Source organism: Capra hircus, chromosome 8 (genome assembly GCF_001704415.2).
Source record: "Capra hircus breed San Clemente chromosome 8, ASM170441v1, whole genome shotgun sequence".
Classification (NCBI taxonomy): domain Eukaryota; kingdom Metazoa; phylum Chordata; class Mammalia; order Artiodactyla; family Bovidae; genus Capra; species Capra hircus.
In genome coordinates, this window is record NC_030815.1 from 10963499 (window position 1) to 11107677 (window position 144179).

Here is a 144179-nt window from a genome sequence, read left to right on the forward strand (position 1 = left end):
CACCACCTGAGGGCTGGACAAACCAACTAAGCCATCCTCTGGCCTGACCCCTGGACACATCTCTATCCTTGCTCCATATGAGGAACCAGCTCACCCTCCTCCTTGGGGAGTGAGCAAAGGAAACTGTTGTTTGTTCTTTCTCCCTGCTGTTGCAGCAGGGGCCATAATAAACTCTTGCCTGAATTCTTGTCTGGCCTCTTGTCTATTTCTATTGCTTGGGGAAAGCCAAGAACCTTGGTTGATATCAGCTCAGCATAGCTGGCTTCCATTAATCCTGGGTTAGGATTCAAATTACATCTCTGTGGCATTGAGCAACTTACTTTTTTGAGGCTGGTTTTCTGACCTATTAAATGTAAATACATTTAGTTCCTGAGGATTAAATGAGGTACTGTAGTCAACTCATTGGAAAAGACCCTGATGCTGGGAAAAATTGGGGGCAGGAGAAGGGAGTGACAGAGGATGAGATGGTTGGAGAGCATCGCCGACTCGATGGACATAAGTTTGAAAAAATTCTGGGAGATGGTAGAAAAAGAAGCAACTGTCAGGTTATATATCTGTATACAGTTATCATGTGCAGATTCTTTCTTCCTTTCGTTTAAGGGAGCTCTGCCTTGTTGCAAGGAACAACTTCAGAGACAATAGAGTTGACCTAGGGCAAAGGACAGGGAAGCCTGGCATGCTGCAGTCCATGGGGTTGCAAAGAGTCGGACACGACTTGCCGGCTGAACAGCAAGTGCATAAATAAAAGTATTTTTTCCCTTTCTTTATTTCTTACATTCCTGGTTCTCAAATTTTATACGGGGGCATCGGAATGCCCTAGAGACTTCTCCCCCTCATTCCTCCTATCCCACCCCATCTCTGTGGTCTTGAAGCAATGGGTTTGGGGTGCAGACCTGCAGTCTGCATTTTCACTGGCTCCCAGGTGGTTGAGCCCACTGAGCGCCCTGCACCAGCCTTCGTGTCCCTCCCATGCCGTCAGACACAGAGCCTTGCCCTTTGAAGTGTTCAAGAGAAAATAAAAGGACTGAACAGGTACAGGCAAGGAAAATAGATGCCCAGGGAGTCTGCTCAGTGCACCGCCCACCTATGTGTCCAGGCAGCTCCTTGCCAGCTGGGCCCACCCTGCTGGAAAGCACGGTATGGTGAGAGCGTGTTTGTCAGCTCTCCACTCTCTGGTCTCCTCTCCTGTGGCTCGGTTTTGACAGGTGTGTCCAGCACTGGCATGGGAGATGTTGCCAGCTCAGCCCTGGCCGGGGAGAAAGAGCAGGAGGAAGGCCCCAAGGTTCTGCCCAGACCCCTGTGCTGCCTCAGCTGGAGGGGCACCTGCCAGGGAGAAAGGTGGGCCAGTCTGGGGTTTTTAGAGGTGCTCAAGGATGTGTCCCAGGCCTGTGGCCTCCAGGAAGGCTCTTGTTCTGCTTAGAAAAAGGCCCAGAGCTCCTCAAGGTTTCGTACATCTGGTGGTGATGAACACAACTCAATGGTGAAAGCCATGATTCTAGCCCACTGACTGCACCCCACTGCCGCCACCTCCAAGTCTGGATTCAGATTTTCCTGCCTTGGCCTTGGCCTTGGCTCATCCCAGGAGAAAAACCATGCAGGGCAGGAGGAAGAGCCCTTGGTCAGAGTTGTAGGACAGGAATCGGGCCACATCTGGTGACTCCCAGATGGAGTCGAGGACGCCCTCTTTGTTTCTGGATCAAGAAACTGGAGGTCAGAGAGGGCAGTGCTGGGCTGACAGTCCCCTGACACACAGAGGACCCAGCAGAGAACAAACACAACCCACTCCCATTCCATGTTCACTGAGGGACTCTATCATGAAGCACCACCCCCTCATCACCCCGCTGGGCGCGGGTAGATCCGTTTCCCAAAGTTTACACACAGAACAACGTATTGATTCACAGTGGTTGTAGCAAACCTTTATGATTCCGGCTGCCGGCCCCCCCAGCCCCTGTGGTCAGCTCTTAGGACTTTCTAGCAATATTTACAATGGTCCAGAGGCCCTGAGGAGAGTGAAAAAGTTGGCTTAAAATTCAGCATTCAGAAAACTAAGATCATGGCATCTGGTCTAATCACTTCATGGCAAATAGATGGGGAACCAATGGAAACAGTGACAGACTTTATTTTGGGGGGCTCCAAAATCACTGCAGATGGTGACTGCAGCCATGATATTAAAAGACACTTGCTCCTTGAAAGAAAAGCTATGATCAACCTAGACAGCATATTAAAAAGCAGAGATATTTCTTTACCAACAAAGGTCCATCTAATCAAAGCTATGGTTTTTCCAGTAGTCATGTATGGATGTGAGATTTGTACTATAAAGAAAGCTGAGCACTGAAGAATTGATGCTTTTGAACTGTGTTGTTGGAGAAGACCCTTGAGAGTCTCTTGGACTGGAAGGAGATCCAACCAGTCCATCCTAAAGGAAATCAGCCCTGAATATTCATTGGAAGGACTGATGTTGAAGCTTAAACTCCACTACTTTGGCCACCTGATGTGAAGAACTGACTCATCGGAAAAGACCCTGATGCTGGGAAAGATTGAAGGTAGAAGGGATGAGATGGTTGGATGGCATCACCAACTCGATGGACATGAGTCTAAGCAAGCTCCAGGAGTTGGTGATGGACAGGGAAGCCTGGTGTGCTGTAGTCCATGGGGTCCAAAGAGTCGGGCATGACTGAGTGACTGAACTGAACTGAAGGGAACTGAAATGGGATGCCGTGAAGGGCCGTGTCAGTGGGGCGGCGGGGAGGGGGAGGCTGTTTGATGAAATGAGACAGAGAGAGGGATTGTGTGTGTGTGTATATACGTGTAGGGGGGCCACTTTCTGGGTAATGTACATCATTTGCTGCCTGATGGATCTAACCAACAGCCAAGTTGCTGAAAAACCCGAGACATGAGAAATTGCATTGCCCAGGAACCCAGACGCTGGAGTTCTGATCCCTGTTGGGCAGCAAGCCCCTCAGGCCCTTCTCAGCCTTTGGTTTCTCACTTGAATAGCAAGGCGTTTGAGCCAAGTGAGTCACCAGCTCCTTCCTGGCTCTAATCATGCAGGGAAGGTGGGTGGGTGTATGCGGGAGCTCATGTTCTGGCTGCTCATCTGCAGAGGGAAGTGGTGAGTAATGCTGTCCTTCAGAAAGCCTGGGTCTGTAGGATAAACACCAGCATGAGTTTGCCTGATGTTTATGGGATGGTAACCGTCGCTGGGGTTCTGGCACTGACTTGTGTCCCTGCAAAATCCATATATTGAGACCCTGACCCTCAGTGTGACTGTACCTAGGGCGAGGGTCTTAGGATGTAATGAAGGTTAGCACGTGCGCATGTGTGCCCAGTCATGTCCGACTCCTTGCGACCCCATGGACTGCAGCCCTCCAGGCTCCTCTGTCCATGGGATTCTCCAGGCAAGAATACTCGAGTGGGTTGCCATTTCCTTGTTCAGGACATTTTCCTGACCCAGGGATTGATCCGGGGTCTCCTGCACTGCAGCAGACTCTTTACCGTCTGAGCCACCAGGGAAGCCCCCTGGGAAGCCCAGTGAAGGTTAAATGAGGTCATAAGAGTGAGGCCCTAATCCGATAGGACTGCAGCCTTCCAAGACGAGAACGATGGCTCTCCGTCTCCCTTTCTATCCCTCTGAGTGTGTGTGTGTCTCTCTCCCCTTCCCCCACACATCTCTCTCCCCACCACCACACGATGGCACAGCAGGAAGCCAGGAAACGTGGGCACCTCGATCCTAGACTTCCAGCCTCTAGAACTCCGAGAAAATAAATTTCTCTTGTTTGAGCCACCCAATCTGTGATATTTTGTTATGGTGGCCTGGGCTGACTAATTTGCTGGGAAACTGGCCAAGAGCATCATTTTATTTAATCCCCTCAGCGGCCTCTTGGGGTAGGTACAATTATAACCCCTACTTTACAGGGGAGGAAACAGAAGAGAAGTTAAATTACCCAAGACTGAGTTTCAATAGAGATATATCTAAAAACTCATTAACTATGTGAGTTTGGGAAGCTAATTAATCTCTCCAAGCCTCAGTTTCCCCATCTGTAAAATGGGAATAATAATAATAATACAGATACAGTAAACATAGAGGGGCTTCCCAGGCAGCGCAGTGGTAAAGAATCTGCCTGCCAATGCGGGAGATACAAGAGACGCAAGTTTGGTCCCTGGGTTAGGAAGATCCCCTGGAGGAGGAAATGGCAACCCGCTCCAGTATTCTTGTCTGGAAAATCCCACAGACAGAAGAGCCTAGCGGGCTGCAGTTCATAGGGTTGCCAAGAATTGGACACGACTGAGTGACTGAACACATGCACATACTCCATCAAAATGCTGGATTTTCTAACATTGCTCATAATGATTTCACACACAGCATACATAGAGACTACATACAGCTCCATTACACATTGTAGTGAGGGTTAAATGAGTTAATATGTAAAGTGCTTAGAATGGTATTCCGCTGCATGCTAACTCTTCCGTCAGCGTTTGTTATTATTGTTACTGTTCAGGTTATTCGATTCCTCTGTTGCCACAGATTTTGTGGCCAGTTTTGCTCACGGTAACTCTTGTTCTTGTACCTCTGATTTTTTTTTTTACAGAGTGAACCCTCTCCCTCTGTGGTAAGACCCCTGAACCCACAGGGTAAGTGACCAGATTTTGCCTTCCTAAGGCTGGGAACTAGAAATTGTATAGGGCTGGGCCCTTTGGTGGTGAGCAGTGACACTGATACACTGGGCCTCATGCAAACAGAAAATGCCGATCAGCAGGAAGGGGACAACGAGGAGCAAAGGGAGGGGACCACTGAGAAGAGAGAGGAGACTGGTATGTTCTCTGGAAGTGAAGATGGGGGCAGTTCTCCACATCTAGTCTCCCCAAGACCGAGCTCTGCATCAAGTTTCCATGGGCTTGATTTTACCTGCCGCATCCTCCTGGGCATAAATTGCTGTTGTTTGGTCTCTAAGTCGTGTCTGACTTGGCAACCCCATGGATTACGGCACGCCAGGCTCCTCTGTCTTCCACTGCCTCCTGCAGTTTGCTCAAATTCATGTCCATTGTCCTGAGTGCCCCCTCCCTATTTCCTTGCTCGAGCTCGAGAGGGCTTCTGCGACCGGGGGTGGCGGCATGAACTGAGTCCATCGGGTGGCCCCAGGGATGGGCTCCAGGTGCCTGCCTCCACCCTGTGCTGGTGAACCAAGTTGATCCCCCCAGACCACACAGCCAGTGACGTGTTGGTGGCAATTGTCCAGGACCCAGGGGTTTTTCTTCTGTATTTCTGCTTATGTTCTGAGAGCACCTCAGTGTTTGATCCCTGTGGGCTCGTCTCTCATTCCATCCCCGGCTCATCCCTTGGAACTGATCCCGGATCTCACTTCCTGGATCAGGCCTGCTGACTCACAAGGCCCCAGGTGTCCTTTGTTTCCTGTGGACGCTGGAGGGCCAGGCCCTCTGCGGCAGGTCTGGTCTGCTTTCCTCCTCCTTTTCTGCCTCGTCTCCTCATCTTAGGGACAAGAGGAGGAAGAAGCAGGTAACTCTCGGCGTCCAGTCTTCTTTTCCAATCTTGTGTTAGCCCAAGCGCTCCAGGACTGTGCTGCAAGATTAGTAAATTCACGTGGCTTCCACTAGGTTCCTGCTTGCTGTGGGTAATCCCTCAGCCATCTTGGCCCCTTGGCCCCTTGAGGACCACTGGGAAGGCCCAGCGGAGCTCAGTGTTTTCAGAGTGAGGGGCTGAGGGTTCAGACCTGGACTCCACAGTGGGACTGAATATCTAAGGGACCTTTTACCCCCTGGTTCCCCTTCAAAGGCCAGGTGAGGTGGGGACTCTGAAGGCATCATGGCCCCCATCAGGCAGAAAGGACCAGAAGACAACTCCCTCCTGGAAACAGGTCTTTACTGAGTGGATGATACTAGGTGGCATGATATCATATGTAGACAGGAGAACTACACGCAGTTGGGGTGGTGGCAGTGCAAGCCAGTTGCACACCTGTTACAAGAAGGTGGGCGGGGGTCATCGATAAGGCTTCTGGATGGGGGAGAGGCTGGTCTCTTGGTGAGGTCAAGGAGGGAACAGCTGCAAGCACCCAGCCTGGAGGAGGGGTCATTATCTGTTAGGACACAAAGGGATGAAGCTTCACTGGGAGCTTACCATGCTGGGGACGGCCCAGTGCTCCTGCTGCCGGCTATGCAGGAAGTGGGGTGAGGGGTGATGTCAGAGGGATGTGACCCCTCCCCTCATCTGGGGTTGCTCTCCCTGCAGAGAGGCCTTGGACCAGTCTGGGTCACTGTGGGGTGAGGTCGGGGGGCAGGAGGAGAGCCAGTTGGGGGTAGCCCTCCCCCAGTCACCAGAGAGGTCACCCCAGGATAGCAGTGGGGCCTCCTCCTTTGACAGAAAGTTCCAGGGCTAGGAGAGAGCCCTGGCGCAGATGGAATTCCTGCTTGGTTTCTTCCTGGGATGCTCCTGGAGGCAGACACAAGGATGAAGCCAGGAAGGTTTCTGGAGGTGCGGGAAAAAAAAGGCTGAACTGCCGGGGATGTAGTCCTCAGGGTCCAGGTGGAGATGCTCTGTCCTGTGCAGAGCAGGGGTGGGCCCGGGACCCTGTTCCCATGGTTAAGGGGGAGGGTCTTGTGGTTGCCAAGCCCACCCTGTCCCTGGAGTTTGAACCATAATTCCCCCCCTCCCTGCACCCTTCACCCCTCCTCAAATGTTCTCCTGGGTCTTTTCAACCCCTGGGAGCCTCAGGGAACTGCCGGCCAGGTAGAATGGGGTGAAGATGCTAGAAAGACTGTTGTTGGCCACCCATTCAGAGCCAGAGTCCAGACTGTCCCCCCTGAGGTAGCCACCTCCCTGGCAGGCTCATCACAGGAGAGGGTGCTTCTCTTAACCTCTCCTCCCACCCAGCCAGGGAAACCCAGTCAGCCGCCCTGGCCAGCAGGGACATGCACCTGTGTGTGTGTGTGTGTGTGTGTGTGTGTGTGTGTGTGTGTGTGTAAGGGGCTGCTTTCTATGGTAAGTCACTACTGGGGAGCCCAGAGGTGCACGGACAGGCCTGGGGGAACCCCCTTTGGGGTCAAAGGACCACATGTCTGTAGGTGTGGCTTTATAGGGGCCTCTCTGTGCCAAAGCCCACTCCCTGCCTTTTGCGTGGCAGTTTCCGGGACTGGACTTCTCCTCAGTAGCTGCTCTGGCTTCCTGGTGGGCCTGGGGGCCCGGGGAAGCCAGGGGGACCCTGGATCCCTGGCTCGCCCTTCGGCCCCATGGGCCCCCGCTGGCCTGGGGACCCTGTCTTCCCGGCGATCCCTGGTTCTCCCTGAGGCCCCTCTGGCCCTGGAGCCCCCGGGGGGCCCTCTGGCCCTGGGGGCCCCACGTCCCCCTTGGGGCCCGGCTGTCCTCTTGCACCCCCAGTTCCGAAGCTGCCCTTTGACCCTTTGAGGCCTGGGAAACCCCTGGGGCCAACTGGCCCCCTTTCTCCCACAGGCCCAGGCTCCCCAGGCTGCCCCTGGGGACCCTGGGGTCCTGGGGGCCCCAAGCTGCCAGGGTCTCCTTTTGGTCCTTTGCCGCCAGCAGGCCCTTTCACGCCCACATCTCCCTTGAGTCCTCTGGGTCCTGGAGGGCCAGGGGCACCTAGGGTCAGAAAGAAGAGGGCAGAAGTCAGTCGACGAGGACAGGTCTCCTGAGGCTGTCCCATGAAGTGGGCGCCAGGCGCTCTGACACCCAAGGGTCTGAAGTCCCAGGTCTGCCAACTACTGGCTCTGGGGGTTCAGGCTGCTGACATGACCCCTCTAAGTTGGTCTGGCCAGCTGTGAAAGGGGGCTGAGAATCTTAAGTGAGGCTGGGAGCCCATCCCGAGCTCACATGCATAGGTGTTTGGCACAAGGCCTGCACCAGGCGGGCACTCATAGTTCTAACTTCAGGACCGGGCTCGAGTTCCATGTGGGCACTCAAGTGGAAGGCTGAGAGAGCTGGATGGGTCCGGGCAAAGGCCACGGCCATCCAGGATCATCTGTTTTGCTCTGGAGACCAGCCTGGACACTAATACTCATTATGGACTTCAACTGCTTTGGTCCTTACCTCCTGCCCCACCCCCATCCCAACCCCAGGCTTCACCCGTGACCTTTGGGCACCTGGGACCAGGAGTGGAGTCAGGTGACATGGAGGAGAAAGCCAAGAAAGTGATGTGTAAAGTGAGGTGTGAGAAGTAGATGCCTCCCGGTGTGAGTGAGTGGGAATAACAACAAACCAGAGAAAGGGCAGCTCCTCCAGGAAGCCCTCCCTGACCACTCCAGCCTCTCCTCTGAGCTCTTGGAGCTGCTACTTTTTGAATCTTTTATTTGACATGTAGGAAGAGAAGTCACAGTATAGTGAAAGCAAATCCTTGGTTTCTCTAGCGGACCCCACTGAACTGTGGGGCCCCAAGAAGATAGTGAGGACCATGCCTCCCATCACCTGCCCTGGGCATGGGGCTTAGGTACACAGCAGGGAAATCTCAGTATATGCTTAAAAAGGGGGACACACCAAACAGTTCTGGACCCCTAGCTCCCACCCAGCTCTGGCGTAGGGCCTGGGGGAGATGCCAGGATGAATTAATTTTTATTTGGAGTATAGTTGCTTTACAAAGTTGTGTTAGTTTCTGCTGTACAGCAAAGTGAATCAGCTATAGTGCTAATGCTAAGTCACTTCAGTAGTGTCTGACTCTTTGCGACCCTGTGGATTGTAGCTCTCCAGGCTCCTCTGTCCAAGGGATTCTCCAGGCAAGAATACTGGAGTGGGTTGCCATTTCCGCCTCCAGGGGATCTTCCTGACCCAGAGATCAAACCCAGGTCTCCTGAATTGCAGGCAGATTCTTTACCGTCTGAGCCACCAGGGAACATATGCACATCTCCCTTCTTTTTTTGGACTTCCTTCCCATTCAGGTCACCCACCACTGTCTATTGAGTAGGGTTCCCTGTGCTATCCGGTAGATTCTCATTAGTTATCTGTTTCATGCAGAGCATCAATACTGTATAAGTGTCAATCCCAGTTTCCCAGTTCCTCCCACCTCCACCTACATGCCCTTCCCAAACAGCCCAGCCTAGTGCCCAAAGCAAGGGTCAGATGACCTTAACCACCTATCTGCCTGCTGCTCAGATCAGAGTCACCACCTCTCAGAGCTGTACCGACCTTCAGGACACAGGTCAGAGTGTGGCCATCAATCCGGCCTAAGCAGGTAGGATGCCCCAGGGCTAGAGGAGAGAGCACCCTCTGGCCTTGTGAGGACATGAATTGCAGAGAATGGCTTTAGCCCCCTTGGGGTTAAGGTGCAGCAAAGCCCTGGCTTTCTTCAGTGGTCTGGGCACCAGCTTATGGGATGGGGGGGTGGAGACAATGACCCCAGGGCTGGGAGGTGAATTCTCATGCCCACGCTCCGCTCTCCCTGAGAACTCAGCTGTAACACCATCGCCTTTGCAAGAGAATCCTGGAGTTTTTGAGCTCGGTGGGGGCTAGTCCAACTCCTACATTTCACAGAGGAGGCAAGCAGAGAAGTGACGTGGTAGCCCAGGGGTCCCCAAGCAGAAACCAGAAGCTGGGTGGGCCCCTTGAAGAGAAGGGATCCTCTCTGCAGGAGCTGGGAACACTTCCAGGGGGCTCGACCCAGTTCCGCAGCCCTGGGGCCCTCTCCCTGCTGATGCAGACACTGCCTCCATCTGTCCTGGCCTCCCCCCACACTTCCACCCCCGCTCATCTCCCTCTCAGAGAGTTTCTAAGTGGAGCAGAGAGTCATTGAACACCATCCTCCAATTACGATCTAAACTGGAAATCAGAGCCCAGACATACTCAGCCCCAATGAGGCCAATAAAAACCTGTTCCGGGCCACCTCCTGCCCATGCCCACCTCCCACACACAGCGGGGCTGTGGCCTGTGTGGGCTCGGCTCACGTGGCCCGCCAGCAGTACCGGCTGGCATGCCGCCATCGGCTGGCTGGAGTGGGCGTGGGACGGGCTGGCGGTGGTGGCAGTGACCAGGAACAGCTTGACCCGCCCTTCTGTCTGCAGCGATTGTCTGCAGCACAGCGGCCAGAACAACAAGGGCACAGGGAGATGGCTGGCAGGGGCCTCCGCCCCCAGTCTGGCAGGGATGGCTGGGAACCAGCCTGTCCTCACTCCCAGCTCTGGCCTGGGCACCTGGGGCAGCCGGGGCGGGGGCGGGGGCTGGAACAGCACAGCCATTCGGAGGTGGAGAGGCTCCTGCAGGCTGTTCACGTGGAAGGGAGTCTGAGGGCACGAAGCGACTCTGGGCAAGGCGCTGCCCATCGGTGCTCACATCATCCATCTCCCTGAGATCGCACTTGACAGTCCCCCAGGGCACGGCGGCTCCACCAGCAGCCCTCCTTCCGCCTATGTCCCTCCTGCTCTAGGAACACGCTGCCCAGGGCTTGCCCCAGCACCCTGGTCCCTCTCTCTCTCAACCTAGGATCTCTCCTGTGACTTCCACTCTTGTTCCCTGGGTGGATGGTTCCCAACCCCAGCCGGGACTCAGGAAATGCCTGTGAAGTCTAATCTGGACAAGGAGGCTCACAGATCCACCAGGAGCCCCCTGCCCCTCCCTGGGACACCCCGCCCTCCTGCACCACCCTCTCCAGTGCACGCCCTCTGCTCCTTGGCCCCTGAGGGCACAGCAGCCAGCGGAAGGATTTCTCAGGGTTTCTGTGCCAACAGCAGGGGGTAGGAAGAGCAGAGAACAAAGGCTTCTGTTTGTTCCTCCCCTCCAGCCTCCTCAGGAGCCGCTTTCTGGGGAAGCTCTTGGGCGGCTTTCCCCTGGTGGGAAAGGCTGGGGGCCCCATGCCTAGGGTGAAGGTTGGAGCAGAAGCCTGAGTCTCATTGTCCCCTCTCCAGTGCCCCAGGACTGCAGCCCCCAGCGCCCGAGGAAGGAGGCCTGCCAGGAAAGGGTCACCTCCCTCTCCACAGTCTCTCCACACCTGCCGCTGCTGACCCGTCTCTGAGAACCCATGGAGGGCTCCTAGGTGGTGGCTTGATGAGGACATCTGTCGGGGAGGCTCCACTGGGGGCAGGGCCTGTGTTACAGGCATTGGTCTCTCCCCAACGTGTCTGGTACCTGTGTGCCCACTTTGGCCCCTGCTCATCCTAACTTCTCTGAGATCCATTTTCTCGGGGAAGGGAAGGGTGAGAGAAACTGAGTCTCTCCTATGTCCCTGGCATCACACACTGAGATCATCACCCCATTTTACAGATGAGAAACTGAGGTGCAGAGAGTGACAACTTGCAAACCATCACCAACCAGGGAGGGTGGAGACAGGATGCAAACCCAGGCTCAGGAGGCTTGGGGCCTGTTCCCCAGACACCCTCCCATAGCCAGGACCTCCCACTCTGTCGCTGCCCAGAGGAGGGGGCCCACTGAGCCAGGAAGGGGTCACCTTAAGGACTGTCTCCCTCGGGTGAGCCAAGCCTCCGCCTGTCCCTCCAGGGCCAGCCATGAGTCATGCGGTCAGAGAGGGAGAGCTGGCGCGGAGGAAGTCAACAAGCAGGGTTCAGCAGTTAGCATGGCAGGGAGGGATGCAGAAACGGGCTGACCAGCGGCTCTCTGCAACGGGCCCCTCACCCAGCCTGTAATAAGATCTGGGTGTCTCAGGGATGAAGGGTGGGGAGCGCCTAAGAGCTGCTCTGAGCAGCGGGGGCACATTTAGGACAAAAGAGAAAATGGGAGCAGCAGTGGCTGAGATGCAGAGACGGGAGAGGAACTGGGCATCCTGGAGACTCGAGGAGGGGCCCATAATTACTCAGGAAGCCCTGGGCTGTAATTAGGCCATCCCAGCACATTAGGGCAGAGCCACACTGACTGCATGTCTGGGACAAGTAGGTGGTCTGCTCGGGATCTGCACTGGGAGTGGGGAGGGGCTGGGGGGCTGAGCAGATGCACCAAGTCGTCAGCGTACAAAGCACTGCCCACCCACAGGTAGGGGGGTGCATGGGCGGGGAGAGGGGCACAGCCCATCCCCCAGTCCCAAACAGGTGGAAGGAGACAGAAACAGAAGGGGGGGCCTCTCGGGAGATTGGCCTGGTGCCATGGAAAGCACAGTTCCCATATTAACAAACTGGGTGACTGGGTACATCATTTGGTCCTCATTGGACTGATTTCTGTCTGCAGGCTCCCCTTTGTTCAATGAGAATATCAGCCTGGGTTAGGGACACTCATGTTACCTGAGGAGCATTGGAAAAATGCTACTGGGTTTCCACGTCAGCTTATGATGGAGTAATTTGTACCGACTAAACCTCCCACTGAGAACAATTAGAACCATTAGGCACAATGCCAAGACATCCTTCTGAGAGTTTTGGAGAGAGATCAAACGCCAGAATCCCCAGGAAAGGGGAACTTGTTGAAGGAAGCCTGACTTTCTTTGCCGCTTTTCCTCTCAAGCCATTTGTTGACTAGTAAGTGGTTTGGGCACAGAGGCTGAGAAGGGTTTCTAGCATTTTCACTGGGGCTGGGGCTCAGGGCTGCCAAGGCCCAGGGCTGGGATTCAGGAGGAAGGGAAACTGTGTGGGCATTTGTGGTAAGGGCCAAAGGATGGAAACATTGAGCAGAGACTTAGGCTTCATCCCTTCAGTCCTCTGGGGCTGGGGAGATGATAACTAGAGGTCAAGGCCCATAGGTGATAAGCCCTATAAACACTCCTCAAGGATGGTGCCCGGGAAGTAAGAATGTACCAGAAATAGGCCAGGCGTTATGGTAAGCTCTCTTGCAGGCACCAGCAGAAGATGGCATCATTCTCCTTTTCACTGACTGCCCTTGTTGCTCGATAACAAGTAAACCTGCTAATCCTCCAAGCAGGCATTTTCCTCCCTACCCAGGGGGCTCAGTGGTAAAGAATCTGCCTGCCAATGCAAGAGACAAGGGTTTGATCCCTGATTTGGGAAGATCCCCTGGAGGAGGAAAGGGAGGAAATACAGAATAAAGGGGAAACATTCTATGAGAGGCACAAACATATGGAGGTACCAAAGGCTTTCTGGTTGGCAAACAGACTCAGAATTCATCACAGAGCTAGAGCCGGAAGAGATCTCGGAGAACAACTGGTCTCATCCACTGATTTACATATGAAACAAAACAAAACAAAAAAACCCCCAAAACCAGAGGCCCGGAAAGATTAAGTGAGTCTGCCCAAAGACCCATAGCAAATTAGAATCCAGGCTCTTTTCCCGGACGGTCTGTGAGTCCCAGCCCTTCCGTCAGCACTTGGCCAGGGCTGTTCCTCTTCCTTTATTCTAGATAGCAGCTTGGCTCTGAACAGCCAAGCCCCAGCGTGACAGCCTGTCAGCACCTGTCTATGCTGCTGCTGCTAAGTCGCTTCAGTCATGCCCGACTCTGCGTGACCCCAGAGACAGCAGTCCACCAGGCTTCCCCGTCCCTGGGATTCTCCAGGCAAGAACACTGAAGTGGGTTGCCATTTCCTTCTCCAATGCATGAAAGTGAAAAGTGAAAGTGAAGTCGCCCAGTCATGTCTGACTCTTCGCGACCCCATGGACTGCAGCCCACCAGGCTCCTCCGCCCATTGGGATTTTCCAGGCAAGAGTACTGGAGTGGGGTGCCATCTTCCTGTAGGAAGTGATGGACATTTTGTCCCTGAAATTTTCTTTCAGATGTGAGAGACTTTATATGTGGTGATTTAACAACCAAGAAGAATGTTAGCCAAAAGATAGCCATTTAAATAAATATACAGAGGTTGAACTGAGAGTCAAATCTGGCTCAAAGTGACGTTGCACCTTGGTCTCCAGGTGAGACAAAGTCCTTTGATGAGAACTCTGCCATCATTAGGACAGGAGCAAATATAAATTTTCATGACTACTGTTGGGTTATACTTGGAATTAGGGTCTCAAATGGTTTGCTTCTGATACTTTCGGTACCATTTCCTTCTTTTCCAGCCTGTCCCACACATGACACCTAAGCAGGACCTCAGTGGAAATGCATTTTTTTGGTATCTGCAAGTTCACACTCTCAGTGTCTCCTGGCTGATCACTAGACATTTGCGCCTCAGAGCCATGGTGGGTCAGGATCTTAATCACAGTGTGACCTTGAACTATCCCTTAACTTTTCCTCATCTCAGGTCACCTTTCTGTAAAATAAAGACACTATGCCTGCGACACGTGTCTTGTCCACAAAGGTTGTGAGGCTAGTGGGGAAGGGTGGAGGGGAGGGCTAGTTAGGGAGTTTGGGATGGACATGTACACACTGCTATATTTAAAATGAATAACTGACAAAGACCGACTGTGTAACAGGGAACACTGCTCAACATCCTGTAATAAATCTTAACTGGAAAATAATTTTAAAAGGAATATATACAAGTACATATATGACTGAAACACTTTGCTGTATACCTGAAACGAACACAACATTGTCAACTATACTCCAATTAAAAAAAAAAAAGATTGTGAGGCCAAACGAATAGGCTTTGTCGTGAGGAAAGCTTTACGTTTCAGTTGTTCTTAGATCGAATGTAACCAAAGAAAACAAGATTACTAGAGGATGAATCATGAGAACTATCTGCTAACACCTTCACTGGAACACTGCATCCTAGAGGTCATACAGATACATAGTTTAAATGAAACACTGTGAGACTGTCTCAGTTACTAAGGGAATACTCAGTACCTGGCTTTGTTGCAAAACATATGACACCAGGCAAACAAGATCTTACCTCGCCCCCAGCCCCTGCAACACCACCAATCTAGAGTAAAGAAAATACTGGCAAAAATGCTCACTGATATAAAGTTGAAGGCAACACAGACTGGAAACTAAATGGTTAAAGAGAACCAGAGAATCAGAGAGCTTGACTCCAGTCTGAGCTCCATGGAGACAACAATGCTGTCTGGGAGAGTGGGTGCTTCCCTCCTGTCTCCTGGAGCTCCCTGAATGATCCCTGCCCACCTGCCAAATGTGACTGAGCTTCCCAGGTGGCTCAGTGGTGAAGAATCTACCCTGCCAGTGAAGGAGATGCACGTTCAGTCACCGTCCAGGAAGATCCCCTTGAGAAGGAAATGGCAACCCACTCCAGTATTCTTGTCTGGAGAATCCCATGGACAGAGGAGCCTCGAGGGCTACAATCCACGGGGTTGCAAAGAGTCAGACATGACTTATCGACTGAACGACAACAACAAAGGAGATGGGCATGGGCGCCAAGGTGATGAGGGCTGCACTTGTGATAGTTCATTTTAGGTGTCACGCTTCCTGGGCCATGGGATACCCGGATATTTAGCCAAACATTATTCCGGGTGTGTGCACAGGGTGTTGGTGGATGAAATTAACATTTAAATCAGTACCAACTAAAGCAGATTGTCCTCCCCAACGTGGGTGGGCCTCACTGAATCAGCTGAAGCCTGAATAGAACCAAAGGCCAACCCTCCCCTGAGTAACAGAGCATTTCCTGCCGGACAAACCTTCAATGGACACACTGTCTCTTCCTGGTTCTATAGCAGCTTTCAGCCTTTGTACCTGAACCAGGACATCAGCTGTGCAGATTTTGGGTTTGCCAGTCTCCACAATCTCATGAGCTAATTCCTTTCAGTTTCTCTCTCTCTTTCATGTCTCTCTGGAGAACTCTGCCTAAATGCAAGGGTGAGATGGGAGGAGCAGAGGGCATCAGAGGGGCGGGCCTCTGAGAGGCTGATGGTGGAGAGCACCAGTGAGGGGTAAGGAAGGGAAAAAACAGGAGAAGACAGAGTTTCCAAAAGATGAGCTCTGCCTATATCTCTCTGTAGACTCATACAGAGATCCACGTATAAAAATCCAAATTTGTATGTCAGGCAACTGAGGAGCTGTGTGTGTGTGAGCTCAGTTGCTCAACTGTGTCTGACTCGTTGGGACCCCATGGACTGTAACCCGCCAGGCTCCTCTGTCCAAGGGATTTTCCAGGCAAGAATACTGGAGCAGGTCGCCATTTCCTTCCCCAGGGGATCTCCCTGGACCAGGGATGTAACCCACGTCTCCTGCATTGGCAGGAGGATTCTTCATCACTGCCATACACTCTTCCAAAAGAGGTTGACAAGGACGTGAAAGCTGCCAATTGCCCCAGGCATTTGCTGCTGGGCTGTATCAGCCCATCAGGATACCGGGCCCCAGGCTGGGTCCTTCTGTGTTCCCCTCCGGGAGCTCCCTGGCAGCGCCCCCCTCCGCCCCGCCTCTCACCTCGCAGGATGGTGACGTTCCGCAGGATCTCCCCGTGCCGCGTGTCCACGGCCCTCATCTCCTCCACGATCATAGACAGGTTGCGGACGTTGAGGTCCAGGCGGGCGCTGAGCAGGCCGAAGCGCTCCCGGAGCAGGTCAGTGGCGGCCAGCATGAGGGAGACGGTCTTGTTCAGGTAGTAGAGCTCCTCGGCCTGGGTGTGGAAGCCCAGGGTGCAGGAGAGCCGGACGTCGTCCAGGTACTTGAGCATGCTGTACACGTGGCTGTCGGTGGCGTTGATATTGGTGAAGATGGTGCCAATCTCGATCTCGTGGGAGGCCATGCGTCCCTCCAGCGTCTCGAACCTCTCCACCGTGCGGTTCTGGGCGTAGCGCGTGTGGTACTGCAGGTCGTGCATGTTCTCCTCGTGGTCATCCAGGAAGGATGAGATATTATCCAGCTGCAGCTGCAAGCCCATGACCTGCAGCACCAGGTCATGCAGGCTCTCGGAATTCTGGCTGATGCGCTGGGACGAGGCCCCCAGGGTGGCCTGGAGGCTCCTCACCGCGTCTCCAGTCTTGGCCGAGGTGGTGCGCAGGCTGCCGAAGAGCCGCGTGTAGTTCTGCCAGTCGGTGACCATCTTCTGGAGGGTCAGGGTCTCCTCTTCCGTCTTCCGCTGGATCCCATGGATCCATTCGGAGGTCTGCCCTACCGTGAAGTTGATCTGGTGTACTGCCGCCTTGACGTCGTAGCACTCCTGTGTGAGATCCTTCAGAGACAGGTCCAGGCCAGCAGTGGTGGCCTGCCAGCCTCTCACCTGGGCCAAGAAGAGCCCCAGAGATTGGTTGATCTGGTGAACGGAGAAAGAGCAACTGCCCATCTCCTGGGATATTTGACCACTGGTGGTGGAGAGCAGGTCGTGGGTCTGGGAGGTCTGGTGTAGCTGGACCTCCTGAGCTAGAAGCATCTTCTGAATTCCCTCCAGCTCCGCCTGCAGTTTTCTGATCTCTTGCCCCAGCAGCCCAGCCTCGTGGCAGAAAGAGCAGTTGTTCGGGGCTTTCAGATCTTCAGGAGAAAGGGGCAACATTTTGAGTTGCTGACGGCTCACAGGGCAAAGGTTGCTTCTTTCAATTTAATATTTCAGAGCATCATGAATTGCCATGTGGCTGTCCTATCCCTCTTCCTTCCCTAAGACCTGCTATGAAATCCTTTTTGGAAAAACCTCGCTATCCTTTGTGCCATCTTGTTTCTACCCCAAGTCTTTATTCTTGCGGGAAAGGTAGCCTTTAGGACATCTCCTCACCAAAGTCTCGAGAAAATATATCCTTGTAACTTTTCTAAGGTTGCCAAGAACCTCCCGTTTTATTTTTTTATTTTATAAAAAAAAATTTTTTTTAATTTTTAAATTTCTCCCCATATTTTAATATTTGGTTTTGAAAAAAAATTTTTTTTAATAAATATTTGTTTTTATTTGAACCTCTCATAAGCTTGTGGAGAAAAGGGTGCAGGAACGTTTTTCCCCTGAGACTTCTGAGAAATGAAGCTCAGAGAAGTGACTTGCCAAATATGACTCAGCTAATTAGTGGTAGAATAAAACTTTCTCTTTTCACCTAGCAGCCTCCCTCTAAACCCTTATATTATGGCTCTTTCTGTCTCATTCTCAGAACAAGATTGTCTTGTGAAAGCAAGAGATAAAGAGATTGTAAACCATGCAGACTTTAAGGCAGTGATGAGGAAAGGGCCGACTTGTCAAGAGTGTTAGAAAAGCCTTAAAAATATTGGACTGGCCAAAAAGTTCGTTCCTGTCAATGACCTTTTTGGCCAACCCAATAACTTCAGATACATGAGGGCAAGTGGCCTGTCTTCAGCTTTCTTCTCTACCTGGAGGCTCTGGGCAGATCTGTGCACATACAGAGCTCTCAGTCCCACTCTTGGGCATATCCCAGGGTAGCAGCCCTTGTTGGGTGGGTTCTCCACTTGTACAGGGAGGCAGGGAGCCATGACTGTTCTTCCCTTGTGCCTAGAAGCTTGGTGAAGGCTGCCCTGTTCCAGGGCACCGTGGTCTGGGGGTATTCCTGGTCCCATTCCAAGTAATGTTGGCCCTCCTTCCTGGTCATTAGCATGCCTGAACCCTGGACACTTACCCAGCCCTTGGAGATTTTTCTGCATAGACACGAGTTTCTTGTCATACATGGCCTGGGCCAGGGAGAGGTCTTCTGAGAGAGAGTCCACTTTCCTGAAGACTTCAGGGGAAACAGGGATGAGAAAAAGGGCTTAGCTCAGAGAAACAGCAGTCGTTTGTTGAGAAGGCGTTTTTATCAGCCCCTTGTTAGCCAAAACCATCCACTCTTCTTCTAAGGGGCTTCCCAATGGCTGTAAGGGAAGATGTTTCAATGGCCAGAGTCTATCACACTTCTCTCAAAAACATATCTGTGCATCTATCTATATATATCCAGAGGTCCCCTGCATGTGAACCTTCAGGTTTCAAACTGTCAAAGATGCGAGCATGCGTTTGCATGCCCAATCATGTAAGCTAGGTCACGTGTCTGGCGTGCACTGTCACACACGTGCTTCTCTACAAGTGGGCGTGCTTTTGTGTAGCTTGCCGTAGAGTGCTGTATAGAGCAGGTAGTATAATATCTTTATTTCAAACCCAGGATGTCTGCAAGCAAGAGGGTAGATAGAATTGAATCCAGCAAGGAGCAAGAGAGCCTGTGCCGTCAGTGTCAGGCGTGAGTGAAATCGCAGCTTACCTTCTGCCTCCTGTTGTTAATGACCCTCCAGCTCTACCATCTCCCACCTCCTCTCCCTCCTCCAGTCAGTAACTCTTCTTGCCTGTTCACTCGATGCCAGCCCCTGTATGCCAGCTTTTGTACTGGACTACTGTGCTTTTCAAGTTACTGTAGTGCAAGGTTAAAAATGTTGTATTTATTTTTTCTGTTTGGTTGTTTTTTATGTACTATTTGTGTGAAAAGTGTTATAAACCTATGACAATACTATATTATATAGCCGATTGTATTAGTTGGGTACTTAGGCCAACTTTGTTGGACTTAACAAACAAACCAGACTTACGAACATGCTCTTGAAATGGAACTCATTTGTATGTAGGGGACTTAGTGTATATCCATAGACATAGATAATCTCTTTACATATCTCCCTTAAGTGTACATATACATATGGGGGCATATATGTATGCATTAGAATATATAATACATAAATCATGCATGAAGTGAGGTGAAGTGAAGTAGCTCAGTGGTGTCTGACTCTTTGCAACCCCATGGACTGGAGCTTACCAGGCTCCTCCCTCCATGGGATTCTCCAGGCAAGAGTACTGGAGTGCATATACATATATAATTTCCATCCACTCAGATTTTAGAACTATAACCCGACCATAGGCTAGAATAGAGACAAATCAGAAAGAAATATAAAAAGAAAATAAAAATTATTCCTAATCCTACCACCGAGATACAGCTGCCATCAACATTTTTGTGTATCTCTTAAACTTTATTTATCTCAGCCATTTTATAGCTACACTGTTGTTGTTTAGTTGCTAAGCTGTTTCTGACTCTTTGCAACCCCATGGACTGCAGCATGCCAGGCTCCTCTGTCCATGGGATTTCCCAGGCAAGAATGGGAGTGGGTTGCCGTTTCCTTCCCTAAGGAATCTTCCTGACCTAGGGACCGAGCATGTGTCCCCTGTACTGGCAGGCTGGTCTTCTACCACTGAGCCACCAGGCAAGCCCCTATAGCTACACAGATACATGGTTTTTTAGAAGACAAGAGTACAAAATTGGGATGTTCTGCGCATCTCATCTATTTTATTTTGCTTATTGGTATCGTGTCATGGACATTTTCTTATTGAGCCTTGCTGCTGCTAAGTCGCTTCAGCCGTGTCCGACTCTGTGCGACCCCATAGACGGCAGCCCACTAGGCTCCTCTGTCTCTGGGATTCTCCAGGCAAGAACACTGGAGTGGGTTGCCATTTCCTTCTCCAATGCATAAGTGAAAAGTGAAGTCGCTCAGTCGTGCCCGACTCTTAGCAACCCCATGGACTGCAGCCTACCAGGCTCCTCCGTCCATGGGATTTTCCAGGCAAGAGTGCTGGAGTGGGGTGCTTAAGTCACTTTAAAATCATTACTTTAGTGTCTGTTTCATACTCTATATAAACAATTCAGCAATTATATAAAAATTCCCTTCTGTTGGGAACACTGCAATGGCAGAGTTTGGTTTCGACCAAGTCAATACATAGTCTGAATTTACTTCCTAGCCCTTGACCAAAAAAGGTTGCCAACTGTACTGTAGATTATAAACCCCAAGAACAAGGCCAGCACCATCCTAAGGAGTAGGGACACCCAGGCTGGAGGTGAAAATAAAAAGGAAAATCTTAAGTTCTCCTTTGATTTCTCAGACACAATGCTCACCCCCAGTTCTTATAATCCTCAGCCCGTTCACCCTGGATCTTGGAGGAAATCATTTCACCCCCCATTCTGCCCTCTCATATGTGGAGTGGAGCCAGCCTCCCATTTCGGAGCCTTGTTCAGAGGACTCACGACCATCATGTATGGGAGAGCGCCTGGCATCCAGTGGGTATCCAGTGGGCACTCAGTAACTGTCCATCCCTCTGAAGGGCTCTTGTGCCCATATAGGCTCTTCTCTATGTGCTACTGGCGTTGTCTTAATGGTCCCCTGGGTTCTGGGAGCTGAGGCTCTCTGAGGGCCGACCATGAACTGCTAAGGGTTCAATGGCCAGGTTGCTGCCTCTAAATGGCAGGGCTACAGCTCCTTATCCTCCTCTGACCAGAGATATCAGCCACTTTCTGGGTGGCCAGACGTGATTTAGCAGAGAGAGAGGTGGAGCTGAGTGGGGCTGAGGGGCTTGGGAAGTTCTTTTCTTTAAAAAAAATTTTAGTTTTTAAATATTTATTTAGTTGGCTGTGCTGAGTCTTTGTTGCAGCATGCAAGATCTTTAGTTGTGGCCCTCTCTTAGCTGAAACGATGTGATCTAGTTGAAACGATGTGGGATCTAGTTCCCTGACCAGGGATTGAACCCAGGCCCCCTGCATTGGGATTGCAGAGTCTTAGCTGGTGGACCACTAAGTAAATCCTGTAAACATGTTAAATGTTATTTATTATTTACCAATAACATCTATTATACAATTTTAAAGTTATTATTAATGTTATAATTAATAATATAACAAGCTAATAGTTAACAATAATAGTTAATAGGTAATAATATTAAGTTAACAATTAAAGTTATAATAAATAAATAATAATGTAAGATATTAATATCTTATTATGCAGTATAATAATTTAATAAAAACTAACAGGGAGAGTGAACTTTTAATAAATTGTTAATAACTATTATAATTATTATAACTATTATAATTATTTTAATAACTATTATTGCTATATAACTATTATAATAGTTATTATAATATTTTAATGATTAATTAGTGGTTCCCCAACCTTCCCACTTCATTGGGATCGCCTTGGGGCTTTCCTATATGATTAAAGCCTAGGTCTTACTCAGAGACTATGATTTCATTCACGTGGCGAGGAGGGCTCCAGCACATGCATTTTTAAATGCTCTCAGAAGAATTCTAACCTGCAGACAAGACTGAGAACCACTGCTTTTGAGGGTGAAATGCAATGGACTCATCTCAGTGTTCTCAATACCTGACACATAGGAGGTGCTGGTTTGTGCTGAATTTCATTAACACCTTCAGGATTATTGGAAGATGATTCCAACAAGGATTTGTTTGTTCAAATCATTAACATGCTGGCCTCTTGCCTTCAAGCCGGGAAAGCCACTTACTGCATATCTCTAAGAGGGGTAAGGACGAAGCACCCCATCCTAGGGGTCATACGAGTGCAGGGTTAGCACCCAAAGGGGCCATCCTCCGTGTCTCCCTTACCTCACCCGAGGCCCAGCCCAGTTGTCTCTAGTGTCTAGTCTGTTGGAGCAAGCAAACCTACTGGCTTCCCTTTGTACAGAAGAGTTTTAAAGAATGAAGCTAGGAATGGAATGGGATTGCAGTAAGAAGCTTTCAAATTTGTTTTTACTTTTAAACATAAATGGTTAGCATCCAGAAGGCAGTTGTTGTTTAATTGCTAAGTCATGTCTGACTCTTTGTGACCTCATGGACTGCAGTCTGCCAGGCTTCTCTGTCTGTGGGATTTCCCAGGCAAGAATACTGAAGTAGGTTGCCATTTCCACCTTCTCCAGGGGATCTTCCTGACCCAGGGATCGAACTGTCAACTCCTGCATTGGCAGGTGGGTTCTATACTGCTGAGCTACCAGGGAAGCCCACAGAAGGCAGAGGTTACTTGAATCTGGCAGCACGCAGACTGTCATAAAAACTGTTGAGTGTATGAGAACCACCAAGCTTCAGATCCCTGGGCCCCACTGGCAGGACTCTGATTTACTAGGTCTGGGTGAGACTAGGAATTTGCGTTTTAACAGATCCTGGGGGTGACCGTGATGCAGACAGGCATCCAACCTCACTTTGAGAAACATAAGGACCACGGAAACGGCTTAGAAGTCATCTGATCTGGTAACCTTAAGCCTGGAAGTACACCAGAATCATCTGAAGAGCTTAAATACTGAATTAATTCCATCATCCAGGGTGGGGCCCGGGCATCATATATTTTACAGCTCCCAGATGATTCTAACATGGAGCTGAAACTGAGAACTGCTGAAACGGAGTCCTATCCTGTCATTTGTGCGTGTGCGTGCTCAGATGCTCAGCTGTATCTGACTCTTTGTGACTTCATGGACTGAAGTTCATCAGGCTCCTCTGTCCCTGGGATTTCCCAGGCAAGAATGCTGGAGCGGGTTGCCATTCCCTTCTCCAGGGGATCTTCCTGACCCAGGGATCGAAACTACATCTCCTGCGTCTCCTGCATTAGCAGCAGAACGCTTAAACAAATGAGCCACTTGGGAAGTCCTTCTTGTCATCTACCAGTAGGAAAACAGACGTCCCGAGAGGGACCAAGGCCACACAGCTCATTAATGACCAGAAATTAGGAGCCAGTCTTCACAGCTTGAGGCAGGCATTCAGAGCCCCTAGCCAGGAAGATGCTGCTGTGGGTCCTGAGCTGCAGAGATCTGTGCTTGTCTTTTGGGGTTCTGGTGCCCAACAGGCCCCTGATGAGAAACTCCCCCACAGCCCAGGGTAGAGAGCCCTGGACTAGCCAATGCTGCTGGCAGCGTGCACTCACCCAGAGAGGCCAGCACGGCCACGGCCACCAGGAGCAGGGCCAGGAAGAGGTAAAGAATCCTCACAGACGTGTGCAAAGACAGGTTCTTCTGGCAGCGGCTGCAGTGGGGTCCCGGCTGGCCTGTGGGGGGTGGGGAGGGGTGGCGACAAAAAAAGCCCAGTGGGGGAGGCTGCGACTAAAAGGGTCAGTTCTCCTGTTCTGGCCTGTCTCAGCACATTTTGAACCATCCTCAGAAAGGGGGCTGTCGCTGGTCTCCGTCTCCACCCACTTCACTGCGTTTTCAAAGGTCCTGGAGCTTTTAAGAATGGGCATGTGTGCTAAGTCAATTCAGTCGTGTCTGACTCCGAGCAGCCCCGGGGACTGTAGCCCACCGGGGTCTTCTGTCAGTCGGATTCTCCAGGCAAGATTATTAGAGTGGGTTGCTGTGCCCTCCCGTGGGATCTTCCCGACCCAGGGATTAAACCTGCGTTTCTTATGTCTCCTGCATTGGTAGGTGGGTTCTTTACCACTAGCACCACCTGGGAAGCCCACAGCTTTTAGGAATAGGTAAGGCCATAGTCAGGACCTTGGAAGAACACTGGCATCATGTTATCATTTTGTCTCATGGCATTGTCATTCAGCCCACATGGTAGGGAATCACCCGTGCCCCAAACATCAGCCTTAGTTGTGATCCGTACTACAGGGCAGCCAGCCTTGTCTCACCAGTGGGTGACCAACTCCTCCCAGTTTGCCTAGGATGTTCCTGGATTTTAGCACTGAAAGTCTCTTGTTAAGGGAACTCCTCGGAATCGGGCAAACCAGGATGGCTCGCCAAGACTGTCTCAGTTTGAAAAACTCTAAGTCACACCTCCTGGGAAACCCCTCAGTTCCAGGCCAACCAGAAGGTCGGTCACTAGTCCCCAAACTTTGGGGGGGTCACTTGAAGTTCTCCTGGAATCCAGACAGATGGTTCCAGTGTGTCAGTTGGTCCCTCATACAGAAGCAGGAGGGAAGGCAGTGTTCCTCAAGACCCTGGGAGGTGGTCACTGCCCAGTGAGAAAGCTGTGATATTCCCAGTTGTGCAGTTTCTAAGATGGATCCAACTTCAGCTGCGTATTATGAGTAACAAGAATGTTTAAAAACCCTGATGCCCATCCATGCTCCAGACCAAGAGATCAGAATTTCTGAGGGTCGGTCTCAGACATCCCCAGGTGATGACAATGCACAGCCAAGGCTGAGAATCTAGACTGAAACCTGCCAAGAAGCCCTAGGCCAAATAACAGTTCACAGGGCATTGGTTTCTCATGCCAAGCTGGGTCCCGTGAGCTTGAGAAGGACAGACCACTTGAGCGGCATGACGAAGGGGACACTTGTGGAAGGTGGGTCCTGGGGGAGATGGCAGAGGTCCCCGGTAGGTCTCAGGAGTAGCCCTGAAGACAGATGTCACATATGACAAACTTTGACTTCATCTGGACTGCATAACGCAGGCCTGTGCAACTCCACCCTTTAAGCCTCCAGGCAGCAGTGGGGAAGGAACAGCCTGGATGGTGGAGCCATGTGGAGAGGCAAGTCTCTCCCCAGCCTGGGGCTGAGGGCAGGGGCGGGGTGGTTCTCAGCTCAGAGAGGGGATCAGAGGGGCGCTCCAGAGCCCTTACCCTCCTGTGTGCATGGGAAGGACGGCATGTCCTCGTCGTCAGCAGCCAGCTCCTCTTCTGTGACACACAGCGCATCTCCGTCACCAGCGGCTGACCTCACTGAGACGAAGCCAGCACCGTCAGACCCCAGGCTGGGGCCCTGCCGCACCCACCCCTCTCCAGATGCCTCATTCATTTATAGTCCCGAGCCCCTGTGCTCACCCTCACCTCTGGGTCCAAGTCAGCCCACCTGAACTCCAGGTGACCTGACGGTAATCAGAGCAAAGGGGGATGGAAGGCAGGATAGAATGGCTAAGGGACCAGGACATCCCAACATCCGGGAGGGGAGAGTTCATGATCTCTGGGAAACTTATAAAAATACACAGGCCATCCCAGCTGCCCACTCTACACCTTGCTAAGATCCCTGGCATGAAATAAGAAGAAATGTTGGTGTTTGGTCGCTAAGTCTTATCTGATTCTTTTCGACCCTGTGGACTGCAGCCCCCCAGGCTCTTCTGTCCATGGGATTTCCCAGGCAAGAATACTGGAGTGGGTTGCCATTTCCTTCTCCAGGGGATCTTTCCAACACAGGGATCGAATCCACGTCTCCTGCATCGGCAGGTGGATTCTTTACCACTGAGCCCCCAGGGAAGCCCAAGAAGAAATACAGCTTGTGTGCTGTGGCTCAGCACACTTTCATCCCTGGCACGTGGTACCCAAAGCAGGATTCTGCTTCTGCAGGGACAAGGATGAATCTGGCTCCAGTACAGTCCCCATCAAGACTCTGTGTCCAGCCCAGCTGAGGGGTGGGAGGCACTGCAGAGAGGAGGGGGCGGTGTGAGGATACAGGATGGGCATAGCCTGTGCCTCACACGCTGCCTCAGGCAGGACCTGCCGAGGGTGGACGGCACTGAGGCAGGGACAGGTCTCATGTCGGAAGGCTGACCTAGCGCTTGTTCCCTGGGAACTCGTGCTCCCTAAATGAGACCTTCATTCAGAAGATTATTCCCCTTCCCCTAGACACTGCATACCCCTTTCTTCTTACCAGATCTGGTCTTTTTATGAATGACCGGAAGAAAGATGCCCAAAATAGGCAGCATGAACACAAACATCCCAGTGAATGTTTGAGAAATGAGGCGGTCTGCACTGAGCTGACTAGGGCTTTTGTGCTGGGATGTGGGGGTGCAAGCTGATGATGACAACTAAACTGCTTGGGAGATATCTGGTGGGGCGATTTTATAAACCATGTCTGAGCATCCAGAGGCAACAGAAGAAAAGATGAATACCTGTGACTACATTAAAGTAAAACAGTAAAACAACACCTCTGCATGGCTAAAAAAGCAAATGACAAGGAGAAAATATTCGCAACACATCACAGATAAAGAATTAATATACCAAATTTATAATGAGCTTTTAAAAATAGAGGAAATAAAGGAGACAAAATCCTATAGAAAAATGAACAAAAGACCAGAACAATTATGAAAAGAGATATAAAAGTGGTACCCAAATAAATAAAAAGATGTTTAACTTTACTTATAAGATAAAAGCAGTTTAAAACTACACTGTGATAACATTTCTCACCCATCAGATTGACAAAAAAGGCTTGACAATACACTCTGTTGGCCTAGGTGGTGGAGAGTCGGGGTCTGAAAGCAAAAATGGCCCAAGGCTTGTAGAGCCTTTAATATATGCATTTACTCTTTGACCCAGCAATCACACTTTTATGAATTCGTCTAGGATAAATACCTCCAACAATCTGAAAATATATGTGGCAAGCTTATTCTTTACAGGATTATTTATAATGTCAGAAACTGGGGACTATCTAAGCATGCAAGTACAGGAGATTGACTAACATCCAACGGTATACATACACACAGTGGGGCTCAGCACAGCTGTGCAAATGAATAAGGGAATCTCTATTAACTGATGTGGAGTCACTTCCGGGAGGTATTACAAGAAAATGACAAAATGCAAAGGAGCACGTTTGATGTGCCACCTTTTTTATAAGAAAGAAGGGGAAATAAGAAGGCATCCATATATATGCTTATCACTAAAAGAAGAAATGCAGGAAGAGTCCTAACGAAGAAAGAACAAAGCTGTTTTCTACAAGGGATGGACTGGGGGAAAAGACTACAGAAAAGTCACCATCCTCTCACTCTAATTTTGTGTATAGTTTGGATTTCCAAAATTATGCTCTTTTTACATACTGAAAAATTAAATTTTATTAATAGCAATACTTGGAACCCGATAAGCTGTGCTTGCTGGAATGAATACAATAAATATACTAAATGAGAAACAAGGAAAAAACTAATCTATTATGACATAGTTTGGACTGTGTAACCTCAGTCTAGGGTGTGATAGGGTAGGATTGGGGAAGAAGTGCAAACAAATCTTGAACCTTCAAAGAAACGTATTCTGTTGTTGTAGCATGGGTAAAGCAATTTGGAAGTCATTTTAGATTAATTCAAGACGGAGCAAATAGAGTAAATGCATTGATTTGTTTGGACCCAGGGATCTCACTATGGAAAAGGGGATCAGAAATATAGAATGGAAGAGACAAGAAAGAACCCTCTGGGGATGGACTGAAGTTGAAGGTATCAGTGGGAATTCATAATTTCTAAAATGTGTTTATGTCTGAATATATTTGTTTACATCCACATATATGTATAGAGGTATCTCTATTTGTAGCTATGTGTAGACACATAATTTTGTTGAAATTTCCAGGAACCAAAGATATCAAAATAGCATTGAGCATGCTTAGCAACCCAGATCTTGGTCTCTCATACCATTTCCTACTAAAAAGAACCAAGGCACCTTGAAGAAATGATTAATTCTACGGTTGGGCAGAAGATAGACAGAAGATGAATCTGGAACATCTTGCTATTTCAGAAATTAAGGGACTTCTCAAAAAAAAAAAAATGATAGGGGCATGTCAAAAGTATATAGAAACCAGCCTGAACAACTTGAGCACTGAAATATTTAAGTATAATTATGCAATTATGAGTCATTAAAAAAAATAGGAATCCGTACCAGAGACAAACTGACAGGGAGAAGGGAGGGCTCTTATTACTTCTGGAGCTGGGGGATCAGCAGTCATCATGGTCAAGACCAGATCGGGCAAGAACCATCAATGAGTGCCACCTCTTGGGAAAATTTTGATGAAGAACAGCATGTATGTCTGTTTATGTATAAGCCTTTATACACCACCTTAAAATGTCTCCTTACAGACTAGACTACTTATTATTGCAGAGGAGGAAAAAAGGCTCAGGAATTATCCATTGAGGAAGTCAGGTGACACTGAGCAGGAGAGGGACAGATGGCCATGGTATACCTTTAGATGTGACCGCTGAGCAGGGCACACCATCATCTACAAAATTTATTGGCCAAGGATGCAGAACCCCAACTGAATCATGAGGTGATATGAGAAAAACACAGCATGAAAACTGTACTTAAAAAGTTGGTGGGGGACTGTATTTTCAAAAATATTAGAGTAGAATGGATCCTGTGCTGAGGGAAAAGGAAATCTATCGAGGGGATTATTTGATCAACGAACATCAGAATACCTATGGTAAATCAGATACAGAATTGAAGCAAATTCAGTAGTTCATGACTGTAGCCTGATCATCTTCCTATTCCTAGGAAATCCACGCTGAAGTGTTCAGAAGTAAAAAACCACAGTGTATGTAAATTACCCTCAAGAGCTTCAGAAAAAGTAAACAGGAAGGAAATCCAAGAAAGAGGAGATACATCTATACTTATAGCTGATTCACTTTGCTGTACAGCAGAAAGTAAAACAACATTGTAAAAGCAACTACACTCTAATATAAGGACCCTGATCAGTAACAGTATCATAACCTCCTGAATTTCCTGCTTGAGTTTCCTCTCCATAGTAACAGACTCCAGGTACCCTCTATGTGATGGAGTTAGTGTGTTTTCAGCTGTGTGCATGAATGTGTGTGTGTGTGTGTGTCTTTGTATATGTGTGCATGCTTTGACGGGGAGTGGGCACAGCGGTAGAAGGAAGGCTGACAAGGATGGGAACACTTTCTATGTATCCTAAGAAACCAACCTCTTCAGCCCTGCTTTGTGTCTTGGGCGGCTATCCCATCATCAGTCTGCCAAGAGTTTAAGAGGATAACTCTGCCTGGGAGGTTACCAGCACTGCCATCAGTTTTCCATAAAGCAGCGCCCCAGGCGAGGCGGTGCCTGCTGTGCTGTGACCACCAAAACCTCACCCTAACTAGCGGGGCCCTCTCACCCCCAACATTTCAGCCAGAATGACGCTGTTGGATATACCGCAGCCTTTGGGGTCCCTTGGGGAGGTATTCCTTCCATTCTTAGAGCGGAGACGCCTTCCAGGCCTTCCTGCCCGTTTCTCATTTCTTTCCTCCCCTGGTGGGGCTTCTCTGCCCACCCCCGTGATGAGGTCTCCTCCCTGTTCTGTTTCCAGGGTCAATTTCATCACTTTGCTGTTTATAGCCTTTGCAGGGAATCTAGGAAGGCTTAAATCAAGCAAGATTAACACTAACCTTCAGCGAACACTCCCTCGGAAAGCACACAGCTCTGTCATAATTCTGCTCTCCTGTCGAGAGCCCCCAGATGGGCAGTCGTGAGCAAGTGGGAATTCACAGAGACCCATCTGATGCCTCGTGGGGTAGCCCACGTGAAGGGAACTGCTGGTGGGCATGATCTCTTCTCTTTAGACGAGAGATTTCACAAGTGTTTGGCCCCATTCCCTTTGCTGGCATCTCGGCTCCATAACTCACAGCACTGTTCCCCAGCGTTCCCAGAGAGATCTTCTCTTTCTAATCCTTCAGACTTCCTGTTTACTAGTGCTGAACCACGGACCCTAGGGACCCTCATTTACCTACGTCTGGAAGGCTGTAGCAACTGTCCCAGCCCTGTTCCTCTGAATGAGAACATAATCCAAAGCATTTGTGAGGGTTTTAGAAGCCAAACTGTTAGCAAGCATGGACTCATTATACTCGCGTTACACCACGACTGAGCCAGTGGGAGGATGGGAGAGGAGACAGACCTAAAGAATGGAGAAGAGCTTGGCTGGAGGACAAGGGCGACGACGGGCGAGATGATGGTGGATGAGGCAGGATCTGTACTCTGCCCTTGCACTGGACCAAGGGGGGTCGGCAGAGGCAGGAAAAGAATCTCCTCCGCAGTCCATCTTCTGCACTGCCTGTTCCCACGCCTTCTGGGGCATGTCATTTAGTGTTGGGTGCCCTGACTTTCCAGAATTTTCAGAGAGAGGGGGAGTGGGAAGGGAACTTGTTAAGCCACAGAGCCCACTTGTCATGTTACAAAGGCTCAGAGAGGTTAAGTGATCTGTAAGCTAGTCAGTGGTTCCTAAATGCCCAGCAATCTGAAAAGTCAAAGTGTTAGTCGCTCAGTCGTGTTCAGTTCTTCGCAACCCCATGAACTGTAGCCTGCCAGCCTTCTCCATCTATGGGATTCTCCAGGCAAGAATACTGAAGTGGGTTGCCGTTCTCTTCTCCAAGGGATCTTCCCAACCCAGGGATTGAACTCAGGTTTCCTGTTTTGCAGGGAGACTCTTTACCGTCTAAGTCATCTGGGAAGTGATCTGAAGCAAGATGCAAATACACTTATGGAGTTCTTGCACAGCTACACACACAGCTACACACACACACACACACACACACAGCTACACACACAGCTACACACACACACACACACACACACACACACACACACACACACACACACACACACACACACACACACACACACACACACACACACACACGCCACAGAGCTCCCAAAAGCCTCATCCATCTGGGCCCGGCATCTGTTTGCACATCTGGCCTGCCAGCAGTTTGTCACCTCCCTGAGGTCAGGAAGTCTTTCCTGGGCCTCTTTCAACACAGGGCTGACCTCAGGCGGATATTCAAAATAGATGGATTTACTGACCCTTTGTGAAGGCCTGCATCCTTAGAGTATTGCTAATTTCTGCCCTTTTTGATTAAGAGCTGTTTTACAACAACAACAAAAAAAGTTTAATGACTTAAAATATGGTTTAAACATGATCTATTTTTAGAGTTCTCCATGGCGAGGGAGTGCTGGGGAGTTCTGATGAATTCAGGATGCAAAGGCTTAAAGGAGCAGAAATTTTGAAAAAATATACAGGGAGGGGCCTAATGTTTGGATTGAAAAGGAATCAAAGAGGGATTTGGGGGTAGTGCAGCGAAATTTGGGATCTGCTTCCCCCCTCTTTCCCCGAGCTGCAGCAAGGGTTAAGATTTTTCACTCCTAAAGGCTAAACAGACTCCCTTTTTGTGGGAGAGGGGTTTAATTTTCTCCATGTGTCCAGTTGATCCCTTTAGAATCCCACCAGCATTTTTACGGCCCTCTCAACTCAGGCTGCAGTTCTCTCCTGCATCAAATGTAAACCATCCATGAAACTGAGGGCTTCTTGACATGCTGAAAATGAAGGAGCCCCATAGTGTCAAATATTATGGGCTGCCGGGTCCTGGGATGGTTGGAGAGATCACCGCAGGTGTCTGAAATAAGGTCGTCTTTCTAGGAAGGCAGAAACAGGCTCTCGTTGTATTTTCTCTCTCTTTTTCGTCCTTCTTTCATTTTGCTGACTCCAGGATAGAGGCTACTGGGACGGCAGCGAGTGGGTCTTGGGAAAGGAGTATACTCTTGGGATAGGGTAATACCTGAACCCACGAGTATTTGGGAAAACGTCTCTTTTGGGACAAACTGGGGACAGCCTGCTGTTCTGGGTACCAAACTTCAAAGACTTTGTATGTCCGTTTCAGCCTCCCCTGTTCTAGAGGGAGCTGTCATGAGGGAGCATCCTGCATGACCTACCCAAGGCATAACTGGCCCCACACTTCAGCTGGAGAGCTCTACCCAAATTCCAAGCAACGACCTTTACAAACAAATTAACCTCCGAAGACAGAGCTGCAAGCTCAGTCTCATGAAGCAGCGGCAACCACCGGAGATTTGAAAGAGCCTCTGTTTCGTCCGTACCTACGGTCGTGTCATCCAACTCAAATATCAGAGGGACAGCCACAGGGGAACGCCCTTGTTTTTTCAAGCCTCGGCTCCCACAGAGCCACGTCTAGAGTTCGATTTGAAGGTTCCCGAGCGGGCACGTGGCTGGGCGTGACTCCTGGCTCTGCTGAGGTTAGACCAGGTTCACCTCACCCTGTGGAGGTGGAAAATAGCCCCAACCTGCTAACACAACTGTGGCCGTCGACTCAGGCTTGCTTTTGGTTGACCGAAAATGTGGAGTTAATTCACTCTTCGGCCTTTCTGGGACTGCAATCTCCCATCAGAGTCAGTGAGGGGGAGAGATTCGAGGAACTGAATAAAAGGGCTTTCTTCAGGAACTTCAAGGAACATATTTTGATGATTACCTTCTATGGAGTTCACAGAGTGGGTTTTCAAAACAGCCAATTGGGTCAGTAAAAATAAAGATTTCGGACTCTTCTCAGGAACCAAGGCTATATTTAAAGTCACAGAGAAATTGTAGTTTACGGTTGGAGAATGCTGTAATTAAGGTTGAAAAGATGTTTTCCTTGGAAGCTTTCTGCCATGACCCCCTCGCCACAGTCTTCCGCTGCAGATGCGTCTATATTCGGGTGGGAATCCGTCTGTCCCTCTCTGCTCTGATGAACTGGTCCTTCCCTTTCAGATTCTCCTGCTCAGAAGGTATCATGCTCTGCTTCCCTGTGACAGTTGCCGCCTCTCTGCACCTTCATTCCTAAAATCCACATTTGATGCTCTGGGACAGGCATTACCTTTCTCCCTCTCCCCTCCCCACCACTTCTGCCTGAATCCTCAGAGCCAGCCCATGGCTCCCAGCATCGGCTGTCTTTCACGGTTTCCGTAACCACAGAGGTTGTGGGCAGACTCCCTCTCTATCCTAAATTACCTTCCTCCCCTTTCTTGCCCTCAGTGTTCTCACTGGGGCACTCTTGGCATTTGGGTGGCATAAAGCTCTACTACACAAGGTTCACCCACACTGTGCAGACATCTGGCATGGTGACCCACGGAGTGCCAGGAGCAATCCCTGGTTATTTGCGATAAACTCAAAATGCCAACTGGGGGACTTCCCTAAGTGATCCAAAGGCTAAGACTCTGCACTCACAATGACGCAGAGGGCCTGGGTTCCATCCCTGGTCCGGGAACTAGTTCTCACAGGCCACAACGAAAGACCAGATGTGCTGCAATTAAGAGTGCACATGCCACAATGAACAAAGACCGAAGATTCTAAGTGCCACAACTAAGATCTGGCACAGGGAATATATGTACATGTGTGGCTGATTCACTGCTGTACGGCAGAACTAGCATAGCATTGTAAAGCAACCATGCGTGCTTAGCCGCTCAGTTGTGTCCGACTCTTTGAGACCCCATGGATTATAGCCAGGCTCCTCTGTTCATGGTATTCTCCATGAAGGAATATTGGAGTGGGTTGCTATGCTCTCCTCCAGGGGAATCTTCCCAATCCAGAGAAAGAACCAAGGTCTTCTGCATTGCAGGTGGATTCTTTACCGTCTGAGCCACCAGAGAAGCCCCCAAAAGAAACTATACTCCAATAAAAATTAATCAAAAACAAACCTGGAAGCTGTGGGTAGGTTAAAGGCTAATACTATGCCATTTTGTACAAAGGATTTGAGCATCCTTGGATTTTGGTATACCTGGGGGATTTTGGAATAAAACCTCACGGATATGGGGGGCAGTATTTGAGAAGAGCATCTTGACTATTCACTCAGTACAGCAGACCTCAACCCTCTCCCATCATATACACACTGGTCTCCCCTGTGGAGATAGCACCTCCTCCACTGCCCTTGAACTCCACAAGTCCAGTGGATGGGAAGGGTGGGAATCATTAGTTTCTTGATCTTGACCATCACGTCTGGGCCTTCAAACCCCTCACTCTCTCTACTTGTCACTACTTCCGGTCATGCTTTCTCTCACACGGGGATTCCCCTTCTGTCTCTGCGCTCTGTGTGCAAAATAGTGAGAAAACCATCAACTTCATGAGCTGCTATAAAAATGAGACAACGTGTGAAAAGGACCAGATACTTGATAAACGGGAGTATCAGCCATTTTTATTAGAATTATTTTTCTATCCTGCTTGAACTCTGCTGTCATTTATTTCCCTTCCCTAGGGTCCGTCACACTCAGGACTGGTTTTCAACTTTCAAAAACTCCAATTTTTCCTTTTCACTCAGCAATCTCCTTTCTAGGAATTACTTTTTAAAGGGATAAATATACCACTAGGCAAAGATGGACGTGTAAAGATTATCATTGCATGCTGTGATAAATGCAAGGAAAAATTTATATACCTTAAGTGTCGATTGATAAAGGATTGGGCTTCCCTGATGGCTCAGAGTAAAGAATCCATCTGCAATGTGGGAGACCTGGGTTTGATCCCTGGGTTGGAAGTTCCTCTGGAGGAGGGCATGGCAACCCACTTCAGTAATCTTGCCTGGAGAATCCCCATGGACAGGCTACAGTCCATGTGGTTGCAAAGAGACAGACATGACTGAGCAACTAAGCACAGTACAAAGGATTGATTAAATAAATTCTCATAAAGCCATACTATAGAATATTATGCAGCTGTTAAAAAAGAATGAAGATCTATACTTATTGCCTAAGGAATATAGGTTCTATTGTTGGAATTTAAAAATACATATAAAAATACATATATAGTATAACCTTACCTATGTGGAAAAAAAAAATCTGTGTGCAAATAAACACAGAAGAATTTCTGGAAGAATTCTCATCAATTTTCTCTGAGGGGTAGGAGTTCCTGTGAGGACTATTTTTTTTTCCTTTTTTGCATTTTTCAAAATTTTTATACTGGGGATGGATGGTAAAAAGATTCAGAGCAACTAGTGATGCAAAAAGCCTATGTCTACATCCTGGGGAACCACGAAGGCAGTGGTTCTTTCTTTCTACAAGCAAAGCTCAGCCACTCATGTCTCCATCATCCCCAGGCCTCCCCTCCCCTTTTCTTCTCTCCCCGACCTTCCAATGAGCTGGCCAGTCCCACCTTGAAAATTTCTTCACGCCTGGCCTGCTTCTTGCTTTAACTTCTTAGCTGTCTTTTTCTCAAACTTCTCTAACACAAGGCCTCCCTGGGTTTTTGTTTCAAATCTGCCCACTCTTCTCTCGGTCTATGCCACTTGTTTTTTCCAGGATCGAATAACCCTGAGCAAAGCCTGTCCATCAACAGTCAATGCTGTTGACCATTTCCTCCTTCTTGGAACTTTCTCCTCTCAATTTCCATGATATTACATCCTCCTTCGTCCCCTGTGTCCCTGACCGCTCCTCTTGGCTCCATCACAGGCTCATTTTCTTCTTCCCTCATGGCTTTCTCTAAAAGTAGAGATTTCCCAACGTGGGTGAATGTCATTAGAGAACCAGCAAGCAGGCCATCTTCTGACAAACCCATTCAGGGCCTCTCCAAAGTCAACAGGACACAGTTGGAGTCCTTGGCGTGGTGCTCAAGGCTTCCTGGTCCTGTGGCTCCCAGCGTTTCTCTGCCAAACCCTCAACCTCCAAGCCATCCTCTCTGCCCATCACCCTTGGATACACTTACCCAGTGACAGCGCCCGCCCCTCCTGCCTGTCTCCTGCATGACCCCATGCAGACCTCGCTCACCTTCTACTACATCCTAAAGCCTTCCCCACCTGCCCCAATGTGAGAGGTTCTTTTTCTCCTCGGATTTCTATGGAATCTACTGTCTGTACCATTCACTGGTGCCTTTACGTCATCCCCCTTGAGGCGCCTTTACGTCATCCCCCTTGATTACTTGGTTCTCTTCTGTTTTTTCTAACTTTTATTGGAGTATAGTTGCTTTACCATATTGCTTTAGTGTTTACTGTAAAACAAAGTGAATCAGCTAAATGTGTATATATATATCCCCTCCGTTTTTGGATTTCCTTCCCATTGAGGTCACCACTGAGTAGAATTCCCTGTGCTCTATAGGAGGTTTTCATTAGTTATCTATTTTATACATAGTAGTGTATTTCTGTTATGCGGCTGGGGCCCTGGGATGTCAAGGGAGATTGTGGAAGGCTTCCCTAAACTGGGGGAAACATACATAAGAACTGCCCCCAAAGGCCTTCACAAAACCTGCAAAAGCGTTCACCAACATCTACTGAGAAGCCGAATTCTTTATCTCCTCTTTCAAATAAGCTTGAGAGGGGAGTCTTCAGTTATTAAAATCACGCCAGCTGGAAGGCAAGGTGGCCAGCGTGCACCCCCCATCCCCCCACCCCCCACCCCCGCCTCAGGCCATTTTATTGACTCTGTGCACCTTTGCCATGTCAGACCCCCTCCAGTGCCCTGTGGTCTGGGGATGAAGGTTGGGGTTCCAAAAGGGACCCAGTCTGCACCTCGATGAGAGGATACATCCCCCCAGCCAAGCAGCGGGAGGTAGATTTTCCGGGATCTCACTGCTGTTTTCTGAGTCCCCCTGCCCTCCCACCTGCCCTTTGCCTTCAGGGTGTGGGCACTGCTCCCTGATTCCATGCAGAATGGCTTTTCCCCCAGGCTTGGGGGACAGCAAGATGTGGGTCTGCCCATCAGGAAGCTGAGGCCAAGTCTCCCTGGGCACAGTGACCCATGCGGCAGGCCTGCCTCCAACCATCTCTACCAAGTTGCTTTCGCTTGGCCCTCAGCCCAAAGCTCCTGGGCTGAGTCCCAGGGCATCAGGGCAAGATGGGCCTCAGGACCACCAGGAGGAGGAAGGTGGGCCGGAGAAGGGAACGCTGACCAGAGCCTCGTGTGTGGCCAGGATCAGAGCCTGTGTCCTTGACTCTCAAATCAGTCATCTCTGCAGTGAATCGAACTACTCCGTGGGGACCTCATGTGGCTGGAAGGGGCTCTTGCCACCAGACCCTCTCACTGGAGATGTGGGAACAATTCCACAGGTGGCTGTTAAAGGCTCAGACAAGCCAGTGGGCAGCTCCAAGGTGGGCCCGTCACCACGGGTGGTGGCAGCTGTGTGCCCTCAGGTGTGAGAGGGGCTGGACTGGGGGCCTGGGGCTGGCTTGCATCAAAAGATGCGGCTGCCTGGGAGGCCCGGCTGCCAGCCAGTGGGCAGGCGGTGGGAGGTGCCTCGGGGTGGAAACAGTTTGGCTGGCAGAGCGGGCCTGGCGCCTGGCCGCTGGTGGTGGCACTCCTTAGCAGACCTGTTTTCTTGTCTAAGTACCGTCCCCACCAATCCCCACAAAGCATAACATCACCGTGTTTAGCTTTGAGCGGGGCTGGTGAGCCTTTGCCAGCCCATGCAATCCTCAGATCCGTGGCAGATTGGTGGGAGAGTTCGAAGCTAGCTTCCCCTGGGGAAGGGCTGTCCTGGAAGGGGCCGGGCCTATTTTTCTGGCACTTTGCTTTTTCCATGTGGGGAAAAAAAAAAAAAAAATTCTGATTCTTCACAGTCCATAGACTCCCCAAGGCCAAATATTGACTGCCTGGCCTGGCTTTTCCCTCTCAGGTAGAGGTGGCAGCTCTTCCTGGCTCCCGGGGAGGATGAGGGTGACCAACAGAGAGACCCTGCAGGGAGGCGTGTTGGGAACACACCTGGCCTTCTCCACAGCTCTGAGGCCCGAGGCCCTGGGATGTCATGGGAGATCGTGGAAGGTTTCCCAAAACTGGGGGAAAAATATACAAGAGCTGCCCTGAAGGCCTCAGGAAATAGGAATGCAGCCCCCCATGGTGGTGAGACTGCTCCTTGAGAGAAAAAGGCAGGCCTCAGCTTCTTACTTGGAGCCCACAGCCTCCCAGCCAACAAGCTGGTCCTCCTCAGAGGCCTCCTCTAAACACCCATTCATAGCAGCTCTTTCCTTTTCCTCCTCCACTCAGAAGAATGTTGTTGCCTAGCTGACTTTCAGAAAGGCGGGTCATGTGTTCCCAACTCCCTCCCCAGGAGTTGGGTGTGTGTGTCCGTCTTTCAGTCCTACTTTTTGTGACCCCCATGGACTGTACGCACCAGGCTTCTCTGTCCATGGGATTCTCCGGGCAAAAATACTGGAGTGGGTTGCCACGCCCTCTTCCAGGGGATCTTCCTGACCCAGGGATCAAACCCGGGTCTCCCAACATTTCAGGCGGATTCTTTACCATTTGAGCCACCAGGGAAGCCTCCCACCCTCACAAGAACTGGGTGTCTCCTCCATGTTAGAGGCGTTCAGCCCTGCCTGTCTTTCCCTCACCATCTTTTCTCCCCAAGTGTTCTTCTGGAATGTTGGTGGAGCCAAACCTCTCTGAGAACATGCGGCATCTTAACCACCATCATCCACATCCAGAGCAGCGTGGGCCCTGAGCCTGTGGTGAGAGGTAGTCTCAGATCTTTCTGGAAGCTTTTGGTAGTGACCTCCCTGGGGTCGCTGACCAGGCACAGGACTGCACCACAGATGTGGGAGTGAGCCGATAACAGGAGCTCAGTGAGGAAGGCCCCTCTCTATTGCTAAGGGAACTCCCTGGAGTTGGTGATAACCTGCTTGCCTCATCCCAGGAAGCTCAAGACACGCTGAGGCCGCCAGGGAGCACAGACAGAGGGACCAGAGACCAGAGGGGAGGAAGAGGGATGTACGTATGAGCAAGCACACTGGCCTGGAGATCAGGAGCTCTGGGCTAGTCCCCCTGACCAGCTGTGAATCTTTAGCTAGTCCCTTCTCTCGTCCACAAGCCCAGCAGTGTAATTTGCACATTCCAGTGCAAAATAAAAATGCTGAGCTCCCTTGTTTAAAAAATTATTAATAATTTTAAGACAGGGGAATTCCCTGGTGCTCCAGTGGTTAAGACTCCATGCTGCCAATGCAGGGGGCATGGGTTCGATCCCTGGTCAGGGAACTAAGATCCCACATGCCAAAAATATATTAAAATAATAATAATTTTAAGACAGCAACGGCAGACCATTGAACAGCTCTGGGACCTTGGGGGACTGCACAGGTGATCCAACCATAAAGCCAGTCCTACCTGCTTGGGCCTGTTTCCCCAACCACACCGCATGGAGGCTGTCATCAGTCAGAGGTTTACCCATGAAGCCTTTTCTTCACAGGAACCCTGAACCCTTCTATGGCAGACAAGGTTGCTTCGTCAACACCCCATAAGAACATAGTGGAAAGCCCTGTGGATGACCCAAAAGCCCTTGGTTGTTTTAACATTCAGTAAGTGGAAGAGGTGTTAGGAGTAAAAGCATCTGCCCGGCTCCTATGGAAGGATTAGAAGGAAGTAGGTGAGACAGGATCCATCTTCAAAGTTTCCAGACTCACAGTATGACTCCAGAGCTGGCTTCTCCCTTAGCCTGAGAATGAGCGTGAAGCCCAGATGTCCACTCTCCCTGGCCTCAAGAAAGCCAGGGTCCAGGGGTGAACATCTGGGACCAGGTCTGCTTCTTGTTTCCATCCCAGCAACTGGCTGCAAGGACCACTGTGGTGATGCTCACTGGCCCAGGGAGAGCTCAGGCCTGGGCCACTGACCTTCCACCACTGCTCTGTCCCTAGGGGGCCAGAGGTAGGTCAGGCAGGGGTCAGAGGTAGGTCAGGCAGGGGCCAGAGGTTGGGAAGGGCTGGGCCTGGGCTAAGAAACTCAGTCACAGCAGGTCTCTCCTGGGATTGAAACGCCCAGAGGAGGATCCCATGGGGTAAAAGGCTAGACGGGGGCTGCAGCAGACTGTGAGATGGGTGTGCTAGATGAAGTCGACATTGCTAGAAGCTTTGGGCTGTAGCATCATTCCGTGCTGACTGGTTAAAGGGATCAAAAAACCTCTGGTAATTACAATGGCTTTTCAGGCAAGAGCAATGACAGATGAGAACGTTCTCCATTCTCCCTCTCCTCTCCCCTTCCTCTGGACTTCAGGGCTCCATCCTGTCCTCCTAAGACTTTCCTCCAGACGCTAGGAAAGGCGTAGGGCAGCCCCTGCCATCCTTCCCGTAGGAGCCCTCCGGTCCTCAGCCCGCCCGCCGAGAGATGCCCGCCGCACCCGGTGAGGGCGGAGGGCCCCAAGGGGGCTCGCCTCGGAGCTCCCGCGCGCGGGCTTACCTTTCATGGTCCCCGCTCCGAGGCCTCAGGCGGGCCCGGCCGGAGGCGGCTCGGCGGCCGTGCGACCCCGAGCGGAAGCCTGCGGGTTCCCGGAGGGCACCGACCGATCGCCTCCGCTACGCGCCGCCCGCGGGAGTGGGACTCGGTGCCGGAGTCGCGCCGGAGCCCCGGCTGCGGAGGCGGCGCGCCGAGGGGAGGGTCCGCGGGGTCGCCGGCTGGGGGCGCAGCGCCCGGCCGCCCATCCCGCCGCGCGCTTCCCGTGGAGGCAGGCGAGGCGTGGACTGCGGCCGCCCCCGGCCCCGCGCGCCCGCCCTCCCGCCGCCCGCCCGCCCTCGCGCCCTCCCTCCTCGTCACTGCTTGGGCCCCGGCCCAGATCAACTTCCTTGCTCTTTTCAAAACTGCCGCGGCCCGGCCTCTTTGTGCCGCCGAGGGTCCCCGCGCCCCGCCCGGCCGCCCGGAGCCCCAGCGCGGCGCGCAAGCCCCCGAGCCCGGCCGGCCGCAGCTGCACTGGGGAGGGGGAGAGGGGAGACCCAGGGAAGGCCGCCTGGTGCCTGGGGGCTCTGGATTTTCGCCCTGGACCTTTTTTTCCTCACCAATCTGAGGGGTAGAGGGACTGGAGAAGTTAGGATCCCCGGGTGCCAGCCCTAACACCCCACATTGTCTGGGACTGTCCCTCTTTAAGCTCTGAAAGTCCCGCATCCCGGAGAGCCCCCCAGTCCCAGCGGGGGCAGACCAGGACGGCTGGTCACGCCAGCTCTGCCACTCTGGGTGAGTGACTTTGGGTGGCCACTCCATGTGGTTTTCTGCAAGAGGGTACTGGGTCCTGAGGCCTCCCAACTTCAGTGATTTTGTTCCTGGAGGGGCCTCTGGTGTGGTGATGGTGTCTGAGGGTAATGGGCCTCAGGCAAGGAGTGGTGATCTCCCCAGAGTCCCTCCTCCGGGAGTCTCACAAGTCATCCTCTCAGATGGGACACTTACTGAGTTCCAGCCATGGGCCAGGTCCTGCCCCAAACTCTGGGAGTGTGGGGAACATTCCACACCGTCCAGGTCTCCCTGCGGTTGTGTGGTGTGAGGAAAGCTAACAGTTTAACAAGTAAAGGTGCTGAGTGTGGGGCACGCGGAGGTGGGACAAGCACGGTGGCTGGATGGGGCAGGGGGAGACCCCCTGTAGGCCGCAGACCACCTGGCCTGCCCTCTTTCCATTGTCCCCATCTTCACACCTCCACACCCACCCCCATTTGGCCCTTGGAGTAAAAAGTGCGTGTATGCTCAGTCCTGTCTGACTCTTTGCGACCCCATGGACTATAGCCTCCCAGGCTCCTCTGTCCATGGGATTCTCCAGGCAAGAATACTGGAGTGGGTTGCCATTTCCTCCTCCAGAGGTTGGAGTAAACTAGGTCAGGCCAAAGGGGCAGGGAAACTTTCTCCTAAGCCTAGGAACTGAGAAGGGGCCAAGGACAGTCCATTCCCCTCACCCGCCCCCACCCCAGCTCTGCCTCCCCATTCACAAATCTGAGCCAATCAGAAAGGGGGATACTCAGCTCTCTCTAATCCCTTCCACTTCCCAATGGCAAGTTTCAGTTCAGACAGTGCCTGGTCTCCACGATTTCAGCTGAACTTCACCATGACCTTGAGAAAGGGAGCCAAGAACCTGCTGCCCATTTTACAGGTGGAGTGACCGAGATTCAGAGGGTTTTGCCTACCTAGTAGTAGTCATGATGTATTCCTGGGGCTTTAAATCTGGATTCCAAGTCTGCCACAGGAACCACAGTCTTCTACACTACGGCATGGATCAGGAGAGCACTTTGTAAACACCAGGGAGATAGCCATCCCAAAGGGTCCTTTAGGTGGTTTACCTGTGTATTAACAAGTTTAATCCTCATAGCAGTCCTAGGAGATAAGTACGGTGATGGTCCTCATTTCTTAGAGGATAGATATTGCATTTAGCATCAGGTCGCTCTAAATGAAGATGTCGGGATCTGAACCCAGGGAAGTTGCTGAATCCAGCATTTCTGTCCTTCTCCCCAGGGTGCACCATCCTGCCCCTCACAGAAGCTACCCAAATATTTGTTAAAAGAAAGAACAGAAAAATGGCCCTTGGCTTTCTGCATGCTTTCTTTAGCTGGCTAGATCCAAGATGTCTGGTGAGAAAAGGTCCTAACTCTGTATGCAAGAGTGCCCTCTCCTCGCCCCCTCTTCCACGCCCCCTCTTCCTCGCCCCCTCTTCCTCGCCCCCTTGGGATCGGAGGGTGTGTGTGCCCTGTGGTGTTGCTACGGTAATGCAGAAGCAGCCTCAGAGAAATGAAACATGCTGGTGTGTGACTATAGATGGGGCCTGGCTGAGCAGAGCTGGACCCAGCCCTGAAGAGGTTCAGAGGATGAACTCCTGCTCCAAAAGGACTCTGGAAAGAGGAGTCCAGCACTGTGGAGCAGTAGGAAAGAGCTGGAGAACCACCGGCCAAAGTACCAGAGTAGTTCAGAGAGGGAAGGAGGGAGAAAGAGGGGTAAAGGATGATCAGAGATCACGATCACAGATCACAGATGAAGAAGCGAGATAGACTCCTTAGAAATTACACTAGCCTTTGGGTGAGAGCTTTCAGCTGCAACTTTAGGCAATTTCTATCAACAACCAGAGTGCTGAACCCAGGGCAGCTGGGATGACTTCCCCTGAGAGTCCAGATTTTGGAACTGTTAGGGTGTGTCTCAGCTGGGACTTGAGTGCAGAGGCACCAGACAGGGTGGGCGGGGTGGGATGGGCTAGGGAGACTGTTTAAAACTGTTTTTAACTTGAGTTGGGGTAGGGAAAGTGTGGGAACAGTTGCTTGTGGCACAGCAACTTAGTTATGTTGAAAGTCAAAGGAAATCACTAAAGAGCAGAGGTTATTTGGAGGGAAAAAATGTAATCACTACTGGTGGAAACTTCCATGTATTAATGAAGGGAGGAAGTCCCACCCCAGTCCTTTTTTTACACTGAAGTATAGTTGGTTTATAATATTGTGTTAGTTTCAGGTGTATAGCAAAGTGATTCAGTTATATATGCAGGAGACCTGGGTTCAATCCCTGGGAAGATCCCCTGGAGGAGGGCATGACAACCTACTCTAGTATAGTTGCCTGGAGAATCCCCATGGGCAGATGAGCCTGGAGAGTCAGACATGCCTAAGCAGCAGCAGCATACATGATATCATATCATGTTTGTCTTTCTCTATCTGACTTACTTAAGTAAAGATAATACTCTCTAGGTCCATTCATTGGTTGCTGCAAATGGTGTTCTTTCATTTTTTATGTCTAAGTTATAAGATGCTGCGAGGGATTGGGGGCAGGAGGAGAAGGGGACGACCGAGGATGAGATGGCTGGATGGCATCACTGACTCGATGGAGATGAGTTTGAGTGAACTCTGGGAGTTGGTGATGGACAGGGAGGCCTGGCGTGCTGCGATTCATGGGGTTGCAGAGAGCTGGACACGACTGAGCAACTAAACTGAACTATAAGATCAGCTTAACATCTCCTTCAGTTGTAGAGGCAATCAGTCCTCAATGTTCATTGGAAGGACTGAGGCTGAAACTGAAGCTCCAATACTTTGGCCATCTGACTTGAAAAACTGACTCATTAGAAAAGACCCTGATGCTGGGAAAGATTGACGGCAGGAGGAGAAGGGGATGACAGCAAATGAGATGGTTGGATGGCATCACCGACTCGACGGACATGAGTTTGAGTAAGCTCCGGGAGTTGGTGATGGACAGGGAAGCCTGGCGTGCTGCAGTCCATGGGGTCGCAAAGAGTCAGACACAACTGAGCGACTGAGCTGAATATCTCCGTAAGTCAGTTGTCTGTTATGGGAACTTGGGTTGTTTCACCTCAGTTCTTGAGCAATGTTGTGATTTGCTTGGAATAAAGCCTTCCAGGGAGCTCCCCAAATACTTTCCTTTCTATTTTCTGCTTCAGGAAAAAAAAAAAAAAAAAAAAAAGAACAAAAACAAACAAACCAAAAAAATTCTTTCTCCTAAAACTCAATTCCTCCACTAATACCTTTGACCCCTTCCTCCCCGACCCATGCTCCTCTCAGCATTAGGATTTTGCTTCTACTTCTCCTTCTTAAAATAGAGCTTCAGCCCTCAGTGCTCACTGAAATTGCTCCCCTTCTCCTGGTTGCCAAATAGAATAGCCTTTTCAAAATCTTTTTCTTCTTCCCCATTTTGTGGAATAACACTGTAGTAGTCAGGGTGCTTCAGGGACACGGAACCAACATCTGGCATGCTGAAGATTCAGGGAAGGGTCAATGTAGCAGCTCAAGTCCAAAGGCAGTCTGCTGGCAGAATTCCCTTATTTGTGGGAAAGGTCAGACTTTTTTCCTTTTGAGGGCTTCAACTGATTAGACAAGGCCCACCATGCAATAGATGGTATTCTGCTTGACTAATTGAAATGTTAATCTCATTTGAAATACATTTTCACATCTAGAAGCATCTAGAATAATGACTGACTAAATATCTTGTATCATAGCCTGGCCAAGTTGACGCAGAAAATTAACCATCACAAATCATCACAAAGCAGCTCTTTCTTGAAATGCTCTTCTTCCCTAGTTTACGTACTTCAGTGCTCCTTCCAAACTTCTTTGACTCCTTTTTCAATATACCAAATAGGAAAGGCTGTTTTCTGAATGTAGACATTCCCTCCCCTTATATTAGCTGGTGTGAGTAACATTCCGTGCTGTAACAGCAACCTACTGTCTAAACAGGACAAAAATTTATTTCTCACATCACAATCTAGTGTGATGTGGGCTGGACACTTCCCTAGTGGTCCAGCGGCTGAGATTCCATGCTCCTGTTTGTTCGCCAAGAAGGTCCCTCACCACGGTACCACCCACACTGCACAGTAGTAAAATATTCTTGAAAAGATGAGAGGGTTAATCCAGTTAATTTCAGAACAGGGTTCAAGCAACGTTGGTCATAAAGGAAAATCTAAAACCCATTTTCCTACTGGCCTCCATTTAAAGTGATAAACAATATTCCTGGAAGGGGGTGGATGGGAATCTATCAACATTCTTGAGTGAAGACTTGTCTAGAGAAGCATTACTCTATCACGTTACCATTCCATCGAGGATAAGGCCTTATCTACCTACCTATTTCTGTTCATCATCTATCTATCATATGAAAGTGAAAGCTGCTCAGTTGTGTCTGACTCTTTGCGACCCCATGGACTATACTGTCCATGGAGTTCTCCAGGCCAGAATACTGGAGTGGGTAGATTTTCCCTTCTCCAGGAAATCTTCCCAACCCAGGGATCAAACCCAGCTCTCCTGCATTGCAGGCAGATTCTTTACCAGCTGAGCCACCAGGGAAGCCCTTTCGTCTATTATATCCACCATCTATCGCCTCCTCACCTCTATGCTACGTGTGCTGTGCTGATTCGCTAAGTCTTGTTTGACTCTTTTGTGACTCCATGGACTGTAGCTGACCAGGATCCTTTGTCCGTGGGATTCTCCAGGCAAGAATACTGGAGTGAGTTACTGAGAGAATCATTTCCTAGGCAGGTTGATAAGAGGTCTAGGGGTCCCCAAGGAGAGAGGGGTCTGGAATTCTCAAGGAGGAAGAAAGGACAAACTTTTTTTTCCTCTACATGACGGAGGTTTGTGACATTGTGCAGGAGGCAGGGATCAAGACCATCCCCATGGAAAAGAAATGCAAAAAAGCAAAATGGCTGTCTGGGGAGGCCTTACAAATAGCTGTGAAAAGAAGAGAAGCAAAAAGCAAAGGAGAAAAGGAAAGATATAAGCATCTGAATGCAGAGTTCCAAAGAATAGCAAGGAGAGATAAGAAAGCCTTCCTTAGCGATCAATGCAAAGAAATAGAGGAAAATAACAGAATGGAAAAGACTAGAGATCTCTTCAAGAAAATTAGAGATACCAAGGGAACATTTCATGCAAAGATGGGCTCGATAAAGGACAGAAATGGTATGGACCTAACTGAAGCAGAAGATATTAAGAAGAGGTGGCAAGAATACACAGAACTGTACAAAATAGATCTTCACGACCCAGATAATCATGATGGTGTGATCACTCACTTAGAGCCAGGCATCCTGAAATGTGAAGTCAAGTGGGCCTTAGAAAGCATCACTACGAACAAAGCTAGTGGAGGTGATAGAATTCCAGTTGAGCTATTTCAAATCCTGAAAGATGATGCTGTGAAAGTGCTGCACTTAATATGCCAGCAAATTTGGAAAACTCAGCAGTGGCCACAGGACTGGAAAAGGTCAGTTTTCATTCCAATCCCAAAGAAAGGCAATGCCAAAGAATGCTCAAACTACCGCACAATTGCACTCATCTCACACGCTAGCAAAGTGATGCTCAAAATTCTCCAAGCCAGGCTTCAGCAATACATGAGCCATGAACTTCCAGATGTTCAAGCTGGTTTTAGAAAAGGCAGAGGAACCAGAGATTAAATTGCCAACATCCGCTGGAGCATCGAAAAAGCAAGAGAGTTCCAGAAAAGCATCTATTTCTGCTTTATTGACTATGCCAAAGCCTTTGACTGCGTGGATCACAATAAACTGTGGAAAATTCTGAAAGAGATGGGAAAACCAGACCACCTGACCTGCCTCTTGAGAAATCTGTATGCAGGTCAGGAAGCAACAGTTAGAATTGGACATGGAACAACAGACTGGTTCCAAATAGGAAAAGGAGTACGTCAAGGCTGTATATTGTCACCCTGCTTATTTAACTTCTATGCAGAGTACATCATGAGAAACACTGGACTGGAAGAAACACAAGCTGGAATCAAGATTGCTGGGAGAAATATAAAAAATCTCAGATATGCAGATGACACCACCCTTTATGGCAGAAAGTGAAGAGGAACAAAAAGGCTCTTGATGAAAGTGAAAGAGGAGACCGAAAAAGTTGGCTTAAAGCTCAACATTCAGAAAACTAAGATCATGGCATCCAGTCTCATCACTTCATGGGAAATAGATGGGGAAACAGTGGAAGCAGTGTCAGACTTTATTTTTCTGGGCTCCAAAATCACTGCAGATGGTGATTGCAGCCATGAAATTAAAGGACGCTTACTCCTTGGAAGAAAAGTTATGACCAACCTAGACAGCATATTCAAAAGCAGAGACATTACTTTGCCAACAAAGGTCCGTTTAGTCACAGCTATGGTTTTTCCAGTGGTCGTGTATGGATGTGAGTTTGACTGTGGGGAAAGCTGAGCTCCGAAGAATTGACGCTTTTGAACTGCGGTGTTGGAGAAGACTCTTGAGAGTCCCTTGAACTGCAAAGAGATCCAACCAGTCCATTCAAATAACTGTGGAGGCCCAATCCGTCGATTTCCTTTTAGATACTGGGGCAACTTACTCCATGCTTACTGAAGCCCCTGGCTCACTTTCTTCCCAATCAGCTTCTGTAATGGGACTGTCTGGACGAGCCAAAAGTTATCACTTCAGTTTTTCTGTAATTTGTGACCGGGACTCTGTGCTATTTTCACACGAGTTTCTGATCGTGCCAGAGTCTCTGAGCAAGGTCCATGCCTCTGTTTGCATGAATATGGAGCCCTCACTTTCTCTCCCTTTAATTGAGCAAAATGTACATCCTACAGTGTGGGCTGATGGAAAATCTGTGGGTTGAGCACAAAATGCTATTCCTGTAGTTGTCAAGCTCAAATACCTGCACTTATTTCCACATAAGAAGGAGTATCCACTGAAACATGAGGTTAAGGAAGGGTTAAAACCCATCATCGAAAATTTGAAGGAGCAGGGACTATTAATTCCCTGTAACAGTCCCTGCAACACTCCTATTTTGGTTATAAAGAAATCAAATGGTAAATGGAGACTAGTTCAAGATTTACGAATAGTAAATAAGGGTGGAGTTCCTTTACACCCCATGGTGCCTAATCCTATTGCCTGAAATTCCTGAACGAGCCAAATATTTCTCAGTAATTGATTTGAAAGATGCCTTCTCTTCAATGCCTTTGGCAGAGGAAAGTCAATTTCTATTTGTCTTTCAAGACCCTATACAGCCAGCTTCTCAGTTAACCTGGACAGTTTTGCCCCAGGGATTTCGTGACAGTCCTCACTTATTTGGACAAAGTTTGTCACGGGATCCAGAAAACTTTAATAGCTCGAAGTGGTGGTGTTACAATATGTAGATGATATTTTGCTCTGTGCTGAGACAGAGGAAGCTTGTTCACGAGCCTCAGAAGATTTCTTAAACTTTCTGGCAGGCTGTGGTTACAAGGCATCAAGAGAAAAGGCTCAGCTTTGTTAACAATCTGTTAGATATCTGTGCCTAATCATATCAGAAGGGACTAGGGCCATAGGCCCTGAGAGAAGTAAACCTATACTAAATCATCCCCTACCTGTGACTTTAAGACAATTGAGAGGATTTGGGGGAATTATAGGTTACTGTCGCATTTGGATTCCAGGTTATGGGGAACTTGCCCGGCCTTCTATAAACTTATAGCTGAAACTCAGCAGGCCCAAACCAACAAACTGGTTTGGTCTCCAGATACTCAAAAGACTTTTAAGGTTCTTCAGACTGCTCTCCTGCAAGCTCCCACTCCGAGCTTTCCCACAGGGTCAGAATTTAATTTGTTTGTCACTGAAAGAAAAGGTATGGCCTTGGGAGTTTTGACACAACTTCAAGGGCCTCACCAGCAACCTATTGCTTATCTAAGCAGAGAATTAGATGTAATTTCATGTGGGGGACCCACTGCCTAAGAGTAATTGGGGCAGCGGCTTTATTAGCACCTGAAGCTTTAAAAATAATTAATGGACGAAAACTTACTGTACTGACTTCTCATGATGTGAGTGGAATCTTAAATTCTAAGGTTAATATTTGGATGACAGATAGTAGGCTTCTTAAATATCAGTCATTGTTGTTAGAGGGACCATTAACTAAGCTTACAGTTTGTGGAATTTTAAATCCTGCCACTTTGCTTCCTGAGAAGGAAAATGAAACATCTGATCACAATTGTTCCCAATTTCTAACTTTAAACTATGCAGCTCGGGAAGGTCTAATGGATACCCCATTAGACAATCCTGACATGGAAATATTTACAGATGGCAGTGCTTTTGTTCAGAATGGAAAGTGTAAAGCAGGTTACCCCGTTGTGACTGCTGAACAGGTTTTAGAGGCAAAATCTCTCCCCCAGGGAACCAGTGCCCAGTCAGTGGAGCTTGTGGCTCTGACCCGAGCTCTAGAGTTAAGCAAAGGGCAGTGGGTAAATATCTACAGTTTACCTAAGTACACTAAGGATGCTTATTTGGCTTTACATGCTCATGCTGCAATATGGTAAGAAAGACAGTTTAAAACAGCAACAGGAGAACCTATTAAACATTTCAGAGAGATCTAGAGACTTTTAACTGCTATATATCGTCCTAAAGAAGTAGCAGTTATGCATTGCAAAGGGCACAGCAGGGATGGGAGTAAAGTAGCCGAAGGTAATCAGCTGGCTGACTGTCAAGTCGGAAAAGCGGCACTTTACGAAACCCTTTCACTGCAGATGCCTTTGTTCTGGACAGGTCCTGTGGAACAGGGGAAACCACAGTATACTGAGGAAGAATTAGAAAAATATGAGAAAAGAAGAGCAAAGATTACTGATAAAGGATGGTCACAGTCTGAGGATGGGCGACTAATAATTCCTGAAAATGCTCAGAGGAAAATTCTTAAGGGTTTACACCAGAGTTTTCATTTGGGTGCAGAGAGTACTTACAGATGGCTTCTCGTTTGTTTGAAGGTAAAAATGTGATGAAAACTTTAAAGAACATTATCAAAAAGTGTGAGGTTTGTCAGAAAAATAACCCAAAGACTGAAAAGCTAGCAAAATCTGGATTACAACTAAGTGGAAAGTATCCTGGAGAGGACTGGGAAATTGATTTTACTCATATGCCAAAAGCTAATGGGTATTCTTGCTTACAAGTTTGGGTGGATACGTTTACTGGATGGATTGAGGCTTTTCCCTGTGGTAGTGAACAGGCTAAGGAGCTTATAAAGATTTTAATCCATGAAATTATCCCCAAATTTGGGCTGCCATGGAGCCTTCAGAGTGACAATGGCTCCGCCTTTAAAGCTGCTGTAACTCGGGGGGTACTCTTTCTGCCTCCTTCTGATGCCTATGTCAGAAGCTTTCTCTATCTCCTTTATACTTTAATAAAACTTTATTTCACTAAAGCTCTGAGTGATCAAGTCTCATCTCTGGCCCCGGATTGAATTCTTCTCCTCCGGAGGCCAATTCTTCTCCTCCCCGGCGTCTTTTTGTGGCTCAGCAACAACCTTTCATTGCCATTCCCTTCTCCAGGGGATTTCTCAACCCAAGGATCAAACCCGTGTCTCTTACTTCTGCATTGGCAGGCAGTTTCTTTCCCTCTAGCACCACCTCGAAGTCCATCATCCCTCTATGTCTATTTATTTTTCTATCTTCTGTTTATCATCTATTGTAATTACCTGTCTCCAATTCTATATCTATCTATTAATATCTATCTGATATTTATCTATCCATAGCTAACTATACCCAATCTACACCATGCAATATTTGGGCATGTAATACATAATAGACATCTACCTAATGATTTTTATTTTTATTGAAGTATAGTTGACTTTATATTTAAGTCCATAATATTAGCTTCAGGTGTATAACATAGTGATACAGTATTTTTTACTGTCTATATTTTAGTAAGCGGAAGATATTCTTAAGCAGACAGGAGACCTAGAAACTATAAAGGAAAAGATAAGGAAATTTCACTACAAAAAAAAGAAATGTTAAGCACCTCCATTATGAAAGGTAAAAGACATGAGAGCTTGGTAAAAACATCTGCAATACACAGAGGATTACATCATTTATTTAAAGAGCTCCTATGCATTGTTAGAAAAAGGGATGCACTGTAAATCAACTATACTTCAACTTAAAAAAGGATGACTAACCCAACAGAACAAACAAATAATATGAATAAGCAAGTCACAGAAAAGGAAACTATTTTAAAATAGCTGAAAACAATAAACACACAAAGAGAGTAAGAGAGCAAAATGTCAGTTTCACCCACCAGAGTGGCAAACATTCAAAAGGACAACTACATCCAGACTGATGGTCACGTGGAAACTGGGTTTTCTCAGAGACAGTGAGAGTTGCTGCTACCATCACCCTGTATATGTTAACATTAAGATGACACATTCTGTTTTACCCTACAACCCCAATTTAATCTCTTATACCAATAAAGGATTAACAGTGAAGATAGTTTAAGTAGTATTTGCCTACTTATAGGTCTATGATAAGCAACTCAAGAGAGACTAGCATCAGATCTTTTCCCAAAGATATCCTATTTGGGAAAATAAGGGAAACACAGTGGATGGAGCCGAATTTTCCAGACTTAGGGAAGCCCTGAAAGAGCAGTAGGATGCCTCTGCATCAGCTCTAGGCCAACTTTATCACTTATGATTTTATTATCCATTATTTTTTTTTATGACTCAATACACCCAAATTATAATTAGAGCCTGGAGGGTGATTCTTAATTATAGGCCATGGAGTATTTACTGCTTTCATCCATTTCTAGCTTGTTCCACTTACATCAGTGGTAGTTAAGCTGCTGGTACAGAGCTGGACCATGATGGTGGTGGTGGGGCGGGTGCATGACAAAGATACCACCAAACAGGGGACAAATGGTAGGTAAAGCAGAAAGAGATGAACAGCTAAACGTAAAGCTCTTTACTTTTGCCCTGCCCCCTCCCCAATGGTTCCCCCACTCCAAGGAAAAAAATCAAGCCCCAAACCCCAAACCCGACCGCCTAAGTCTGTAATGGGAGAAAAATGACTAAACAGCAGCGTCTGCCAAAAAAAGATCAATTCTATATGAATCAGCCAAGTGACTCAGCAGCTGAATAAAAGCTTATCTTGAGTGTCTGTGCAAGAGAGTAGGTGGTCCTCCTCTGGCCTGTGGTCAGTCCTTACCTGTATTGGCAGGCCCAGAGCTCAAAAGAGGCAAGGTGCAGAAGGCCAAAGGGTTGGGGAAGAATTTGCACACAGTGACAGAGCAGGCAGTGACAAGCCTGGGAAATGCTGGGAGTAAGGAATTAGCCCTTCAAATAGCTGAAGGGCTACTAGCAGTAGGGAGATGGATTGGGTTTTCTCTGTGTGGCTCCAGATGACAGACCTGGATCTGAGATTGTCCCTTGCAGGAGCCAGACTCTGACTTCAACAAGCTGTACAGATAACTAACTCTGTGGACAGTTTTCTAGATGATTTCACGCATGGAGGTAGTGAGCACTCACTTATTGGGGGCATCCAAACAGAGGCAAGGCTGACCATCTGCTGGGAATGTGGCAGTGGTGGTGTTAGTCGGGGGCAGCTGAGAATCAAGTAGTGGAATCTAAAAAAAAAAAAGGTATACGGGGACTTCCCTGGAGGTCTGGTGGTTAAGACTTTGCCTGTTCCAATGCAGGGGGTAAAGGTTCGATCCCTGGTTGGGGACCTAAGAGCCCATATGACTTGTGGCCAAAACTCAAAACATAAAACAAAAGCAATATGGTAACACATTCAGTAAAAAACAAAACAAAACAAAACTTTAAAATAAATATAAAAAGACTATAAACGAAAGCATCTACAAAACGGAAACTAAAGTACAGATGTAGAAAACAAACTTATGGTTGCCCAGAGGTAAGGGGAGGGGAGGGATCAAAACTGGGAGTTTGGGACTGACATATACACAGTACTATATATAAACTAGGTAACTAATAAGGACCTACTGTATAGCACAAGGAACTCTATTCAACAGTCTGTAATGACCTATATGGGTAAGGAATGTAAAAGAGTGGATATGTGAATATATAACTGATTCACTTTGCTGTACACCTGAAACTGATACAACATTGTAAAAAATCAACTACATTCCAATAAAAGTTAAAAAGAAAGAATCAACTATTGGGTGAGGGCTTTAGACTATTTAAAATCTAGTTTATGCATTTGTGGTGCACTTTTCCCCTTTAGGTTTCATCTTCTGAACCTTGTCTGCTTAGTGGGGAGCTGGAGTCATCAAGTAATTGCTCCCAGAGGACCACAGTTGAGGCTGTGAATCATGTTATTTTCTCCCAATCCCTTCTTCTCCTCCCTTCCCCTGCTTCAGCTGACTAAGGCAGATATCCTTGTCTTGTCCTCCAAAGTCTGATTTTGAAAAAAATATAATTATTACAGATTTGTGCTTACTGTACCAGATGCTGGGGAGTCACAGAACAGAAAAGTTACAAGGAGGGAGCTCAAAGAGAATCCATCTGGTCTGCGGGCATTGATAGGATGCTAAAGAGGTAGCAGTTTCCATAGAAAATGTAGCTGTTACTGATAATTAGACTTTTTCAGGAAGATAAAGTGAAGCCTCATGGGAGAAATACTGTTGCAAATTCTGGTTGGACTTTTTTTTTTTTTTCTTCTTCTTCCTTCTGGGCTGATGATCTTCTCACACTTGGCATTGCTCCTGGTGACGTTGAAGGGGACCTCGGAGATGATACATTCCAGATTCCTCATTGTCCAAAAGGAAGAAACTTGAGAACTGAGGAGCCCGGATGGGGTGTGGGGGTTAAAATCTTCGGGCTGGCCAAGGTCACCCAGATCCTCAGGATGGAGCTGAGAGCTCCGTCAGAATTCTATGCAGCACTCCTCCCCCCTTTCGCTCCCACATACACTTTCTCCCTGTTTTTCACTTGCCTAGAAGCTCCCTCTGTGCTCTGTCCTGAAAAGGGTGGAGTCCTAGCTGCCCCGAACCTTGGGCAACCAGGGACTGGGTCTGAAGCTGTATGTTGAAAGCTGTGAGCAGGAATACTCAGCCCCTTGCCATAGGACTCTCCTCTGTGCCCCTCATCTCGCCGGTTTTCAGTTGGCAAGTGAACCAAACTGTCCCCACCTGCCCTGCACACCCATCTTCACCCAGCCAGGGCGAGAACCACCCTCAAGCTCCTAGGCCTTTCTCTTAGGGCTCAGACATCCTGGATCAGAGTGCCTGACTCGGTTTCTTCCCCACGAAGTATTAATCGCTATGCCTGTGGGGCTTCTGGGTTGGTCCCCTCCCTGCCAGGGGGTGGCATAAGAGCTCCCACCCCTCATCCCCATCAAAGTCCCCTGCCACAGGGAGTCTGTTGGCAAGCTTCCTCCTGCCAGCAGAGGGAACTTGGGGCTGGTGGAGATGAGTGAAGGCTTTTGCAAATAGGATCAGCAGCATAATTTGAGAGGCCCTGGGCCCAAGGAAAACGCAGGGCCCCTTGTTCAAACACGATTGAGAATTTCAAGACTTGGACAGTAGCTCATCAAATAATGCACGGGGCAGCAGGGTCCCATGTTCATGAAGCCCACTCGGTTTGGCTGAGTCTCAAGTGGATGGGGACAACATTTAGTTAAGGTCCAGGAATCAGAGAGTCAGCGAGGCCTTATGATTTCCCAAACGGATGCTCTGTTCATTCCCAAGAACCTGCTTCTGTTCCTGCCGCCTAGCAGGTCTGCCGTGGGATCACCAGGTCACTGTAGTGGTTTGGGAAGCGGTCATTTCACTCTTTCTGCGTTCCTTCTCTATCACGACATCCCTCTCCATTACAGCCCCGTTATTTCTGATGCTGTTAAATGGAGCCGGAGGAGTGGCGCAAGTGAGAAACAAACGTTCAGTCGGGCAGCGGAATTGTGAGTTTTGATTTGGGAGTAGGCACCAGCCTGGGGCGCGGAGCATCCCTCCACTTCTGCGGAGCTGGGGGCTCGCCGCGCACGTTAATTCAGGCTCTTCCCTCCTGGGGGCGCCGTGCCCCAGCTCTGAGCCCCAAGGGTGCGATCCCACACCCCAATGTCTGTCTCCGCTGGAGCCTTTCGCGGTGCCAAAGCGCCCCCCTGCGCCCCCCGCTGAGTGCTGCACCGGATCTCTCCCCACCTCCACCCCCAGCCAACTGCCCGCCCCCCGCATCTCAGCACCCCCTCCCGCTCGGGCTTCCAGAAAGCTCCCGGTGCTTTCTACGGCATTCTTTGGGCGTGAGTCATGCAGGTTTGCAGCCAGCCCCAAAGTGGGTGTATACGCAGCGGAGCGCTATAAATACGGGCGCCTCACGGTGCTGTGCACGCGGCGTGGCCAGGAGGAGCGCGCGGGCAGCGGTGACCGGTGAGACGTCCCCACCGTTCCAGTTCCCTACGTGGAGCCCCGCCGCCGGGACGATGAGCGAGGGGGTGGGGGTGGAGGTGGCCGCCGGTCTAGGAGAGGATGATCGCTGGTAGTTACAGGGCTGTCAGAGGGGCGCTTAGGGTGGAGTCGGGAGATCAGGGAAGGCAGGTGACCGGAACCCCATCACCTGCGAGCCTGGCGGGGTCGGAAAATTGCTGGGGTCGGCGCACAGGCAAGGACTCGGGAGCCCTTTTGTTCGTGAACTCCAGTCACAGTTCTGTGGGGGTAAACAGGATAGGTGTAGTGAACCTCTTTTTTGTAAAGATGGGGAAAATGACATTTGGAGGACTGCCGCAGACGCTGGAGGCCAGGCTGGTTAGTGGCGGAGCTGGCCCGCTCTGAGAGCCTTCCTGCAGCATTTTCCTTGGAAAGGCGCTGCTATCTCCAGGGGTGGCAGTCAGCTTGAGCGCGTGAGTCATCTTGTTTGCTCCCGAATTCTCCAGTTCTCAGGCTAGTGTGTTTATAAGTATAATGTTTTAAGTATACGTTGTGTGCGTGCTCCATCGTGTCCGACTCTGGTACCCCATGAACTGTAGCCCGCCAGGCTCCTCTGTCCACGGAATTCTCCAGGCAAGAATACTGGAGTGGTTGCCATTTTCTCCTTCAGGGGATCTTCCCAACTCAGGGACGGAACCCGCATCTCTTGCGTCTCCTGCATTGGCAGGCAGATTCTTCACCACTGAGCCACCTGGAAAACTCTTTCTCCTTCCTAATGCCCCAGAGTACATCAGAGAAACGTGGCACACAACCTCCATCAGATTTCAGACGTCTGATTCAAAACTGTCACATTTTATAGATGAAAATCTGGAAGAATAAACAGAAAGAAAAGTCTCCAAAGATAAACAGAAAGTAGGTATCAGAATTGGGATTAGAACCCAAGTCTTGACCTTCCAGAATTTCTGGACTTACTGAAAAAAAGAAGCTGATTATTGCTATTTAAGAGTGAGGTTAAGAATTTAAGAGTAAGTACAAATTCTATAAAAGGATGCTCTTGAGAGTGTTCGTTATAATAATAGTCAGAAATTAAAGACAATATAAATGCTCAGGCTTGTGGGATGGCAAAACAAGGTACACCAGAAAAAAGACTATTACACAGCCATGAAAGTATGCTTTTAGAGTGTATTTGAAGATAGTAGATGTAAAGGACCCAATTGCATAGAAAAGAGGAAAGATACCGCAGTGCTATTGTTTGCCTCTGGAGGGTGTGAATTACAGGTGAATTGTTTTGTTTTTCATTTAGGTAGAGTTTACTTATTTGGGGAGGGAGTAGGAGGGGAGCTTGGGCTTTGGACCCTGCAGCTTACTCTGCCTGACGGTGTCCTCCCCATGGCTTCTTCTGGGGAAAGGAGGGCCTTTGAGTGGCTTGTTTAATCAGAGCAGTTGGCAACCAGGTGCCTTGGTCTGAAAATGGGAGGGGAGGGGAGTTAGTGCAAAGGGAGGGTAATTTGGCTGCACAGCCGCTGTTCTCATACTGTCTGTTCTTCGGCTAGTATCAGTATTGCTACTGCTGCTGCTGCTAAGTCGCTTCAGTCGTGTCCGACCCTATGCAGCCTCATAGATGGCAGCCCACCAGACTCTGCCGTCCCTGGGATTCTCCAGGCAAGAACACTGGCGTGGGTTGCCATTTCCTTCTCCAATGCATGAAAGTGAAAAGTGAAAGTGAAGTCATTCAGTCATGTCTGACTCTTTGTGACCCCATGGACTGCAGCCTACCAGGCTCCTCTGTCCATGGGATTTTCCGGGCAAGAGTACTGGAATGGGTTGCCATTGCTGTCTCCAAGTATCAGTATTACTTGGAAGCTTTTTAGCACAGCAGTCTCGGAATCAGAATCTGGTGTGATAACAAGACTCCTGGCTAATTCCCAGGTACTTTTAAGAAGCCGATTGCTTCATTAAGGCAAAGCCTGCAGCAGGGAAGGACTGCAGGTGGCCTCTGTGTGCCTGCTTCAGTTTCTCTGTCCCTGTCTCTACATGTAGGACATGTCTCTACATGTCCTCCCACTTCCCTGAAAGATACCGTGCCAGTGCCCACAGTTGGTCCTACGTCTATTTTTGAAGGAGTCAGAATTTCCTGTGGTGACATAAGACTCTTGTGTTTACAGAACAAATTCAAATCTCTGAGGTCTGATTTAGGTCCGTTTTACAGATGGAAAAACTGAGGCTCCAATTTCAGTGACTTGGTGTCAAGGAAAGAACACTGGAGGCGGGGATTGGGAGGGCTGGGTTCTCAATCCTGGGGTTGCCACCTGCTGGTAGGCCTTGGGGAGCCCCATCGTGTTTCTGGGTTCTGCCTCCCCTCTGAGGTGGAGGATTGAATGGGAGACAGGTCCCTGTCCCAGCTCTCAGCTCCATGGCTCCCGTGGTCTCCAGACTCCTGATGGCAGATCCTGTACTGACCCCTGGGTTTCTGGACTCCTCATCCAGTGCTCTTGCCTTGACTTCCCTGCATCTCTTTTCCTTAGGACCCAGTGCCCTGTCTTCCTGTCCAAGCCTATTTCGAAGACTGGTATATGGGTTTCTCAAAAGCCTTCACTTATGGGGGGTGCTCTGCTGGAGGGGTGTTTCTCTCTGGCTTTGTCTCTCTGGCATGACAAAGCCTCTGTCCCTGCTTGAGGCGTTTCAGGCCTCAGTGAGCAGCTGGGGCAGTGCCTGGCAGACCTGAAATAGCGCCCTGGCTCAGCCGCCCACCCACCATCTCTGGAGAGGTCAATGACCCGCTCTCCTCTCCCACGCTGCTCAGGGACCACAGCCCAGCTGCCTTACTAATTGCATCTCAGAAGAGACTTGCCTTATTCATGTTCTCCCAGGGTCTCAGCCTACGGAGCTGAGAGCAGCTTTGGAGTGAGCGTCATTCCAGGAAGGGGAGAGCCCCTTCCCGTTCTTGTTAGGGGAAGCGGGTGAGTTCAGATGATAAGTTGCGGGGAGGGGTGCAGCGGGAGGGATGCGGGGGGAGGGGTTTCTGTTTTGCAACAACTTCAGCTTTGGGGAAAGGATCCATTGTGTAAGACCAGCTGGTCCAGGGTTCAGGCAGCCAGCCGAGTGTGGTGGAAGGACCTTGGCAGACGCGCTGTGGTGTGTTAAGAGAGACCAGCTGAGTGAAAGGGACCTGGCAGAGCAGAGAGGCGCTCCTCCCAGCAGGACTTCTTCTGGGGAGGCTCCTTGCCCTCCCCCTCGCCGACCTCGCCACATCCCCCTCCCCAATCCTTTGGCTTTGCCCCTCCCTCGATACGCTCCCTGGAGACCACTGTCCACGCCTTGCTCTACTCTCATCCACACCTCCTGCCCCAAGTCTCACGCTGGTGATGACAAATGGATTTATTTTCCTGTGCCAACCCAGAGGGTCTGAGGCTGTCAGTGCCTCAGGCCCTCAAAACAGCCTCAGACCCTCGAAAAGCACTTTCAGGAGGTGTTGAGACATTTCTGGGGACAGTGCTGTGATCGATTGGTGATGCCTGCTGCGGGCAGGCTTGGTGATGTCAACAGCAGGGGGCTGGCTGCACTCTGGGCTGCAGTCCCCACGTTGGGGGGATGGAATAGGCCGGATGAGTGACCCAGGAGAGGTGTGTTCAGAGTTGAGTTTGGTGTGAGCAGGCATTGTCAGATGGATGTCCTCTCTGGATGCAGACAGTTCCTGTGCCTTTTTCGGGCACAGTCAGCTATGATGAGAAGAGGAGGAGGAGGGGGAGGAACAGGCGGAGGGTAGCTTGGACCTGAGTCCGGTGGTTCTGACTCCAGATCCTCGTTTCTTCTGTATGAGGCTGCTTTCCTGCGGTTCTTCCCGGTACCCGCTGCCTCCCCCTTTCTTTTGAAAGTGCCCATTGGCAAGACTGATCCTTTCTTGTCCAGTCCCTGGGATAAAAAGGCGTTGATGCAAGTAAGGGCATAGCGGAGGGCCAGGCCTCAGCAGGGCTCCAGGAGAGCAGGCGGCAGGCTGGGCCGGAGACCAGCGGGCTGTCTAGCTGTTGCCATGACAGTTCCCTGTTCTCTGCAAACAGAGGCGTGCTGGGATTCCAGAAGTGGAGAAGGAGGCAAGATGAAGACTCTACTGCTGTTGGTGGGGCTGCTGCTCAGCTGGGAGAGTGGCCGGGCAATCTCGGACAAAGAGCTCCAGGGTAAGTGACCAGGCCCCCAGGGGTCAGAGACCATTTCCGCCCTGTGCATCGGATCTGGTTTGCTCTGCTCAGGCCCCTCTCTGAGCCCTCTGTCGCTAGCCCAGGCTCCTTGTGGTCAAGTTGTCTTCCAGGCACTTTCAGGTGGAACCCAAGCCCTTTCTGACTGCTGCGTCTTCTTCAGCTGTTCCCTTCCCAGGCCGCTTGGCCCAGCGCCCACACTTCCCCCATGACGCTCCTTGAAGCCTGGACCACTAGGGCCTCTGTGGACTGCCCTTTGAGTTTCCATAAAGCTCACTACCTGTATCTGCCACCTTGCCACCTAGAAAACCAATGCTCTGGATTCAGGAAAGAGGAAATATCATTTACTAGGAGGGCTTGTCATCCTTCAAAGCCCAGCTTTTGCTTCCCCTCTTCTGCTAGGTCCTTCCTGACACCTGTCTTCCCTCTGCTTCACTCTCGTCCTACGAGCTGACCAGCTCTCCGGGGCAGTAGTTAGAAACCCTAATGTTGAGATCAGAGGTGGGTGGGACTCTGTCTCTGCCCTCCCCAGCTGTTATAACCCTGGGTGAGTATCTTGACCTCGCTATGATTCTTCATCCTCATTTGTGCAGTGGGGTGAAGGCAATGTTGAGAGTCTTAAATAAATTGCATGTGAAGCGTCCAGTGTGGTGCTTGGCCCAGGATAAGCACCAGAGAAGCATGGGCTGTTACTTTCAGTACCTCGGAGACATTATCTCATTGTATTTGTCACACGATGTGGTGTCTGATCACAGTCTCACCTCCGTGTCCCTGTCACCTGATACCATCTGTCAGAACAAAGATGAAATTCAGATGTTTGCTTAAACTGCATTCCAGAAGAAATTGTATCCAAAAGGATACTATTTTATATGTTGATGCTTAAACAATTACGCTTCCAGGATTTTTTTTTTCCTTGAAAATTTTCTTCTGCAGCTGGTTAGGCTGCTCTTCCAGCGTCCCAGGAGAACACTGGGTTATTCCTCCTCTGGGGTGTGTCTGCTCCAGTGTTTGCATTTCTGAGCAGCTGGCTGTAATTGATTCTCAGGCCCTGGGTCTTCAGTGTGCCCTGGAGATGGAACCGGGCATGGAACCCGGGTCAGGGTGAAGCTGGGACCCTGAAGGCTGCCTGCCAAGGAGACCCCAGCCATGGCAGCCCCTAGACCCCCTGGCCTTTCAGACCCTTTAAACTGGTTCCAGGGTTGTATTCCCAGCACCATCCCTTCCTCTCACATCATCCACCTGCCTGCCCTTTTCCTGCAGAAATGTCCGCTGAGGGGAGTAAGTACGTGAATAAAGAAATTAAAAATGCCCTCAAGGAGGTGAAACAGATAAAGACCCAAATAGAACAAACCAATGAAGAGCGCAAATTACTGCTCAGTTCCCTAGAGGAAGCCAAGAAGAAGAAAGAGGTAAGGAAGAGCCGAGCTGCCCCCACCTTGATCCTCTGTGCTGGAGGGAGGGCATGGGGAAGCCCTGCCAGGTTGCCATGGTGACCCTCTGTCTTTCCTTCCCGGCTGTGTCAGCTGATATCCAGGGCTGTGGTTAACAAATAGGGAAGGTTTATTTGCTTTTGAAAACTTCAAGGGGTGAGATTTTGGATCTGGTTTCGTTTCAAGCCTGGCCTAGGGCCTGCTGCCCAGATTCATTTCAATAGATTTTTCTAAACCCCGATTGTGTGCAAGCTCCAAGGTCGGCTTTGGGTAGGGTCTGTCATTGTCACAGGTTAGGAGGTGGATGTCACCCTTCCTTCAGGAAGCTTAATCTAGTGTGAGTCATGCCTTTGGGGTACAGCAGGCACACACTACTGCTCACATCTGAGTTCTGGACTACTTTGTGAAGAGACATCTAGGTCCACTGGTGAACACTCAAAACTAAACTACTGTTGTTCAATAAACAGCTTATTTGTGCGGTGCTAAGTCGCTTCAGTTGTGTCCAACTCTTTGAGACCCCATGTACTGTAGCCTACCAGGCCCCTCTGTTCCTGGGATTTTCCAGGCAAGAATACTGGAGTGGGTTGCCATTTCCTCCTCCAGGGGAATCTTTCTGACCCAGGGATCGAACCTGCTTCTCTTCAATGTCTTCTGCATTGGCAGGCGGGTTCTTTACAACTAGTGCCACCTGGGAAGCCCAGCTTATTTGAAAAATAAATAGTCCCCTTGAAGATATCCTCAAATTCTACTCCTGTTGCTATCCTAACCCGATGACAGAAATGCTGAAATGGGGCCTATGGTCCCTAATGCATGGAGTGAAATCATTATAAAGACTCAGAGAAGTTCTGCAGTAAAGGAGCATATGTGACTTCATTCAACCCGAGTGCTTTCCAAATCCAATTGACCAGGGAATCCATTAATTTTTTTCCTGATAACTTGTAGCACAATTTCATGGAAGCCACTTACAGAAATGTTGGCCTGGGTGCAGCCCTTTCTTTAAAACTTAATGGCCTTTCTTGGCATGAGTAGAAATTCCCACCATACTATGAGAAGGCTCCTAGAGTCCACGGAGAAGTGGCAAGTCTTTTTCTTGAATATTTGTGCTACTCACTGGAGTTTGATAGTTGACAATCTATGATAAAGCACATCATGTTTGGAAAAAGACTCCATGACTTCTCAGTTGAGGAATATGGGAATGGGAAAGAAAGGAATTGCCTGTGAATTGGCCTAGTAGAAGGCACAGTGGCCTTCCCCATTTGGGAGCAAGAGGCAGTGGACACGGACCAGAGGGACAGGGAACATGAAGCAGGGAAGGACCTCACATAGCTCCTTCTGGTCACGCATGCCTAGTGTAGCTTCATTTGGGGGTTTGGGTGGTCCACTTAATTCCTTGGAGAGTAATACACTCATTTATCAAGATTTTAATATGGAAAAGCAGAAGAGGAAAAGTTTCTCCATAATCCTTTTACCTTAGGACAATTCCTTAGGCATCTAAAGATACCTGCATTTGATCTGTTTCTTACTACTTTTTTCTCCTCTCTACTTTTTGGACAGTGGCTATACTCAAACTCTTGAATTTTTTAATGTGAGAAATGTTTATTATAATATTTAACGCTTATTATAAACACCCTTGGCAATGCTACCCTGTTTACCATCTGTAGGTACCACAGTTTCCTTAACTGGTCCCCTAGTTTTGAGCATCTGAGTTGACACCAGTATTTTGTTTTTGCCATTCACGAATATTGAAACAAATATCTTCAGGCATAAGAACTTCTCCTTTATTGCAGGAAAACCTTGGGATAGATTCTTGCAGATTTACTGGGTCAAATGTCATGGTCATGTTAGAGAGTTTTGGTAGTAGATGTGACCTTGATTTTGGAAGCTTACCTATTACCGTGGTATGCCAGGGGCCATGGTTGCCACAGAAAAACAAGATTCAGGGAAGCTTTGGAAGATGACATTGAAATTCCTGAAGTTGAGAGTAGAAAGTGGGGTATTTAGTGAGAGGGGAGAAGTCTTGGGGTAAAGACTGTAGGTGCAGCGTCAGAGAAAGAAGTCCAGATGAGCTCTAGGGGCCAGAAAGGAGTGAGGAGCAGGATGAAGATGGGAGGATGTTTAAAACCAGATGAGAAGGGACATCCACGTGGCAAATGCAAACCAGGGCAGGGATGGAAACAAGCACCCCGTGTGCCCAGGTTGGGCAGAGGTGGGAGGGCCCACCCATGCCTACCTCGGGCAGGGGAAGCCTGTGGTTTCTATGGCTAAGCCAGCCTGTGTCATCCCCTAGGATGCCCTGAATGACACCAGGGATTCTGAAAACAAGCTGAAGGCGTCCCAGGGGGTGTGCAATGAGACCATGACGGCCCTCTGGGAGGAATGTAAGCCCTGCCTGAAGCAGACCTGCATGAAGTTCTACGCGCGGGTGTGCAGAAGCGGCTCGGGACTGGTTGGCCACCAGGTGATGCGGGCCCCGCTCCTTCAGCACAGCATGGCTTGGGGTGGGGAGTGAGGAGAGCTGAAGATGCTTCTTTGATTCTGCGCCGAGTTCCAAGTCGGGGGAGGGATTTCCCCACCAAGGGCTTCTCTCATACCATCTGGGTGCCCTGCAGTTCAGCTCAAGTTGGACCCCATCTACCTGGAGACAGCCTCAGACCCCACAGGTTCAGGGCTCAGTCCCACAAGACTGCCCCGTCACACCCACCCCTAACTTCAACAGCCAGTCAGAAGTCCAGGTGGTTACCTGTGCTTCTGACTGACTGGCTGTAGATTAGAGGGTTCCATGACTGCTTCCTTTTGTTGCTGGTTCGCTGAGTCGTGTCTGACTCTTTGCAACCCTATGGACTGTAGCCTGACAGGCTCCTCTATCCATGGGATTTCCCAGGCAAAAATACTGGAGTGAGTTGCCATTTCCTTCTCCCAGGGATCTCCTTGACCCAGGCATCAAACCCAAGTCTCCTACAGGTGGATTGCCCCCTTAGGTGCAATTAATTTGCTCGAGAAGCTCACAGAACCTGGAAAAACATTTTACATAGTAGATAATCAATTTGTTATAGAAGGATATAACTCGGGGGATTTCCCCAGTGGTCCAGCGGTTTAAGTATCTACCTTGCAGTGCAGGGGACATGAGTTCGAACCCTGGTTGGGGAACTAGGATCCCACTTGCCATGGGTTAAATTTCACATAGGTAAAATCATTTTTAAAAAAGCCACGAATGGGTGACCAGCCCATTGGTCACCCATTAAAAAAATAATAAAAATAAAAGGATATGAGTGAGGAACAGCAAGACGGAAGAGATGCCCAGAGCTAGGGATGGGGAGTGGTGGGTGTCCTTCGTGTCCTCCCCAAGTGCAACAGTCTCTTGCATCTCCTTGGTGCATGTGTCTATCAAACCAGAAGCTTTACAAGCCCATCCTTTTGGATTTAATAGAGGCTTCACTACACCAGCACGACTGATTAAATCATTGGCCATTGGTCACTGATTCAATCTCCAGCCCCTCCCCTCTGTAGAGATCAGGGGCTGGGGCTGAAGGCACTAGCCCGTTAATTCATGTAGTTCACTCTGGACAGTCAGCCCCCATCCTTAGTTGCTTTCCAAAAGTCACCTCCCTAGCATAACAAAAGACACCTTAATTGCTCTTATCACAGGAAATTCCAAGACCTTTAGGACCTTCTTGTCAGAAACCAGACTATATATACATGTATGTATATGTATATATACATATTTATATATATACATATATACATATTTCTTACGCTAAATCACAGTATCACAGCTTCATTTCGCATGTCAGTTGCAATTGATTAATTCCGGCTGCATTGGGGCCCAGAGTGTGTGATTGATTGGTAATGTCTGCTATGAGTGCAGTAATGCGGAAATGTGAAAAACACCTGTGCCAGGTATTTGCCATCTTAAAAGATTCTCATCCAGCTATTCTTAGCTGCGTAAGTTAACAAATGGCTCCACGGTAGGGCAGAGCCCTGTGTCCTCTTTAGCAAAAGGAACTAAGAATTTTTAGTATGCTAATATTGATCTACCCTCCCCTGCAGGCCTTGCTCAGTTAGGACTCATGAATTTTGCCCTTCCCCAGAGTCCTATTGGTTGGCACTTGGCTGATTGGGGAGGGGGGGTCAAAGAGGACAGAAGACTAGTCTCACCTGACGGGTCTTGTGACTTTCTTAGCCTCACGGGTCTTCTTACTCCTCCCCGCTGGGGTCAGTAGAATGGAAGGGGGCTGGCCTGGACGTTTCAGAGATGGGGAGCCATGCCCAGCTGGGCCTCCCACCCTCGGCTGTGACTCTGAGATGTCCCAGGTGCAGCTGGGATGGGCCTGGCCCATCTTGACAAAAGGGGAAGCATCCCTGACTCTCCCCCATCTCCTGTCACAGCTCGAGGAGTTCCTAAACCAGAGCTCCCCCTTCTACTTCTGGATCAACGGTGACCGCATCGATTCCCTGATGGAGAATGACCGGGAGCAGAGCCACGTGATGGACGTCATGGAGGACAGCTTCACCCGGGCGTCCAGCATCATGGACGAGCTCTTCCAGGACCGGTTCTTCCCCCGGAGGCCCCAGGACACTCAATACTACTCCCCCTTCAGCTCGTTCCCAAGGGGGTCACTCTTCTTCAATCCCAAGTCCCGCTTTGCCCGGAGCGTGATGCCTTTCCCCTTGTTGGAACCCCTCAACTTCCACGATGTGTTTCAGCCCTTCTACGACATGATCCGCCAGGCCCAGCAGGCCATGGACGCCCACCTGCAGAGGACTCCCTACCACTTCCCCGTGACGGAATTCACAGGTGAGAAGGAGGGGGATGAAAACTCAGTTCTTTGAGATGCTTAACCCAGTCACACAGGCTGTGATGCTGAAGAGACGTACAAATAGCTAAGGAGCTAAGGAAGTGTGGAGGCAGGGAGCCTTAGATGCTCAGATCTGTGCCCAGGACTTGGCCTGTATCATCTGAATCCCCCAAAGAGCAACCTGGGGAGGGGGCTACCATCCCTGTTTGACAGGGAGTGTAGGAACATGCCCAAAGGTTCACGGACATCCTTGTTGGCTCAGCTGTAAAAAATCGGCCTGCAATGCAGGAGATGTGGGTTTGATCCCTGGTTTGGGAAATCCCCTGGGATGGTCAAATCTAACCCTACAGGACTTGTAACTCTGGTATTCTTTTGAATTTTCCAGGCTCCTTCCAACAACTGGTGGGCATGGCACTATTTCCTCTAGGGTAGGGTTCCCCAGCCTCTGGGATTTAATGCCTGCTGATCTGAGGTGGAGCTGGTGTAATAGTAATAGACATAAAGTGCACGATAAATGTAATGCTCTTGAATCATCCTGAAACCATCCCCCACCCACCCCCTCCCTGGTCCATGGGAAAATTGTCTTCCACAAAACTGACCCCTTGAACCAAAAAGGTTGTGGACCTCTGCCCTTGAGGGCTAGACCCCTTTGTCTTGGGAACTCAGGTGCTTTATATGGATGCCATGCATATATTGGCAATGAATTACATAATCAGCTCACTGTACAGTTAAGAAAGCTGTTTGTGGCTATAACCTTAGGGTTTGGTAGAGAATGGGCACATAGCGAGTATCTTTCGAATGAATGAACTCTAACACGGACACGAAAAGCCGAAACTTTTAGACGTGATTTCTTTCATTGAACCAATAGACTCTGGTTGGCCAACCCCATTGCCTAAATGCTACGGCTGGGCCAGCACTGGGTTCTGGCTTGTAATGGATTGGAAGTGTGGGAGGGTGCTGACTTAAATAGGTTTCCCTGGTGGCTCAGTGTTGAAGAACTCACCTGCCAATGCAGGAGACGTGAGCTCGACCCCTGAGTTGGGAAGATTCCTTGGAAAAAGAAGTGGCAACCTGCTCCAGTATTCTTGCCTGGAGAAGCCCATGGACTGAGGACCCTGGCAGGCTACAGCCCATGGGGTCGCAAAAGAATCTGACACAGCTTAGCAGCTAAACGACAAATTGACCTGAACAAGCATTTCCTGCATATCCATAAGGTTGCGGGGGGTGGGGTGGTGGTGAAGTGAAGTGAAGTCGCTCAGTCATGTCCGACTTTTTGTGACCCCGTGGACTGTAGCCCACCAGGCTCCTCCGTCCATGGGATTCTCCAGGCAAGAATACTGGAGTGGGTTGCCATTTCCTTCTCCAGGGGATCTTCCCAACCCAGGCCCTGTGTTATAAGGAGGTTCCAAGGTAAATCTTACTCCTGCCTTCAAGGAGCTTGCGGCCTGGCCAGGGGGAGAGAAACAAGACAAGACAGAATGCAGAGCAAGACGGGTTATGATGCCAAAGAGAAGTGCACACGGCTAAGGGAGCGTGGGGGTGGGAGAGGCGTTGGCTGGTGAAGGGGATGAGAGGGTGGCCATGCCCAGCTCAGGGGGGCCCGGGGGCCACCTCCTGGTCCCACTGCAGGGAGTCTCACTGCTGGTCTGAGCCTGGAAGACCAGCGGTCCTCAGGCAGACAGCCAGATGCCAACCTGCTCTGCCTGCAGAATCATCTCAAAGGGCCTGTCAGTGGTATGGAAGGGCTCAGAGAGATGGGGGCAGCCCATGTTGCTCTGTGTGACTTGTCCCCGTGTGTTCCCAGAAAACAACGACCGCACTGTGTGTAAGGAGATCCGCCACAACTCCACGGGATGCCTGCGGATGAAGGACCAGTGTGAGAAGTGCCAGGAGATCCTGGAAGTGGGTGAGTCAGGGACCCCCCGGTCTCCTGTGTCTTCAGCTCCCCAGCACCTCACTGGGGTTGCCTTGAGGGGCTCAGGTGGGTGGGAGTTTAATGCCAGCTCTGCTGCCTTCCAGCTGTGGCTTTTAGGTGAGGGGGACTGTCCTGTGCTCGGCTCTGCCTGGATCCCCATCTGGGGTTGAGGGTTAAGATGCAGAGTTGTCCCTGAGGTCAGGAGACAGAATACTTATCACATCAGCTCATGGTTAACAGGCTGACTGTGGGAGCGGTGGCTGTGCTTTCTAAAAAGCTGTCATCCTGTGACTTCCTCCAGTTAGTCTGTTCCCAGGGGCCAAACCTAGTATATATCTTCTTTTTTGGCTGCAGACGAAAATTTAGAAAGTATGTTGTTGTTCTGTTGTTTTGTCGCTGAGTTGTTTCTGACTCTTTGCAACCCATGGACTGTAGCCCACCAGGCTCCTCTGACCATGGGATTTCCAAGGCAAGAATACTGGATTGGGTTGCCATTTCCTACTTCAAGGGATCTTCCCAACCCAGGGATTGAACTCAAGTCTCCTGTATGGACAGGCAGATTCTTTACCACTGAGACATCGAGGAAGCGCTTCGACAGCACGGAGCCTGTTAAACTCTTGCCGTGTGTTTGTTACTAAATACCCTTCTTCTCAACACTTAACAAACATTTACCCTTCTCCCTAGAATAACTGGGGTGGCTGCTTTTCTTACAGAGGAGGAGACTGAGTCAGAGAAGGTTTGGTGACCTGCCAAGATTACTGGATGCTCCTCCTGAGGGGGTGTTTGGGAGATGTTCCCCACCAGGGCTGCTGTGTTCTCTGCCCTGAACATATGGTCTCTCCTTGGGGTACCTTCGCTTTCTGGCCACCTTCCCTGTGGTTGGTTGGTCCCTGAGTTAAAGGAAATAGATCTCTTCTGCTGTTGCTTTCTGTTTTACCAAGGGGACTGAATTCTTTCTATTTGGAGGTCAACAGCTATAAAAGCAGTTGACACACAAAACTTCCTGGCTCACAAAAGTCTATGCCTGGAAGGAAGGAGTTAATTATTTCCCTGTACTGAGTGAATCGATCCCGATCCCGGTTGGTGTGTCAGGGGGCGGGGAGGGGAGGTGGTAATGGTGTTTGCTTTGCATTTAATTCTTTTCGGTGCCTGGGCAGCCCTTCAGAGTCTAGTTAAACATTTCTAGTCTCAGTGCTGTGATTTTAGAAGCCACTGCAAAAGTACAAGTGATATACAAGGCTGATCTGTGAAGGAGTGAGGTGAGTCCACAAACCCGCCTCTTGGGTTTAGCCCATAACATACCATAGTTAGAAAGCCGTAAATCACATAGTGCCTCACGGTGAGAAGGTCACCTTAGGGCCAGAAGGAGAGACCTACCCACACCCAAGCTCAGATTGGTGCCCCTGCTACTGATCTTAACCGACACTGATCACAACTTCCTGAAACGCTGGCTTTCTTTCCTCCATTGAGGAAGCGTGTGTGCGCCGCCTGGGACCTCCAGCCTGGACTTTTGCAGTCTCCCTTCTCCTGGCATTTTGAACCAGATCATTCTTTTTTTTTTTTTTTTTTTTTTTTTTATGATAGGCTTCATCATTTTTTAAATAACTATTAAAAAATGTTTTTATCTGGCTGCACTGGGTCCTAGTTGTGGCATGCAGGGTCCTCATTGCGTCACGCGTCGCAGTGGGTGGGCTCAGTAGTTAAGGCATGCAACGTGGGGTCCTAGTTCCCCAACCAGGGATCAACCCCGTGACCCCTGCACTGCAAGGCGGATTCTGAACCACTGGACCCCTGGGGAGGTCCCTGGACCAGATCACTGTTTGTGATGGGGGCTGCCCTGTTCACTGTAAGTTTAGCAGCATCTCTGGTCTCTAGGCCCTGGATGCCAGGAACCTCCCACCGCTGCCGCCCACCCAACCCCCCCCCCCCCCCGCCACCCCCGCCACCCCGCCACCCCCGCCAGTTGTGACAACCAAAAGTGTTTTCAGACCTTGTCAAATATCCCTGGCGACAGCGCCCCCAGGTGAGAGCACTGCCCTAGGCCGCATCCCGGTTGCCAGTGACTGTCCTTATTTTCAATGACTCCCTGGCGCAGAGAGTTTAGTCATGGTGCGTATTTCTCAACCCAGCCGATTGTTCATAATCCTATGTCTTGCTCCACCTAACATTTTATTTTAATTTAATAGAAATGATTATAACCAGCATGATGAAGCATGCAAGAACTCCTCCTTTTCCCTGACTTGCTTGAGTTTCCCTGACTTGCTTGGGGATATTTTTCAGCAATTAAGGGAGAGAAAAACAGAGAGTGTTTAAAGAGAATGTTGTTTCTAGCTCTTGTTTATCTCACCATCTGCAGTGGGTAGGGTTGGAGGTGGGGACCAAAAGCAATGAACTTCCCTACTCTCTGGTGAGGTTGGCAGCCAGCCACGGTGGGCAGGTGGGCAAACCTGGACCCACAGCCCTCAGTCCCTGTGTGCTTGTGGTCCGAGGATCCTGGCTGGCTCTTCTGCTACCCAGGTTCTTGGGTCCAGAATTTCCAACTCTATAGATACAGGCTAGCTTGGAGAACTTTCCAGAGCCATAGACTGAGCAGCAAGAGCCCAAGTTTAGGAGTGACAGCTCTGGGTTCACCATCCTGACCTCCCAAATCGTTCATCCTATGACTCTGGGTAAATGATTTAGCTCTGTGATCCTCAGTTTCATTGCTGGACATCAGAATACATCAGACCATTAGTGATCACTGCTATCCAGAGTGCTTGGTAATGCCTGGGCATAGGCATAGCTGCTGCTGCTGCTGCTGCTGCTGCTAAGTCGCTTCAGTCGTGTCTGACTCTGTGCGACCCCATAGACGGCAGCCCACCGGGCTCCCCCGTCCCTGGGATTCTCCAGGCAAGAATACTGGAGTGGGTTGCCATTTCCTTCTCCAATGCATGAAAGTGAAAAGTGAAAGTGAAGTCGCTCAGTTGTGTCCGACTCTTAGTGACCCCATGGACTGCAGTCTACCAGGCTCCTCCATCCATGGGATTTTCCAGGCAAGAGTACTGGAGTGGGGTGCCATTGCCTTCCCCGATAGGCATAGCAGTATCGGACAAATAGCAGCTACAGATAACATCCACCATTTCTGGAAATGATTCCTGAGGGGACAGGGCAGTGAGAGGATCTCGTGGTCTGAGCACACGGAATCCTGAGGCCATGCTTCTTGAGGTGTGGGGCAATGCCCCTCCTTGCCCGTCTCCAGGGAGGCAGGGTCTTGCACCCAAAGAGAAATCAGTGATGTCACCAAGACAGTTTGCTTCAGCTGACACCATCTCCGAGAGCAAGACTTTCTCGATGAAGACAGCAGGTGCTGAGTCACACTCAGGGCCAGCTCTCTGCTTTGTCTTGGGCTGACCGCGGACGCTTGGTGGAAAGATGGCATTCTGAGTAGCTCTGGCTCAGGTCCCGGCTGCGTGACTTGGTTGCCATTGGTCTTCATCCCTGTTGAGCTCTCCCTTCACATTTCTGTCATCTGTCTGTGTTCTTTGCCTCTCTGCGCAGACTGTTCGGCCAGCAGCCCGACTCAGACGCTGCTGCGCCAGCAGCTGAACGCGTCCCTGCAGCTGGCGGAGAAGTTCAGCAGGCTGTACGACCAGCTGCTCCAGTCCTACCAGCAGAAGATGCTCGACACGTCGGCCCTGCTCAAGCAGCTGAACGAGCAGTTCACCTGGGTGTCCCAGCTGGCCAACCTCACGCAGAGCGACGACCAGTACTACCTGCAGGTCTTCACGGTGAGTCCGTGCTGGCCGCGCACAGCCGCTGCGCCCGCGGTTCGGTCTGGAGGTCGTGTGGTCCTCCCCAGGGGTGAAACAGCATCAAGATGTTCACGGGGGCATGTCAGCTTTCGATGGAGCACTTGTCCTACCGCAGGAAGCAAACCCTCAGGCACAGCGGTGCACGGAGGCCCCGTCGCCCACTGAGGCGGAGTGTCACAGTCCCATTTAATGGGTGAGGAAAGGGCGCAGTTCAACAGCTTACCCCGCATCTCCCACCTGAGGGGTGATCACCGTCCAGCTGCAGAGCGAGAGCTCTTTCTGGAGAGCTGCCCTGTCCCACGTAGGAGGCCTCATCAACTGGCCTGTTGTTCTCCACCAGTGAGAAGAAGTTTCTCTCTAGTACCAGGAAACGTTTCTTTTTCTCTCCCTGCTGCCATTTCTACTACCACCTGGCTAGTGGCTGCCCATAGGAAGCAGGCAGCTCAAAACCATATTTTACTTGGTGGGGCTCCCCCTGGACTGGCCCTCCATGGAAGGTGTTTCCCCCCCAGCCCCTATACACACACAGACTAGTGTGTCTGTGGAGTTAGGGCATTTCTGTTCCCCGAGTTGTATAGAATGTGGAGGTGAGTGAAAAGCAAAGGAGTCCATGGATCCGAATGAAGCCTGACTTTAGTTGCCAGCTGAGTCCGTGTTGACTGTCATCCCTGCCCCTTCGTGAGCTTTCTTTTCTCTTTCCAGGTGAATTCCCACAGCTCCGACCCCAGCATCCCATCTGGCCTCACCAAGGTGGTTGTGAAACTCTTCAACTCCCTCCCCATCACAGTGACGGTCCCGCAGGAAGTCTCCAATCCTAACTTCATGGAGAATGTGGCGGAGAAAGCGCTCCAGCAATACCGCCGAAAGAGCCAGTGAGTGTGTGCCCCCTGCCCCACCGCAGTCCATCTGGAGCCAACAGCATCCTGGGGGTCCATAAAAGTGGGGGCAGCCTGGGCATCACTGGAGCTACAGCCAGAGCCTAGGCAGGAAGTTGGAAGCTGCTAGGAAGTTTCTTCTTTCTTTGGAGGATGTTCTTTCTGGGTTGGAGAGAATCAAAGTGTTGGTTGCTGCATCTCAGGGAGTATCAGCCCTCACCTTCCCCTCCCCTGCTTCTTTTTCAGTGAGGAGTGAGGCGTGAAAGTTGCTGTTGCAAGTATGCAGGCGTCTCCACCCACTTGCCCCTGAGATGAGCTTCAGGCCCCTTTAGAGAGCTGTGCACGTCGCCAGATGACCAGGCCCTGACTTGGAGTTCCTCCTGACCCCACCAGCCTCTCCTTTGAACTCCTCTGAAACGCACTAATGCCTGTGTTTGCGGATCACGGGAAGAACTTGCTCGCATGCCACTAACTCAATAAACCACCTTGTAATCTGAATGCTCTGCTGTGTCCTCTTTTTTTTTTTTGACTGTGCCCTGAGACATATGGGATCTTAGTTCACTGTTGTTTATTTGCTCAGCCTCTATTGATCTCTATCTATTACAGAACCTGGTAGCCCACCAGGTTCTTCTGTCCATGGAATTCTTCAGGCAAGAATACTGGAGTGAGTTACCATTCTCTTCTCCAGGGGATCTGCCTGACCCAGGGATCAAACCCTCATCTCCTGCATTGGCAGGCAGATTCTTTCCTGCTGAGCCCCAGAGAAGCGCCTTTTAGTTCACTAATGAGGGATCAAACCTTCGCCCCCTGCATTGGAAGTGTGGAGTCTGGACCACTTGACCACCAGGGAAGTCCTGGTGTGTCCTCCTTATGCAGATTGTTCTGTTTGTTTGTTTTAACCCCCACATGTCTTCATTTGGATATTGAAAAAAAAAGAAAAAAGAAAAGCTGGTGTCTAAGCTGGTATAGTCTCATATAATTGAGAATAAAAGGAGGGGGATGATGAAGCTGGCTCCGTTAAGGATTTCCTGCTTTTAGGAAGAGATGTGCCCAGCAGGCGACTAAAACATGTTTCTGAAAAATGAACCTTTTCCATTTATTATAAAGCAGATGTGTACTCTGATTGAGGTTAGGGTGATCTCCTGAAGGAATGCATTGAAAATTAGGATGCATATGGGGTAAAAATAAGGCATACCAGTTATTTTAATACATAATTGATATTTTCCTTCTGGAAAATGTACTCCCCCCCAAAAGCAAAATGAAGTTATTTTCTTTTAATTGTGAGAGCTTAGAATGAATCCCTGTGAAACCTTCTTGACTGTGGCATAGTTTCGTTCCTGTCTGTTCTATACAACCTTTACATCCTTCCATCGACCTTAAGAAGTTCTCTTCTGCCTGGATTTTTCCTGGTAACTGTTTACCCCTCGGGGCTTCTCAGATGTCTCAGTGATAGAGAATCCTCCACCAGTGCAGCAGAGGCAGGATTGATCCCTGGGTCAGGAAGATCCCCTGGAGAAGGAAATGGTAACCCACTCCAGTATTCTTGCCTGAAGAATCCCATGGACAGAGGAGCCTGGAGGGCAACAGCCCATGGGTTGGCAAAAGAATCAGATCCAACTTAGCAACTAAACATTTCACCCCTCATTTGGAAATATAGCCGGCCTGCAGCACCCTCAGATTGCCAGCAGGTGGCACTGACTAACTGAGATACTTCTCTTCATATAAAGAAGCCTTTCCATTTATGGATCTAAAGAATCCTGTTCATCAAAGGGAAATAAAAACCATCTGGATGCACCCCAGGTCTGTAACAAAATCCACATGTAAATTAAAAGCTTAAAATATTCTTAGTTTACTTTTCCTTGTCTCTCAAGTTATAAGCACCCTTGCCACACAGACAGCAAGCTTATGTCCACAGAAGCTAGTGCTTTGGCATTGCTATCAGGGAAATTCAGAGGAAGGTGTGTGTGATTCACTTACACACACACATTAAATTAGGGTTATGGTTCAGAAGGTATTTGCTAAAATGACCTTAACTGTAAATTCACGTGCTTAGAGCCCATGCTCCGCAACAAGAGAAGCCACCGCAACGAAAAACCCAGGCACCACAACTCAAGTAGATCCCACCTGCTGCAACTAGAGGAAACCCACATGCAGCAACAAAGACCCAATGCAGCCACAAATACCACCTGATATGAAGAGCCGACTCACTGGAAAAGACCCTGATGCTGGGGAAGACTGAGGGCAGGAGAAGAGGACCATGGAGGATGAGACGGTTGGATGGCATTATCGACTCAATGAACATGAGTTTGAGCAAGCTCTGGAAGTTGGTGATGGACAGGGAAGCTTGGCATGCTGCTGTCCATGGGGTCACAAGGATCGGACATAACTGAGCGATGGAACAATAAAAGCAAAAAACAAAAAAACACCAGAAACTGAATCTGACTCTGAGTTTCACTGGGTGCCCCTTTCCCCCTCCTGTTTCCCTCTTTGCACGGTGGCTTGGTTTGAGGGTCTTTGGACATCCCTCCATCTCCGATAGAAATCTCAGCCTGAGGCCCTGGAAAGCCTGAGGCAGGAGATGAGGTCACCAAGATGCTGGATGAGACCTGGTGGGGATCTTCTGGCTGGGGGGTCTGTGGATAACGGGCTCTCAGTTTCTGGCTTCTAGGATCTTTGTGGCAGCCAGGGAGCAGGACTTGATGTTCTGAGAAGAGGGGGCTTGACCTCTGCCTGGCGAGGGCGTGGTGGTGGCACGAACCCTGCTCTCAACCTTTATGTGGACACTTGACTGCCTTCTGCCAGAAACTTGTGATAAGATATCGTCTCTGATCAGTGTGAGGTGAGGTGACACCAGACTTGTGCAGTGTGCAGCCTGGGCAACTGTGACCAGGAACCCGGGGCCAGCCACAGTTCTCTAACCCCTGGGCCAATTGTTCTGTGTAATCCCATCAGGTCTCCACAGTTACCTTGAGGGCAGTGGTTACTTCCCCCACAGCCCAGAAAGTTGCCAGGGGTAGCTTTCATCAGAGAAATGCCCTGTGACCAAGAAGGCCTCGAGGGGAGAAGACCACACCCTAGTTCCTTGTGGCCCGGGTTGCAGCACTGTCCTGAAACGCAGCAGGGAGCAGGGGAGCGGTGGGAGCCGAGAAGCCCCCCAGAGCGTGCGGAGAGAGTGCGCCACCAGCTGGTGGAGATGGGGATGACAGCCACTCGGCTCAGGCCTCCCCGGGCTCCTGGCATCATCTCTCCTGAGGTTACAGGGTCACGGAGTCTGCCCCTTGCTATTCTGCTCAGGCTTGTGCCCCCCACCTCCTCCTCTGATGGGGGAGAGACAGAGCTCGGCTTTGGACGGGAGAGTGACGTTCCAAAGTAATCGGATCCTTTTATTACCTGTGAGATTTTCAGGAAGTAGAACAATCTGCTCGAGCTATTATCAAGGGACAGAACAGTGGTCAGAATGAATAAAATTGCTTTTTGTGTGTGCCTCCGAAGGAATGGAAACTCCACAGTTAACAGATTCCCAGAGTCGCATCCACAGTTGAGCAAGAGGTTCAGACAGGAAGTGGACCAAGGAGAGACAATCGCGAGTGTGGTTGTAGACGTGAAATGTGTGCCTGGTTGCCCAGCGGTATCCCACCCTTTGCAGCCCCATGGACTGTAGCCCGCCAGACTCCTCTGCCCATGGGACTTTTCAGGCAAGAATACTGGAGTGGGTCACCATGCCCTCCTCCTCCAAGGGATCTTCCCAACTCAAGGACTAAACGTGTGTCTCTTATGTCTCCTGCATTGGCAGCTGAGTTCTTTACTACTAGTACCACCTGGGAAGCATAGACATAAAAAGAACCATTTATTTGCAGAAATGCAGAATTGGGATCAAACCCAAGTCTAACTCTGGGGTCCAAGGCCCTTGCCCCAGTGCCTGCTCACAATGAGCATTTGTCCGGTGTTTTCTCGCTGTGACAGGATGGGTTGGCAAACCCAGGAAGCAGCAATATTAAATAGATCTAAAGACAATTCAAGGACTCAGGTCTGCAGAACTTGTTAACAGAACTGACGATTACCAAATCCGTCAATAAGATAGCAAGTAAACATTGGGCCACGCGGAACAAATGTACCAGGTTAATAATGAACTCTTTGTTTGCCTCTGAGATATCTCAACCCCTGGTGCACAATCCTCCCAGAAGGTGACATTGATCAGAGTTGGGGGGGGGGGATGGGCTATGACGGTGCCTCCTGCCCCACCCCCACCACTCTTGCTCTCTAATGGTCAACACTTGCCTTCAGCCAGGTCAAGTCCATTGCAAAGGTGGGGAGAGGTATTCAGGCCACAGAAAGGGGAGGAAGACAGGTCAGCACATTTCTTGTCCTCACCTCTTCTCAGGTGGCGCCGGTGGTAAAGAATCCATCTGCCAGTGCAGGAGACTTAAGAGATGTGTGTTCAATCTCTGGGTCAGGAAGATCCCCTGGAGGAGGGCATGGCAACCCACTGAGAATCCCATAGACAGAGGCGCCCGGTGGGCTACAGTCCATAGGGTTGCAAAGGGTCGGACACAACTGAAATGACTTAGCATGCACGTTGACTCCAACATCAAAGGAATAAAGACGGTGATCTTCAACTGGTACCAGGTGTTCTACAATCTCCTCTTGATCTCCAGACCCTTCGGAGCCCAATTCAATAAAAAAAAGAGCACTTGACCCAGTCTGACTGCCAAGCAGCCCCATCACAGTGGTGGAGGTGACAGGTGAATTACTAACTCCAGCCTCATGTCCACAAGAGACTTTTGCCCTCTTTGTGAAGGACTTTGTGTACACGGACCACATCACAGAGATGCCCTGACAGCACCAAAGGAAGGTATTCGTCCCCCAAATTCAAGCCTGTGCCCCTTATCACCTGCCTGGAGTGAACAAGATATCATTCTTTAAAACAATATCCTCCAATTTTCTGGAGCCCAGCAAACCATTCTCTTACTCTGTGTGTGTGTAAAAGCATCCATTTGTGGGTATCAAAAATTAAAGCTAGCCAAAAGTTTGATAATTCTCTCTGGGAAGTTTCTGGAAATGTCTGGGCCTCTCTTGACCCTGTCACATGGAGAAGAAACCCGGAGTGAAAATGAAGATAAGCCAGGCTTGGGTATTTAGTGCAGTTTTACTCAGGCACTGCCTTGGATTTTCCCCCTTTAGTTCATGGGTTCCTCAAGGAACCACTTTTCATATTTATTTATCCAGCTTCCACTGCCCCATTCTTGGAACAGCTCCTGCCTTTGGCCTCATTTTTTTTGTGTGGCGCAAGTGGTAAAGAACCCGCCTGCCAGTGCGGAAGAGATAAGAGACACAGGTTCAATCCCTGGGTCGAGAAAACCCCCTGGACTAGGAAATGGCAACCCACTTCAGTATTCTTGCCTGGAGAATCCCATAAACAGAGGACCCTGGCAGGCTACAGTCCATGGGGTCGCAAAGAGCCAGACACGACTGAGCACACACGGGGACCTACGGGTAAGATCTTCCTCGAAGGGGACCCAGTGACACCCCTTCTAAATTTGTTTTCATTTTTTAACTTTCAATATTTTATTTGGCTGCACCGGATTTCACTACAGCAGGCAGGATCTATTTCCTTGACCAGGGATAGAACCTGGGCCCCCTGCACTGGGTGTGGGGAGTCTTAACCACTGGACCACCAGGAAGTCCTCCACCCCTTCTCAAATTGAAACCTGCTTTTGTAGGGAGAGGTCTGTTCCCTTTGGCCCCACACCCCGTCCTCCAGGGTTTGCTCCCTTTCCTGAGGCCTTCTGGTGGCATCAGCATTTGAGACTAGCCAGCTTCACGCCTTTAGAGTCAGCCTTGCTTGCTTTCTTGTGTGCTGACTCTTCGGGACCCCATGGACTGTAGCCCACCAGGCTCCTCTGTCCATGGGATTCTCCAGGCAAGAATACTGGAGTGGGCTGCCATTTGCTTCTCCAGGGGATCTTCCCAACCCAGGGATCAAACCTGCGTCTCCTGCACTACAGGCAGATTCTTTACCACTGAGCCACCTGGGAAGGCCTTTAGGCTCAGAGAGGGAGGCTTCGTTCCTCTAGAGCTCGCACCTCGCAGGATCCCGACAGCTGCCACCAGGGGGCGCCATGAGTCCCTGTTTCAGGTATTACAATGGATGCTGACCTTGAGAGGAGGACCAGAGCTGTACTGTGCTCCACAGATGCTGGGCTTTGCTGCGCTGCCCACTCCCGTCAGCTGACCCACCCACTCCCTCGTCTGTGTTCCGATCCCAGCCCCTGCAGGTGGCCAGGCTGACTTGGTCAGTTTGGGGTTATCCCCATGCAGAGACACCTGCAAGTGAAGAGAGGGGGCATCATCTTGGCTTTTAAATGTCCCACATCTTGGCATTCGAGGAGGCTTTCTGAGCAGTAGTGCATCCTTCTGGGACCCTCAGAGGTCACCTGGAGCCCTGTCTGGAGCCCTCCCTTTCTCAGCTGTGCACTTGCAGGGTGCAGGGGCTGGGCGGCCACCCGAGGGGAGAAGCTGCCCACAGTCCACTCACTTCACTTGGTGAAAATTACACGTTGCTTTTCAGCCGGTGACTGCTCACTCCAAATTCAATTTTGAGAACTGCTCAGGGCCCAACAGCCATGATGCTGTACTATGACTGAGCTTCACACTGGCCCAGGGGACCCCTTTCCTCATCCTTCGAAGATGCTGCCGATGATCACTATTCACTGTTAGGAGCACAGGTTCTGAGTCTCAACAGCCATGATTTTTTGAGTCCCCTGAGATGAGGAGAGTGTTTGCTTGAGGATAGCACTAAGAGATAGGGGAAGATGGCCAGTGGGAATCTGGAACAACAATGGCCAGGATGAGGCAAGGGAGGAGATAAAAAGTGATTGGCATCAGCGGTGGGTTCAGGAGCCCAATTTATGGCCTCAGTATACACTCAACCTCAAAAGGACTCTGCAGTGAGAATTTGTGGGGCTAAGATGACCTTCAGGCTTTAAAAATTCTCAAATCAAAGAAAGAGTACATTAGAATTCATTAAAAGCCTGATCTAGAAAGGGGCCCCGGGTTCTCTGGTAATTAGAAAGTCTATTTCCAGAATATTCTTTGGCCTCAGCATTCCAGGAATTTAGGTTTAACTGAATCTCAAGGTTTTGGACTTAAGGCATTGCACTGTGTGTTCCTTGACCTGAACAGGAGAAGGGCTGAGAATAACGAACGTTGGTTCTCAACGGCCTACTTTGGAAGAATGAATGCCCAATAGTAGCTGCCAATTCGGCAACTATTTGTTGGATGAATGAATGAATATAAGATAAAAAGTAGGTGAGATGAGGTAAGAGAGGAAAATTCCATTTTAGATATGTACATTTGAAGGCAATACAAAAACTATAGACGCAGTAATTTTTGAGGAAAGTTCATGAAGGTTTGGAGGTTTGGATTTGGAAGTTGTAAGCGTAGAGATAGTTCTTGAAGCAACAGAAGAATCTGAGACAACTCAACAAGAAGGCGTAAACCTTAAAGAGGACAAAGGCAGGGATACTGACCTTTGTGGGTATTTAAGGGGCAGACAGAGGAAGATTAGCTGGTAGAGAGGGGAAAGTGCCTGAAAAGAAGCTAGAGGATTGAGGGAATTCCCAGGTGGTCCAGTGGTTAGGACTCTCCATGCTTTCACTGCGGTGGCCTGAGTTCAATCCCTGGTCAGGGAACTGAAGTTCTGCAAAAAAAAAAAAAAAGAGGATGGGGAGGAGGTATGTTTTGAAAATAAAGGAAATAAACAGAAAAAGAGTGAATGTGTGTGAGTATGTGTGGGGTGTGGGTATGGCGGGTGGGTGTGCTGGAGGACTCTATTGAAAGTATGTTTTCAGCCTGAATTCTGAAATGTGTTCTACCAAACTCTTCTTTCTAACAGTTTGCTGGTAGATTTAGCTCTCTTTTAAGGTCATTCCTGGTTCCTGTCTGGTCAACAGCATAAAGAAAAATAGTAGTTTTCCTATTCGCTGTAGCTGGAGGGCCGTACTTATTTCAAGTAAGAGCTATTTCAACCTACTTAGACATAAGGTGGCCTAGGACAGGTTACCCCCCATCCCCACAGCACGTGTCCCCTTGCGGTATTTAGACTAGAACTAGCCTTGTTTGAATTTCTCTTTTACTCTTAAGCTTCCACAGCTTTTGAAGATATATTAACACACTCCCCAGTAGATACAAGGGTGCCCATCTCTCTTTCTGTGTGTGAAAATTATTATTAAAAAAAGCTCTGCTAATGTGTTTGGCAAAGCAGATAGCTCATTTTAATTTTAATTTTGATTTCTACCCCAGGCAATGGATGGTTGTTGTCATTTTCAGATGGTTATGAAACATTTGTATTACTATGTTTTTCTGTAAATTCTGCTTGGTATTGTTCTCCACTTGTGTTTTGGGTCTTAGAGGTCTTTGGATTGATACTTCTATGTTCATTATCTATTAATGGCATTAATAACCCTTTGTTAATAATCATTTTTCCAAACAGTCATTGATGCAGCCGTGGAATGGAAGTGCTAATAGTCTTTAGAGCAGGCTCTCCATCAAGTTCTGAGGCTCACCAACCAGGCTTCTTGACCTCTGGCTCTTAACCTTTTGCTTACATTTCTGAGAGCCTCTCCGCCAGGCCCCAGGAGGTCTCCTTACAGAATCAGTGCCCCTTGAAAATGAGGGTGACTGAAGGTGAGCTTGTGGATTGTATCTGCTGTATGGTTCAGCTTCCTTTCTTCTCTCCCAGAGCTCAGGAAGATGTGCCTGGAACTACTGTGGCATCTGGGGTGTTGGGTTTCCTCGCAGCTGAATGCCTGGAGAGCCGTTCTGAGGGCCCGTCTAAAAGGAATCCCTGCATGTACTCTTGTTTGTTGGATAAACAGGAGTTCAGTTATTTAAGTATAGGCCATATGACTTCCTTCAGGGTGTTACATTCATCATCAGATGACTACTTAAAGAAACCAAATCTGAGCTCCACTGGAGAGAGGAGCTTCCTGTGTAGCTCAGTTGGTAAAGCATCTGCCCACAATGTGGGAGACCTGGGTTTAATTCCTAGTTCGGGAAGTTCCCCTGGAGAAGGAAATGGCAACCCACTTGTATTCTTGCCTGGAGAATCCCATGGACAGAGGAGCCTGGCAGGCTACAGTTCACGGGATCATAAGAGTCGGACCTGACTTAGCGCTATCTTTATTTCTTTCCATTAGGGAGGAGGGAGATGAGGGTTACCATTGTATCATTTTTCAAATCTCATTTCCTTATAGTTTATTTTTGTTGTCTGTTAACCTTGTTTACTGGTTATTGTTGTTCAGTTGCTAAGTCGTGTCCAACTCTTTGCCACCCCATGAACTGCAGCATGCCAGGCTTCCCTGTCCATCAGTATCTCCCTGAGTTTGCTCAAAGTCATGTCCATTAAGTCAGTGATACCATCCAATAATCTCATCCTCTGTCATCCCCTTCTCTTCCTGCCCTCAGTCTTTCCCAGCATCAGGGTCTTTTCTAATAAGTCAACTCTTCATATCCAGTGGCCAAAGTATTGGAGCTTCAGTTTCAGCATCAGTCCTTCCAATGAATATTCAGGGTTGATCTCCTTGCTGTCCAAGGAACTCAAGATTCTTATCCAGTACCACAATTCGAAAGCATCAGTTCTTCAGCCCTCAGCCTTCTTTATGGTTCAACTCTCACATCCATACATGACTACTGGAAAAACCATAACTTTGACTATATAGGACCTTTGTTGGCGAAGTGATATCTCTTCTTTTTAATATGCTTCTATAGGTTTGTAATAGCTTTTCTTCCAAGGAGCAAGCATCTTTTAATTTCATTGCTTCAGTGACACTGAAAAAAAAATTACTAGTAAGTTTGATAAATTCATTCGTTTGTAGACTGCCTTCCCTCTCACTCTCCCTCCCGCCCTTCCCCCTCCCCCCGTAAAGCCTCTACCACCCTAAGAACCATCATTTGTCTGAGGAGAGAAGAGGTAAACAGAATATTGAACTCACTTTAGCAAGCTTCCCTGTTCTTTGGAGTCTTGGCCCTTCGCATCCTGGTTATTTTGAGAGTTCTCTGATGTGTTTAAACAGATGGCCCCATACCCTGGAGCTATCACCCTCCCATTCCACCTCCCCCCATCCCTAAGCAAACACCGATCTACTTTATGTATTTATAGAGCTACCCGTTCTGGACGTTTCATGTTGGTGGAATTATATAGTATGCAGTCTTCTGTGACTGGCTTCTTTCACTTAGCATGATGTCTCAAGGCTCCTCTACATTGAGCATCTATCAGTACTCTGAAGTGAGTAGAATTCGCTCAGTCATGTCCGACTCTTTGCAACCCCATGGACTATACAGTCCATGGAATTCTCCAGGCCAGAATACTGGAGTGGGTAGCCTTTCCCTTCTCTGGGGGATCCTCCCAACCCAGGGATCGAACCCAGGTCTCCTGTATTGCAGGCAGATTGTTTACCAGCTGAGCTACCAGGGAACATTTTTATGCCTTGGCAAATTGTCATAATCTTTTTTAAGTTTGAATCAGCTTTCAACATTTTATCCTTTGTGCTTTTAATGTCATGAAAGGTGTGAGAGTTGTCTTAACCTTAGGTTTTTTTTTTTTTTTTTCCTTGCAGTCTCACTTCCTCTGGAACACCGGTACGCTTTTGCCACAGCCACTTTCGTATCTGAAAGCATCATAACTACCTGCTTTAACTAACCCTTGCAACCTGGATTCGAATTTCACAGCAGCATCCTTATTTGTGCTAACCACTTCATCAGATAGTGTAACATGAGTCAGTTCATGCCCACATATGAAATGATGGAAACTTTTACTGGCAGTGAGAGGTTCTTTTCTGGTCTCCCTTTAATTACTGTTTTCTTTTCATATGCCAGCTGACTTTACCATTTGGCCTGAATGCTGGCTGACCTGATTTGAATGATTTTTTTTCTTGCAGTCTCAATCCGTAGTAGAAGTAAGTGCTCCATTTCAACCACGATTGGCTTTCTGTTGCTTCTACTGATACAATTTAAACTAAAACATGGGGGAGCAACTTTACCTTGTTTTTTATATTCACTGAATCTTGTCGCTATAGTTTAGACCAGAGCCTCATGGAAGCCTGGATCTCCTTTCTTTTGCCTTTTTTCAGATCTTCTACTTGCAGTCAATTTCGCTTCCAATGTTACCACTTTTTGTTTCTTTCCTGCAGTTAATCTTTTTTTGTAAACTGCTTCATTAATTTATTACTGGGAGACAAGGAGCCCATACAGCTGTACTATTCATTGTCTGTGAAATAAACAAGCAACCCATGTGCAGTGGCCGGTCACTGGCAGACTTGGAAAGAAGTGATGTGAGCGGTCACTGGGTGTGATGACCATCTGTTACGTTGTGATTTGTGGAGGGAAGGTTAGCAGCAAAGTTTGTATCTAATGTGATGACTTGAGTTACTAAATGGTGGTCACTGAAATTTGAATTGTTGTATTGAATGACTGGTGTTATTTAACTAAACCGTAGTAACTGCAGTTTGTACATCTTGGGACTGTGCAAAACAAGGGATGTCTGAATTCGATTTCAGTGGATCACCCATCTTTAAACCTCAACTACTTGATAGTCTTGGGTCTTGTACTAGCTGCTTTATTTGTGTGAGACTCTTGAGGCGGTACCATTCTGACCTTTGGATTTAAAAATTATGGTAGAGAAGACGATTCCTGGGATTATCATCTCAAAATGAGGGCTACCCTGGCCTCCTACCTCCACTAATGAGGGCTTAGAGCAGCTCTGCCTCTGACGTACATTGTTTTATTCTGTGTATAAGACAGCAAAGTCTTCTCTATCTCTGATGTCTGCTATCTTCTCTGTGTTTCTCTATGTTCTTGTGATTTAAAACTGCCTTCCAGAAACATATGGAAGTTTTGCCCAAACACCCACAGTGTCAGAAAGCTAGATACTACCTTTCAAGTAAATAACTCATAAACACCGAAAGAACTATTTTCCCTGAAGAATGCCTCATAGTAGCTGTAACAACCTCTCTTTCAAACCTCAGGCCAATCTATTTTTTCCCTGTTTAAGAATCTAAGTTTCACAAGCTCTTCTGTAGTATTTTACATGAGTTTCAAAGGCTCACAAAGGAAAAAAGCTTCCTGAAGTTCTGTCTCTCTTTTTCCTTTGGCACCTTTGAGACATTTTCAGTGTGACAGATAGGTTTTAAATAGATCTGGAGAGATTCTTTGTGCTCCTTCTGTGTCTCCAAGCACTTAGAAAGAACATGGCTAGGCACATAGGAAGCATTTAACGAATGCTTGTCGCTTTATTGATTGAAATGACAAGCTACAGGCATACCTTTTGATTTACACCTAAATTTATTTCTGAAAATTGATTGTTTGAGGAGAGGGAGGGAGACATGATACTGGATTGGCAGAAGGGGGAGAAAACGTGCCTTGAGAAAATTCGTAATGTGGATCCCCCTAACAGTCACAAATTCAGACGTCTTTTTGATGAAGCTTTGGAAAATGAGTAGTTTGCAAGCAAAATATCTTTTGTTTAAAATCATAATTTAAATATTTTCTTTAAATGTGATAGCTATCCATCAGTGAAAGACTGTTGCCGTCAAGATAAAAAGATAGGGCCATGAGACTTGGGGAAAATGTATTGCGGCTTGTTCCCTGGAGGAGAAAAGCATGAAACCCAATGCGAATGTCTTCTGGAGGAGTGCTCATGGCCAGGCTGTCAAATCCTCTAACCTGTTAGAAGTTGAGGGTATTTTTCTTTTCATTTTGTCTCATCTGTGATAATTGTGAATTCAGCAGACACCTAATGTGTGTATCATGAGAGTAACCTCCTCCCTTCTGCTAATTCTGAGCAGCCTCAGGGCTGTTTGCAGGTGTGGACAAACCCTCCAGCTGGCCTCGTCTTTATTTCCTCTAGCCCCTAGCAGCAGAGAAGGCAATGGCACCCCACTCCAGTACTCTTGCCTGGAAAATCCCATGGACGGAGGAGCCTGGTCTGCTGCAGTCTACGGGGTCGTGAAGAGTCGGACAGGACTGCGCGACTTCCCTTTCACTTTTCACTTTCATGCATTGGAGAAGGAAATGGCAACCCACTCCAGTGTTCTTGCCTGGAGAATCCCAGGGACGGGGGAGCCTGGTGGGCTGCCGTCTATGGGGTCACACAGAGTCGGACACGACTGAAGCGACTTAGCAGCAGCAGCAGCAGCAGCAGCGGCCTCTAGCAGAGAGGAGGACTGCGCATGCAGTTGGTGTCTAGAGGTCTTCACAGAGTCTTTAAATCATGCTTCCTTTAACAGTCTGTAAGATCTGCTCTGGGAGAATCAAAGGTCAGTTACTTGACCGGTTCAGGGCCCCATAAGGAGGATCTGAGACGTCATGGTGTCAGGTCATGAGGTTAGATTCAGGAGAAGAGCAAGACTCTAGGAACTCCTCTGTGACATGGCTCATTACATGATTCAGATGGTCTAGGGGAAAATGGACCACGGCACACAAAGCCCCACATAATACCAGCGCTAATTCCACCCAAACAACAGAGTCCAGGGCTTCCTCAGTGCTTACTTAATTTGGTTTTTATTCACTCATGTTAGTTTATGTTTTAGATGAAGAGCTTCCAGAACGCCGGATTCAGGACTGTATGGATGGAACTGTGACCGCCCCCGCTTCCCCTGCCCAAATTCCTATGTTGAAACCCTAACACCCAGTACCTCAGAATGTGACTGTTTTTGGACACAGGGCCTTCTAAAGATGTACTTAAGGTAAAATGAAGTCATGTGGGTGGGCCCTAACCTAAATATGACTAGTGTCCTTAAGAAGAGATTCGGACTCGGAATCGCACGGGGGAAGATAACGTGAAAATACCAGAAAAAGACGGCCATCTGTAAGCCAAGGAAAGAGACTTTGAAATAAACTAACCCAGTTGACACTTTGATCTTGAACTTCTAGCCTCTACAACTGTGAAGAAATCAATTTCTATTGTTTAAGCCACCCAGTCAGTAGTATTTATTATGACAGCTCTAGAAGACAAATACAAGGTCTGTTTAAATTTCTATGAATAGTATCAAGTCTCAAGACCGTATGCAAAATAGATGCATTTAATGGAGCAGGAAAAATACAACAGATGGATAGAAATCTTTTTTTTTCCCCCTTTCACTGGCAGGTATGGCATTTAAAGGCTAGGAATTGAATCAGGCAGGATCAGGTATTATCTTTTCATTATCTTTTATTGTACATTGAACATCTTTCAACTCTCCCAGAAGCAAGTGTCTGGTGAAATGTGGGACTTCCGAACCACTCTGATGCCATGAGATTAAGTAGAGACTGTGTTGAAAAATGACTTTGGAGAGAGGTTTGGAAATGATGACTAGCTATTATTGTTTGGTCTAGGCAGTGACACAGTTGATTGCTGCACCTTGGTTTTATCAACATCATGGGAGAGGTGTTGTAATAATAGAACACGCATTATGTAGCTTTTTTTTTTTTTTGCCCCCATTCACTATTGAAGGACCTTTTTCCTGCTATGTCTTCTAACTTCTCTTTGTTTCAACTGATTTCCAGGGAAAAATTCTCTTATATCCTTTTGAGCACAGACCTCTCATGATCTCTATCACTGTCTCTAATTATCTATCTATAGATAACAATTTAAAACATTGTTTGATATGTTTCATAATTTTTATGTTAACTTGAATGTTTTAATTTATTTATAGATATTTTATGATGAGACTGATATAACCACAATAAAAGAAAGTTTGGAAATAGATAAAAGAAAAAAAGTCACCCTTAGTCTTATCATTCTAAGGCTTTTTTTTTTTTTTCTGGTGCATTTGATTGATTTTCCTTTCAAACTTTTAATCCTATGCATAGGAACTTTTCTCCAAAAGTTGAGATTCTAATATATATACATGAATTTCTATATGATGTAAATTGCATCTTGAACCTTTGTATGGTGCAATAAAATTTCCTTAAACATCATTTGAGTGATAATATAATATAGCATTGAGTTGACACAATAGTTTACTTATTAGTTTCCCAATTCTTGGACATTTAGGCTGTTTCAATTTCTTTAAAAATAAGTAACTATAAACAACACAGACATCTTTGACAATGGATATGTTTGAACATACTTGCTATTTCTTCCTTGTTTTGCATTTCCTTCCTTGGAACACATTCCCGTTTGCTGAGTCACTGTTGGGTGAGGTGTGCTCTTTTTGTGTGTGCAGAAGCTGCAAGTGTGTGTTACTGTTGGTGGTAAGACTCCTTGTAGAGTATTTGTATTTTGGGCCACTCTTCTTCACTTAACCTGTGCCAAGATCCCCGATGGCTTGAGGGCTCTGTTGCTGCTTTTGGGGAATCATCTATCTAGTTCATAGCTGGTGCATTTTGCCTAATAAGTTGCATATTGATTTTGCCAGTCTGATGAGATTTAAGGACAAGTGAATAAAGGAGACAGGACAGAATGGGTCTAAGACTCACACAAAGAGTTGGTTTAAGAGTCCTCAGACACCTCACATCATCAGTAACACTGCATATGTCAGTGAAAGAGTAGTGTGAGCACCATAAAGTGGGCGTGGAGGAGCAGCTCTGTTGCACCGACCAGGGGCTGACGCAGGAGACTGTGAGACAGGAGATTGTGTAGGGGACTCTCTAGCCACGTCACTGGGTCCTGGGTCTTGTCTGGGGAACAAGTTATCAAGTTTTCCTAGAGTTAGGGGAATGTGTCTCCACAAGCTGCTACTTTCCCTTTGTTCTGAAAAATCTGACTAGCTCAGCTTCTTTGGTATCTTGATACCAGGACGGTGGCAGCACATCGTGTACCTCACTGTGTTTGCCTCTATTCTGGCTGCGAGGAGGCTACTCAAGAAAGAACACAGGACCCCCTGCTCTGCTTTGTGGGCTGACTTGACTCCCAAAGCCGTCTTGCTTTCTTAATTTTATTTGCTCTTTGCCTCATCTTTTTATTTTGGATGTATTTTCTCTTATTAAATGTTTGCATATTTCTAGGTAGCATTAACTTTGTTTTGGAATGAGTCATGGCTTGAATGCAGAAGGAGAGATTGGCTTTCTGGTTTAGGGATTGGTTCGGTTCTATAGTATGAGCTTGGCACTGAGAGACTGTGCATCTTGGGTCCAGTGTCTGGATCTGACTGATCCGCAGTTAGGCAGTGGCTCCTGATGGTTCAGCCTCAGCACTGTCCTGAGATCCTGTCATTAAAAATTCAGCCCCTCGGTGGGAATATAAATTGATCCAGCCACTATGGAAGACAGTATGAGGATTCCTTAAAAAACTAGGAATAAAACCATCATGTGACCCAGCAATACCACTCCTAGGCATATACCCTGAATAAACCAAAATTGAAAAAGACACATGTACCCCAATATTCATTGTAAATATAGCGAAGGCATGGAAGCAACCTAGATGTCCATCGACAGATGAATGCATAAAGCTGTGGTACATATGTACAATGGAAATATTACTCAGCCATGAAGAGCAACACATCTGAATCAGTTCTAATGAGGTCGATGAACCTAGAGCCTGTTTTACAGAGTGTAGTAAGTCAGAAAAAGAAAAACAATATCATATTTTAACGCACATATATGGAATCTTTCCTGGTGGCTCAGAGGTTAAAGCATCTGCCTCCAGCGTGGGAGACCTGGGTTCAATCCCTGGGTTGGAAAGCTCCCCTGGAGAAGGGAATAGGTAACCCACTCCAGTATTCTTGCCTGGAGAATCCAATGGACAGAGAAGCCTGGTGGGCTACAGTCCATGGGGTTGCAAAGAGTCGGACACGACTGAGCGACTTCACTTACTTCACTACTTAGATGAATCTAGAAGGATGGTATTAATGAATCTGTTCACAGAGCAGCAGTGGAGAGGCAGACACAGAGAACAGACTTATGGACAAGGGTGGAGGAGAAGAGGGAGGGGGTGAGATGAATGGAGAGAGCAGCATGGACGCACATACACTAACAAATAGACAGCCAATGGGAGTTAGCTGTATGACTCAGGGAACTCACACTGGGGCTCTGTAATAACTAGAGGGGTGAGAATAGGCGGGAGGTGGGGGGGTCGGAGATTCAAGAGGAGGAGACATATGTACACCTATGGTTAATTCATGCTGATGAGGGCAGAAATCAAACCTATATTTTAAACCAATCATCAGTCAATTAAAAATAAATAAATACAAAAAAACCACAGATGAATGGATACAGAAGTTGTGGTTCATATATACAATGGAATATTACTCAGCTGTAAAAAAGAATGCATTTGAGTTAGTAGATAAAAAGGTTCTTTCCCTCTTAAGCTCTACCCTCCTCCACTTTGTGTCTTTTTAAAATGGCAGGTGCTGCTGCTGCTGCTGCTAAGTCGCTTCAGTCGTGTCCGACTCTGTGTGACCCCATAGACGGCAGCCCACAAGGCTTCCCCTGTCCCTGGGATTCTCCAGGCAAGAACACTGGAGTGGGTTGCCGTTTCCTTCTCCAATGCATGAAAGTGAAAAGTGAAAGGGAAGTTGCTCAGTTGTATCCAACTCTTAGCACCCCATGGACTGCAGCCTACCAGGCTCCTCCGCCCATGCAGGAGGTAGACGTATTTATTTATGGTTAAAAGCTAGTTAACAGTTAAGTATTCTTACCCCATTTGTCTTTTTTACTTCCTTATACACTATACTTCTGTATTTTCAACCTATAGAAACTTTAATTTTGACTGAAGGAAAAAAGTGGATTTAACTTTCAACCTGGATTATTCTGCTAATTAAATGTCATTATTTAATAATTTAGAATTTTGGAACAGCCCTTTTAATACTTAGTATCTCTTATATCGTTGACTTTTCCAGCATTTAAAAAAAAAAAGAATTTACCTCTTCTTCCCTGAAGAAACTCTTGAAGATAGGGACTCTTCATTTTTGAAACTCTCACAAAACTGAAACTAGGTCTTTGCACAAAGCAGGAGCTCAGAACAAGTCTGTTGGACTGAATATTCTCACCTTCAAACAGGCTTGAGAAATGAAGATGTCTGGAAACTCTACCCTATGAAACAGAGCAGTCCTGGTAGTAAACATATATAGGACTGATCAACTTGACCGAAGACTGATCTCAGTGATGTCAAAAAAAAGTCCCACCCACCAGAGCTGTCACACTAAGTTTTGGTTTGAACTCTACTTGCAGTCGGAGGATCTTTCATTTTAAGATTGAAAAGTACTGTATGAAGAGTATATGAAGATTGTGTTTTCTTATAATTTGGTAAATGTCACTTCTACTTCATTGTTTGAAATTAAATTTCAATTTTTGTCATAGTGAGAAACAGTCAAAATATTTCACATACGGGGAGAATAAGACCCAAAGCTTGTGGTTATGGCAGGCCAAGAATCTTTGATTTGAGGTGAAAATGTGATTCTTTTGGAAACCCCTTCTAACCTTCCAGTATGTTTTAATTTCCTCCAAAGACTCAAATATTTTAAGACCATATGTAGGCCTCGTCATCTGAGCATTTTAAACATAATAGCTCTACTTTGGGTATCCAGTTCATTACTGTGATGGTCCTTGAGAACAAAAGACACAGAAAAGAAATTTTTTTAAAAAGGTGAATTGCATTCAGTTGCATTAGATTCTGACTAGGGAGCTAAAATAACCCATTTTCAAAGCTCTTCAGAGTGATTGGGCTCTGCATTTGCTACAGAGTAGCCCTAGTCAGGAGAAAGGGTTTAAATAACCCTACTCGTGATCATTTCTCTTTTTCCTCTTTTGCTTTTTGTTCTGTACTTTCTCATCATTATAACTGATGCTTTCTTGTCTCTATTTTTTTTAAAAGCAAAACAGCATTTTTTCTTTTGCTGAAGGGGAAAGGTGGGGCATGTGGCCCCTGAATTCCTGCCAATGGACAAGTAGTCACTCACATTCCATCTGCCGCTGGCAAAATGACCAGTGAAACTGGACATTGAAGCTACGAGGCATCTGTGAACACACCGCACAGGACACGCAGGTGTCAGCTGTACTCACATGGGAAATGCATTCACTGTCAGCCCAGCATAGGAGAGGACTGAAGTCAGAAGGGTGTAAAGAGCCGCAGGAGGTCGTTGATGTGGTTACTGTGACAGACGAATCGTGGACTTTAATAGGAGAATCACCTCAAACTTTGTGAAAAAGAGAGGGACCATGAAAATCTTTTATACCACAAGAAGTTTTCTGGTCACCTTGAGGCAAAAGAATGGCCTGTTTTAAAGATGAGTATTTACCAAATTTTATTAAATATGTAAGTAGATTGAAATTTGAGTTAGTTTTTATCCACAAAGTAGTTGGGGTTATGAGTAAAACTACGCTGCTGCTGCTGCTGCTAAGTCCCTTCAGTCGAGTCTGACTCACAGACAGAGCTGCGGAGCTACATTTTCTCAGCACATCTGAATATATAACATCTCTACCTTTGTATATTCTTTTGTTTAAAATGGCTAAAATTGAGTTACACATTTTTTTTTAAACAAGTGTTCTAAATTCACTAACCTCTTCTGTGACACTGGCAGCTGTTGTTTTAAACTTATTATTCTTCAAAGCAAAGGTGACATTTTATCAATGAGAGAAAATACCTGCTTTTCAAAAGAATTCTTGCTGTGGTGAGAACATCTTGAAAATGGATGTTTGGAAATGTTTCAAACATTATATGATTTTGTTGTGGAAAATGATGTACCTTAACCACAAAAAATGTCATACTTTTGTACTTCAGAGAACAGGATTTTCTGACTGGCATAAAAATTTCCATCATATGGAAAAGAATAAAATACCTAAGAATAAACTTAACCAAGGAGGTGGAAGATCTAGACTCTAAAAACTGTAAGACATTTTTGAAGGAAATTGAAGGTGATACAAAGAAATGGAAAGACTACCCATGCTTTTAAACTGGAAGAATTAATATTGTTAACATGGCCATACTACCCAAAGCAATCTATAGATTTAATATAACCCCTATCAAAATACCTGTGACATTTTTCATAGAACTAGAGCAAGTAATCCTAAAATTTATTTGGACCCATAGAAGACCCTGAATTGCCAAAGCAAGCTTGAGAAAAAAGAACAAAGCTGGAGATATTACCTTCCTAGACTTCATACAATACTTCAAAGCTATAGTAATCAAAATAGCATGGCACTGGCATAAAAACAGACACATAAATCAGTGGGACAGGATAGAGAGCGGAGAAATAAACCCATGCACTCATGGTCAACTGATCTATGACAAAGAAGACAAGAATATACAATGGGGAGAAGAGAGTCTCTTTGATAAGTGGTTCTGGAAACACTGGACAGTCACATGTAAATTGATGAAATTAGAACATTCTCTAACACCATATACAAAAAACCCACAAAACACTCAAAATGGATTAAAGACCTAAATGTAAGACCTGAAGCTATAATCTCCTAGTAGAGAACTCAGGCAAAATACTCTTTTACATAAATCGTAGCAGTGTTTTCTGGATCTGTCTTCTAAAGCAAAAAAATTGAAAAGCAGGAGCAAACAAATGGTATCTAATTAAATTCGAAAGCTTTTGTACAGCAAAGGCAATCATTGACAAAATGCAAAGACAACTTTTGGAGTGGAAGGAAATATTTGCAAATGATATGACTGTCAAGAGGTTAATATCCAAACTACATAAAGAGCTCATACAACTCAATATCTGGAAAAAAAAAAGGAAAACCAAAACTCCAAACAACTCAATCAAAAATGGGCAGAAGACCTGAATAGGCATTTTTCTAAAGAAGACATACAGATAGCAAACGGGCACATGAAAAAGATGCTCAACATTGCTGATTATTAGAGAAATGCTAATCAGAACGTAGTGAAATATCACCTCATACCTGTCAGATGGTTATCATAAAAAATCCTATAAATAACAAGTACTGTCAAGAATGTGGAGAAAAGGACATCGTTATACACTGTTGAGATGTAAATTGGTGCAGCCACCATAGAAAACAGTGTAGAGATTCCTCAAAAAAATAAATTTAGGAGTATATATGATCCAGCAATTCCACTCTTGGTTATATATCCAGAAAAAAAGAAAACATTAATTCTAAAAGATAGTACACCCCAGTGTTCATAACAGCACTATTTATAATTACCAAGATATGAAAGCAACCCAAATATCCATCACCAGATGAAAGAATAAACAAGACGTGATGTATATATATAATTGAATATTATCATATATATTTATAATGGAATAAACAGAATGAAAGTCTGCCATTTTCAGCAATGTGGATAGACCTAGAGAATATTACGCTTCATGAAGTAAGTCAGAGAAAGACTAATACTATGTGATATCACTTATATGTAGAATCTGAAAAATAAACAAATGTATATTACTAAGCAGAAACAGACTCACAGACACAGAAAACACATTAGTGGTTACTGGTGAGAAAAGGAAAGGGGGAGGGGCAAGATTAGGGGTACGGGGTTAAGAGCTACATACTATAATGTACAACATAGATGAGCAGCAAGGATATACTGTACAACCCAGTAAATTATCAGCATTATTTTGTAGCAACTTTTAATGGCATATAATCTATAAAAATGCGCTTCCCATGTGGCTCAGTGGTAAGGAATCCGCCTGTCAAAGCAGGAGACTCAGGTTTGACCCGTGGGTCAGGAAGATCCCCAGGAGGAGGAAATGGTAACCTGCTCCAATATTCTTGCCTGGAAAAATGACATGGACAGGAGCCTGGAGGGCTATAGTCCATGGAATCGCAAAGAGCTGCAGATAGCTGAGTGGCGGATCATGCACGCGTGCAATCTGGGAAAATGCTAAGTCACTGTGCTGCATACCAGAAACTAGTGTAACAGTGCAAATCAACTGTACTTCAGTTGAGATTTCCAGAAGAGAAGTTCAGTGCGCTTGATTGGTTCTGTGAGAACTGTTTGATATCAGAGAACACAGGAATTTATGAGCCTAATTTCAACAAAAGTCTTTGCATAATTGGTAACAGGGATTAAAAATTCATAATGTTGAAAATTCTGCCAATGATATGGTTTTTCTTTCCCACTTGGACCTACTGTCATTATAACTTAGGTTTTCAGCTATGCAGAAAAATTAAAACCAGCTATTATGTATGAACGTATCATCTGACATGATTTTCTGTGTCATTTGTTGTTGTTCAATCACAAGTCATGTCCAACTCTTTGCGACCCCACAGACTACAGCATGTCAGGCCTCCCTATCCCTTGCTATCTCCTAGAGTTTGCCCAAGTCATGCCCAAGTTTCTGTGTCATAGAGTTGAATGAAATCATTAAAGCAATGAATAATAAATAATAAAATGTAAATATTTTATGAATAATTATGTTATGGAGAATACAAAGCTTATGTTAATTATAATGTAAAATATTTAAAATATCTGAATTCATTTAAATGTTTGAAAAAGTAAAAAATTATGTTTATATAGTTTATATACAACTATAAGCATTATGAATATGATTATGAATACAATTTGTAAATAAGGACACACCTATAGCATAGCTCATTTTATTGTGCTTTGCTTTACTGTGCTTCGCCCATACTGTATTTCTTATAGATTGAAAGTTTGTGGCAACCTTGCATCAAGCAAGTCTATTAGCACCATTTTTCCAACAGCATTTGCTTGCTTTGTGTCTCTAGAGTCACATTTTGGTAATTCTCGCAATATTCAAACCCTTTCATTATTATTATTATTTAATCAATTGTTATGGAAATCTATGATCAGTGATCTTCGATGTTACTTCGATGTGGTTGTTTTGGGGTGTCACACACTGCACCCTTGTAAGATGATGAAGCGAATTGATAAACATGTGTGTTCTGACTGCTCCCCTTAGTGGCCATTTTCTCCTTTTCCTCCGGTCTCCCTATTCCCTGAAACGATACTGAAATTAATCCATTTAAAACCCTGCAATGGCATCTAAGTGTTGACGTGAAAGTAAGTCACACTTCAAGTCTCTTGTTTTAATCAAAAGCTAGAAAGGAAGGCTTCCCTGGTGGTCTCATGGCTAAGAATCTGCCTGCCAATGCAGGGGACACTGGTCTGATCCCTGGTCTGGGACCACATGCGGTGCACCATGACTACTGAGGCCAAGTGCCCTGGAGCCTGTGCTCCAGAAGAGAAGCCACCAGACAAAGAGGCCTGTGCATCGATACTGGAGCGTAGGCCCTGCTCACTGAGACAAGAGAGAGCTCACATGCAGCAGCGAAGAGCCAGCACAGCCCAAAATAAATAGATCATAAAAATATTTCAAAAGCTAGAAATGACTATGCTTAGTAAAGAAGGTTGCCAAGAGCCAAGGTAGACTGAGAGCCTCTTGCACCAAATGGTTAGCCAGGTTACAGAGGCAAAGGAAAATTCTTGAAGGAAATTAAAAGTACTACTCCAGCGAACACCTAATAGATAAAGTGAAGCAGCTTATTTGCTAATATGGAGAAAGTTTTTTTTGATGGTCTAGACAGAAGATCCAACCGGCCACAAGTTTCCAAAGCCAAAGTCAAATCCAGAGCAAGTCCCTAACTCTCTTCAGCTCTATTAAAGCTGAGAGGTGAGAGAGTGTTGGAAACTAGCAGAGGTTGGTTCATGAGATTTAAGGAGAGAAGCTGCCTCCATAATATGACAGTATAAGGAGACGGATCGGGTATTGATGTAGAAGTTGCAGCAAGTTATCCTGAAGATATAGAAAAGATAATTAATGAAGGTGGCTACACTAAATAGAAACACACTTTCGTAAACAGTGTAGAGGAAATAGCCTTCTACTGGAAGAAGGAAGATGCCATCTAGGACTTTCACAGCTAGAGAGAAGTCAACACCTGGCTTCAAAGCTTTCAAGGACAGGCTGACTCTCTTGTTATGGGCTAATGCAGCTGATGACTTTAAATTGAAGCCAGTGCTTATTACTATACCCCTAATCCTAGGGCCCTTAAGAATTATTCTCAATCTACTCTGCAGGTGCCCTGTAAGTAAAGAAACAAAGCCTAGATGCCAGCACATCTGTTTACAACATGGTTTACTGAATATTTTAGGCCTACTGTTTAGTACTACAAGTGATGTGGGTTCAATACTACTGTTAAGTAACAGTAGTACTGTTACTACTCAGAAAAAAGATTTCTTTCAAAATATTACTGCTCATATAATGTACCTGGTGACCCAAGAGCACTGATGGAGATGTATCAATACAATGAGAGTCATGTTGTTTTCATCCTTGCTAACACAACATCTACTCTTCATCCTATGGATCAGGAGTAATTTTGACTGTCAAGTTTTCTTAGTTAAGAAGTATATTTCACAAGACTCTAGCTGCCATAGATAGTTATTCCTCTGATGGATCTGGGCAAAGTAAATTGAAAGCTTCCTGGAAAGGATTCATCATTCTAGATGCCATTAAGAACAACTGTGATTCCTGGGAAGAGGTCAAAATATCAACATTAGCAGGAACTTGAAAGAAGTTTCCAACTCTCATGGATGACTTTGAGACTGCAATGGAGGAAGCAATTGTATATGAGGTAGAAATAGCAAATAAAAGTGGAGCCTGAAGATACGATGATAAACTTCAACAGATGAAGACTGCTTCTCGTGGATGAGCAAAGAGAGTGGTTCTCGAGATAGAGTCTACTTCTGGTGAAGATGTTAGAAAGATTGTTGAAAAGACAACACAGAATTTAGGATACTACATAAACATAGGCGATAAAGCAGCATCAGGGTTTGAGAGGATTGACTCCAGTTTTGAAAGAAGTTCTACTGTGGGTAAAATGCTATCAAACAACATTGCATGCTGTAGAGAAATCGTTTATGAAAGGAAGAATCAAGCAATGCCACAAGCTTCACTGTTATTTTATTTTAAGAAATTGCCAAAGCCACCCTAACTTTAACAACTACCACCCTGACCAATCAGTCTTCCCAGATGGCGTTAGTGGTATAGAACCTACCCTGCCAATGCAGGAGACATAAGCAATGTGGGTTCAGTCCCTGGGTTGGGAAGATCTCCTGGAGGAGGGCATGGCAACCCACTCCAGCATTCTTGCCTGGAGAACCCCATGGACAGAGAAGACTGGTGGCTACAGTCCACAGGGTCGCAAAAAGTCAGACACAACTGAAGCAACTTAGTGCACACACACGCACCCTGATCAGTCAGCAGTCATTAACATCAAGGCAAGACTCTCCACCAGGAGAAAGACATGACTCAATGAAGGCTCAGATGATGAATAGCATTTTTTAGCAATAAAATTTGGAGAAGGAAATGGCAACCCACTCCAGTGTTCTTGCCTGGAGAATCCCAGGGATGGGGGAGCCTGGTAGGCTGCCGTCTATGGGGTTGCACCGAGTTGGACATAACTGAAGTGACTTAGCAGCAGAAGCAATAAAATATTTTAAAATTAAGATGTACATTGCTTTTTATTTTTAAAATGTGTACAATGTTGTGTTGATTTCTGCCATACAATGATGTGAATCAGCCATAATTATACATACATCCACTTCCTCCTTAGCCTCCCTCTCTTACCCTCTTCGCAGCCCTCTAGGTCATCACAGAGTGCCAGACTGGACTCCCTGTGATATACAGCAACTTCTCACCAACTATCCATCTTACATATGATAGTGTGTATGTCATCCCACTTATTCCCTCACCTGCTGTGGCCACACGTCCATTCTCTACATCTGTGTCTCCATTCCTCCCCTACAAAGAGGTGCATCAATACCATTTTCTAGATTTCATATATATATATGCATTAATATACTACATTTGTTTTTCTCTTTCTGACTTACTTCACTCTGTATAACAGGCTATAGTTTCATCCACCTCACTAGAACTGACTCAAATTCATTCTTTTTTTATGGCTGAGTGACTTGGTCCAAATAGGAAAAGGAGTACATCAAGGCTGTATATTGTCATCCTGCTTATTTAACTTATATACAGAGTACATCACGAGAAACGCTGGACTGGAAGAAACACAAGCTGGAATCAAGATTGCAGGGAGAAATATCAATAACTTCAGATATGCAGATGATGCCACCCTTATGGCAGAAAGTGAAGAGGAACTAAAAAGCCTCTTGATGAAAGTAAAAGAGGAGAGTGAAAAAGTTGGCCTAAAGCTCAACATTCAGAAAATGAAGATCATGGCATCCGGTCCCATCACTTCATGGGAAATAGATGAGGAAACAGTGGAAACAGTGTCAGACTTTATTTTTCTGGGCTCCAAAATCACTGCAGATGGTGACTGCAGCCATGAAATTAAAAGACGCTTACTCCTTGGAAGAAAAGTTATGAACAACCTAGATAGCATATTCAAAAGCAGAGATATTACTTTGCCGACTAAGGTCCATCTAGTCAAGGCTATGGTTTTTCCTGTGGTCATGTATGGATGTGAGATTTGGACTGTGAAGAAGGCTGAGCACCAAAGAATTGATGCTTTTGAGCTGTGGTGTTGGAGAAGACTCTTGGGAGTCCCTTGGACTGCAAGGAGATCCAACCAGTCCATTCTGAAGATCAGCCCGGGGATTTCTTTGGAAGGAATGATGGTAAAGCTGAAACTCCAGTACTCTGGCCACCTCATGCGAAGAGTTGACTCATTGGAAAAGACTTTGATGCTGGGAGGGATTGAGGGCAGGAGGAGAAGGGGACGACAGAGGATGAGATGGCTGGATGGCATCACGGATTCGATGGATGTGAGTCTGAGTGAACTCCAGGAGTTGGTGATGGACAGGGAGGCCCGGCATGCTGCGATTGATGGGGTCGCAGAGTCGGACATGACTGAGCGACTGAACTGAACTGAACTGAACTGAATGTCCCACTGTGTATATGTGCCACCTCTTTATCCGTCCATCTGCTGATGGACATCTAGGTTGCTTTCACATCCTGGCTATTGTAAATAGTGCTGCAATGAACCCTGGGGTACTAGTCCTTTAGAATTGTGGTTTTCTCAGGATACGTGCCCAGTCGTGGGCTTTCTGGGTCTTATGATAGATTTATTCCCAGTTTTTAAAAGAAAGCTCCATATTGTTCTCCATAATGGCTGTATCAGTTTACATTTCCTCTAACAGTGTAGGAGGGTTCCCTTTTCTCCACATCTTCTCCAGTATTTGTTGTTTGTAGATTTTTGATGATGGCCATTCTGACTGGTATGAGGTGATACCTCATTGCAGTTTTGATTTGCATTTCTCTGATAATTAGTGATGTTGAACATCTTTTCATGTGTTTGCTGGTCATCTGTATGTCTGCTTTGGAGAAATGTCTGTTTAGGCCTTCTGCCCATTTTTTGATTGGGCTATTTATTTTCCTGATATTGAGCTGTATAAGCTGCTTATATATTGTGGAGATTAATCCTTTGTCAGTTGTTTTGTTTGCAATTATTTTCTCCCATTCTAAGGGTTGTGTTTTAATCTTGTTTATTGTTTCTTTTGCTCTGCAAAAGCTTTTAAGTTTAAGTAGGTCCTATTTGTTTACTTTTATTTCCATTTCTCTAGGAGGTGGGTCAAAGAGCATGTTGCTGTGATGTATGTCAAAGAGGGTACTGCCTATGTTTTCCTCTAAGAGCTTTATAGTTTCTGGCTTTACATTTAAGTCTTTAATTCATTCTGAGTGTATTTTTGTTATGTTGTTAGGGTGTTAGGAAGTGTTCTAGTTTCATTCTTTTACATGTAGCTGTCCAGTTTTCCCAGGACCACTTGTTGAAGAGGCCGTCTTTTCTCCATGGTATATTCTTGCCTCCTTTGTCAAAAAAAGGTGCCCATGGGAACATGAGTTTATCTCTTGGCTTTCTACCTTGTTCCATTGGTCTATGTTCCTGTTTTGTGCCAGTACCATACTGTCTTGATGACTTTAGCTTTGTAATGTAGTCTGAAATCAGGAAGGTTGATTCCTCCAGCTTGGTTTTTCTTTGTGAAGATTGCTTTGGTTATTCAGCATCTTTTATGTTTCCATACAAATTCTGAAATTTTTTGTTCTAATTCTGTGAGAAATCCCATTGGTAGTTAGATAGGGATTGCATTGAATCTGTAGATTACTTTGGGTAGTATAGTCATTTTCACAATATTGATTCTTCCAATCCAAGAACATGGTATATCTCTCCATCTGTTTGTGTCATCTTTGAAGGATATGTGGACTGATTTTTAAAGACATAATGATATTACACTCTTAATAGACTATAGTGTTTCACATAATTTTTATATGAACAAGAAAACCAGAAAATTCATGTGGCTTGCTTTATTGTGATACTTGCTTTATTGCAGTGGTTTGGAACTGAGCCCATACTATCTCTGAGGTATGCCAGTATTTAAAGTGTAGTTAAACCTTTTTTTTTTTTTTTTGAGAAGGAAATGGCAACTCACTCCAGTATTCTTGCCCATAAAATCCCATGGACTGAGGAGCCTGGTAGGCTACAGTCCATGGGGTCGCAAAGAGTCGGATACGACTGAGCGACTTCACTTGCTTACTTACTTACTTAAACCTTTTTACTAATAAGGATGTACCATCAAAAAGTTGAGGTGATTGTTTTATACATATAACAAGAGTCTCAATCCCAGAATCCCAAGAAAGAGAAGACAATTGCTTTAGTTGGGGCAGCTTTTCATCTCTGATCCAGTCATCTGTGGCCCGGGAAGGAGGGTGGCATAATATCCCCAACATCTGAGTGGTTATGATTCTAGTCACAACAATTACATGATTTCATGGTGAAGTAACATTTATCACCACGTGAAAATATTCTACTTGTAAATTTGGCTCTTCTCAAGTATCTCTCCTGCTTCGTGCTAGTACCTTCCTCTCCATCTATCAACATATTTTTACAGTTTCAGTGATGAATATTGTACACTTTGATAGTATACATGCAAACTCATTGTAAATAGGTTGTGTAGTGCAACTGTCTTTCCTGGAAACATTTTAGGATTTCATAAAATTGAAGAAAATTATGTTTAAATATTGCTCAAATCACCCACAAATGAGGTTTGGGAAAGTCAGATAAGGTAACAATTGAAGAGAAAACCAATAAGGGTTATGACATGACAGTTTTTCAAAGCAAAAGATTTGATTATAATATTGACACTGGTAAATTAATATGCCCTTGAGTATTTTCTTTGCCGAAATGACCCTGTTTATTCTGCGAGTAAATCCCGCTCTTGTATTTTAAGAGCTTTTGTGATAGCAAAACACAACCCCACAACCTGTACTCATATATCCCAATGCATCTTAGACCAGCCCCTCGCCATCGCCATGTCATTCAATGTTGACAATCTGAATAACATTCAACTTTGTTTACAGAATAGCAGCCAGCGGTCCTGTTCAAGAGGGGATGGGTGCACAAAACCACCAACTACAAAGGGAAAGTCGTGTGGGCTGCATGCGGCATGGAGCCACCAGAATCCTGGGAAGTAGATATTATACATGTTTTAGAGGATGAGATATCATATTGGTTAGGAAATGTGCTGTGTGTACTGGAACAAAGAGGGGGATCTCTCTGGTGAAAAATAGCCTTCTGCAAGAGGGAGTGCAGAGGGGGTCCAGGCAATTAGGCTCTAGCCCTACTCCATTCCTCAGCTGCAGCAAACGAGACAAGGGGGGAAACGAGCCTGTTTATGATCTCACTACAAAAACTGGCATGAAGTGAAGGTTATTATATAATGCTATTATACGCCTGTGCTCATCTTCTCCGGCGAGAAATCCAAAATTACAACTCACTGCTGAACAACCATTGACAGAAGAATGTTGGATCCCACCATAAAAAGATACCCCACCTCCAAGGGCAAAGGAGAAGCACCAGCAAGATGGTAGGAAGGGTGAAATCTAAATGTGATTTCAAACCCCATACCTGCCAGATGCTCAGAGGGCTCAAACAAAACCTTGTGCGCACCAGGACCCAGAGACCCCACAGAGACTGAGCCAGACCTATGTTTGAGTGTTTGAGTGCCTCCTGTGGAGGTACGGGTTAGCAGTGGCCTGCCGCAGAGGCAGGGGCTCTGGGTACAGGAGACCTGATCACATCGCCTGTGGCATAAGCCCTCTTGGAGGAGGTCACCATTAACCCCACCATAGAGCCGCCAAGCAGACGACCCACAAACTGCAGAACAGTTACATCTTGCACTGTTAAGAAAGTTCTAGGACCCACAGCAGATTTCCCAACCTGGGGATCTGGCAAAGGAATTGAGAAGCCCCAGGGAATTTGACTTTGGAGGCCAAAGGGATTTGATTACAGAAATTACACAGGACTCGGAAACAGACTCTTGGAGGGTACAAACAAAACTTTGTGTGCGCCAGAACCCAGAAGACGGGAGCAGTGACCCCACAAGAGACTGACCCAGACTTGCCTGCGAGTGTGCAGGAGTCTCCAGTGGAGGCGTGGGTCGGCGGTGGCCTGCTGCAGGGTGGGGGCACTGAGTGCAGCAGTATGGGCATGGGACCTTTTGAAGGAGGTCGCCATTGTCTCCATTACCTCCACCATAGTTTGGCCTCAGATCAAACAACAGGGAGGGAACACAGCCCCGCCCATCAACAGAAAATTGGATTAAAGATTTACTGAGCATGGACCTGCCCATCAGAACAAGACCCAGTTTCCCCTACAGTCAGTCTTTCTCATCAGGAAGCTTCCATAAGCCTCTTATCCTTATTCATCAGGGGACAGACAGAATGAAAACCACAATCACAGAAAACTAACCAAATTGATCACATGGACCACAGCCTTGTCTAATGCAATGAAACTGTGAGCCATGGTGCATAGGGCCACCCAAGACAGATGGGTCACGGTGTAGAGTCCCGACAGAACATGGTCCACTGGAGACAGGAATGGCAAACCACTTCAGTATTCTTGCCTGGAGAACCCCACGAACAGTATGAAAAGGCAAAAAGATAGGGCACTGAAAGATGAACTCCCCAGGTCAGAAGGTGCCCAATATGCTACTGGAGAAGAGTGGAGAAATAACTCCAGAAACGAAGAAGAGATGGAGCCAAAGCGAAAATAAAGCCAGGTGTGGAGGTAACTGGTGATGGAAGTAAAGTCCGATGCTATAAAGAACAGTATTGCACAGGAACCTGGAATGTTGGGTCCATGAATCAAGGTAAGTTCAGTTCAGCTCAGTTCAGTCGCTCAGTCGAGTCCAACTCTTTGAGACCCCATGAATCGCAGCACGCCAGGCCTCCCTGTCCACCACCAACTCCTGGAGTTCACTCAGACTCACATCCATCGAGTCAGTGATGCCATCCAGCCATCTCATCCTCTGTCGTCCCCTTCTCCTCCTGCCCCCAATCCCTCCCAGCATCAAAGTCTTTCCCAGTGAGTCAACTCTTCGCATGAGGTGGCCAAAATACTGGAGTTTCAGCTTCAGCATCATTCCTTCCAAAGAAATTCCAGGGCTGATCTTCAGGATGGACTGGTTGAATCTCCTTGCAGTCCAAGGGACTCTCAAGAGTCTTCTCCAACACCACAGTTCAAAAACGTCAATTCTTTGGCACTCAGCTTTCTGGTGGCTCAGAGGTTAAAGCATCTACCTGCAATGCGGGAGACCTGGGTTCGATCCCTGGGTTGGGAAGGTTCCCCTGGAGAAGGAAATGGCAACCCATTCCAGTGTTCTTGCCTGGAGAATCCCATGGACAGAGGAGCCTGGTGGGCTACAGTCCACGGGGTTGCAAAGAGTCGGACATGACTGAATGACTTCACTCACTTTCTTCACAGTCCAGCTCTCACATCCATACGTAACCACAGGAAAAACCATAGCCTTGACTAGACGGACCTTAGTCGGCAAAGTAATGTCTCTGCTTTTGAATATGCTATCTAGGTTGGTCATAACTTTTCTTCCAAGGAGTAAGCGTCTTTTAATTTCATGGCTGCAGTCACTATCTGAAGTGATTTTGAAGCCCCCCAAAATAAAGTCTGACACTGTTTCCACTGTTTCCCCATCTATTTCCCATGAAGTGATGGGACTAGATGCCATGATCTTCGTTTTCTGAATGTTGAGCTTTAAGCCAACTTTTTCACTCTCCTTTTTCACTAGTTAGAAGTGGTCAAATAGGAGATGGCAAGAGTGAACATTGACATTTTAGTAATAGTGAAATAAAATGGACTGGAATGGGTGAATTTAATTCAGATGACCATTATATCTATTACTGTGGGCAATAATCCCTTAGAAGACATTGCATAGCCCTCATAATCATCAAAACAGTCTGAAATGCAGTACTTGGGTGCAATCTCAAAAACGACAGAATGATCTTTGTTCATTTCTAAGGTAAACCATTCAAGATCACAGTAATCCAAGTCTATGCCCCAAACAATAATGCTGAAGAAGCTGAAGTTGAATGGTTCTATAAAGACCTACAAGACCTTCTACAACTAATACCAAAAAAAGATGTCCTTTTCATCATAGGGGAATGGAGTGCAAAAGTAGGAAGTCAAGAGATACCTGGAATAACAGGGAAATTAGGCCTTGGAGTACAAAATGAAGCAGGGCAAAGGCTAACAGAGTTTTGCCAGGAGAACACACTGGTCATAGCAAATACTCTTTTCCAACAACACAAGAGATGACTCTACACATGGACATCACCAGATGGTCCACACCGAAATCAGATTGATTATATTCTTTGCAGCCTAAGATGGAGAAGCTCTATACAGTCAGCAGAAACCAGACTGGGAGTTGACTGTGGCTCAGATCATGCACTCCTTATTGCCAAATTCAGACTTAAATTGAAGAAAGTAGGGAAGACCAGTAGACCATTCAGGGATGATCTAAATCAAACCCCTTAGAGTAATACAGTGGAAGTGACAAATAGATTCAAGAGATTAGATCTGATAGACAGAGTGCCTGAAGAATTATGGGCGGAGGTTCATGACATTGTACAGGAGGCAGTGACCAAGACCATCCCCAAGAAAAAGAAATGCAAAAAGGCAAAATGGTTGTCTGAAGAGGCCTTACACATAGCTGAGAAAAGAGAAGCAAAAAGCAGAGGAGAAAAGGAAAGACATACCCATTTGAATGCAGAGTTCCAAAGAATAGCAAGGAGGCATAAGAAAGCATTCCTTAGTGATCAATGCAAAGAAATAGAGGAAAACAACAGAATGGGAAAGACTAGAGATCTCTGCAAGAAAATTAGAGATACCAAGGGAACATTTGGAGAAGGCAATAGCAACCTACTCCAGTGTTCTTGACTGGAAAATCCCAGGGACAGGGGAGCCTGGTGGGCTGCGGTCTATGGGGTCACACAGAGTCAGACATGACTGCAGCGACTTAGCAGCAGCAGCAGCAGTAGCAGCAGGAAACATTACATGCAAAGATGGGCACATTAAGTGACAGAAATGGTAGGGACCTAACAGAAGCAGAAGACATTAAGAAGAGGTGGCAAGAATACACAGAAGAACTATACAAAAAACATCTTCATGACCCAGATAACCATGATGGTGTGATCACTCACCCAGAGCCAGACATCTTGGAAGGTGAAATCAAGTGGGCCTTAAGAAGCATCACTACGAAAAAAGCAGGTAGAGGTGATGGAATTCCAGTTCAGTTCAGTTCAGTTGCTCAGTCGTGTCCAACTCTTTGTGACCCCATGGACTGCAGCACACCAGGCTTCCCTGTCCATTACCAACTCCTAGAATTTACCCAAACTCATGTGCATTGAGTTGGTGATGCCTTCCAACCATCTCATCCTCTGTCATCTCCTTTTCCTCCCACTTTCAATCTTTCCCAAGATTGGGGATGCTGGGAAATGAGTCAGCATTTCACATCAGGTGGCCAAAGTATTGGAGTTTCAGCTTCAACATCAGTCCCTCCAATGAACACTCAGGACTGATTTCTTTTAGGATTGACTGGTTGGGTCTCCTTGCAGTCCAAGGGACACTCAAGAGTCTTCTCCAACACCACAGTTCAAAACCATCAATTCTTCAGTGCTCAGCTTTCTTCACAGTCCATTTCACATCCATAAATGACTACTGAAAAAATCATAGCCTTGACTAGACGGACCTTTGTTATCAAAGCAATGTCTCTGCTTTATAATATGCTGTTTAGGTTGGTCATAACTTTCCTTCCAAGGAGTAAGCATCCCTTTTAATATCATGGCTGCAGTCACCATCTGCAGTGATTTTGGAGCCCCCCCCAAATAAAGTCTGACACTGTTTCCACTGTTTCCCCATCTATTTGCCATGAAGTGATGGGACCAGATGCCATGATCTTAGTTTTCTGAATGTTGAACTTTAAGCCAACTTTTTCACTCTCCTCTTTCACTTTCATCAAGAAGCTTTTTAGTTTCTCTTCACTTTCTGCCATAAGGGTGGTATCATCTGCATATCTGAGGTTATTGATATTTCTCCCAGCAAGCTTGATTCCAGCTTGTGCTTCCTCTAGCCCAGTGTTTCTCATGATGTACTCTGCATATAAGTTAAATAAGCAGGGTGACAATATACAGCCTTGATGTACTCCTTTTCCTATTTGGAACCAGTCTGTTGTTCCATGTCTATTTCTAACTGTTGCTTCCTGACCTGCATACAGATTTGTCAAGAGGCAGGACAGGTGGTCTGTATTCCCACCTCTTTCAGAATTTTCCACAGTTCCTTGTGATCCACACAGTCAAAGGCTTTGGCATAGTCAATAAAGCAGAAATAGATGTTATTTTGGAACTCTCTTGTTTTTTCAATGATCCAGCAGATATTGGCAATTTGATCTCTTGTTCCTCTGCCCTTTCTAAAACTAGCTTGAACATCTGGAAGTTCATGGTTCACATATTGCTGAAGCCTGGCTTGGAGAATTTTGAGCATTACTTTACTAGTATGTGAGATAAGTACAATTGTGCAGTAATTTGAGCATTCTTTGGCATTGCCTTTCTTTGGGACTGGAATGAAAACTGACATTTTCCAGACCTGTGGCCATTGCTGCATTTTCCAGATTTGCTGGCATATTGAGTGCAGCACTTTCAGAGTATCATCTTTTAGGATTTGAAAGAGCTCAACTGGAATTCCATCACCTCCACTAGCTCCACTAGGAATTCCACTAGGAATTGATGAAAGTGAAAGAAGAGAGTGAAAAAGTTGGCTTAAAACTCTGCATTCAAAAAATAAAAGATCATGGCATCCTGTCCAATCACTTCATGGCAAATAGATGGGGAAACATTGGAGATAGTGACAGGCTTAATTTTGTGGGGCTCCAAAATCACTGCAGATGGTGACTGCAGCCATGAAATTAAAAGACACTTGCTCCTTGGAAGGAAAGCTATGACCAACTTATACAATGTTTTAATAAGTAGAGACATTACTTTGCTAACAAAGGTCCATCTAGTCAAAGGTATGTTTTTTTCCAGTAGTGATGTATGGATGTGAGAGTTGGACTGTAAAGAAAGCTGAGCACTGAAGAATTGATGGTTTTGAACTGTGGTGTTAGAGAAGACTCTTGAGAGTCCCTTGGATTACAAGGAGACCCAAGCAATCAATCCTAAAGCAAATCAGCCCTAAATATTCATTAGAAGGACTGATGTTGAAGCTGAAACTCCAATACTTTGGCCACCTGATGTGAAGAGCTTACTCACTGGAAAAGACCCTGATGCTGGGAGGGATTGGGGGCAGGAGAAGGGGACGAGAGAGGATGAGATGGCTGGATGGCATTACTGACTCAATGGACATGAGTTTGAGCAAGCTCTGGGAGTTGGTGATGGACAGGGAAGCCTGGTGTGCTGCAGTCCATGGGGTTGCAAAGAGTTGGACAGGACTGAGCAACTGAACTGAACCAATTATACTCTTTGTTTAAAATATGTGTCCCCTAACATAAATATTTGAGTTGTTGAAAAATGAAGTATGTAATCATGCCAATTAGAATCTAAATTAAAAAGTAAGACCAAACATATCTTTTAAAATTTTAATTTCATTTATTCAAGATAAAGCCCTAATCCAATGTTCTTCTCCAGCTGTTTACTGTAGGGTTTTGTTCCCTATTTGAGGCTCTGATACTCAGCTTATTGTTTTGGGCCGATCCTCCTGAGAGCTGTGGGTGTGAAGGGGTATTCTGGACCCAGCCCTTTGCATCTTCTTTGATGAATTCCTGATCATTTACCTCTTCAAATCTGATCCACGTTGAACCCTAATCCTTCTCTTTCCTAGTGTCTGATTTGTTGATGGGAAAAATTAATTTGAGCCAAGGTGCTTCTAAAAGACCATATAATTCAAAAGGTTATTCTTTCTTTAAAAGACCATTGCTTGAATAGCAGCCATCAGTACCTAAAACCAAGAGGGAAAAACAGGAGAGGTTTGGAGGTCGAAAGAGATGATTGGAGGCAGGGAGTCCTCTTCCCCCATATGCCACCTGTAAGGGCTTGTCTTCACCCTTTATAGAACCCAGCTCTGCTGTTTGGTTGCCTCTGTACCATCAGCTCCAATACTGTGTGCCGCTGAGGTGGGATCTTTGGGCACAACCCCCCGCATTGACACTTTCACCGTAACCCTCCCACAGAAAAAGAATGCCAAATGCAAATAGATTTCTTTGTCCTAGATTGTGCTATGGCAGTGACATTTCTGTACCACATCAGGAAGGTTGTTTCTCACCATTTCGCTTTTGACTGTTTACTATGGGTTCTCATGACACCTAGCAGGTCCCAGTATGCATTTTTATGTTATGTGCCTATGAATGACTGTGCATGTAAGATTAGTAGCACTATTTTGATGTACATACAATTAAATGGCTCCTTTCTCCTACCGCTTATGCTAAATACAATTAATTGCCTTAAATGGAGTCTTATTTTCATTAGAGAGCACCGGGTTATGAAACTGTCAAGCATCAAGCTCTAGATGCAAAGAATATTTCACAGTTGGTCATTCATCCTTTAAAACATGCCTGGAGTAGACATTTCTGTACAGCTCAAGCTTAGGGAAGGTATTATCATTTTTTCCCCCTGTCATTTCCAACACGATGTGCTTTTATACCTGCTGTACTGTCAGAGAAATTTGAGCAGCTTTCAGAGTTAGGAGCTTCAGGGACAATTCTGTTAGGAAAAAACCCCAGGGGGAAACAGTAAGGGCTAAAGACCCTTATTTTAGCCATCCACAAGAACATGAGGAAGTAAATGTTGCTGTGGTTTTATTAGATGCTTGTTAGCTGTACACCTGAGCCTCAAGGTGTACATAGTACATAGGAACAAGGTCTCATTGACATGAAAGTTTTTTTAAAGCCTGTGTTCTCAAGGGGCAGTCTCAGAGCACTGTTGTGGTTAAAATAATACAGTCCAGCATTTAAAAGTAATTTCCAAAGGTCTCAGCCCTTAATTTGCCTTTCGTGAACTCTGCAAGGGGAGATAAGGAGACCACAGTCATGTATCTTTAACATCTCCTTTTCTCTTTCATCTATTTCCCTTACACTGAAGCAGCTCTGCCACCTCCCTCGCCAGCTTCCCTCCAGCAAGGTCCCCAGACCACCCCACCAGCTTTTGCCCCCATGCCCCTTGTCATCCTCACCGGCTCCTTTCCTCTGAATTGCAAGGCCTCAAAAGAGTTTATTTAGCAAAGGAGGACCGTCCCCAGCTGGGAGATAGAGTGAGGAGGGTCAAGATGGAATACTCTTAAGTGTCAGAAGGAAGAAAAAGGCTGGGAACCAGAGCACATAAACTAGTTCCCTCCTATCAGTCCATCCCTCTTATCCCTCTGTCTTCCTGTACCCCTTAGAGATTCACTCTCAGATGTCAAGTCTTGAGTTTCATTGCAGTGACTGGGAAAAGAAGGGATGGATGGCAGCCTTCACATTGAGCCCTCTATGGGGTCTCTTCCACTCCTTACCTGGGTCTGCCTTTGAGATTCTATTGCTCCTGCTGTGTGATTGTGGCTTGGAAGCTGTTGATCTGGGCCACGTGTTCTAGTAACAGGCTCTGGGTGCCTACCAATCAGCTCCTGAGGTGCCTTTGCCATGGCCTTTCTCGCTGGCAGTAGGGGATGTCCCCTCTAGATGGCACTTTGGGGATGGCTATCTTTCTTTTAAACTCCTCTAATGCCCTCTTCTGGAATGGGTCTTGAGTTAGCACATTCAGTTGGTAATTTAGGGCCAAAGTCTATTTTATTGCATCGTGAGGGCTTTTTAATCACATTTTATTACATTCAGAGGCACCAGTATTCATCAGAACTACCGAGCTTTTATAGCCCCTGCTTTGTGTTGTCCTGAGAGCAGCCTTTAAGCTTAACCTGGACCTCATTTCAGCTGCAGCCTCTCAGGTGGGTGTTCATGTCCTCCTCACTACCCTCCACCCCCAGGTTCATGGGGATGAGTATGCCTTTTAGTAGTTTTCTCTTCTCAGGGAAATTGCTCTTTGTCTGCTGTTGCTTGATCTCAAACTTTTTCTTTCTTTAAGCGAAATGTTTTCTCTTATCATATGTGGAATTCAGAGATGCATACTCACTATAGAAATTAGAAAAATACAAAAAACTGTGAAGACAAACCACCCACTATCATCCACTGCCCTTGAAAGAACCACAGGCAGAGTTTGGTGAATTTCCTTTGTTTTTACCTGATTCAAATAAGCAGCATATGCAGGTCTGTATTCTTTCTGTTCTCATCCCAACCCTTAGGAAAGTCATGATGCTGTCCCTGCGTTGTTCCTTACATGCGTGTCTGTGTGACTGAGCTTCCCAGGTGGCGCCAGTGGGAAAGAACCCGCCTGCCAGTGCTGGAGACAGAAGAGACGTGGGTTTGATCCCTGGGTTGGGGAGATCCCCTGGAGAAGGGCATGGCAACCCTCCAGGATTCTTGCCTGGAGAATCCCATGGACAGAAAAGCCTGGCGGGCTACAGTCCCTGGGGTCGCACGGAGTCAGACACGACTGAAGCGACTCAGCACAGCACTGTGTAAGTACATACACACACTGTTACTAGTATCTTTGGCTAAAGTGCTGAACTCCTGGCCACTCTACAGCCTGATTTACAACACTCTACATTTTGGGCTCCTTTTACTAAACTTACTTTTTCCTCATCCTTTGAGTCATCCCCCTTCTCGACTTTTATATACATAAACATATATATATATATATATATATATATATATATATATATATTCTGTTGATTAAAGAAATTATTATACAGTGTCTAGAGCCTAACTTTAAATTGGGTAACAGGTAATACTATGAACACAAAGGGGGAGTACCACTTTTTCATAACTTTCTATCAATCTATCCCTTTTGCATTTGGAACCTCAGTTTCCACTCTCCTCAGGTTAAGCTCAACTGTTTATTCCTAAGAGCCCGCAGCCCCTGTCAATTGCTAGGAAACAAGGTCTGAGCACCCAAGGAGAGTTTCCTGTTATTCTCTTGTAAAACGATGACAAGGAGGTTTTATAAAAGCTGAATGAATTTTTAGTCTAGGATGTTCTGTTCTTAAGCTATAATTGCTGTTTTCTTTTTAACTCTAGAAGTGATTCTGCCAAACAAAAGAAACTTTAGACTTTGTATGTGTATTTTTATTATTTTATTTAAAAAATTCTCCTTTAAATGTGTAATTTAAAAAAGATTTCTGCCTCATTAAAGGCAATTTTCTTCTGTCTTGGAACTGGTTTTATATGAATATCAGAGGGGAAAGATTCACTTTAAAAGTGAACCTTCTTCACAAAGTGAGATACACTTTGCAGTGAATATAGAGAAGACCATGAAATAGCCAATTTAAAAATAATTTTATAATTTAAAAAAGCTAAATCATGGTTGTTAAATGCTAAATCAATGCTAAAAATCTTGGTTGTTATGGTGTCTAATCTAAATTATGTATATTCTACTTCAAAAATTTAATATCACTGAAGATAGCATAAGAGAGTAAGGATGAGATGATGTTTTGGAGGGATTTGAGTTAGACCTTAGCAGTTTTGCAAAATTCAGAGAAACCAGTCTGTGGTCATAGACAAGAGAAGCCTTACTTTGAGATCTGTTAATAAGAGAGCAGGTATTCTGTCTCCTGGTGCGGTGGTGGTTTAGTTGCTAAGTCGTGACCGACTCTTGCGACCCCATGGACAGAGGAGCCTGGCAGGCTACAGTCCACGGGATTCTCCAGGCAAGAATACTGGAGTGGGTTGCCATTTCCTTCTCCAGGGGATCTTCCCAACCCTGCATTATAGCCGGATTCTTTTACCAGCTGAGCTACAAGGGAAGCCCTGTCTCCTGGTATTACCCTTTAAAGAATCAATGTCATAAAACAGGAATGCCTCTTTCCAATCAGTCATATGCCTGCAGGTGACTGTGAGTCTTGGTTTTGAGTATTTTAACCTGGATGAGGGACATTGATGTCAGATTAGTAGAAAATAAATATGGTTTCTTCCTGTCATGTATGCTCCAATGAGCTAAATTACTTCAACTTACTTCCAGTGGAAAGATCAGATTCAGCATTCACTACATGAATAGCCACAGGGTGTTTATTGTCTATCATAGTTTCTTTCTTTGCACCAGAACTGCAACTTGATGTGACTGTTGAATGTATGGCCGAGATACCCAGGAAGAGATAGCCCAGGGCAACAGTGTATGAACTCGAATGGGAGTCAGGTAGCGGGGGGCACAGGAACACTGGCTGTACTGATTCCTTGCTTACTGCTACTCCAGGCAGTGTTGGTCCATGAGGGTAAAACCTTTCTTTTTTAAAAATTTATTTATTTTAATTGGAGGCTAATTACTTTACAATATTGTGGTGGTTTTTGCCGTACATCAACATGAATCAGCCAGGGGTGAAGCCCCCTCCCACATTCCTCCCCACCCCATCCCTCTGGGTTGTCCCAGAGCACCAGCTTTGAGTGCCCTGCTTCATGGATCGAACTTACACTGGTCCTCTGTTTTACATATGGTAATATACATGTTTCAATGCTATTCTCTCAAATCACCCCTCCCTCACCTTCTCCCGCAGAGTCCAAAAATCTGTTCTTTACATCTGTGTCTCTTTTGCTGTCTTGCATGTAGGGTTAGTGTTACCGTCTTTCTAAATTCTACATATATGTGTTAATATACTGTATTGGTGTTTCTCTTTCTGACTGACTTCACTCTGAATAATAGGCTCCAGTTTCATTCACCTCATGAGAACTGATTCAAATATGTTCTCTTTTTATGGCTGAGTAATAGTCCATTGTGTATATGTACCACAGCTTTCTTATCCATTCATCTGCTGATGGACATCTAGGTTGCTTCCATGTCCTGGCTATTATAAACAGTGCTGCGATGAACATTGGGGTACATGTGTTTCTTTCAATTCTGGTCTCCTGTGTGTGCATGCCCCTCAGTGGGATTGCTGGGTTGTACAGCAGTTCTATTTCCAGTTTTTAAAGGAATCTCTGCACTGTTCTCCATAATGGTTGTGCTAGTTTGCATTCCCCCGAACAGTGTAAGAGGGTTACAACAGCAGTTCTTGGGTGTAATTTCAAAAATGACAGAATGATCTCTGTTCATTTCCAAGACAAACCATTCAAGATCACAGTTATCTGAGTCTATGTCCCAAACAATAATGCTGAAGAAGCTGAAGTTGAATGGTTCTATGAAGACCTACAAGACCTTCTAGAACTAACACCAAAAAAAGATGTTGTTTTCATCAGAGGGGACGGGAATGAAAAAATAGGAAGTCAAGAGATACATGGAGTAACAGGCAAATTTGACCTTGGAGTACAAAATGAAGCAGGGCAAAGGCTAACAGAGTTTTGCCAAGAGAGCACACTGGTCATAACAAACACCCTCTTCCAAAAACACAAGAGAAGACTCTACACATGGACATCACCAGATGGTTGATACCGAAATCAGATTGATTATATTCCTTGCAGCCTAAGATGGAGAAGCTCTCTATAGTCAGCAGAAACCAGACTGGGAGCTGACTGTGGCTCAGAGCATGTGCTCCTTACTGCCAAATTCAGACTTAAATTGAATAAAGTATGGAAGACCACTAGACCATTCAGGGATGATCTAAATCAATCCCCTTAGAGTAATACAGTGGAAGTGACAAATAGATTCAAGAGATTAGATCGGATAGATAGAGTGCCTGAAGAACTATGGACAGAGGTTCATGACATCATACAGGAGGCAGTGACCAAGACCATCCCCGTGGAAAAGAAATGCAAAAAGGCAGAATGGCTGGCTGAGGAGGCCTTACAAATAGCTGAGAAAAGAAGAGAAGCAAAAGGCACAGGAGAAAAGAAAAGACATAGCCATTTGAATGCAGAGTTGCAAAGAATAGCAAGGAGAGATAAAAAAGCCTTCCTCAGCAATCAATGCAAAGAAATAGAAGAAAACAACAGAATGGGAAAGACTAGAGATCTCTGCAAGAAAATTAGAGATACCAAGGGAACATTTCATGCAAAGATAGGCTCAATAAAGGACAGAAATGGTATGGACCTAACAGAAGCAGAAGATATTAAGAAGAGATGGCAAGAATACACAGAACTATACAAAAACGATCTTCACGACCCAGATAATCACGATGGTGTGATCACTCACTTAGAGCCAGACATCCTGGAATGTGAAGTCAAGTGGGCCTTAGGAAACATCACTATGAACAAAGCTAGTGGAGGTGATGGAATTCCAGTTGAGCTCTTTCAAATCCTAAAAGATGATGCTGTGAAAGTGCTGCACTCAATATGCCAGCAAATTTGGAAAACTCAGCAGTGACCACAGGACTGGAAAAGGTCAGTTTTCATTCCAATCCCAAAGAAAGGCAATGTGAAAGAATGCTCAAACTACCTCACAATTGCACTCATCTCACATGCTAGTAAAGTAATGCTCAAAATTCTCCAAGCCAGGTTTCAGCAATACATGAACCGTGAACTTCCTGATGTTCAAGCTGGTTTTAGAAAAGGCAGAGGAATCAGAGATCAAATTGCCAATATCCGCTGGATCATGGAAAAAGCAAGAGAGTTCCAGAAAAACATCTATTTCTGCTTTATTGACTATGCCAAAGCCTTTGACTGTGTGGATCACAATAAACTGTGGAAAATTCTGAAAGAGATGGGAACACCAGACCACCTGACCTGCCTCTTGAGAAATCTGTATGCAGGTCAGGAAGCAACAGTTAGAACTGGACATGGAACAACAGACTGGTTCCAAATAGGAAAAGGAGTAATCAAGGCTGTATATTGTCTCCCTGTTTATTTAACTTACATGCAGAGTTCATCATGAGAAATGCTGGGCTGGAAGAAGCACAAACTGGAATCAAGATGGCAGGGAGAAATATCAATAACCTCAGATATGCAGATGACACCACCCTTATTGCAGAAAGTGAAGAGGAACTAAAAAGCCTCTTGATGAAAGTGAAAGAGGAGAGTGAAAAAGTTGGCTTAAAGTTCAACATTCAGAAAACTAAGATCGCGGCATCCAGTCCCATTACTTCATGGGAAATAGATAGGGGAACAGTGGAAACAGTGGCTGACTTTATTTTTTTGGACTCCAAAATTACTGCAGATGGTGATTGCAGCCATGAAATTAAAAGGGACACTTACTCCTTGGAAGAAAAGTTATGACCAACCTAGACAGCATATTAAAAAGCAAAGACATTGCTTTGATAACAAAGGTCTGTCTAGTCAAGGCTATGGTTTTTCCAGTAATCATGTATGGATGTGAGAGTTGGACTGTAAAGAAAGCTGAGTGCCGAAGAATTGATGGTTTTGAACTGTGGTGTTGGAGAAGACTCTTGAGAGTCCCTTGGATTACAAGGAGATCCAACCAGTGAATCCTAAAGGAAACCAGTCCTGAATATTCATTGGGAAGACTGGTGCTGAAGCTGAAACTTCAATACTTCGGCCACCTGATGCAAAGAACTTACTCATTGAAAAAGACCCTGATGCTGGGAAAGATTGAAGGTGGGAGGAGAAGGGGGAGGCAGAGGATGAGATGATTGGATGGCATCACGGACTTGATGGACATGAATTTGAATCAGCTCCGGGAGGTGGTAATGGACAGGGAAGCCTGGCGTGCTGCAGTCCATGGGGTCACAAAGAATTTGAGACAACTGAGTGACTAAGCAACAGCAAGGAAACTGATACTTTCTGATACAGAGAATAAGAAAGGCTATACCCTCCTGGGTCAGACCTCAGAATACTGCAGAACATGGAGTGCCTCTGAGTAGAAGCCTTTTCTACACATCTTCTTGATGCAGGGTCCCCTCTCCATTCTCCTTCCTCTCTCAGGAACTTGCTTTATTTCCTGCCTCAGGAAGAAGGACCCAGGAAGTGATTTTAGAATCTAAACAAAGTTCCAGCTTTCCTTTCCCAGGCAGAGTAGCAGTTCTAGAATTGGCTGTGACTTCAGCAGTTGCTCTCCAAATGTTTCAGTAATTCAGATCCTCAGGACTTCCAGGGGCCTGGGACTAAAGCCAATGGTCACAGGTTCAACCCTCCAGGAAGCAGGTTTGGCATCATTACCAGCCCTTGGGGTTCACAAGCTGGTCCCCTTAGCTTTCCCCCTTGGTGGCTTCTGGAGGCCCTGAAAGTAAAGACTTCATGCCAGATGGTCTCACCTAAGCTCTGTGCAGGCAGCACACAGAACTTCTGAGCCTTTAAAGAACTGCCCATTTTTGATGTGAGCTTACTGCTTGAATGCAAGAAGTTTAACAGCAGTATCTTTAGATACAAGATGAGTTTTAACCTACAATGTTTTTAGGATCCTGCCAGTATACCCCAAGGTTCCTTGAGGCAATTAAAACCATGCCCTTGGCAACATGCATGCTGTTTTGTCAAAGTTAGCATTTTTCTTAGCGCAATCTTTCCTCACATTTGGAACAGGTTTGACTGGGTGCACAGAGAAGAAGCTTCCTATGATGGGGAGGGGGTCTTTTTTTGGGCTACGGCTGTGTGCAGGATCTTTGCTGTGGCATGTGGGATCTATAGTTGTGGTATGTGGCATCTAGTTTCCTGGCCAGGGATCAAACCCAGGCCCCCTGTGTTGGGAGCCTGGAGTCTTAGACGCTGGACCCCAGGGGAGTCCCAGGGTACTTCAGAATTCTTGGTTATCTGCTGTCTCTGGCACACCAAAAGCTGTGTTGGTGGTGATGTGGCAGGGCCCCAAGTGCTCCCCAGCACCTTCATTTTCTTTCAGACCAATGAGGTTCAGTTTACTGGGAAAATCCAGCAACTGGAAGAAAGTATATAAACTGAGGGAGCCATGGAACTAAAAGGCATATCACGTTGATTTGCATGCAGAAATGTAGGCAAGGCGAGACTTCAGGGCCATTTAAAAATTTCCACAAATTCTTTCAGAGGCTTCATCACTTAGACCAAACACACTACGGTGCACCCACATATCAATTAAATGTAAAATTTTCTGTAAAAGTACTGAAAGCATTTTTGTAATTTTGCTTTTAAAATGATTTGCTTATGAATACCGTGTTGAATTTACAGTTGCTTTTGTCTTCTTATCATGTGCCTACTCAAGAATTCTTATAAAAGAATCTAATTCATAAATTATTCTTATATGTAATGAAATTTTTTACGAATAACAGATTGAGTAATTAATGAAGTTGACATAATGTCACATTTTGCAGGCAGTGGACTAAATGTTTATTAATTTCAGTTTGCTTTTGCGTAGCTTGGAGCCAATTATCTTTTTCTCCCATTGCCCCCTGGAAAGCTTGTGGGCCTCAAGCACTGGGCTTTTTGGGTCTAACGGGTCAAACAGCCCTGCATGATTTGCCTCTGATGTTCAGCCGGAATAAAGATTTAAAGGTTATAGGATTACTGTTTCAAACATTAAAAGTCTGTCATGTCAAAGAGGAATAAGACCAATTCTGTGGTATGCCACTGTCCTGGAGTGGAAAATTATCCAGAATGTCATATCAAAGAGGCTGTCCTGGGAGATGTATGACCTGGAAGCATCCAGTGGGGGCTAGAGGGATCATTCATGAGGCTGGGAGATTGGAGAGAGCTCAGAGTCAGAAAATCAGAGTTCGAGTCCCGGTGTCAATTGTTACTTATGAGACTGGGAGCTAGTCACTTAATCTTTATATTTATGTTTCCTCATCTATAAAATGGAGACATGTCCCTGCTTCCCTTATCACACAGGATTACTGAAGACCAGAGTGAGATCATTTCAAACTCAAGGTAATAGGTTCTATACAAATGTTAATCCCCATTCAAACTGTTAGAGTCATCCTATTCTAGGATATTAGTCGAATGCCTAGTAGATATACATAGAGTCAAGGCTCTAAACGACAACCTCAGATGGACTTGGAGTTTTAGAAATAAAGGATTAGAAGAACAGATTTAGAGCTGAAAGAGATCCTAAGCTCTTATTTTATACATTAGAGAAATGATGTGCAATGTAATTGACTGGCAAAATGATTGCTATTTATTTATACCCTGTCTTGTCTCATGAAGGATTTCAAGTGGATTGTAAGGATAGGTACAATGGAATAGGGAAATCTCAAATAAAAGTCAGGGTATGATGGGGAATGAGTTAAAGTATAATGGCCAAGTAAAAGGGGGAGTGGCGTTACAGTGACAATATATAACTTTTATAGGCTCAGTTAAACATGAACCCTAACCTTGGCTATGAGCTTCCTGACTATCCAAAGCAAAAGTGGAAACTGGGCTAGCGAGAGAACCCTGTCAGAACCTAGTCTTAGGTCAGTTTGCTTTTTGTTCCATTTTAAAATTTCTTTTTATGGAAATTTACGTTTTTTGGTCTTAAAATTTACTTTTAATTGAAGGATAATTTCTTCAATGTTGTATTGGTTTCTGCTATACAACGACATGAATCAGCATAAGCGGACATATATCCCCTCCCTCTTGAGCTTCCCTCCGCTGCCGCACCCCATCCCAGCCCTCTAGTCTGCGCAGAGCACCGAGCCGAGCTCCCTGTGCTCTACAGCAGCTTCCTGCTGGCTAGCTATCTTACACCGGCTAGTGTTATAGGTCAGGGCCACCATCTCAATTCATCCCACGCTGTCCTTCCCCTGCCATGCCCACAGGTCTGTTCTTAACGTCTGTGTCTCTAGTTCAGTTCAGTCACTCAGTTGTGTCCAACTCTGCAACCCCATGAATCGCAGCACGCCAGGCCTCCCTGTCCATCACCATCCCCCGGAGTTCACTCAGACTCATGTCCATCGAGTCAGTGATGCCATCCAGCCATCTCATCCTCTGTCGTCCCCTTCTCCTCCTGCCCCTAATCCCTCCCAGCATCAGAGTCTTTTCCAGTGAGTCAACTCTTCGCATGAGGTGGCCAAAGTGTCTCTAGTCCTGCTCTGCAAATCGGTCCATCAGTACCATTCTTCTAGATGAAGACTTCTTTGTTCTTGGGCTCTTTTCCTTTCTCTTCATTGGTTCAGCCTGTGGGGCTCGCCTTTGTGAGGAGAGTGAGAGCTGCTGCACGGGCCCAGTTGGCTGGCGAAGGCCTGCTTACATGCCTGGGTGCGACTGCTTTTCCAATCAGCTTGGTCTCTACTGCCTCCTTCACCTTGACCCTTCTGGGAAAATTGAATCAACATCTCGTACTGTCTCATGCTGAGCTGTTTGTTCCTTATGTTTACTATGCTGTGTCAAGATTTGACATCTTTCTTGAATTCTGTGTTGTCAAAAGTCCTTGAAATGATATTATCCATCTCTATTGCTTTACAAATAAGGAAACTGAGGTCCAGAGCTCTTAAGTTACTTGCCCAAGGCCACACAGCAGCAAACGACCTTTATTGAGCGCCTACATATGTCCTTATTGTTCTTACTACAAGTCTTGATTAGTAAATATTATTATCCCTTTTCACAGTTGAGGAAAATGAGGCATCAAAAGGTGAAGTGCTTTGTTGTTCTGGGTTTGGGTTTATATACCCTTTCTGTGTTTCCTGTTATGGAGAACAGTGTGGAGATTCCTTAAAAAATTGCAAATAGAACTGCCTTATGACCCAGCAATCCCACTGCTGGGCATACACACCGAGGAAACCAGAATTGAAAGAGACACGTGTACCCCAATGTTCATCGCAGCACTGTTTATAATAGCCAGGACATGGACGCAACCTAGATGTCCATCAGCAGATGAATGGATAAGAAAGCTGTGGTACATATACACAATGGAGTATTACTCAGCCATTAAAGAGAATATATTTGAATCAGTTCTCATGAGGTGGATGAAACTGGAGCCGATTATGCAGAGTGAAGTAAGCCAGAAAGAAAAATACCAATACAGTATACTAACATATATATATGGAATTTAGAAAGATGGTAATGATAACCCTGTATGTGAGACAGCAAAAGAGACACAGATGTAAACAACAGACTTTTGGACTCTTTGGGAGAGGGAGAGGGTGGGATAATTTGGGAGAATGGCATTGAAACATGTATACTATCATGTAAGAAATGAATTGCTATTCTAGGTTCAATACAGGATACAGGATGCTTGGGGCTGGTGCACTGGGATGACCCAGAGAGATGATATGGGGAGGGTGGTGGGAAAGGGGTTCAGGGTTGGGAACTCATGTACACCTGTGGCGGATTCATGTTAATGTATGGCAAAACCAATACAGTATTGTAAAGTAAAAAAATAAATACATAAATAAAAGAAAGAAAACAAATAAAAAGATCAAAATGCGCAGTCAAAAAAAAAATGTGAAATGCTTTTCCCAGGGTCACAAGAAGAGTTAAGTGAGCAAACTGGGGCTTGAATCCGGTCTGTCCAGGTCCAAAGTCTTTCTTTCCACAGCCTTCCACCCAGTGCTGCCTCTTCAGATGGTGACAGAGCCCTGATTGAATCCAGTTCTCTGGGCTCTGAGTCTAGTGCTCTTCCCACTACATTTTAAAGACAGTCTTGGGGCCCAGTTCCCTTGGGCAGGAGAGGTGTGCAAGATTCACCCCAGAGTTTGGAAAGGTCCACACTGAGCTTGACCATCACTGTCTGGCCCTGCTTTTTGGGGACTTTCTTTTTTTGTGTGGCCAGTGGAGTCAGTCTCTATAGACATTTGTGATTTTCAAATGGATCCTTTGGTTGTCAAAAACAAATAGTTTATATCTGTGGTTCTCAGCCATGCTATTAAGATGTACTGTGTGGGGAAATGAGTTTTCATGTGCCAGGATTTTATAGTAAAGTAACCTGGGGCTGGTGCACCTGGGAATTTCAGCTGGGACCTCTCCCAGAACTCATGGACAGGAATAGGGTGTACAGCGCATTCTGCATGGAGGACATTGGAGCTAACTGGTCTCAATCCTATTTCTGCATCAAGCAGTAAACTTTTTGTTGTATTTAAACAGTATTTATTTACTTTCAAAGTTATACACCGCCATGTTCCACAAATAAACATGAAGTAACTCAACTTCTATGATATGTATTATAGAATGTTTTTCCATTCCATGGAACCAATCAGATAGTTCTATGAACTATATGCTATTTATATAGTTCTTTTACATTTAATGTATTTTAGCAGGTTCTATGTAGTTCTAACAATATGTCTCTGAGACCAGCATTAACAGCCCATTTTTATAGTTAAGCAGTAAACTTTAATAAGCATATCCTGCCACACTATGTAAAGAACTCTGCACTTTTTATTCTTATTTAACAAAAGGCAGAGTTGTTATGTCAACCAGCTTAATGTCTAACAGAGAGAGGAGAGCTAACTGTGTTAAAAGAACAACACACAACACACACACACACACGCATATCAGTGATTGACAGCTGATCTGGTGGCTTGGATCTTTATTGACACTTGATATCATGCAAGTTGAGGGGATAACCATCTTGTAGTCCAGTCCACCACAGAGTCCCATTCAATGAATAACAGATGAGCAAATAACAATTATGAACAAATTAAAGCATTCTCTCTATCTCTCCTGAAAATGCCACAGCAGAGCATCTTAAAGATTCTTTTTCTATCTCCAAGTGTCTCCCTAACACAGTAGGTGCTCCAAAGTCTTTCTTTTCTCCCATAAAAGCTGCTTCCCAAATCTTTACTCAACTGAACTCACATGTACTCAGTTATCTCTCAACTCTCTCTTCTTTGCTCAGCTCATTATGTAGGTCACTCAAGGAACTCCGGGAGTTGGTGATGGACAGGAAGGTCTGGCGTGCTGTGATTCATGGGGTCGCAAAGAGTTGGACATGACTGAGCGACTGAACTGAACCGAACTGACAGCCTTTTTGGTGATTTTAATTTTCCTTCTCCCCCATTATCTTGGTTCCACACAATACAGAAAGATCTAGGAGCTGATCTGGAAGTTAACTTCCTCTTTATATAGGAATGGGAGTGGTCTGGGGAAGACCTTGGCTGCTCATGCATGTTTTGGTCCCCTGTCAAATCAACTTTAAGCGCATCCATTGTGGTAAGTTAAAAATCTCAAATTTTTACCAGCTTATGCTCCAATATATGGGTTCCTCTCCTCCTGTCACTTGGTGTGTATCTAGAAAAATTGAAAAAGTGCATCTAAATATTATTCTAGAAACTATATTAATATAGGCCCAGCTATACCCAAAATATATATAGTATATTTTGAAACAAAAAGTCAGTGGTTGGCAGTTTTTATTGTCTTAGATTGTCGATGCTAATGTTTTCCTCCCTGGGGTAGATAATACAGCTCATTGACTGTGGTTTGGGGGAAAAGTGTGGGCGGTGTGTGTGTGTGTGTGTAAAAGAGAAATAGTTCATTGGGATCTTTAGTAAGAGAATGGAAAGAAGTTCACAAGATTGCTAAAGAATGATTCCAGAGAAGCAGGGACAGGGTGGAAATGAAAAGTACCAATGGCTTTTGGAGGGCTAGGAAACTAAGTATATTTTTATTTTGAAGGTGAAATGTGCAGTGTATCAAAATTCAGGATTTTGACAATTCTAAAGTCATGTGACATTTAAAATTTGTATTGAATTCTCAAATCTTTGGCTTTTCATTTATGTCTTTCTTGTTTTTATTTTAAAAAATTTTTATTAGAGTATCAGTTCAATTCATTTCAGTCGCTCAGTCATGTCCAACTCTCTGCAACCCCATGAATCGCAGCACACCAGGCCTCCCTGTCCATCACCAACTCCTGGAGTTCACTCAGACTCATGTCCATCGAGTCAGTGATGCCATCCAGCCATTCCATCCTCTGTCGTCCCCTTCTCCTCCTGCCCCCAATCCCTCCCAGCATCAGAGTCTTTTCCAATGAGTCAACTTTTCACACGAGGTGGCCAAAGTACTGGAGTTTCAGCTTCAGCATCATTCCTTCGAGTATAGTTGATTTAAATTGTTAAGTTAGGGAACCCTTCTCAATATCCTATAATGACCTATATGTCTTTTTAATTGAAATCCTTATTAAACCCATTGCAGTTGACTTTGGTAATGAACACCATCATCTTTTTAAAAAAATCTTCCTTTTTTAAAAAAATTATGAAAGTATGATAACACATTTACAGGAGACTTGGAAAATAAAGAACAAAGTTACATATAGCTCCACTATTTATTATAATTATTTTTTATCTAGATAAATTAAGATTTTTTAAGTTGGAGTTTCAGTATCAAACTCTCAAAAATTAATAGGATGAATATACAGAGAAGTAAAAAGATATAATAGACCTGAAAAGCACCAGGAACCAATTTAACATAATTAAGATGTATACAATTATCACAACAGTGACTCAGTGATACAAATCCTGTTCAGGTTCCCATAGACTATAAACTAGGAGACACTGGAACATATCCAGGGACATAAAACAAGAATGAGCCCTGTCATCTTATTGGTAGTCTCACTGTTGCTAGTGATGAATAGCTAAGCGTTGATTTTGTGCTGAAGGCTACTGTTTTGATGAATTTTTACAATAAAATATTTAAATCCTATTTCTAGGTTTTGTTTTCTTTCTTTCTTCCTTTTTTCTTTAGTGGTTTCAGTATCAGATACAAAAGGTGTTTGAGGATGACAGTTGGATAGTAGATTTCACTTGTACCAAAAAAGGTTTGTAAATGACCAGAATCAGAATTTTTTCCCTAAGCCCTTCACAACCCATATTTCCTAACACGGTCAAAATCATTTGGAATGAATCAGGATCTGACAGCCTAGGTTCATGCTATTTGGTCCTGACAGTCTGGTGCCTGTGGTATTAGGCCGCACTCACATGAGGCTTCTGGAGAGTACAACAAAGATTTAGAGAAAGATAAGAGTATATTTAATGCACCTGCTGAGAAATGCTGACTGGTGGTAAAGACGAGCTAAAGAGAGCGCTTACGTCACACTTCTGACTTTCGCAAGGACAAGGCTGAAGGTTATAGATATTGTTCTCTCTCGGTGTCTCTCTCTCTTTTTAAATAGTAACACTCTAAAAAAAATGGGAGAAATGGACAAAAGATAAAATCTCCCTTTAGAGGCTGATGAAAATTGTCAGATTAGATGGGCTCTTTGGGAATCATTACTTCTTATAATGCTCTGCATATACCCAGAGAACACAGAAAATCACATGTCAAGGTCACTCTGCTCAGCAGAATATCTCCTTAATGCCACATAACAATGAGTGAAATGAATGCAAATAAAGCTTTGCCCACCAGCCCACCTCATTAGGACAGTGTGCGTTCCGGCTCAACTTTTCCTACTGTTTCTTCTAGTATGGAGCCTGAGTTTAAAGGCCCCAGTGCTTTTGACAGTGATGGTGATGGTCGATACTTTTCTGCTGAAATTCTGTCCACTTAAGCATCCAAGCATCCTGCGGCCTCCCAAGTTAAAGCCCATCCTGCCCTCCTCTGGGCCCCAGAAGGCAGACTACCTTAGCCCTTGGGAATCCCAGAAACCTGCTGTACTTAGAAAATGAACAGTGATGGCTCTGCTTTTTCAGTCAGATATCTTGCCCTGGTGGTCCGGTGGTCTGCTGTCTAACGCAAGGGACGCAGGTTTGATCCCTGGTTGGGGAGCTAAGATTCCACATGCTGTGGAGCAGCTAAGCCCGAGTGCGCAACCGCTGAGCCCGTGCACCACAACTGGAGAGAAGCCCGCGTGCCGTAAGGGAAGAGTCCACGGCGAAAATCCCGTGTGCTACAACCAGCCGAATAAATGAATAAATGCTTCAAAAAACAAATTCCATCTTGATGTTCAGAATGATCGTGTCCCCTAGTTATGGTTTGGAAAGATAATGAGGCTCGCAGCCAAGTTTGAAGAAAAATGCTGGCCCCAATTCACTGCAAATCAGTGAGTGAGTGGAGTGGCTCTAGGAAATAAACCAGACAGTCTTACCAAATAAAGCCATTCAGCTCTCCCAGGTTATTTCACTTGCTACTCTCGTGGGAAAGGAAGGGAACGTACACTCCTTAGGTGGTTACTTTGTGCCAGGGGCTGTGCTAGATGCTTCCTGTACGTGTTTTAACCCAGAGCACAGCCCGGTCAGATGGGTATCGTGGGTTATCATTATCCCCTTGTAGAATGAAGAAACTGAGATTCGGAGAAGCCGTCATGTGGTCAGGAACTTACAAGTAGTGGAGTTAAAATTCTAACCACATCATGGTGTTCTTTTTGAAAAAAATAAAAATAAAAATTGCCGTATATACCATTGGTCACTTCTACACTGCTTGCTGTAGACGAGTGCTGTCTGATGAGTTAGCTGGGAATGAACTCTTCAGGTGTTCACAATGTGTAGAAGGGATTTATGCCACTGATAAGGCAGTATGTGCCAGTACTGGTTTATGTACCACCAATGGGAAATTTTAAAACACTGTAACGGTTACGGTTTTAATACGTATTAGGAAAAAATCAGCTTGGATTTCACAGATACTACATTTAGACAAGTGAAATAAATAAATAAGCCCTTTTATGGAAACACATGAGATAGATAATAGAGATTCACAGATATTCCAAAAATCGTGACTGTAGTGTGTGACTGATGGTGTTTGAGGAGTCATCACGATTACGAATGGACAGATAATATGAATGTCCCTCTCCACTCTGAGAGGCATTGAGTTTAAGCAGCCTGTGGTCACTTCTTAGTGACCCAGAGACTGTGTTCAACAGATTAGAACCCCTAACTATTCTCTCTCTGATACCAAGCCCATTCGTGGGGCACCAAGTTCCACTGTCACCTTGGATGAAGTCAGGAATTCAAAATTATTTGAGTCTCAGCCTACCCAAAATCTAATCATGCAGATCAAGGTAATGCAACAAAGCAGAAGAAAAGGATTTTTAGCTGGTCCAACTTTGGAGATTCTGAGGATCACAGTTATAAACATCGATGTAAATGGCAACTCTTTGCCAAGAAACTCCACCTCTGTTTACCTTTTAATCCATTTGAGGTAGTGGCAGCCACTAGGGCAATTATTTGAATCTGGATTCTAGACTCAGCTCTATGACCAGTCAGGTGTATGGCCTTGGGGGCCTAGTTCTGAAGGATGCTTTCCTTCTCTAGTGCTCGAGTGAACAACAAACCACAGGTGACAAGTTCTTCGGCACCTGCAGTGGGGTGGCTGACAAGGAAGACCAGATGGGTTGTGTTTTTCTGGGGAACACCTGCTGGCTTTAAGGGTCCAGGGGCTCAGCACAGGCGGGGGTCTGCTCAAGTTCCTCAGCTCAGTCAAGCAGGTGTGGGTGGCAGCAGGGCCAAGGGAGCCTAAGGATTCAGGTCTGATTTGAGTTGGCAGCTGCAGTAAAGCAAAGATGGCAAACGGCAGAGTCCTGGACACAGAGACTCCCCCAGAGTCCACATCAGCAGGCGGCCTGTCCTGCTCACTTCTCAGGAGAAGTCTATGCGAGGGAGTGAATGGTGTCTAGACCCTGCTCTGCTCTGAATGGCTCTCTGACTGCTTGACTATGGCAGGTGGCCTCATTCATTCTTCCTTTGGTTTTGTCTCTTGCTTCAAAGCTCAGAATCTGAGCTACATGGGCTCAGAGTAAATTACTTACTAGTCATGTGACCTTAGGCAAGTGTGACCTTACCTACTAGCTTCTGTCTCCTTAGCTGTAAAATGAAGATAATAGTAGTACCTCCTTATAGGCTTGCTGTGATGATTAAATGAGATAATACAGATAAAGCCCAGTGACTGGCTCAATCAGTGTTAATTATTATGCTTATTAAGTGATAATACTTAGGCGGGATTAAGTCATCCCACTTCCCAATGACATGGACTTATTTAAAGTTTTTTAAGAAAATAAGCCTAGTTTTGGTTGAGCTGGATCTTCATTGCTGTGCAATGGCTTTCTCTAGTTATGAAGACTGGGGGCTTCTCGCTGCAGGGGCTTCTCGTTGTGGAGCACAGGCTCTGGGTTTACGGGCTTTAGTAGCTGTGGTGCACGGACTTGGTTGCTCTGTGGCATGTGGAATCTTCCTGGACCAGGGATCGAACCCGTGTCCCCTGCACTGGGAGGCAGAATCCCATCCACTATCTGTATGCAGGTCAGGAAGCAACGGTTAGAACTGGACATGGAACAACAGACTGGTTCCAAATAGGAAAAGGAGTCCGTCAAGGCTGGATATTGTCACCCTGCTTAGTTAACTTCTATGCAGAGTACATCATGAGAAACGCTGGACTGGAAGAAACGCAAGCTGGAATCAAGATTGCCGGGAGAAATATCAATAACCTCAGATATGCAGATGACACCACCCTTAAGGCAGAAAGTGAAGAGGAGCTAAAAAGCCTCTTGATGAAAGTGAAAGAGGAGAGTGAAAAAGTTGGCTTAAAGCATTCAGAAAACAAAGATCATGGCATCTGGTCCCATCACTTCACGGGAAATAGATGGGGAAACAGTAGAAACAGTGTCAGACTTTATTTTTTTGGGCTCCAGAATCATTGCAGATGGTGACTGCAGCCATGAAATTAAAAGACGCTTACTCCTTGGAAGAAAAGTTATGACCAACCTAGATAGTATATTCAAAAGCAGAGACATTACTTTGCCGACTAAGGTCCGTCTAGTCAAGGCTATGGTTTTCCAGTGGTCATGTATGGATGTGAGATTTGGACTGTGAAGAAGGCTGAGCACCGAAGAATTGATGCTTTTGAACTGTGGTGTTGGAGAAGACTCTTGAGAGTCCCTTGCAGTGCAAGGGGATCCAACCAGTCCATTCTGAAGGAGATCAGTCCTGGGATTTCTTTGGAAGGAATGATGCTAAAGCTGAAACTCCAGTACTTTGGACACCTCATGCGAAGAGTTGACTCATTGGAAAAGACCCTGATGCTGGGAGGGATTGGGGGCAGGAGGAGAAGGGGACGACAGAGGATGAGATGGCTGGATGGCATCACTGACTCGATGTACGTGAGTCTGAGTGAATTCCGGGAGTTGGTGATGGACAGGGAGGCCTGGCGTGCTGCGATTCATGGGGTGGCAAAGAGTCGGACACGACTGAGTGACTGAACTGAAACTGAACTGAACTGTACCACCAGGGAAACCCCCATTATTTGAATTTAATCACAAGTTAACTTGAGTCCAAGTCCTTGCTCATAATTCTCAAATATTGAGGGAAATTATGATTATTATACTATGTCAAGGCACTCCCCACCTTCCCCTCCTCTGCACCTTCTCACTAGCTCAGGAGTGGACAAGGTCTCCAGGGCTCTGGGCCCTGCCTCATCTCTTGGAGGACAAAGGCCAGCCCTGACTGAAAACTGACTCCCCTGCATTCCCACATACAAATTGGCCTGCAGGCCCCTTCTTGTTGCCTGCCTGACTCTCCAGGGAACATGGAGGATTATTCATAGTGTCAGCTCTGACTGTAGTGCCTGAGGACGTGGATCTATTTTTAGTATCTTCTCCTTAAGGTCTGACTGAAAAGGTCGTGCCTATGTTTTATGCCTAATGTCAATTTCTGAATAAATAGGGTGAAGAACTCATTTCTGTCAATAGGACCCAAGCAATGTCAGGCTGTGGGATCCCCCTCTCACCTTGGAATGTCATTTTGCTGGTGACCTGTAAGGAAGGTGCTTTGTAAACCCCTCAGCAGTTTCTGGGAGTTCTTATGAAGGAGATGTGGGACTGTGTCCAAGACTGCCCTGGAGAAGAGGGTTAGGTGTGTTCAGGTAACATCAGAGGGCTGAGCTAGGACTCCACTAGGGAGGACAGGGAGGGTTTTTGCATTCCATGTTTTCTCTTCATCTGAGTGAGCAGGGATGGAGAGACGCCCTGGCAATGAGCTTCCCTCTTGCGTGTGTTTAAACAGAGGGACTGGAGTGCCGTGGGAGTAGGACACTGAATGAAATGGGCTGAGGGTCCCTCCACCGCTGATATCCAGCAATTCTGGAGTAGGTGGCGTGGAGACGATTCTGCAGGCTGGGACTGGGTACTGAAAGTGGACACCAAGAAACTGGGGCAGGAACCTTGAAAATAAACCTATCTGTGGCTGCATTTTCCAGGGAATGAGTTTGCTTGTCTCCCTGCGTCTTTTTTTTGTTTTTAAACAGTTATTGGTTTATTTAGATTTATAAAATGTCTTCCTAAGTCAGCTTTGGTAATCATTTTCTTACTGGCAGTATGCAAGGATTCCCTTTTCTTCATATCCTCACCAACCTTGTTATTTCTTGGCTTTTTGATAACAGTTGTCCTAACAAGTGTGAGGTGATACCTCATTGTGGCTTTGACATTTCACCAATGGCTGGTGATGTTGAGTGTCTTTTCAAATACTTGTTGGCCATCTGTATGTCTTCTCTGGAGAAATGTCTATTCAGATCTTCTGCCATTTTTAAAAATTTGTTTTTAATTGGAAGATGATTGCTTTAACATGTGTTGGTTTCTGCCATGCAACATGAATCAGCCATGGGTATACGTATGGTATACCTATGGTATATGCCTCTCTCTTGAGCCTCCTCCCAGCTCCCACCCCATCCCACCCACTGGGTTGCCACAGAGCACCTTCTGCCAGTTTTTAATCAGTTTTTCTTGGATATTTCGTTGTATGAGTTCTTTCTATATTTTGGATATTAACCCCTGTCAGATATATGACTTGCAGATATTCTCTCTCATTCTTAGGTTATCACTTCATTTTTGTCTGTGGTTTCCTTGGCTGTGCAGTCCCTTCAGCAACTGTGCTCAGTTGCTTCAGTCTGTCCGACTTTCTGCAGCTCATGGACTGTAGCTCCCCAGGTTCCTCTGTCCTAGGGGAGTCTCCAGGCAAGAATACTGGAGTGGGCTGCCATGCCCTCCTCCAGGGCAACTTCCTGACCCAGGAATTGAACCCCCATCTCCTGCATTGCAGATGCATTCTTTACCCCCGCGCCACCTGGGAAGCCCATGCAGTTCCTATGTCTTTCTTAATTAGAGAATTTCATTTGCCTGCTATAATGACTAAATTAAATAGGATTTAAAATATTCTTCATTCCTTCTCAGATGTCAATAATAATTATTCTAGATTCATCTTGTTGGGTCTTATCCAGTCAGACGCCTTTCGGCACATGAGAAAGCCGAGGTGCGGTGGTTAAGTGACTTGCCTAAATTGTGCAGGAGGTGAGTGGCAGAGCCTAGACTTAAGCCCTTCCGGTTCCTGGTCTAGTGCCCTGTCTGGTAAAGAGACACTCCTGCTGTGAGCATTGAGAAAGCTCTCTACCAGGGCTATAAGCTGAGCAGGGGTGATGCAGAAGCCCAGGAGTCCACCTCCTGCAGGCATAAGCGCTTGCTCTCCTGTAAAGCCTTCCACCTGCTAAGTGCTCATTGGATGTTCCTTGACTTGAACAAAGCTATTGCTTCAGTGCTGGCTCCTAGTTGCTGCTGCTGCTAAGTCGCTTCAGTCATGTCTGACTCTGTGTGACCCCATAGATGGCAGCCCACCAGGCTCTCCTGTCCCTGGGATTCTCCAGGCAAGAACACTGGAGTGGGCTGCCATTTTCTTCTCCAATGCATGAAAGTGAAAAGTGAAAGAGAAGTCTCCTAGTTAGTGCTCCGTGTGGTTTTTCCAGTGGTCATGTATGGATGTGAGAGTTGGACTGTGAAGAAGGCTGAGCGCTGAAGAATTGATGTTTTTGAACTGTGGTGTTGGAGAAGACTCTTGAGAGTCCCTTGGACTGCAAGGAGATCCAACCAGTCCATTCTGAAGGAGATCAGCCCTGGGATTTCTTTGGAAGGAATGATGCTAAAGCTGAAGCTCCAGTACTTTGGACACCTCATGCGAAGAGCTGACTCATTGGAAAAGACCCTGATACTGGGAGGGATTGGGGGCAGGAGGAGAAGGGGATGACCCAGGATGAGATGACTGGATGGCATCACCGACTCGATGGCCATGAGTCTGAGTGAACTCCGGGAGTTGGTGATGGACAGGGAGGCCTGGCGTGCTGCGATTGATGGGGTGGCAAAGAGTCGGACACGACTGAGCGACTGAACTGAACTGAACTGACTGATGGTTATTGAATGAAAGCAGCACAGTTTTCAAAGCCTCCAGGGAACTGACTGCAAAGTTCAGGATGCGTGAAAAGACCCATAGCTTGCTCTCCTGATGTCCTCTACTCCTGCATTTGCGTGTAGTTTCAGCCCTGGGATGGTTGCATTTATTTCATACATATCCAGTTGTCCATTTCACACTTATATAGTCTATTCCAAATCTATTTGCCAAATCATTTTTAAGGAACACTTTTATATTTAATTTTCTATTATTTTCTAATATCAAAGACTGAAAATACTCCCCTTTGTTACTATTTTTTGAGTTCCTGAACATTCTTCTGCTTTTGCTTCCATTCTGGGCTTGAATGAAGATGAATCCTTCTGAGGCTGCTGCCTCCAAACAAGGTATTGAGCCCGACAGGAGCTGCAGGTCATCTGGGTTGAGTCATTAGGAGGCAACAAGCCGCCCCCTCCTGCCATAGCAGCGTCCCCGGTGTGGGAGCATCCAGTCTCCTTCTGTGATTAACCGACGGCAGCTTAGCTGTGGTCAGCAGAGCTTCCAGTCCGAGGGGTGGCTAGACTCCAAATCCAGCTCCTTGGAATTCCTAACTGGGCTCCACCTGTCAGGAGGTAATGAAAAGAGAGACTTCTTGATAGTTTTTAAGTGCAACGTTGTACTTTTTGATAACTACTTAGTAGTATACTGGAGCTCTTTCACGTTGCAGCCTAGTCTCAGGCAGCTTATGAAAGGTATTTAGAACTTCACTGTGATCTTATTCCTTATTTATTGCGAAGCGGTGCTCTGGTTTTGTCTATGAATCACTGAGTGTGTGTTCAAGGTGGGGCAAGGGCATGTTCCCATGATTGTGCTAAGTGTGAGCTGCAGCCACTGGGCTCCCAGGAACACCATTCAAACCAGAGCCAAGAACGTAGTGTTCTAGGCAGAAAGCCTGTAGACAGGAGAATTGCCCATTATCTTTTCTTTCCACTCAGCGTAGCTGATGTTCTCTTACTTTTTCTGGGTGAAACTTTAAACCAGAAATAATAAGGAAATGCAGACTGTTCATATGATTGATGGTACTCATAACTAACATTTGTTAGGGATACTTTGTGCCAACTATTATGCAAGCCCTTTTGTATGCATTATTCCTAATTCTTGAATCCTACAAGCCCTGTTTTATTTTCTCGCTATTATCTACAAGGAAACTGAGGTACAAGGGTGTTAAATAAACTTGCCCAGGGCTTTCAATAGCATAAAGTCAGTATTAGAACTCAAGCCTTTGGGATTCTAAGCACATTCATATTAAGCCAGGCTTTTTTTCAGTGCTGATTAACAGTAGTGCAAATTAAACAATAAATATCTGGGTCACAGGTTGGTAGATTACTCAGTAGAGCACCTAGCATGGTTCCTTCCAACTTCCCATTAAAATGACAATTAATGGTTTCATGGGATCTATTGTATCTTAATCCAACTTCAAGAAAATGGCTAGACAAAGAAAAGGATAAATAATCAAAACTCCGGTAGACAGTTTTTAGTATGATTTGAATCTGTTATGGGGAGTATTGTATGTGGTTGATATTCTATCAATTATTGGGAAGGAAGTCTATTCAACTAAAAATATTCTCTTACCCCAACACAAGGCAGTCAAGTTTTTATATCCAAAGCATTCACCTGAAAGGTACTTCTGACAAGTTTTTCTTCAGATTTCTAAGTAATTCTGATTGTTTGCTTCAAGCATCACAGGCATTGTCATTAATTGTGTGATTTCTCAGAAAGCCCAGCGCTTATCTTAACCATCCAGTCCATTCTAACAGGTCTAGCATGGGTTTAGCTAGAACAGGCTTTGCCAAATGCTGCTTGACATGAAGCAGCTTCTGAAAGTACGGATTTCGAAAAATTGTAGGAACAGGGAAGTTGGGTTGACAAAAACCATTTGTGGACTGCCTTTGCTTCAACTCCTATAAAAGCTCGGGACTGCTTGCCTAAGAATGAGAAGGGACAAGGGGAGAAGACCTTTCGCTGTTTCCCTACCTCAGAAGCCTCAGGACCATGCTAACAAAATTATTCTCAATTTCACTGGAAAAATCGACAAATGAGAACATTCATGAACTTAAAAAAATAGTAACAAAGGGGAGTATTTTCACTCTTTGATATTGGAAAATAATAGAATATTAAATATAAAAGAGTGTTGCTAAAAAAAAAAGATTTGACAAATAGATTTGGAATAGAATAGGTAGTTTGAAATGGACAAAAGGATATATGTGAAATAAATACATGACAGAAAAATATTGGTAAAGCAAGTATAGGGGAGCAAAATCTGCCACCCCAGAATATCACTTTGGCATGAGGATTATTTTTAGATGAAAAACATCAAGGTCTAAAAGACTCAGAAAGAACCTTTAACTTTCCCCCAAACTGCCTGAAAGAATGTAGAGGACCTGTCCAGGAAGGGAGCTGTCACCATTGATGACTATGTAGGTACTGGGCGTGTGGACATGGAAGAGCCTAGCAAAATCTGTTTGTTGAAATTCTTTTCTGTGTCCCATTGTCTCCACATGGCCCAGAAAGTATTCATTTACCAAAGATTTGCTCTTCTATCTCTGTGCAAAGTGCTTTCCTTCTCTTTGAAGTCCCAAACCACATCCTCAACATCCTTCGTCTTTAGCAGAAGACGGTACTTAAGGTGAGGGTTTGGGCCATTTTGGCGAGTTACTCAGTTCTCCTTGGTCTCTCCCATGTACACACTGATTTTCTCCTGTTAATCTGCCTCATGTCAATTTAATTCTTAGACCAGCCAAAAGGATTTAGAAGCATAGAAGAAAATTTCTTCTTCCCCAACAGAAGGAAAGATTATTTAATAAATAGTGCCAGAACAATAGATTAGGTGTATGGAAAAAAATCAAATTTTATCCTTAACTCACTCTATTTCCTAATGGTTTAAATAATTCATTTTAAAATATGAAAGTGAAATAAATTTTTAGAAAGGAGTTTAGAAGCCTTCGATAAATGAAAAAAGCAGTGGATAAACTTGAAAATATTGATAGATTTGTCTGCATTAAAAGATGAAAATATATCTTACTCATTTGACTTCTAGGAATATCCAGTTAGATTAATAAGTATTTAAAATGCTTTGCTTTGCAAAGTGGGATAATTTAAAAATACTTGGAGTCACTGGTTTTTGTTGTTCAGTTGCTAAGTGGTGTCTGATGGACTATAGCCTGCTAAGCTCCTCCATCCATGGGATTTCCCAGGGAAGGGTACTGGAGTGGGCTGCCATTTCCTTCTCCAGGGGATCTTCCCGATCCAGAAATCGAACTCTTGCATTGGCAGGCAGATTCTTTACCACTGAGCTACCAATCTAGAATATAAATATTTCCTACTTGAGGAACAGAGAAATGCTTTGGCATAGATTCTCAGGACTTGGAATAGTAGTAAAACTAATGGGTCTCCAGGCTGGTTGGTTTGTTTTTCCTTTGATCACAAAGCAGGTGTGATCTTAGATTCCGGATGAGGAATCAGACCCGTGCTGATTGCACTGGAAGTGCAGAATCTTAACCACTGGACCGCTTAGAAGTCCCTGTCTCTGGGTTTCTGGAGAAGTTTTAAGGTTATGGATGGAGTCATTCAAAGTGGAGACAGAGAAGAGTCCTAGAACCAGGGAAAGGGACTGGGGTAAATTGTGTTTTCCTAGGGGAAGTGGCGTGGCCTTGGAATAGGCAAATCTGGACCGAATCTCGACTTCTCAGCTGCTAATGGACATCTCTGAGAAAGCTACTTCTGTTCTGTTCAAAGAAAATACTAACAGTGCCTAGCCTGGTTGGGTTGTTATTAGGATTTTCTATGACCCACAAGGAAGTGGATAAAGCAAGGAGTCCGTGTCCTGTGATAGTTCCCTTCTCTTTTCCTGCCTTTCTTTCTTGGACTATTTTTTAGCCATTCAGCCCTAACCCTCTAGCCTAACTTTCTTATTCAACAACCTTATGCTGAAAGCTTACTCTGTACAGTACTTGACTTCTGGAAGCTACAAGAATTACAAACAAGAAAAAGTCAAGGTAGTTCATTTTCTCACAGTATCTGGAGACCTGGATATAAGAACTATGTACCAAAATAAGGCATTATTATTGTTGTTTAGTTGCTAAGTCAGATTCTTTTGCGACCCCATGGACTATAGCCCTGCCAGGCTCCTCTATCCATGGAATTCCCCAGGTAAGAATACTGGAGTGGGTTGCCATTTCCTTCTCCAGGGGATCTTCCCAACCCAGGGATCCAGCCCGTGTCTCCTGCATTGGCAGGTAGATTCTTTACCACTGAGCCTCCAGGGAAGCCCAAATAAGGCATTAAGAGAGGCTTATGCAATTCTTTGGGAGCTCTGAGAAGGCAGTGCTTGAAGAAGCTGGGAAAACAATTTAGGAAATGTTATCAGAATTTTGTACTAAAGTGGTAATCCTCACCTCTACCTCCACACCTCTTATTCCTCTTAGAGGCTTGAAAGTAACAATGAAAACCCAAAGTAAGGTGTTCAGCGAACAGGGCTACAGCATGTTAATGCTGTTGGTACTGCTCCAGATTCCTAACAGCCCTCCCCTTGCCCCCATCAAAGAATGTGTCTTCTACATTCTTGAGCAAATTGATGCTCCCATCAAATCTTCCCCAGTGTCTTGGGAGGACACTACTTCAGCTTTACCTGTGGATGAGGAAGGAACATGGTTCTGACCTCACACTAATAAGAGTCTAAGTGGAATTTCTCTCTTTCTTTTCTTTTTTTTGGTGGAGGTGCCAGGGCCTCATTAAGTGGCATTTTTTAATACAGTGATGGTAGGGCTGTGGCCATAGGAGGATTAAGAAGAAGAAATTCACTCTCTCCAAAGTGATCCATAGGGAAGTGGAGTAAGGAAGGTAAGCAGAAATATGGGGCTGGTGACCTGGAGGAACCACCCCTGTTGGGAAGCCTGAGCTGCACAATGGCTGTCTGCTGTTAACAGATGACCCTTCATGCTCTGGAATGGATTGGGAGCCTTAATCTTGGAGAATGAACCATTGTTTTTGAATCTCTGCTTCTTAAGTTATCATTTCTCCACTGCTGTGGTTTTCAGGGCTGGAGTTTTGCAGAGCTGCAGATTTTCTGTGGAGGTATCTCTTGTATTGTCAGACATCTGCAACTCTTCCTTATCCTGAAAGCCAGTAGATCTTCCACCCACTGGTCCTTAGGCTGAATCTAATCTGTCCTCAGCAGCCATGGGTAGGCATTATTCCTAGATTTTGTGGAGGAAGAAACGGAGATTCAGAGAGGTTTATCAACTTGCTTGAGGTCCCAGAGCCAGTAAGTGGCCCAGTCAGAATTTATGCTCTTCTCTGATCGACTCAACAGTCTATGCTTTTATATTATGCTATTTTAAAAAATTAGTCTTTTTCTTTATTGTGGGAAAATATACAGAGCATAAAATTTGCCATTTTAACCTTTTTTTTTTGGCTGTGCCACAAGTGGGATCCCAACTCCTTGAACAGGGATCAAACCTGTGTGCCTGCGGTGGAAGTACAGTGTCTCAACCAGCGGACCGCCAGGGAACTCCCCATTTTAACCTTTCTGAAGTGTGCAGTTCAGCGGCACTAAGTACATTCAAATTGTTGTGCAGTTATCAGCTATCTAGTTTTTAAAGGCAGGAGGGGTATCCAAGTCTATCGGTAGTGGGCCACGAGATCCTTAATTAAGACAATTAATCTACGTCTGTGTGGGCCAGTGAATTCCTACTTGCTGACAATGGCTTGCTGAACAATTATTCAGTGGTGACTCAAATACTTATCTGAATTTGGAAACTTTATTTATATTTATTATCTTCTGTCGGGAATATCATAGTCTCCCAACTTCAGGAAATTAAACAAGAACATCTCATTCTTATGTTGTTAGTGAAGTTCAGCTTTAATTATAATTGCTAATTGATTCCAGCCCACTAGCTGAACATCTGGGTGTAGCAGGCATGCCACGGCAGTGGCAGGCAGGTACATACACTGGAGAGCTCATATGGGTTACCTAATTAGATAAATTAGTGGTGCTAAAGACCTCGGGTAGTCCACTTTGGGGTCAGCAGCATGCTATTTTTCTGGGAAGGATGGGTATCAGGGCTTCCTTAAGTTTTCTCTTCACCAGGCTGAACATTCTGTTAAAAATTTTTTTTAATTTTATCTTTATTCTTTAATTAAATGATTTATAATTAATTTTTAAAATTTTTGGCTGTCCTGGGTCTCACTGTTGCAGTGAGCAGGGCCTACTCTCCAGCTGCGTTGTGCGGTCTTCTCCCTGCCACGGCTTCTCTAGGTGAGCATGGGCTCTAGGGCCCCCGAGCTTCAGTAGCTGTGGCTTCCAGGCTCTAAAGCACAGACTCAACATTTGCGGCACACAGGCTTAGGTGCTCAGTGACTTGTGGGGTCTTCACAGATCAGGGATCGAACCCATGTTGCCTGCATTAGCAGGCGGACGTGTTGCCAGTGAGCCATCAGGGAAGCTCCAGGAGGAGCATTCTTGTTTTCCTTCATAAAGCACAAGTTCTAGAGTCTTTTGTTGAGGGCAGTGCAGTTCAGTTCAGTTGCTCAGTTGTATCCAACTCTTTGCAACCCCATGGACTGCAGCATGCCAGGCCTCCCTGTCCATCACCAACTCCCAGAGCTCACTCATACTCATGTCCATTGAGTCAATAATGCCATCCAACCATCTCATCCTCTGTTGTCCCCTTCTCCTCCTGCCTTCAATCCTTCCCAGCATCAAGGTCTTTTCAAACGAGTCAGTTTTTCGAATCAGGTGGCCAAAGTATTGGAGTTTCAGCTTCAGCATCAGTCCTTCGAATGAATAATCAGGACTGATTTCCTTTAGGATGGACTGGCTGGATCTCCTTGCAGTTCAAGGGACTCTCAAGAGTCTTCTCCAATACCACAGTTCAAAAGCATCAATTCTTTGGCGCTCAGCTTTCTTTATAGTCCATCTCTCACATCCATAAATGACTACTGGGAAAACCATAGCTTTGACTAGATGGACCTTTGTTGACAAATATTGTCCTTTTTTTAATATGATGGCTAGGTTGGTCATAGCTTTTGTTTCAAGGAGCGAGTGTCTTTCAATTTCATGACTGCATTTATTATCTGCAGTGATTTTGGAGCCCCCAAAAATCAAGTCTGTCAACTGTTTTCATTGTTTCCCCGTCTATTTGCCATGAAGTGATGGGACTGGATGCCGTGATCTTCATTTTTTGAATGCTGAGTCTTAAGCCAGCTTTTTCACTCTTCTCTTTCACTTTCATCAAGAGGCTCTTTAGTTCTTCACTTTCTGCCATAAGGGTGGTGTCATCTGCATATCTGAGGTTATTGATATTTCTCCCGGCAATCTTGATTCAAGCTGCTGCTTCATCAGCCTGGCATTTTGCATGATGTACTCTGCATAGAAGTTAAATAAGCAGGGTGACAATATACAGCCTTGACGTACTCCTTTCTCAATTTGGAACCAGTCTGTTGTTCCATGCGCAATTCTAACTGTTGCTTCTTGACCTGCATACACATTTCTCAGGAGGCAGGTAATGTGGTCTGGTATTCCCATCTCTTGAAGAACTTTCCACAGTTTATTGTGATCCACACAGTCAAAGGCTTTGGTGTAATCAATAAAGCAGAAGTAGATGTTTTTCTGTAATTTTGATAATCCAGTGGATGTTGGCAATTTGATATCTGGTTCTTCTGGCTTTTCTAAATCTAGCTTGAACATCTGGAAGTTCACAGTTCCTATACTGTTGAAGTGTGGCTTGGAGACTTTTGAGCATTACTTTGCTAGCATGTTAGATGAATGCAATTGTACAGTAGTTTGAACATTCTTTGGCATTGCCTTTCATTGGGATTGGAATGAAACCTGACCTTTTCCAGTCCTGTGGCCACTGCTGAGTTTTCCAAATTTTCTGGCATATTGAGTGCAGCATTTTCATAGCATCATCTTTTAGGATTTGAAATAGCTCAACTGGAATTCCATCACTTCCACTAGCTTTGTTTGTAGAGGTCTTTCTAAGGCCCACTGGACTTTGCATTCCAGGATGTCTGGCTCTAGGTGAGTGATCACACTTGCGGTTATCTGGGAGTACACTGATCTTCAACCTGTTGACTAACATTCCTGGCTTCTGGAGTGAGACCCACCACTGCCACCATGATCTTTCAAGAACAGAGCAGAACACACCTCCCTAACTTTGGGCAGCATGCCTTCACCCACGCTACCCTAGACAGCATCAGCCTCTTGTCACTGCTTTCACGTTGATGGCTCATATTAAGCTTGTAGTAAGTTCAAACTCCATACCTTCATAATATATATTATTGTGGCATTAGATCTTCCTACCTATGTCCTTACAAATTGGCCTTTTGGACTCAAGGGTGAGATTCAGTCTCAATTAAGGATGGGAAATGTGTGCAAGACTCATGCCCATACACCTTGCTCACATGCAAGGAGCTTCTTATTAGAGCCTTTTCCACAGGGCCCAGATAGGCCTCAGAATCCTTCCCAACACTGTGCTTCAGTTAGTCATTATCAATCATCTCTCGGAGTTGGCACATGAATACAATCCTAATGACCCTTCTCGCTTTTCATTGATTCATATTATATTTTATTTTACATTTAACCCATCATAGCAAAGGCTAAATCAGGGTACATTAAGGGCCTAGAAGACTAGGGTGATGACCAGTATAATAGAGCCAGATAGAATTAATATCACAAATGTTTAGAGAACTTGAATGTTGTTTGCAGCAAAGGCACAATAGCTTTTTATGATTAAAAAAGACTTCATTAAAAAAACACATTTTAGGCCTTCTTTTAGATTATGCTAGAAACTTAACATTTGCAGAAATCATAATTGCGTTTCCCTTCGGTGATTCAGCTGCTTTCTACTTCCCACCACTCCTCCCTGCTTCGTGTGGTTGACTTGAGACTCAGGAGAGAAAGGGGAGTGAGGAATATGCACACTGCATTTCCCCCTCTTTCCTTACTCCCGAAACTAAGGGTGGCAATATGTCAGCATTCATTTGCTTCTTCAAATAAAAAAAAGTAGGAAATGAGGGGGGAGCCACGGGGCTGGCAGCAGTTTATATTGGTTAGCAGATACTGGATTGGGTTAAAGTTTGCAGTTATGCAAAACAATCCTGATACTGAAACTAATCTCTCAGGTACAAAGTAGCCTGCAGTACCTGGCAGCCACTTGCTGCTCAACTTCCAGGTCTTCACCTTTGCAAAGGGCTCTGTGGCTTGCCAGGGTCAGCAAACCAAAGCATCATTGACTTGACATTTATAGAAAAGGCATATCATGGGATATGAAATAGGGAAGAAATGATGGTTCTTTTAACATGCCATAACCCAGGTATTCGAAATGTCTCATCTTGCTGTCAGGAGGGTTTTTGTTACGTGCCCTTGACTTGCTGCCATTCTGATGTTGATAGAGAGTATTTTCAGAATCTGGTTTCCAAGAATTGTTATTTGTTAGATGTTCAGGGTGCTATTCACCTCTCTTTCTCTTTTGAATTCTGACCATGGGGAAACTCACTTAAGGGATAATAGTCAGTTAGGAAAGTATCACTTTTTTCATGAGTAGACAAGCTCCCAATACTCAGAGTAAACTTTGGTAAAAGCTGAATCAAAGAACCTGAGTCTGGCATGAAGTTGACGTGCATGCTTCCACCACCCAGCACAAGTCTAACGTATTGGATTCACATGCTTGGCCCATGATAGAGTGAGCAAGTGAGGAACTGGGCCTGCAGAGTCCCTTCCCTAACCATCCACATGGCAGGACTACAGGCCTGCCATACTCACCTACTCATTGATCGAACAAGAAGAATGGCAGGTCTGCCCCACTTAGGAAAGACAGCCCAGGGGTGCCTACCATGTGGAGCAGAAAAAGAAGGGGCAGTCTTTAATACAGTAATGATGTCCACCATTAATTGTGCACAGGGAGCGTGGACCCATCCTATAGTCCACCTTTTCAGTGCAAGGTGGATCACAGGTAGGAGAGACCTGAGCATTTGCCCGGCCCTCCTACCAGGGGGGAGAAGGGGCAGAAGGTCCTTCATCAGCAAGCATCAACATTCCTCCCCTCACCAGAGTCAGTTTTGAAGAGTAGTGCTCTATGGGATTCCTCGGAGGATGTCTTGCTTGTGATCTAATCTGAGGATTGATGACTGGGGAAATAAGCTTGAGGCTGGAAAGATGGTGGAATTTTGATTGGAGACAAATGTTATACCCAGAAATTCCCCATGGATCATCCTCAAGTCAGTCTTCGGTTTATGTAAAACAGCACCTGTGCCTCTGTGCTGATGGTGCAGCTGCAGTAATTAGCCATGCAGAAAAGCCAGCTGCACGCGTGGGATCAGGGGAGAGCCCTCTCTCTCTGCAGCCGTGGGGGAACTCCAACTTAAAGAGAAACAGACATCTGAGAGGGTGGTGTGGAAAGACTCTCTAAAATCTGTGACTCCTTGGCTTGTGAAAATTGCTTTTTGTTTCCAAGCAACATTTTTGAGAAAAAGGAAACTTTTCTCAATGTGAGATCTTTTCTTTTTGTATTTGTATGTTACATTGGAATACAATGTGGCAACGTTAAAAACCATGAATGAATTTTGGAATTCATGGCAAAATCAAGCTTAGGATCTGACTCTGTTACCTATGGGGGACCTTGACCAAGTTAATTTGCCTCTCTGAGCCTCCCTTTCCTCATTCAGAGTGACGAAATTCATGGCTACCAGGCAGGGATTTTGTGCACATTAGAGATACTGGGATGTAAAATGCCTCACCCCAGACTTGTTGGGAGAGGAGTCTGGGGGGAGAATGGATATGTGCATGTGTATGGCTGAGTCCCTTTTCCATACTGAAACTATCACAACATTGTTAATCGGCTATACCTTAATATAAATTAAGTTAAAAAAGAGTAGACATTGGGGAAAGTTATATCTAGATGTATTGTGAGGAGAAGGGTGTACAAAAAAAGAAATAAAGCGCTTGACCCAGAATACACTGTGATGATGACGTATGTTTTTTTTTAAATACTTTATTCTGCATCACAATGGGTGGATTTGTAAGCTTTATCTGTGCTCAACATTAAGTCCAGGAGGACATTTGTTCCTTTATGAGTCAGAAAAGCTAGGTCAAATTTAAAAGCGGGAATTAGGAGATCATGTTCCAGAAAGATCCTTTCTGGTCTGTATTATTGATTTTCCCAGAGAATTAGATCACTAGAGACAAACATTTGCAGGTTTCACTGGAGTCCATGTTGAAGTGACAGATGTGGTTATTGTGGCAGAATACTGCCCCAGGGGTGGCTCGATGGATGTCCTGCTCAGTGGTGACATTCCTCTCAACTGGGGTTTCCAGTAAGAGCCAGGCATTTGAGTGGTGGGAGACACAGTTAGTGAAATCCCACAACCAAGCCCTCTTTCCATCATTGTTCCCGAAGATCATTTGAATGCAGTATCTGGGAAGAAGATTTGTGTTATATCTCGGGGTATGAATGGGAATGATGGTCCAGACAAGAATGCCTAGAGGGAACAAGATTCTGAACCAGGCTTACCCACTGGTGCCCAGGGGAGCCCTGACTGGAGATGCTGACAGAAAATCCTGTTTAGTATCTAAAGAACAGAACCACAGACAAGTAGTAGGTACTTGCTAGCGCTAATAAATTTATATAACAAACACTGTGCTGAACAGTGAAGCTTACAAAAATAAGAAATATTCCCCGCCTTCAAGACCGTCTTGGCTTTGTGAGAAAGACAAACAAGCAGAGTTACAGAAGTGCTGATGGAAGGAGCGTCAGCTGCTTGGGGGAAGCATCTAGGTAGGCTGGGCTTAGGGAATGGCCATGGGAGGCTCCCCAGGGGAGGTGAGCTGAGGCAGGGTGGACATTTGCCAGGAGAAGGGAAGGAGAGCGGTCATTCCAAATAGAGGGGACAATGCGAGGAAGATACAGAAGAGATGGTCCAGTCTGCGATGGTAAATCAATTAAATATGACCAGAGTTTAGAGTTGAGGATGGAGAGGGAGGCAGGAATGGTGAGAAATAGACAGAAAAGCAAGCAGACAGTTCTGAAATGGGCCAAAGTGGATGCGATAATTTAATATTTGATAAAAATGGAATTTCAAGTAAGTGAGGAAAGGAGAGATTTATGAATAAAGGATTCAGGAAAACTGATAATTTGGCAAAAATAACATGAGATTCCTACTCCACACCTTTAACCAAAATTAATTTGGGGACAGCTTTACATTTTCAATATGAAAAATGAAATTTTTAGAAGCTCCAAAAGGAAACACTCAGATATGATTATATAACTCCGCAGTGAAAATGTAACCGGAATGTGAGCATCTGGGAAAAGTATTTCTAACATGATCTCTTAACAAGTATAACAAAAGAGTTCAGGTTGATATTCATAGACGACAAAGCATCAGCAATGTAAGTAGCATAACACATAATGCTGGTCTGTAATTACAGATAAGATTATGAACATCTAAATTTACTGTTATGAAATAAAAATATAGATAAGTCAGATTTATTTGGACAAAAATATTATTTTTTTCCTGGGTAATTATGAGCTCCCAGCATTCACAAATATGGGTATAGCTATACTTACCTGAAGCAATGTCTCCACTTGCCCCACAAACAGCGGCTCAACATTTCACAGAGGAAGACTGTCTGTGTGGATCTTTAATTTGCTCTGGATGAAAGATTTCACATCAGAATAACCTGTGTATCTTTAGGCGGCTTTGCCATCATTTTGTTGGAGACCGTCATATGAAGAGACCTAGCCTTGATAAGAGTATACTGGACATATTTTCAAGTCAACCATCAGAGAGTCTCATGTCTCCATTGCTAAGCAATGAACAGTGTATCCTGCCCTAGCGGAGAATGGTGTCCTGTCTGATTTGATCACATATCCTTGGGAGAGAATAAGATATATATCATCTATTTCTCTGTTTCTCTATTTATCTATATTTGAATAGCGTCTACTTTTGGTTTGAAA

The 144179-nt window shown here is 46.2% G+C and overlaps 2 protein-coding genes across 2 annotated transcripts; one reads left to right on the plus strand and one right to left on the minus strand.

The window, feature by feature from the left end:
- SCARA3 (scavenger receptor class A member 3) lies at positions 5862 to 40280 on the minus strand. The gene is made up of 6 exons (XM_018051874.1): positions 40009 to 40280; positions 24991 to 25089; positions 23357 to 23476; positions 18280 to 18378; positions 16157 to 17200; positions 5862 to 7609 (listed from the first exon to the last, which is right to left on the minus strand). The coding sequence occupies exons 1-6, from the start codon at positions 40013 to 40015 to the stop codon at positions 7158 to 7160; spliced, it is 1821 nt and encodes a 606-aa protein (XP_017907363.1). The 5' UTR covers positions 40016 to 40280; the 3' UTR covers positions 5862 to 7157.
- LOC102182127 (clusterin) lies at positions 54923 to 72606 on the plus strand. The gene is made up of 9 exons (XM_018051875.1): positions 54923 to 55111; positions 59167 to 59283; positions 60562 to 60710; positions 63019 to 63189; positions 65118 to 65526; positions 67332 to 67433; positions 70980 to 71209; positions 71936 to 72105; positions 72355 to 72606. The coding sequence occupies exons 2-9, from the start codon at positions 59205 to 59207 to the stop codon at positions 72362 to 72364; spliced, it is 1320 nt and encodes a 439-aa protein (XP_017907364.1). The 5' UTR covers positions 54923 to 55111; positions 59167 to 59204; the 3' UTR covers positions 72365 to 72606.

Coding starts and splice junctions, on each gene's coding strand:
- SCARA3 (XM_018051874.1), bottom strand. Junction 23,477..24,990: donor CTTCCCATGCACACAGGAGG/GTAAGGGCTCTG, acceptor CACCCCCCACAG/GCCAGCCGGGACCCCACTGC. Junction 17,201..18,279: donor GAAAAATCTCCAAGGGCTGG/GTAAGTGTCCAG, acceptor TTTCTCCTGAAG/ATCTGAAAGCCCCGAACAAC.
- LOC102182127 (XM_018051875.1), top strand. CDS start 59,205: ATGAAGACTCTACTGCTGTTGGTGGGGCTGCTGCTCAGCTGGGAGAGT. Junction 60,711..63,018: donor AAGCCAAGAAGAAGAAAGAG/GTAAGGAAGAGC, acceptor GTCATCCCCTAG/GATGCCCTGAATGACACCAG. Junction 63,190..65,117: donor CGGGACTGGTTGGCCACCAG/GTGATGCGGGCC, acceptor CTCCTGTCACAG/CTCGAGGAGTTCCTAAACCA.